Source organism: Spea bombifrons, chromosome 2 (assembly GCF_027358695.1).
Source record: "Spea bombifrons isolate aSpeBom1 chromosome 2, aSpeBom1.2.pri, whole genome shotgun sequence".
NCBI lineage: Eukaryota > Metazoa > Chordata > Amphibia > Anura > Pelobatidae > Spea > Spea bombifrons.
This window is the reverse complement of record NC_071088.1, coordinates 113,074,496-113,192,213: the sequence shown is the minus strand read 5'-3', so window position 1 is coordinate 113,192,213 and position 117,718 is coordinate 113,074,496. Positions and strand designations below refer to the sequence as shown.

The following is a 117,718-nucleotide window of genomic DNA, read 5'->3' as shown; positions in this document are numbered from 1 at the left end:
CAAGGGATCCATGTATAAAGTGGATATAGAGGCAAAGGTGATCATTGTTAACCTTATTTGCATGCGCCTACCCAGAATCCCTTGTGGTTGTGAAAGCACCATGAGCTTTCTGAGGGAAAAACAAGCCTTCTGGCTTGTCTGATGTCTGTAGCGCACATACAAAGGGATAAACTAATTCATGTGCTCACAAAACTATACGATAGAACAAAGTGACATCACAGAATGACATTAAGTAACTGATAATTCACCGTGACTGAAATGTACAGATGCATGTTCTTTAATATCAGCCTATAAAAGTCTACTGCCCCCTAACAGTTCACAATGGTTACGTTCCAAAATATATATCATAACATAGGGGCTTATTTGCTAAAACATGAGCTGCAGGAGCATTAAAACATTTCACCTAACAGATGTAACTATGCAAAATGATGGGTTAACAACAGTCTTCAGTGAGAACGGCTGAACTAGCTCTGGATAATGCATAGTTAAGTTGATGAGACAACAAGGGTTGCATAAAAAAAAAAAACATTGCTTCCTTGCATGTCTTTATTTTAAGAGAACATCTGTTTTCCTTAGCTAGAGATTCTTTACCCCCTCCAGCTGCCCCACACTCATGCAGGGAATTCTTTAGCTCTGGCTTGTAGAAAGAGACTTAAAAGCTAGGGAAAGGACACTAGGACAAACACATTTAACCTACCAAGACCTGCTCTTGGGCTGCATCCCTGGTTCTTGCAGCTGCAACAAGTAATTTTGGAGTTATTTTTCTTATCCTTCCTCCTCCTAGCTTGAATCTGTCTTTTTTTTTAGGAGTACATATGTAAACCAGAACACCTGGTATCTCTGCATTAAAAAACAGGGTGCCCTTAATTATGTCACATCAACGGCCTAGATAATGCGCCTAGACAGGAAACCTCAGTCTGGTTACAGTAAGTATTTAATTCCCATATTGACTCCTGTTTGCTATCAGTACTGATAAAATGTCTAAGTTGAGTAGAAAAGTTAATAGTCCTTTTAAGTTGCTTTACCGGGGTCCCCAACAAGGTTTAACATGATGTTCATACATGTTAAGACATTTACTTCTCAACTGAAGGAAATATAACTGTTTAGGAGCCAGGAATATGTAATGTGTAATACACATACATTGAGATGTTTGAGAGCTATGATGGATACTGGGTCTGATATAGATAATTATCCACCAAAAGTTCAGGACAGAGATTAGGGCTGGTGGCAATTGCTGATTGTAAACATTTTCAGCACCACCGACCCTATTTTTTTATTGATTTGCAGTTCCAAAAATAGACACAAGGGCATTTACCCAATGCTCAAGATTGTAAGCTTGCGAGCAGGGCTCTCTCCACCTATTGTATCGGTTTGTCTTAGTCTGTCTATTCTTGTCTTGTCATACCCCTTGAATTTATATATTGTATTAGGCGATGCGTAAACTGTTGGCGCTATATAAATAAAAGATAATAATAATAATGTTGGATTCATTCTGTGTTCCTTCAATTGCAATCCATTTTACAACCTTGGTGGGAAGTCTGTATAAAAAGCTTATAGTAAAATGTTTATAATGCCATATATAATATAATAATTTATAATGACCTTTTTGGCCGTTATATTAGGATGACCGAATGTTCACTATGACCGCTTAGGCCCATAGCAAGGCCCACTGACCTATACCCGCCCCAATAAAAACACTGAACACCGTGTTGGGGTAAGGGAATTAGTCACAGCTCTACTAACATAACCCAAACCACAACAGCACACCAACCATAACAACTCACCGGCTACAAGCCCAATGGTCTGCTGGCAGTTTATTAATTAACACTTTTTTTAATTACGCCCAATACAATAAAATTCCTGCACCGTTGTAACATTTTAGAATTGTGAACGTGCTACCCCACTGGCACTTAAAGGGTTAAAGATGGACTTTTTCATTGTTTTCCCTTGTGTCTTCCTACACAAAGATAGATGAAGTCTTGGTATGTAATTTACATTGCGGTGAGAGGAGAAGGTATAAGCTGAGCAGCAGCAGGAAGCAATAAAAGTTGGTCAGTTTTATCCATGGCAGCTGACATCAGATACAGTAACAGACCTCTTCCGATCAATGTTATTTGTTTCACCTCACATGAACTAAAGTAGGGCAACTGATGACTTTGGCTGGGGTTCCACTGCAGATCCTAGCATGCTTTGCTGTTAAACGAATAGATTTTTAATGCAAAACAATACCTAAGCATTCCATCACCTATGGAGTATTTGTATGTGAAACCCACTGCAATTCCGCAAACACTGCCACGTGTAGCACCCCAGCCTGTTCAGCTGGTAAGTTATATGACTGGGAGCTGCAAGTTCCATAATGTTTTAGTTCCTCTTCCGAAAGCATACACATTTTATGCCTCTGATGGCTCATTTCTTGTTGCCTTGCCAAATTGTTATCACAAAAGACAAAGCTGTGGCATTGGCTCATGTATAGCTGCCAACAGTCCCAGAGTTTCTGGGAAAGGCCAGGCAATTGCCGTTTGGCTGACCTCGCATATGTCCCTCTTATTGGCACCTTTTGTACGATGCGGGTGCTTCTAAACTACATGAATCTCTGCTTAAACCTGTCTTGGGCACTAAATGTGGACACATGATTTTCGTCCTGATTTACCCCTTGTCACACCTAATGTGAGCAAATGTTTTCCAGGGTAACAAGGGTCTTAGGCAGTATTAAAACCCTGTCTAAATTATTTTTGTTTTCCTTTAATGGGTTTTAATGTAGTCTTTTATGATGAATGCATTTTAGACAGGACTTAGTAGTATACACTGAATTTTTCCCAATATGTTTTTAGCTACTATCTGACTGGGTTATTTGCTTTGGCAAGCCCCTGAACATAAATGTTGCCAATCCTACAATCTAAATTTAAATTATGTTGTGTTAGTGATTGCACATACACCTGTAATGCAGTTTGTAATTCAGTTTGTAATTTTTCTTCTTTAATAAGGATTAGAGGTTTTTTTTTACATGCACTTGGGTCTAACCATCTAACCAGCTTTACAACATATATTCCTGAGCACAAAACATAGATGGCAGATGTGTAACTTTGGTTGTTCGAACTGGAGTTTTATTTTGTTACAATTGCACCCTCTAGTGGTAAATTAGAAAATTACAATATTTTGAGTATGATGTATTAAAAAATGCATTTCACTCAGAACCAGCTAACACTTTTGAAATATACTATACAGTTATAAACTTTTGAATGTACTTTTGAAACAGTTTGTTCACAACATTTTTGATACAAGAATATTCTTTACTAGTCAGTCAGTAGATTACATCATCTTCAAGATATGTATAACATGTTTGAAATGTATTTCAGAGTGGGTTGTTTCATAAACTACATTGAGAAAAGGGGAGTGTGCCCCAAAACATTTGTGTGTTATCACATCTGCATTATGGTATACTAATATACTAGTGCATCACTGATGTAATCTTTGAGTGCATGTTGAGATTTATCTCGTCACTCATTAACTAAATGGGCCAACTCGTAGAGTTATATTGTTATTGTAACAAGGTAACTAAGAGGAGGTTCCTTGTACAGTTAATGGAGCACATGGAAGGGGTCGATAGAATAGTGCATGTCCCCCCAGAGTTTCTCAAGTTTCTCAGTAGCACTTCCCATGGATGCCATTCCTTTGCAGGAGGTGAGGAGGCTAGGGGCATACTGCACAGCTGACCCCAGGCCCCTTTGCAGGAACTGGGGAAAAAGTGAACCACCTCGCCGCTAACTGTATGTAGTTCAAGTTGTGCAAAGGATATGGAAAGCTGTGCAATGGATATCTGCCTTGGTGTTCCTGGGCAGATATGGCAGGTTGGACAGCCTGGGAGGTTAGATCCAAGACCAAGTAAACCCTCCTCTACAGTTGACCTGTAGAGTTAGCTTTAACAGAAGATGGATCCAATGGATTCCTCCCCTTCAGTGTGTCCTGCGGATACTCGTGTGTTTTTAAATCCTTATGTAGGTACTTCTACCAGGTGTGAGACCAGGACAACAGTCCTGACGACAGAGGTGGTGAGTCCAACTGTGATATTTCAAAGCCAGGTCCAGAATAAGTGTTAAATGCTTCTGCTGTAGAGGAGACCGTCCAGCACAGTGTCTTCATTAACCCTGCGCTTATAGTTGCTCTGAAGGAACCTGATGTGGAGTGTCCAGCTGGTCCTATGCCTAAGAGGAAGAGGTCTGACAGTGAAACCTGTTTGATACTCCCTCTGGGGATACCTATTGACTTTAAATGTGGATGTAATTTTCTTACATGAGTGTGCAATAGATCATGGGCTGTTTTATGGACATTTAAAGAAGGACTGAATCATTAGAAGAAAACTTTGGTGTTACATTTTATTATTGAAATTGTTTCCGGGAGAGCATTTTTAATTGATGTTGATTTTATTGATAAAGGTTTTAATATTCGTCCTGTGAATGTTCAGTCGTGTCAAAAAGAAAGTGTACTTTCTTTGAAATCTGTGGGTTTACATATGAGGACATAATAACAATCATCTGTTCCTTAGCCAGTCTAAAAAATAGGTAAATACAACCAGATGAACAATAACTCATATTATTACGTGCCATGATTTATTCAACAAAAATAAAGCCAAAATGGAGAAGCCATGTGTGAAAAACTAAGAATACCTTATGATTCAATAGCTTGTAGAACCACAAGCAAAAGCTTGAAGCAATTATTTTCTGTATGACTTTATCAGCCTTTCACATCTTTGTGGAGAACTTTTGGCCCACTTTTTCCATGTTTCAGTTTTTTGAGTTTTGCGGGAATTTGTCTATGCACACAGGGTTGAGATCTGGACTTTGACTGAGCTCTTTTCCAGCCATTGTGTTGTAGATTTGTTGGTATGCTTGGGATCAATTTTGGCCGAGCTTTAGCTGTCGCAGAGACATTTGACACAGAATACTTTGGTATACAGAGAGGTTCATGGTGGACTCAATGACTGCAAGGTTCCCAGGTCCTGTGGCTGCAAAACAAGCCTAAATCATTATCCTTCAACCACCGTACTTGACAGTTGGTATGAGGTGTTTGTGCTGATATGTTGTATTTGCTTTTCACCAAACATGGGGCTGTGTATTATGGCCAAACATCTCACCTTTGGTCTCATCTTTCCTCCTTGGCATTGTGTTAACACACACCTGAATGATCCAGAGTCAGACCAGCACATTGCTAAAATGTTTTCTTTTATAGGGGTGGTCACACTGTCTGCTACTTAGCATCTTAATTCCTATGGAAGCAGTAAGGGTTTACTTAGTTTTTCACACATGGCTTCTCCATGTTGTATTTATTTTTATTGAATTAATCATGACATGGTGTAATATAGACAAATGTATATGCTTCACCAGATAGGAACAAAATAGTTGAAATTTTGTAGTGTATCTCCTTCTTTGCCACAGGTTCTTCCCTTTAATAAGAGGAAGTGATTTTAATTATGTTCCTAATTGCACTAATTCTGGAACCACCCTTTGTCAAATCTTGTGGTAGTAATTAATTTTGTGATTTTTTTTCCCCACACAAATTGTGATTCAGGTATCAATTTACAGCTTGATACAAAATATATGTTCAGCAACATTTCCTGAGTATAGTGATACCACCCATGCCTGGGTGGGTTGGGCTGTTTGCAAGGTAAATGGCCATATTTGAGGCATGTGCAATTCAGTTTTCAAACTACAGAGTATTTCAAATGCACACATACCCCCTTCGTCAGCGTTTGCCGTAGTATTTTTTTCCACACACATTCTACTTTAGGTATGAGTACAGTGATACCACCCGGGCATGGGTTTGTTGGGTTGTTTGGGGGCAAAAAGGCTACATTTGGGAGGTGCACCTTTCTTTCTTTTTTATTTTTATATCAGGTCAGTCTGCACCTATGTCCTATTGGGGCATCTTTGAATCTGACCAATTTAATTTACCCCATCAAACCATAAATTTTTTAAACTAGACACCCCATGGGTATTTGAAATTCTAATATTTTAACTCTTTTCATGCCAGGATATTTGGGAAGATACAGTGCTAATTTTAGCACTTGCTCATAAAAATAAACTTAATAATTGTAAATAATTGTTATTTTATTTTTAGTCCATCTTTTAAAATTTTGTTTATATTTCACTAACCATTACATTTTACATTGTGATTAGAAAGCTAGTTCTCAGGAGGGTCTGAATCTTGTGAGAGGCAAAAGCTCTCACAGTGGCACTCGTGATTGCTCTTTGGTTGATGTTCATTAAAGCATTTCAGCAACACCATTGGGGAGAGCGGGCAACCCTGCCTTGTGCCATTTCGTATCTGGATTGCGTGCGACTCACATCCAATCAATGCAACGGAGGCCGATGGATTGTTATAGAGTGCTCGAACCCCATGCAGGAAGCTCCCTGTGAAGCCTCCACCACATATATTTCCAATCTATTCTATCAAATGCTTTTTCAGCATCTAAGGCTAATATCATGGCTTGTTAGTCTGTTAACTGGGCTATTTTAATTAAGTTGATCGTGCGTCTGATATTGTCCGTTGCTTCCCTCTGGGGTATGGAACCAACCTGGTCGGAGTGTATTAAGGAGGGAATGACAGCATCCAATCATAGTGCCGGTAATTTAGAGTACAATTTAATGTCCGCATTGATGAGGGAAATGGGGCGGTAGAGTCCTAAGTTAGTCGGGTCCCTGCCCTCCTTTTGGATAACTATAATTTTGGCTCACCTTCCATAAAATCTCTAGCAAATGGGGACTTAACAACTGTTTAAAGTTCTTGTAGTACGTTTCCGGTAAGCCATCTGAACCGGGGGCTTTAGCACTTTTGAGCGTTGAAATCGCAGCTTGGAGTTCTAACTCTGTGAATGGTCGGCTTAATGAGTCCATTTGAAGATCGGAGAGCTTCGGCAATGACACAGAGGCAAGGAAGTTTCGTAGATGTTCCAGGCCCATTTGATTTCTAGGGACTTTATTGCCGTCATACAAGGTTTGATAATACACAGAGAATTGCTCGGCTATGTCACTGGGGTTCACAAGCTCTGCTTGTCGGCATCTATGATTTTGGCTATGTTTTGAGATTTTCTCTGAGCTCATAATCGTCATGCTAGCATCGTATCCGATTTGTTGGCCTTTTCGAAGAATTTCAGTTTGGTAAGGTTTAGTGAGTGTAGCAAGTGAAGTGATGTTCTCCTGCCTTCATTTCTTGCGCCTGGCTGCTACCCTAATAAACGAGCCCCTAAAAAAGGGTTTATGAATTTTTAGGTAAGACTTTGGCTTTTAGGTGGGCTTCTTTTAGAAGGACGATGTCACCATGAAGCTTCTGGTAGTATCTCATAGCTTTCCGCCAATTGTGTGGCGTGTTAAGCCCCCTGACATTATGTGAAATTATCTTGAGGTCTCTATGCATCTGGTGAGATAGATAGTGGATAGCACTATGTCCTTAATAACGACTGCGGCTTCAGCATCTTCTCGTGAGCACCGGAGTCTCCAAAATAAAGTAAAAACAAACAAAAAGCAAACCAGAAAAGGGAAGGAAGACATACCAGGGGAAACATGTATACCGGGCAGATAGCCACATAGTAACAGCTTCCATAGCTATATATCTCGGTATCTTGATCCCTCGCATTTTTCTCTATATTACCCGGGCTACCGGAAGAGCCACAGCTCTGACTTGATGAAGATGTAGCCTCGGCGTTGAACCCGAGAGCTATGATGTCAGGCTGTAATAGGACCACTACTGGTCCAATGGGGACACTGGCATGCATTCTTACAATTACATTTTCCACTGCCCTAGCTGTACTCACACTATCTATGTTACTGGTAAATTACCAAAACCTTTTTAATGAGAAAGCTATAGATATTTCTATAACTCTGTAGGCCATAAATAATGCCTTAGCATCTGATAATCAAGTGGCTTTAAGCAGACAGCTTTCGCTAACTGAATTGCATTATGCAGTAAAAAGCTTTTCTTTTGGTAAGTCACCAGGAGCAGATGGAATCCCTATTGAATTTTATAAGTATTTTGGGGAACTTTTAAATGATGATCTTTTTATATTTTATAGAAGCTTTTAATACCCAGGGACTACCTCTTTCCTGGAGAAACTGGATAATGCTTTATTTTTATTTATTATTGCCTAACCTCTGAATACTGAAGCAGCCTGCCTATGCCAATTCTGCCCCAAAATAGCCTGCCTGTGCCAACTCTGCCCCTGAAACATCCTGCCTGTGCCAACTCTGCCCCCAGTCAGCCTGGCTCTGCCAACTCTGACCCCTTAGTAAGCCTGCCTGTCCCATTTCTGCCCCTAAACACTCACTCATTCACTCTCCCACGCCAGCCGGCCGCGCAGATGTCAATGAAGCCCGACGGCCGCCTAACACAGCTTACTGCTGTGTCGCCCGCACACTGTTTGAGTAAACTCTTTTCCCGTGAGGGGCGGGAACCTGGGCAGGAAAAGACTTTCCTTGCGCAATGCGCAAGCTCCACAGCAGTAAGCTGCGAGCCCGTGTTAGACGGTTAAGCAGCAAACATAGCAGTCGATAGCAGGCACACCGGAGCGGCAGACCAGGGGTTAAACAGCAAACTAAGTCGAAATCCTAGTCCGAGTTAGAAACCAGGGGCAAAGGAAAACAGGGGGACAAGAACACCAAGTTGCTTTCAGAGACTCCAAAAAACAACTGAGCACCTTGAGAAAGGTGCCACCCCTTTGGGGTGTGTGAGCTGTGCGGCCACACAGGGCGCCATGGCAGCAGGGGCGCCATGCGGCCTTCCCATCACCAAGGCTGGGGCCGTGCCGAGGTGGGTGCACAGGGTGCACAGCACGCAGTCGGCAGGGAGAGGAGGAGGCCTCGCACTCCCACCACAGGACTTCACAGGGTAAGTGAACTGCAAAGGGGGGTAGATAGTGAGAAGGGGGGAGAGGGGTAGATAATGAGTAGGGGAATGAGAATGAGTACAATAATGAATGAAGTAATGTGTGAATGGATGAGAGAATGAATTAATTAATGTGTGGATGAATTTTGTGAATGAGTGAGAGAATTAATGAATTAATGTGTGGATGAATTTTGTGAATGAGTGAGATAATGAATGTTTTGGGACAAAGATGTCTTAAGCTGGGCTGTTTGGGGACAAAAATGGCTCACGCTGGGCTGTTTGGGTACAAAGGTTGCTCAGGCTGGGTTGTAATTTGCGTGTGTAATCTGGGTGCTGGTCAAGTTCTATGTGGACACCAAGGCTGACCTTTGGGGTGTGCAACCTGTGATCTATGCTTGTAATTAAGTTTTTTTTTATCTATACCTTTAATGCTGCGTTTATATGTGATTTCCAGTTGATCTATACCTACAAAGCCGGATTTGTGTGTTATCTATATCTGCTATGCTATGTTTCCATACATCATTTATGTATACCTGCAAAAACAGGGTTTGTATATCTTATTTAGTTGATCTATACCAGCAGTGCTGTTTCCATGTGTTGTTTATTTGATCTATACCTTCAGTTCTGAGTTTACATATGAACCCCAGTTGATCTATACTTACATAGCTGAGTTTGTGTGTTATTCTGTTGGACTATACCTGCAATGCTATATTTCCATACATTATTATTGTATACCTGCAAATATATGATTTGTATGTCTTATTCAGGTGATCTATACACGCAAGTGTTGTTTACATGTGTTGTATATTTGATCTATACCTGAACTACAGGGAGGAAGGAAAAGAGAGGTGTAGTTTAGTGAATGAGAAGACAAAGGGACTCTGGGGAAGAGTACGGGAGAGAGGACCTTTCAAAGTCACAGTAGGTTCAGAAGAAGGGAAGACTGCCCTGACTTTCACAGTTTTCCCCTAATCTGCAGTCAGTGTGGCAAATATTTTTTTTTGGTGTGGGAGCGGAGGGAGTGATTGCATGCTAGGGTGCATGGAGGGGATGTGAAAGAAATAATTGCCTAGGGTCCAATTTTTTCAATATTTAAAGGAAAAATGTTTTTGCTACAAAGATTGCTGTTTTTTCTCTATATTTAATGTATTTAAAGTACATTATTGTTACCAGTGTTTCCAGTTATATTTTATTGTACTTGTTTGTAAATAATCTCTAATTAAAACTAGATTTTTTTCCTTTCTTTTTTGTCGAGGGGGGCGCCAGAGAAGTGGTCCGCACAGAGCGCCTGAACACCTAAGACATAAATTAATTTTCAACATAGTGGAATACAATGGGGGGAGGGATGGGGAAAGACCGATTTAAACAACATATAAGTGCACCATGGAAGGAGGGGTCAGGCATTAAACAGACTAACTGAAGTTACGGTAATCCCCTCAGAAAGTGATGAGACAATACACTTCTGGGGGTAGCTGAAAATACAGGGCGGGGAGTAACAGGGAAAAGTTATAATATACAATAAATAATTGTAAAACATAATCTTTGTTGGAAAAATACAGGACCAATCCCAAATCAATATCAAAGCTTCACAGTCCTCGGAGTCTCTCATATTTGGGAAATATGGTAAAACCTGTACCAGTGGGAAATCAGTAGAAACTGACCCCTGTACCTACACACTGAAGCCTTTGCAAGGCCAGGGGCCATAGTCGGTAGGGAGGTGGCTGGATCTCAGGCCTCGCCGGTGCCCCCAGTGATGGAGGGTTCCGTCACATTATCCCTCCAGGAACATCAACTCTGTTGCAAATCTTTGTGTCATCAGCACAAAGGCATACGGTTTTGGGATTACCATAACAGCAAACTCTGCACTTGGTGTTGATGTAATGTATTTATATCATATAACTAAACATAGAATGTGTGTACAACTGCACAGCTCTTCATAGTTTTCTGTGGATCCAAACCAAAGCACTGCTCAATAAATTTTGACACCCCTGCTTTAACCCTTTCCATGGCAATGTATGCATGTAATATGTGGTCACAAAGTGGACCCCAGGAGCCAAATATGTATGTCATATGGCTTCCTCTCCACAATCGCCACAAGCAATCATTGAGAAAATAATTTTGTGGTGTAGACAATAGACCGCGACTAGCGTAATATCGTAGAACAAGCTTTATTGAAACAAGCCAGTCCGGTGTTTTTCATATCTTAAGACAAGCTGCCGTGACGTCGGGATTCCGTCACCAAGAGTTCCAAACCACCCCTGCAAATACTGGAAGCAGGGAAGGTGGTAGCAGGAGTCTCTAGAGTACAAGACAGAGCAGCAGATCGGGTGAGACCAGCTTTTCCCTGCCTCTTCTACAGGTTGGCTACAAAGTGTTAAATCCAACTCTAAAAAAATTTCAGATGGCCTGTTTTTGATTTTTGTCACTCAAATACAAAGACTAGTTAAACAGAAGCTTAGATTTTTTTTATTTACACTTAATTAATTAATCTTTACATTTTTAGGTTTAAAACATTTAATCATCTAATTATTTATTTATTTGATAATCAATCTGTCTAGTTTAGAACCAATCAATTAATTTACTTAATTAACTCATTTTTTTATTCTGGAGTATTCTACATATTTATTTTATCCTGGTTCATTTACAAGGTTATCCCTTCCTTTATACTTATATGACACAATATTTTACTGTATAAAAGTGATTGCACTTAACAGACAAGGCTACACGAATTCAAAAGTCCCACTCCTGGCCTAAATGAAGCGTGCTTGCTGGACAGGAAACAAGTACATTAAATTTTGCCCATAAAATTGCTAAATGTGTTTTCTTGGTGTCAACTTACTTTTTCAGGAGTTAATCTTCAGTATAACACGTTCTTGTCCCATTAAACTTATTTCCAAATGGGCTGAAGACAGTGTATGAGTTGGAATCACAAAAAGATATTCCAATTTGACAAAAAAAAAAAATCATTTCTGGAAACATATACTAAAAGCTACCACTAGGTGGCAATACATTACTATATTTATAAAGTATTTTGCGTCACTAAACACTCATTTATTGAAAAACCCAGAAGCCTGTAGTGTATATCTTTTTCTATGTTGACCCAGTAAAAGGTTTCACCTCCAGCTAAGGATTCCATATATAGTATTTAGAAATATAATAAATATATTATTTTTCCCAATACATTTTTGAACCTTATCAGGTAGGTCTTATGTTTTGGGAAGAGATACCAGGAAAATGCTACCTACATGAATACATAGTGCCTACTGTAGAGAAGGGATAATGCTCTGGGGCTGTTTTTAAAGGTAAGGGTAATGCCACAGCATACAAAGACATTTTCGACAATTGTATGCTTCTATTTTGTGTCAACTGTTTGGGGTAGGCCCCTTTATAAAGACATGATTGGATAAGTCTGGTGTTGAAGAACTTGACTTTCCTTCACAGAGCCCTGACCTTTCCTGCACAGAGCCCTGACCTTAATACTATTGAATATCTTTGAAGTGAACTGAAATGGCAAGCCTGGCCTTCTTAAATACTATCTCAAGACTCTACAATGGTTAAACAGGACATAACAAGTAGTGAATAACATAAGAATTTGACTTACAGTAACAAGTGGACAGGAGGACCCTGCTTAGGTGACCTTACAATCTAGAGAGAGACATACACCAACATTTTGTGTAAAGATGAGGATGTGAGGCTGTTATAGCTGCAATGGGGGGCCAACATTGTATTAAGGCAAGCTCATAGAGGTGTGATGTTCAGGGTTCATATACTTTTTGCCATATAGTGTAAATTAAGATTTAAATTATTAAACCGGGGCAAAATCAGGAACCACTGGTAATCAAACCCACAACCTTGGGAATGGTAGGTAAAACACCTATCTTTAAGCCTACATGCTCCTGAGTCATACCTACCCCTTATTCTGTAATGAAGGGCCTATATAAACTGGACATACTCTTGGCCTCAGTGTTAGAGCGTTGTGTTCCTCGTCTTGTATACCGAAGTAGTGATTTGCTGCATCTGATCTGTCTTCTGGATTTTCTAGAGATGGCTCCTAAACAGAAAACTAAGATAATAGTGGGCAGCAGTCCTTAATGAGACACATCACCGTCGGTCTGCCTTTAGTCATGCTCGTGACTCCAACCTGATCTGGCACCTGTTGTTGTTACAGTGAGCCCAAGAGTTGCTAGTTGCCTAGGTGAGCTGTTTGAGATGCAACTCACCTGTCCTTGCCTGCTGCTAACAAAAAATGGCAAGTATGTGGTGTGCTAAAGACATAGTTTACCTAAGGTGGTGACAAAAACTGGAAAGGCTTGTCCTGTGATTTTAAACACAGATAACCTATTTGCTTTCAGTATGTATGCAAATGTCTGTTGTTTTTCCCATTTACTTTCTTTTGTTAGTATATCACAGAGAAAAATCAAATTACATATTTGTATATGTTATATGTATACACACACCCCCACAAAAAAAATCTAATTAACGGTAGCTCATTAGAAGGAGGGACTCAATGTACATACAAAACTAAATCGATGTTTATATTATGTAAATATATTAATAATATAATGACGGTTACATTCAATTGTAATAAAATATATAGAGACACTAAACCAAGGGTATGCCTAAAGTTAGTGGCTCTCCGTAACTACGACACATGCTCAAGGAAGGAAAACAGTTGTGGGTTAGCTAGGGAGAAATGAAAGAAGGCAGGCATAACACTGACCTTGGGCCGACAATCTTCCTGGCAACTCTTGTGGGGTTTTATGTTTTTTTTCAACCCCTTAATGACAAACTCCATACATACACACTTTAACACCATATGCTCTTTGAAATGCCATACATTAACATACATATACACACACTCATTCTAACACCACACACTAACACACAATTAAACACGATACGGCAACAGGTACATGCTTACACTCACACATGCAAACCCCATATATCACTATCCACAGACTCATACAGTAAAACACACACGTTAACAGCATACCATTACACATGCTAATGCCATACACTCTCACCCGTTTTCAAATTAAAGAACACTCTGACTTTCAGCCAAACTGAAAGGCCAGGAAACAAATGAGCCAAAAACTGTTTTTGCCTAATTGCAGGTTAAGAAAGTGTGGTGAAGGTATCAGTATCAACAGTGAAGTGATTGTGAAAAAATAATATTTATCAAATCAATACTCCCCCTTTCTTTTTCTTGTTCACAGCTTCAACCCTAAAACAACACTCCCCGGATGCTGAAAGCCAAAAATATATACACTTAGGGGCGCTCGCATCAAGACCACTGTGGTGATTCTTGACATTCCGCATCTCTCCATTGCTGAACATGGCTTGTCTTACTTTGAGCTACACTGTCTGAAAGGCATGTGAATCATATGCAAGTCCCATGGTCACTTGAACCTAAGGGCCCAACCTGAGGCGGAGGTTGAAAAACTCAATTTTGGTCTGGAGGGGTACATTCCTTTGCCTGAGAGTCCAACCATCTCGCATCAAGGGAAATGTCTTGGTCACCAATACCACTTCATGAATGGTTGAGCGACACCCCTGGTTTAGGAAGTAAAGTCCATATTGCAATGATAGTCCTTCTTTTGCTTTTCACCTCTTGCATCTTGCTTGCTTAACATAAATAGGGTCATTGTACAGCTGTGGCACCTACCATCAGAAGTGAACTTGGAAAAAAGTGTTTTCTTATTTTTATTTTATTGTAGTTTTTTCATATTAGCACTAACAATAATGTTTTATGTATTTTTATGTTTTTCAAAGAAGGCCATACTTTGCAAGAACAAAACAATGTCTAACTTGTGTGAGTACATCGAATATACCATGTTTCATTCACAAAATATGGTGAAAATGAAAAAAAAACCCTGATCCTAAAGCGGTTATTTTTTCCTTTTGGTGAAGTTGTTAGGAGCCTTATGGCTGGTGTTTGGTATGTTGGCAACTCCACTAAGCCAAAGCTGCTGTCTCATTTTCCCATCACTAAAGCAAGAAAGTAGGAGTACAGTGTGAGACAAAAGTGTTGGAAATAAGTTATTTTAGGCAAACCACAGAGGAAATGTATTCAATATCCAGGGTGGAGCCAGATCATTCAGCAAAAAAAAATGCTCTATGATCAGTAAGCCCCTTGGCTGCGGGCCATATTTCAGCATTCAGATACGGAAGTGAAAGCTAACATAAAAGTAGGCAGTAGAAAGGCTTCAGAACACGGCCAAAAAAACACACGTTCTCTAGTCGGTGGGATTGGTTTCATTGCCTGTTTTTTGGGGTCTCTATTTGATTGGTTGTACTATGGATTAAACCTAGAAACAAGTTAGTAATTGATGAAGGGACAACACTCTAGAAAAAGAAACTGAAAGCTTGAGAGAGCCAGCGTCCCTGCAGGGAGGTAAGTGTGAAAAGTAGGAAAATAGCGAACTGTTTGAGCTTTTTTTTTACTTGCTTTGGGGGCTATTACCATTTACCAGTTTAAGATCTTAAAAGGAGGATCACTAGGCTGGATGGCATGATGGGAACATACAGTTTTAAGACTGGCTTGGGTCAAGAGAAGGGCAGCATGACGATGACATTTTATGAACATATTTTATGATCATTTAAGTCTTTGCGATGTACGCCTGTGTCTGTGCTATATGTCTGCCAGTTAAATCAATGATACATCAACCTATCAAATATGGATTTAGTGATACCTCCTATGTGGTTTTCTTTTTTCTGCCTGATGTTAAGTAATAGCTACTGTATCAAGAGTCAAAAGTTGCCAGACAATGTCTCACACACCCCTCACTTTAAAAAATGGCAAGTTTTTAAAGTTTAGATTAGGTGAAAGCTCAGCCCCAAGAATTGTCAGATAAGGTACATCTAAATGCCTTAACGTCCGTCTTCCACCATGTAAACTAATACCGCAGTATAATAACATTGCACCACCAAATATAGTGGAGAAAAAATTCCACATGCTTTATTTTTTGTTGTTTTTTTTCGTTTTTTTTTTTTTTGTTGTTGTTGCTTGGGAGGGAATTTTTGGTTACAACATGCGTCACTGTTGCATGTGGGTGTGGGTCTAATCTTGTGTATAACATGTGACGAAATCTTATATGTATTTCCAGCCATGTTTAAAGATTGGCAACCATACTACATATACCCCCAGGGCATAAATATACTCCGCAGAAAATATACTCAGTTATTCAGGCCGACACCTGTTTACAATTTAATTTCACACAGCAATTATATGTTAGTATGTGCTCTACTTTTTGAACAGGATTAGGTAACATGAGCAGAAGAGAAAATATTGGTGGGCAAGAAAGGCCAGTACCTGGTTGGCAGTAGCGAGGCAAGCATATCGGAACGGCAACAGCTTACACACGTGCATACAGGCATGGATCAGAATAACTGCCTAATACGCCATGCGTTCTTTAGTAAGGAGCAGCAGACTGTGAGACCGTGTTTACTACCCCTCTGGCTGTATATCTTTGACTGCATTTTTTGTGACTCTAAATGACTCTAATGTAGGTAGCCCAGATTGCTGTGAAATATGTTTCATAAATTATGATCCTTCGTACAGTTGAGATCTGTTCACATTTTCGTTAGATTCCATCCTGGCAAATAAAAAAACCCCTCACTTTTATGTTATTGTAGACTGGTTAGATTGCGAAAGACCGTGCTGTGTTGTGCAGTGTGAAACAGGAAAGAGACTTTAACCCTGCAGTGCCACATACCGACATAGATGTTTTTCTTAGAAAGTACTACTCCAAATGCCAGTAATTCCTTCCTTTAAAAAAAAAAACAACTTTTTTAACACTGTTCTAGATCCAGTTTTGATTCTTAAAATTCTTCTAGAAATTGTAAATGTAACAATATATAGGGCACACACTATGAAACCAGTTATGAAAACACCTTTAGACCCAGTTATGGTCATACTGTAAGGATCATAAGCAGTGACCTTGCCTTTGCTTTGAAAAAACTTACATTGAAGCATATATATGCATTTGGAGCATGATTCTTCTTAAGATACATATGGGTTAGCAATGTCCATGCTGCCTGGACCATTCCATTGGTTGCTGGTGATAAAACCGCCTTTTCCAAACTTGGCCCAGAATCTATTCATGTATATTTAACCATTCTTGTGTGTTTCACTTTTACTGTCATTGACATTTTGCTGGCCAAAATGCTTTTCTGAGAAAAATAAACATTGTATATACAGTATTTCACAAAAGTGAGTACACCCCTCACATTTTTGTAAATATTTTATTATATCTTTTCATGTGACAACACTGAAGAAATGACTCTGCTACAATGTAGTGACTGTGTAGCCTGTATGACAGTGTAAATTTGCTGTCCCATCAAAGTAACTCAACACACAGCCATTAATGTCTAAACCTTGGCAACAAAAGTATATCCCTTGGTGGAAATGTCCAAATTGGGCCCAAAGTGTCAATATTTTGTGTAGCCACCATTATTTTCCAGCACTGCCTTAACTCTCTTGGGCATGGAGTTGGTGGATGTTAGAGACCTTGCCCTCCCCCACTTTCCATTTGAGGATGCCCCACAGATGCTCAATAGGGTTTAGGTCTGGAGACATGCTTGGCCAGTCCATCACCTTTACCCTCAGCTTCTTTAGCAAGGCAGTGGTCGTCTTGGAGGTGCGTTTGGGGTCATAATCATGTCGGAATACGGCCCTTCGGCCCAGTCTCCGAAGGAAGGGGATCATGCTCTGCTTCAGTATGTCACAGTACAGGTTGGCATTCATTGTTCCCTCAATGAACTGTAGCTCCCCAGTGCTGGCAGCACTCATGCAGGCCCAGACCATGACACTCCCACCACCATGCTTGACTGTAGGCAAGAGACACTTGTCTTTGTACTCCTCACCTGGCTGCCACACACATCATCTTAACCAAATAAGTTTATCTTGGTCTCAGTTCCAGTAATCCATGTCCTTAGTCTGCTTGTCTTCAGCAAACTGTTTACGGGCTTTCTTGTGCATCATCTTTAGAAGAGGCTTCCTTCTGGGATGACAACCATGCAGGCCAATTTGATGCAGTGTGCAGCGTATGGTCTGAGCACTGACAGGCTGACCCCCTCCCCCCACACCCCTTCAACCTCTGCAGCAATGCTGGCAGCACTAATACGTCTATTTCCCAAAGACAACCTCTGGATATGACGCTGAGCAAGTGTACTCAACTTTTTTGGTCGACCATGGCGAGGCCTGTTCTGAGTGGAACCTGTCCTGTGAAACCGCTGTATGGTCTTGCCCACCGTGCTGCAGCTCAGTTTCAGGGTCTTGGCAATCTTCTTATAGCCTGGGCCATCTTTGTTGCCAAGGTTTAGACATTACTTTGAGGGGACAGCAAATTTACAGTTATACAGACTATACACTCACTACATTGCAGAGTGTCATTCTTCAGTGTTGTCACATGAAAAGATATAATAAAATATTTACAAAAATGTGTATTTACTGTATGTACATTAAAAAGGCACTCTCGATAATTTTAGATCCTTTTTGCTATTTATTGTCCTGTGATTGTGACAAATATTCCATACACGTTCCTTACAAAGAGTTGCATAAATAGTAACTTTATAATGTATTACCCACCTATACATGACCCTCTGCTATTTGAGATTTTATTCTTGTGATGTGGAAGCCTCTTGCATATCAGAATAAGAAGTAAAGAAAAAGGTTTATATTTTTTTATATATTTTTTTGTATTCCATTACATTTTATTTGTGATCGTATTTTAATTGCTCCTGAAGAAGCCGACGTGCGATCGGCGAAACGCGTCGAGGGATTGAACATAATAAACCGGATATCTTTTACTACCATATTTTGTCTACACGTTTATGCACTATACTCTGAGTTGTGCCACTTCAATTCTATCAAGATTTATTCCGTTCGTTTTTTGATGAGCTCACCTAATCCAGCCCACTTGTGAGTGGTTCTTACACTTATATTTATTATTTTGATTTTTACATATTACACTATTGTGGTTTTATTTTTGTTTTCCCCTCATGTATATGCGCTCCATATTGTGCTGTTTGGTTGTATATCAGAATAAGACACTGAAAGAATCAAATGTGACAGAGTGTGAGGTAATCACGTGAATAGTTATGCTGCACATGGCATCATATAAGGCACGTAATGTAAAGTGGCGTATTCAGGCCTTGGCAGACTTGGCGTAGGGTGGCAGGTCTAGGGGGCAGTAGCCTCCCTCGTACAAAAGATCACAAGTCATCCCTATGTCACGATGCACAGCGGACCAGTTACAAAGAATATCTGATCTTCCCAACCAATCTGCTTACGCTAAGGAGGCTGTGCCGGCTCAGAACAGTCCATAGATTGCGTTAAAGGCGCTGTGCATATTCAGGCACACTGTCTCTTAAGGGCACTGCACGTCTATTCAGACACCCATGCGCATGCACAGAGAGCGCTCCAATTTGTTTCAAAGCACTCTTGGCTGCTTCATAGATTACGTTAATTTGGCATTTTTTGCATTGTGCTGGTTTTGTGAAATGATGAATGAAACATTCCCTTCTGTCTGAATGCAGAACACGGCAACGCAATTGTTTGTCTAAACCTGTTTAACTATTTTTTGTCACATCTCCAAAATGTAAGTTGAGTCCTGAATCTGAGACCTAGATGGTCTTGCAAGCTTGCAATCCATTATACCTCAGTTAGCTAATAAAGGCATGATCTTTATCAAATTTGCTTTCAATTCTGCTTATTTTGGGAGATTTGTTAGGTATGTTTTAAGAATTACCAGTGTTTAATGGGCCCTTTTACTAGAATTTCAGTACTCCAACCTGAGTGTACACTAACATTAGAACTCACAAAGTTCTGTATGTACTGATAGAAACTGTTGTGTGTTTGAATAAGAGGAATACCATTGTCAGTCATGACTAATTTATATCTCTTAAATCATCAAAGGAACCATCGTCTGCCAAACATGTATACTTATTTTATTTCTTTGTTCATTTTTATTTTGAAAGACCAGTACTGCCAATCTGGAACCCATTCTGTGGGCAGAATCCACGGAAGCATGTTGACACATGCCTCCAATACCTTAATTCACAATACCAAAGCCATAAGTCTCCGTTAGTAAATGGAAGGGCCACTTCAGTTGTGTTCGTCTGTAAAAAGTTTATTTTGCATGGACTCTAATGCATTTTACTGCAGGAAAATCGGTGTATGCATTATGTAGTTATTGCAGTAATAATTAGACTTTTTTCATTTTTCTCCTCCCCCTTTCAGACCAATTTAACAAGCATACAAAAATACATTACGTTCTTGAAGGAAGGGCAGAAGTCAATCAAGTAAAGTGCAATGCATAATGATAGTTTGAGACAAATCGTGTCCTTGGATCTCCACAGATGCACATTTTTAAAATAACTTTTTAAGCCCAGTTTTCCTTTTCTCTTTCTTTATTTAATAAATACCAAACACACACAAATATAGTTATGTCCTCCAGCCTGTAAGTTATGTTTTAATCTTTAGAATTGTATGTTTTGTCAATAGAGATCTTAATAGCTAATTTTTCATATTTTTGAAATTTTAATCCAAGTTAAATATTTTTATATCCTTGAGAGCTGAGTGGGTTTACTTTTTCATTGTTTTCTGTGTACATAAATTAATTTATAAACCTGAAACCAAGGACAAAATTTTACACTGTAATATTTATTTGGACCAGTATTTACTTTGTGGCTCGAAGTAAATCATTACTTCAATTAAAACAGTCTAATGAATATGTTGTGTTTTTAAAGCTTGGGCAATCACCCTACTTTTGCATGTATCATACCTCCCAATAGTCGTCTTAAAATCCCTCATATCCTCTGTTCCTCTTACTTTCCCAGATAATCTTTTCTCTTGGAGCTCAAAATGTTTGATGTCCTGGAGTGTATTCATGAGTGGAAGAGTGGGGTCCTTTTGGATATGGGGGCTAGGTTAACTGCCATGTTTCCTCTAGATAAGTAAAAATGAATAAAATTAATTTTATAGATTTGCGTGGATGGGGTAGAGTAGACTCTAGTAGTTCATAAAAAAGACAAACAAAAAGAAGAAACTATCAAGTACACTAAAATATACCAAAATTGATGCAAAATCCAATACGTTGACCCTAAAACCTTAGTGTAGGATATAAAACCACACTGCAGGTAAAAAAAATTACCTGGCGTCCCGATCGATCATGTTTCCACTGGTGAGTGAGAAAACCTGAGAACGCCGCTGCCCGGGCCCCATTAGCAAGAGAAATGAAAAAAACGGGGTATAAAGCGGTATATATAACCATCCAAGGTTATTTAATTGTTCCTCCTTTTAGTGTGCATAGGGTGGGGGGGAAGAGAGGGGCAATCGTAGGCTGGTGTTTGATAAGTGCAATCGCTCATCTGAATGAGCAATATGTCAGTGGGCTCTTTCCTTATATGACTAATATTTAAAATTGGAATGATTTGTTTATGACAAATCCAAATATACTGTATATTAAGGTATGTGCTGTATTTGTGCTGGTCAGTGCTGTGCTTTATTCTGTATTAGTCACTCAGGCATCTCATTCTTACATAGCATTACATATACAATTTCCCCAGTATTAGATTAAAAGAATAGACGTGCCCAGAATAAGAAATGAGATTCTAGAGTAGCAGCAGTAGTAAAGCATGCGGCCTGGGCAGGGACTGGCAGATTGGCACATCTGACCCCTTGATCACCTCAGAGTATGCCCTGCCAGTTTTGCCTTGAAGCAAAGGAGTAGGTGTAAGTTCGTACCATGTGGCAATGCTTTACCCAGGCTCACTTCCTTCCAAGTATCGCTTGACCTCCTCTAAATCCAGGTCGCCTCCATTGACGTTGTTGGCTATATCCATTTCCACTTGTGCACAATGCACAGTAAGATCTGCTTCAGCTGTAATGGTTTGACGGTTTCATCTCTTTACTTTTTGCTGGCCTAAACATAGATCTGCTGCTATGATCTGACAGCGTCTGACTATCTTTACTATGAGAAGTTAGAAACATTCCAGTGAAGTAGGGGTGTACAGAGTATTTGGCACCTACAGTATTTGGGGATCCTCTATGTGGCACTGACCCTCCACAAAAATTATGTTGGCAGGAATATTTATTTCACAAATTTTTAACTGTATGTAAACCAGAAAAAAATAGAAATCTGATATAATAAATCGACTCATAAATAAAGTAAATAAGTTTAAATAAATAACATTTACTGAACAAATGTGGTACATTGCAATTCCCACCACTATATACTGACCCACTGCTGCCAATTTAGCAGCCTGCCTGTGCCACTGCTCCCCCTGAAGCAGCCTACCTGTGCCACCGCTGCCCCTGAAGCAACCTGCCTGTGCCTCCTCTGCCGCTGAAACAGTCTGCCTGTGCCACCTCTGCCCAAAAGCAACCTACCTGTGCCACCTCTGCCCCAAGGCAGCCTGCCTGTGCCAACTCTGCCCTGGAAGCAGCCTGCCTGTGCCAACTTTGCCCCTTAAACAGCCTGTCTGTGCCAACCTTGCCCCCAAATCAGCCTGTCTGTGCCAACCCTGCCCCCTTATCAGCATACCTGTGCCATTTCTGCCCCTAGACACTAACTTACTCAGTACTAACTTACTAACTTCATTCATTCACCCACTCACTCTCTTGTAGATTTTTCTATTTCCAGCTAAGCGGCACCTTGATTTGAGAAGCACATTAATTTTTCCGGCACTATTGTGAGTGCAATTCACACCATATAATTATTTTTTTTCTGTGAACACTGTACACTATTATTGTTTTTTTCCCTTATCTTACATGAGCGCCCCTAAATTGTGAACACCTGGAGAGAGGTGTTTTTAAGGTGACAGCTGTAAAGAGAACAAAGGGAAAGTATTTTTCTGTATTTTTATTTACCACACACCACTACCACTTGAGTATACCAGGTCTCTTTACAGTCACCATATACTAAGCCAGACATTGACGTGGTAGGCTCAGTATATAGAGATAGGAATTATGCTGTACCATTGTCAGTGTCTGGCTCAGTATATAGTTATAGGAGTTATGCTGTACCACTGTCAATTGGATTGTAAGCTAGCAAGGTCCTTTTCTACTATTGTGGTAGTTTATGTGATTTAAAATTTTACTGACTGATTGTAACAGTGCTACACAATCTGATTGTGCTATATAAATTAATGTAATGTCAGACTCAGTATATAGTGATACTCTACTTTAGACCATAACTTTAGACTCTCATCACTATAAACTGAGCCAGGCACTGATGTGGTACAGAATAATTCCCACCACTATACATTGAACCAGACATTGACAATAGTACAGCATAACTACTTAATGAGGAGTCATAGTATATAGTGATGGGGGTTATGCTGCACTACTGCAATGTGTGGCTCAGAATATAGTGATAGCAGTTATGCTGTAACACAGTCAATGTTTGACCCAGTATGTAGTGATAGCAGTTATGCTATACCATATCTGTTCAGTAAATATTTATTTAATACAAATGGAGGTGCAAAAAAAATTAAACAAATTAAATATACTTGCAAAAAATGGAGCATTCATTCCAAAGTCAAATAAAAGCAAGAACAATGGAAAAAAGTGATAGGGGAGCTGTTCTGTGGACACACACCTTTCTCAAGAGTGGCCATTCTGGGGAAAAAAGAGAAAGGTGTCCTGTTGAAATGTTTGACATCATTCCTCTATGTTCCAGACAGAGGACTTCATATCCATTGCCTTAGAATACCAGGTAATCTCTGACTGGATGGTCAATAGGAACAGAAATAATTTAATCTGGATAAGACACACTACCTTTCTGGGAGCAGATAAAGAAACGGTCAAAGGCACCATCTATATGCTTAGAGAATTGTAACAGAAGTTGATAAAACATTTTCACTAAGTCCAAACCAGAGAGGGTTATCCCGAGGTAGACTTCATGACCACTTCAAAGACCACCCAGGTCCATACTTACCTATCCATGTTCTGCAGTTCCCAAGCTGTTGCTCAGGATGGCCTAGGTCACTATTGGAAGTTCCAGTTAACCTATATGTTCCCTCCAACTCCATTACCTCTGTTGAAAGAAGAAAGCCACACCACTATCCCACCATACTAACCATGAAGTTGGCAGTTCCATTTGGCTTGTCATGTGGCATTAGAACCCCTAGGGGAACTACCCCTTTTTCCAGATCTGCTGTCCTAGGGCTCAGTTCTGCATCGTCTCTGTAACACCTGAAATTGAGGTCTTGGAGACTGAGCCAGGAAATAATCATCCCACTGAGTTTTTAATAGTTGACAGATTGGACACCAAAGAATATCTTATCCTTTATCTAGAACATGGCTTGCTTGTAGGTTACTTAGTTACATTACTTAGTTACATAATTGTTTTATGAATTGAATGTTGAGGGGTCATTTTTAAAACGCCAAGGTCCTCTTTTGTTTAGCTATTCCGCTGCTGGCATAGATTTTCATATGGCTTGGTAGATTAATATAAATCTACTGTAATGTTTATATTGACTTGTACATGTATATCTTGATGAACAACTTAGATTTGTGTAGTTTATGAAAAAAATTAAACACTGACGTTTGGTTAGATATTAATTTGCATAGAACTAATGAAGTGGGCACTTGGTGTATGTAAGCGCCAATAATTTACAGCCCAAAATTCAAAATAGCGGTAATATGAACAAAGATTGTAGAAAATGAGTTTATTATACTTTTTCTTTCCAAATTATGTATCAAATTAATTTTGTCTCAAAGCTTGTGCAAGCTTGCACATGAGTAGTACAAAGGCACGTAACAGCCACTGGTAAACAAAATGAGCTGTTTTACTGACTAAAACACTGGTTTAGGTGACTGAAGGCACTTGTGAAAACTCTCAGCTCTTATTCTCTTTCCATTTCTCATCAGCCTTTTCTCCCTTGTAAAAACCTCTACTGTTTCTAACCCACCTCTCATGTTCATTGCCCGACACCCATTTTACTCTCAGCCTCCCCCTGGAGGATATACATACAACTGGATATACATAAATACATTTTAGAGACTAGAGTGGAAATCCCTGTGCATTTTCTATGTGAAGGTTTATAGAAAACTCAATAGTAGATTTATAATTTGTATCCTGTGTGTGTGTAGTAGTTTAGTTTCACTATTTCAAGAAATATATTGTTACAAAATATCAAAGATGGTTAGGCAGTCCATTCCCTCACTGCCTTTCATAGCCCTGTCCGCTACTATTTGTAGTCAGTTTTCTGTCTACAGTATTTTTTTTTTGGTCATACTTTCCTGAAGTCCCATTACACTAACATTTCTTGGATGAGAAGGGGGCCTTATTTCTGATGCTGTTTAATTGAAATTATGATACAATATACATAATTATAGTACTAGTCACCTCATAGGATATACCGTAACAGCCTTCACAACATTATGAGTTGGGTAGGGAAATACAGAAACGTGGGACTTGATTCATCTAAAATCTTGGCTTTTGCTGAAAAGGAAGCTTGTATTCATTTGTCAAACTTACAAGAAAGCAGTTCAACTCCCAGGACACAAATAAAAAATGGAATAACTATTGCTAACTGCTTAAAGGCACGTACACACTTAGCAAGTATATGTCCTTGTTTCTACCTCTAAACAGCTGTGCATCTAATAAGTTGAAAGGAAAACTTCTAATTGATGTTAGGTTGTTGACGCAGCAGAAGCTCATTACAGACTTTGATACTTTATGTTTGTCTTTACTTGTATATAAGTAATTACCGTATTTGCTCGATTATAAGACGACCCTGATTATAAGACGACCCCCCAAAATCTGAATATTAACTTAGGAAAAAAAGAAAAAGCCTGAATATAAGACGACCCTAAAGGGAAAAAGTTTTACCAGTAAATGTTAATTCATGTAAACTATTTTTTTTAATAAAAGCTATGATTGAGAAAAATATTTTTTTTTTGTTTTTATTTCTTGTATTTTCCAACCTGTCCCCCAGTTACGCACATCTGCCCCCAGGCTTGCCACACCAATATGGCACTGTGGCCCATGATATGCCTTTTAACCCTCTATATGCCACTGTGCCCCATGGTATGCCTTTTGACCCCCTATGTGCCACTCTGCCTCCAGAAATGCCTTATACCCCTATATCCCATTCTGGCATTTAGGGGGTTAAAATGCATATTATGGGGCAGAGTGGCATATAGGGAGGTATAAGGCATTCCAGGAGGCAGAGTGGCATTAAGGGAGTTAAAAGGCATTATATAGAGCACTCTGCCTCCAGAAATGCCTTATACCCCTATATGCCACTCTGGCATTTAGGGGGTTAAAAGGCATATTATGGGGCAGAGTGGCATATAGGGAGGTATAAGGCATTTCAGGAGGCAGAGTGCACTATTAAATGCCCCCTTAACGCCACTCTGCCTCCTGAAATGCCTTATACCTCCCTATATGCCACTCTGCCCCATAATATGCCTTTTAACCCCCTAAGTGCCAGAGTGGCATATAGGGGTGTAAGGCATTCCAGAAATGCCACACACACACACATACACACACACACACACACACTTACTTACCGGTGCTTCGAATTTCCTCCTGTATTGCCGGGGCAGCGGGTTGACGTCTCATTCCGCGGCAGCCGGAAGGAGGTGGAGTTGGCAGCGGGGGTTTGTATGCGTCCGTCGCAAATACCTTCCCCGGCTGTCAGAGATCAGGAACTCTGGAACTCTGATCTCTGACAGTCGGGGAAGGTATTTGCGACGGACGCATACAAACCCCCGCTGCCAACTTCACCTCCGGAAGCACCGGTAAGTGTGTGGGGAGGGGGGGGGGGGCGACGACAGGAGGATCCAGGTCCCCTGCAGCGGTGCGGGGGATCTGGATCTTAGTCTCCTAATCAGACCTCTATTTGAGGTCTGATTAGAAGACGACCCCGATTATAAGACGAGGGGTATTTTTCAGAGCATTTGCTCTGAAAAAAACCTCGTCTTATAATCGAGCAAATACGGTAGTATCAGTTCATACATATTGAAAACACAATTACATTTACGTGCCAAATATTGTATTTTGAAATGGAAGTACTGTACTCCTTAAGCTCAAAGGAAAACGTCTAATTGATGTTAGGTTGTTGACACAGCAAAAGCTCATTACAGTCTGTGTTTTGCTTTTTTTACCTGTGTATTTAAAAAAAAAATACACACGATTAATTGAATTTACATGTCAAATATTGGAATTTGGAAAGTGTATCTGAAGATTACATCATTTGGTTTGGATTTAGTACTGCAAAAAATATACAGAAAGGGGAGCGCACAACATAATAGGCATACATATTCAGATTCCTGGGTTGCTGCTAAAATAACAATGACCAAATAAGTACACAAAACAAAGCAAGAATTTAGTGCACCCAGGAAATACCAAAGAACACCTATCTAAGGCATAAACATTGGTGATTCCATCACACTATATGTGCATATTTGCAGGTTCTGTTTCAGCTTCTAGTCTCACGGCACCGCTAGCAGAGCTGCAGGGGGTGGCCGCTCGCTCCGTGTCAGCATGCGCGTGCACTCCGCAGTCTGTCCTACTGTGTGTGCAAGAGCCTGTGGGTGCGTTCGGGTTCACACGCACATAAAGTGGGGATGAGCAGGCCATGCCCACGGATCCAGGACACCGTGCTGGGGCTGTGGAGACTCCTCCTTCGTTACCCCAGCAACAGGTGCTTTCTTGTTCACTTGGAACGATAAAGTCCCAAAGCACCTTCAGTGCCAGGTTATTCCAGAGACCCTGCTCTACTGTATCTTTTGTGCTCCTCTTTTATTGATCTCCAGATTGTTATCTGTACCTCTGCTGCCAACTCTGCCCCGGTCAAAATGTATGATGTTTGTGAACACACTGTTAAGAGATGTTCAATTTTGTGGTCCTGTGCAAATGCAGGAGGGGATTCTGCAGAATCCCCCAAATGCATCCCCCCCCAGCTAGATGCCTTACATTAATTGCTTTTAGCTGAATGCATCTCCCTGCATGGGATGTACTCACCTCCAGTCAGGTCCAGCAACGGTTGGATGAATGCTGTGTGCAGGGATCTGTTTGGACCTCAGTATGCATGTGTAAAGTCTTCCTCCTAATTTTTTTAAATGAGAGCACCTTCCTGCCACCGATCGGCTACTCCCATTGATTTTATTGGAAGTACTTTACTGCCACTGATTGACAACCTCAGCCAATCAGCGGCAAGAAATTTCAGATTATGGAGGAATAAAGAAGATTTTGCAGCATAGCTGCAGATGATGAGTAAGGTTTTTTTTTCCAGTTTTGTAAGAATGCATATTAAAGTACTCACATTAGAGTGTCCTAACCTGCAGTCAGACCCCCAATACATTAACTTCTGCAACCTATGCTGGAAGACTGTTCCAGGTGTAACCCCTACTCCTGGCGTCAAACGGTAGTTGGCAGAAGTTACATCTTCTGACGCTGACAGGGATCCTGAGCCTCCGCCATAGTTGGGAGAACGGGACATCTTCTTCTAACACAGTGCCTCCACTCAGTGCAACTTCTATTTATAGGAAACCCACCCCACTGAATAAAACCTCAAAGACATGAAATAAGTACAGACATGGTAATACAGGCTGTATTGTGGTTAAAGAGATACACATATAACAGCAGAAATAACCATGCAGTTCCTGGCTAATGTGCAATGATGATAAAGTCCCTGGTATAGGAATAAAACAGTCACAAGAGTCTTTAGCAGCAGGAATGCAGCCAATACATTTCCCTTAATAACATGAGAAAAACTATGTTTAAACAGTTATAAACTCATGGGTACCTGCACGTGATTTATGTGCACAACGTTGGGGCCCTTAGATGTTGGTAGATACAATGAGGAAAAAGTCTGAAGTAATCTCTGAAGATAGTACCTTTGAATGACACCTGTAACTGTAGATATCTCCACTTCTAACAAACAAGGAAAACTGGCTAGGTGCAGATTCCCCTGGTCCTTGACAAGGCTGTGAGCGCACCTTACCAGAAAGATCCAGAAGTCCAGCAAAATGGAGGGCAGGATAGCAATCCTTTCTCTTCCTTTTGCTGACAGGCCGTGAAAACTGCAGAAAGTTCCAGAATCTGCAGGGAGCTGAGCATAAAATGACAGTCTTCTAACTCTTGTACTTGCAGTGCATTAGACCTCCCTTGCTTTTATTTCAATGTCCCAGTAAAAGTGGATAATCAGAAAAAAAAACCCAGTAGGAATACACTTTCTTTCTGCAGAGCCAGAGAACATGGCTTCACTCCTGTCCTCTTCTTCTTGCCACTCTAGCCCCTCCTCCTTACATGACATGGAAAAAGGGCAAAGTTAAAAATCTCCAACTTAAAGCAAACAGCAAAATATGGCAGTCTGTTACACAGGTATCTTTCCTCCCTCTTAGTAACACGTGATTGTTACTTAGCATCTAAGCCTTTGAGCCTTGGTGTGTGTGACTTCCATATGGACTTCAAACCCAAGGAAACCTGACGAATGATTATATACCCATGTACACCTATTATAAAGTAAGTAAATAAGTAAATTACCACAGTAGTGGACAGGAACTATCTGACATAACAGAAAAAAAATGACAAAATGTTTCATAACATGTAATATAGCTATGGAGGAAGTATTCTCTTGGCAAATTTGTGGCTAATGTTGTGTAGTAATATCCGTGAATTGAACATTGAATGTTGTATGATATAATTTCTATTTAAAACTGCAATTCAATTCAAATACTTTTTAATACATTTGAAGGGAAAATAATGCCCAGATAGTTAAGGTTTGTTGCCCCTTGATTTGATTATTGACTGGCCATAACAAAAGCATGTTAACCTGCTAGACAGACTAATGTTCTATCAATGTAAGAAAAATAGGTTTAACCCCTTAATGAAAGACTGTTTCTTACTCATAGTACATTTTGGGACGATGGCTCTTTTAACATTCAGTGTTGCTGTTTAGTTGTGATTTTCTTCTCACTCTCATTTCGTGCTCCCACGCATATTATATATAGTTTTTTTCAGGACAAACAGGGCTTTCTTTAGATACCATTATTTTTATCATATCATCTAGTTTACTATTAAAAATGATAAAATATAGTGATTTTTTGTTAAATGACTCACTCATCTGCAAAACCTGCTAAATAGATTCTACTATTTGTCCTGAGTTTAGAAATACCCAATGTTTTTATGTTTTTTTGCTTTTTTCTGCACATTATGGGCCAATAAGTACCAGTAGCGTTTTGCTATTTCAAAACCACTTTTTCCTCAAATCTGGTCATTCTGCCCAATGTGCTTTTTCGGGTATCTTTGAAGCCGGCCAATACAATTTACCGCATCACTGGGACGCGTTTTGTCAGTCCATGACTTCCTCAGTCAGTGCCCTGACTGAGGAAGTCATGGACTGACGAAATGCATCCCAGTCAACCTATTGATCACTTTTTATCACAATTTCTTATTTATTTTAAATGTTACTTTTGAAAAAATGTAATAAAAAAAAACCGCTGACCGACCTATGCACGCTTGAATTTAAGTATTTTAAGGTTACTTTATAATCTATAGATTTAATATTTTATAAGCGCTTTGCTAGAGAAATACTCTTTTTTTTTTATTGTTTTACATTTGTACTATTGCATATTTAGTTGGGGAAGTTTTTAAATGCACTTTTAAGAGCTTCTCACCATAGCAGCTTATTAACTATTATTGGTTATCTTATATCTGTTATTTTAAGCGCAGTCTTTTTTACCTCTTTTTGATCTGTATAAAATTTCAATAATAAATCCAAAATTACATCTGTACAAATTAATTAATATATAAATAAAACAAATATTTAATCTTGTATGGCAGATTGAGAATAATTCAACCCTTATTGTTATATATCTTAATTCTAAAAATTCATACTATTTGGTCCATGTTAGGAAGAGTCTTCAAAAATTAATTGATTTCGAAATCTATGTTTAAACCCCTAGGGGAAACAGTGTTGATTTTGAACATCGACTTCATCTCTGTTCGACTTAATTCTTTGCCATGATCCCCTCTCTCCTATTTATATTTATTTTCTGGATTCCTAGAAATTACATTAAATTGGGGTTGATTTGATTGGGACTATTGTAAGTTATTCTATGGTAAAGCACTGAATAAAACTACTACCAGTGCCACCACTATTATTATTATTATTATACTTTATTTATAAAGCGCAGACAGATTCCACAGCGCTGTACAAGATGAAAATTTTACAGATAACGACAAATGCAATACAGAAATTGACATAAAGATACAAGAGGAATGGAGGGGCTCGAGGTGGATAAGGGGAGGTGAGGACTGCGTGGCAGTGACTGATGTTAATGTAGGGTGGGATAAGGGTTGTAAGTGGGTCAGAGGGAAGTTTTGATGTTTTATGTCTGTGGTAGGCTTCTCTGAAGAGAGAGATTTTTAGGGAGCGTTTGAAGGAGGGTAGAGTTGGTGAGAGTTGGACATAACGGAGAAGAGAGAAGTCATGTAGGCGGGTGTGTAACCCTTACTGAAACCAACAAAGATGGGCAGGTATAATCACATGATAGAAGGAGCTTTTTTTTTATTATTTTTGGTCCAGAAGAAAGTGAGTAAGCATAGGGAAGGGCTACTCTTGCAACAGGAGTGGACCTTACTCCTCCTTGTGCCCAAGTGGAAAAGGATATGCTCGTCAACAAGGTTGATGACCTGGATTTAGATTATGAGCCAGACTTGTAGGAGTCAAGAAACACATCTTCCAGTAATGCATCAGCCTTCTTTAAGAGCAAAGCAGGGAGATCTACTGAACCAGCCTACACTAGAACACTTTGGGGCTTTCCTCTTGAGGGACATGTCAAAGCTTTAGTCAGATAAACTAAACCGAATGCTAGGTTACCATATCGCTGTCAGATGTGTTTCCTTCTCCATGATTGAGGGGGAGCCCTTCAGGCAGCTGCTAGAGGCCATTGCTCCCCACTGATTTAGTTGCTGAATGATAGGCCAAGATGTTTTGACATTTACACTGTGTTTAATACAATAATATTTCCAAATGAGTATTGTCTTACAACCAAAAGTTAAATGTCTCACCAATGTTCCCTGGTTGAAATCCCCTGTATGTTCTGTGGCAGCTATGTGAAGTGGAGAAATTACGTGCGTACTGCACGCACACGGAGGGGCGTGCGTGTAGACGCGGCGCGCTCACAGCGGTCGCATTCGTCTATGCGACCCGCCGTGAGCCGCTCACGACGGCGAAATACTGTTATGAGAGCTGCCGCGGTGTGCCGGCAGCACTCGCAGAGTAATAAGCGAGGTGCTGCGACACGCTCGCGGCGCTCTACTACTGTTGATGGGTGCTAGACCCGCGATACTCGCGGGTTTAGCACTTGTTTTAGTTTGTTTTGTTGATTGCACCGATGCCATTCTTTGGCGCCGGTCGCAATGACGTCACTGCCTATCCCATTGGCCCCCAGTCCGTTTTCCCGCCCTTGTTCCTATTTAAACCCACTCCTTGGTTCTTTCAGTGCCCGTTCAATGAGTCACTGTATGTACTCTGGGTGTTTATACTCTCTGCCTTGTATCTCATTTGCTATAATTGTGTACCAGACCTCGGATTGCTTCTTGACTACGCTCTCGTACTGCCTGCCCCGACCTTGGATTGTTTTTGGTTCTCGCTCCTGTGCTGCCTGCCCCGACCTAGGATTGTCTCTGGATTTTGCTCCTGTGCTGCCTGACCCAACCTCGTTACCTCCTGACCACAATTTCTGCCTCTGGCCCTGTACCGCTCTTCCACCTTGGACTTCCTGCTTGTACTATCTGTGACGTACAAACATCTCTGCATTGTGGGTTCATGTTGTCTAGGCCCTGTCGTAACACCTGGACTACTGTTGCCGGGAGCTCCTCTCTCAGCAGCAGTAGCTTGGGCAGAAGAACTTCTGCGGTGAGGACCTCCCTTAGAGACCAGCGTAATAGCGACAACATGGTGGAAAAACACTAAAACTGCATTTACAAGGTAACAACATCTGCATAGAGACACAGGGTTTCTGTAAAATGAAGCAGTTAGGGGTGGCTGCAGGCAAGAAAACCCATTGAGAGTGCAACAAGCATACTTTGCTCCAGAATCACATTTTAATACAGAAGGTTTGGGAAATGTCTCCAAAAAGTAAAAACAATCAACAAGCACATGCATTTTACATCTGGTGCCTAATAAAATATCCACATGTTTTGTGTAGGTTATCCTGAATGGTTAATATGATAGCAAAATTAAGATTTCTTAACTTTAGTAACTTAAATGAATAAGAAAACTTCACTGTGCTTAAAAGACTTCTCTTTATTTGTTACACTGAAGTATTGCTGAAAATTTCACATTCCTGGCAACAAACTTCCTCCAGGAATTCATTGCAACAGCATGATTCCGTTTCTCTAGCTTTATCCACTAGGAATGAAGAAAGCAGAGAATGATGACATATTAAGTATATAAAAAAACAGATTTCTCATAAACAATAAGGGACGTATGTTACTGGAAAAAGCTGTTTTGCAGATGTAAAATGTTTTAATTAAATGCTTTTTTTTAATACACATCACATTCTTCAAGCTGTTATACCCTCTTCAAATACTTACTGACATTGAGTTATTAGGAAAGGGAAAAAAAATCTAGAATCAACACGCAAAAATCAAGGAATGTGTGAATTATGACTAATCATCTAGGTTTGGCAAGATACTACAGAAATCAATTACTTAGGCATGCTATTGACTGTGTCATTGTGCCCTATGTCTGGCCACAGAATTTTCCCCATCCCAAAGGGTGACATTGTTGTGTTCATGGTATGCTCTGATGCACATTAGATGCTTTCCTAATCACTTGAATGAAGTAGCTTCCAATTTTCTGCCCCCCCCCCCCAAATAACACGAGACAATTCTTTATTTAAAACTTTTATTAATCGTCAGCTATGGATGCATTTTGTCCGGGGTGCGGACCACATATTACCACAGCACCGCGACACTCAACAAACTTTATTAATGTTTAACATCAATTGTAACCATTTATTTGCCAAACACATTTTGAAATGTAATGTAAATAAACAGCTTTAATACCATCTACATTACTGTCAAAACAAAAACCATAACAATTATAACCAAGTAAGTTATATCCACCTATATCCCTGCTGGAACTGCCGGCGTCTCCTAGCAAGGCAGCCACACAACCATACGATTCAGGGGGGCGAATGCCCCTGGAGTGTCCTGCACTTACAACTCTGTGCACCACAAGTAACCATACCTATAGATGGTTAACTCCTGTACCGTACCAGCCTCAAACCCGAGCACCCGGCTAATGCAAAAATTAGGAGAGGGATAGGCGGAAATGTTCTTTTCAGAATTGATTACCCCTGTCCCATATGCACCTTTATATACCCCTAGTGAGGCTAATTTACCCCCTCCCATATCCTGCCTTGTACATGCATGGGGTATTAATTTTGCTTAGTCATACCTTAACCCGTTCTAAGAAACACTCTAGGGTGGTACCTGTCCTGCACTTCATTCATGGTGCTCCTCCATCCTATTCTCTCCCTCCAGGGCTGTACTTTTACCCCCTAGGCCTCTAGGAAATCTCTTGTGCTGTCATCACAACATACTGTTTGTGGTTTGGCCTTACGTGCACAAATTTGGGATTATTCATCCCCTTCAGGAGCAGTAATATGTTAAAAAAAATATCTTCCCACGCCAGCTCCTGGGTCTCTCCATCTGTTACCTTCAGTTTTGACACCTACCGTAAGGGAATACGTGCTTATGGCATGAAGGCCTCCATTTCTCCCAAATTATCCCAAGCATTCCTGAACCAGTGTTGTATTTCTGTAACCAACTAAGGTTTTCCCAGCAATTAGCAAAATGTCTTCTTCATCATCTTGCTCCTCACTTTGTAAGCTTTGGCCTGGGCTGAACTTTTTGGTGGAAGAAAATTAATTCCTCCTGTTTTTTAGAACAGTCAAGTCAGTAGATATGCAGCAGATACCATTCTGACCAATATTTGGCAACATATCATTTTGTTATTAAGGCTGAGAAAGTTCATAGGAGAAACCTAAGCTTCTGTTTTTATTATGGTCCGAAGGTGTACATGGCTTTGTGTAGCTTTGCTAAAGTTCAACCAGCCTGGAAACACCAATCCTGGGATCTCAAGATGGTCTGTCCTCAAGAAAAATGTTCTTCCTGCACTCCAAAACTCTTTCAAAACTTGATTCAATGTACAGTTAAAAAAAAAGCAGAGTAGAGAGAGAAGGGCGCCGAGTGGTTTTCGCTTACCAAGTTGTCAGTACCCTCTCTCTTATCTGCGAGCCCTCTAGCTCGGTCTCGGTGCTGGCTTGTAATGCTGAACGCCAGAAGTGACGTAAATTTCCGGCGCTCAGCATTACAAGCCGGCACCGTGGCAGAGCAGGGAGACTCGCCGCAGGACTGTTTAAAGGTAAGTACAAAGGGAGGGGGAGGGGGGGATAGGGTAGATAATGGCGTCTGCGAAGTTTAAAATGCCACCCCCCCTGACGTCGGCAGGGGGGGGCGGCATTTTAAACTTCGCCCCAGGCGGCATTATGTCTTGGGCCAGCCCTGAGTTTTGTCAATGCCAGTGCTCCAGAGTCAAGCTGTTATTTTTTTGAAGATTGTGGCACCCATCACCGTTTTCTTTTAGCACAACCTGACCATGACCATGTATTTGTTATCAAAATGAACATCTCTAAGCTTGGGGTTGGTGTAATCCTTAGTCAAAGAAATACTGAAATACTGTTCTACATTTGCTGCAATTTTTGTAGTTGCTAGTTTTCAAAAATTGCAGCGTTAAAACTGTTTACTTCTGGATATTAAGTGGGTGTTGAAAGACTGTAGACCACTCCTGGTACGTGGTGCTACCCCTGCATGTCATCTTCACTGTCCACACGTATAGCCCAGTATTTATAAGGTGAATTGGCTTTATTCTCCTATTGATTCAACTTTCAAATGACATACAGACCTGGCAGAAAAAATATTAAGACTTTGTCCATCCCGGAATTTATAAAGTCTCTTTTTATGCTTTCTTGCAGTCCTTAATGCTCAAGTGCTATTGTAGATCAAAATCACTCTGAATGCAATTCTCCACCTTGCAAAGTGGTTTTGTCTCCACAAAAGGCTGTCCATCATATATCTCAGCAGATCTGATGGCCTGCACCTTTTAAGGACATCACAATGTTTATTTAGGCTTGCACCACTTGTGCTCATTTTAAAACGTCATGCAGTACCACAAGGGCTCCTTCATCCTCTTCTTGTGCTTAATCATCTCAGGCCTTATTGTTGTTCTCCCACCCTCTTCCAAGGAGGCTGTGATCCTTCTTTCAGCTGCCTACCACCCTCAGTCCAATAGCCAGACTGAGTCAACCAATCAAGCCGAGTAACAATATTTACATATTTGAGTAAATTAACAACATGGCAATTGGTCCCCAAATTCTTATAGCTCATAGCTCCATTTGGTGCAGCACATTCTCTATCACCCTAGGGTTTCTGAAACCACATACTGATTTGTGCTACTTCTACGAAAATATCCGATGACCTGGATCTTCTATTCTTATGGTGCATCCGAGTTCTCCTCATGAAAGTAACATGAAGAAACAAGCTGTGCCAAGGAAAGCTATATTACAGTACTGGATATACTCCACTTGACCCAATGTTACAGAATTTAAAATAAGCATTTCATCATAGAATAGACTGTCTAGATGCAACCTTTTACAAAGTGATACAGACATTTTTTTTGTTGTTGGTCTGAATACATACTGAAAACTCATAAATAACTGCAAACCCACATTTGCAATGCACATTGAAATGATATTATGTCTGAATTTCTCATTATTATCTGCATTATCTTGCATTAAGATCTATATTCTCACTGGCATGTTGACAAGTTATGGACAGTAATGCATGGGTGGCATGTTATTTATGAAGTATAACTGTGGTTAGTTATTGATATTAGTTATGCAGGCAATTCTGCCATGCTTTCATAAATAGTGGAAATGCACTCAGTCTTCAATCATATAAAATGAGAAGCTGAAGGAAGAACAGCATTTGAAGTTTCAAACTTTTCGTCATCTATTGTTGAAGGTAGACTTATCAGCATCTGTACGCTTAATGCAATTTTTTTGGGGGGAAACAAAATTACTTGAGCATAATATACAGCACTGTGTGTGGTAATGTAGGTTACCTTTGACAAAACCCTGGTTTTATCCTATTGTATTCCAATAAACGTATTTTATCTAAAGGAAACCATCAGTCGTATCATATATTGGATGACTTACTCTGCTCAGAGACCACCCTGATCAGATTTTTGTGTAATTTCTAATATAATATGATCCTCCTTAGACTTTATTAGTTCGAGTTTCCAACTGGGTGATTAAAACTGAGCTACTGTATTGCTTACCACATGCAATATGGTAAGGAGAGTTTGCTAGGGTGGGCTAACATAGAAGAGCTAGAACACTTAAGAATGGTTAATATAAACCTTTACATTATGCAAAAACTAGAACCGTTTGTGCTGTTTGAAAACAGCACAATAGTTTTGAAAACATTTTAACTTTATAATAGTAATAACATGGTGAGAGTTTCCCTTTAATTTTAAAAGTGTCTATGTGCCTTGTCAAGATTTTCTCCTAAAATGGACCATGTTTTACTGTGTTTAATGAAATATTCAATAAAAAACATTTCACATTACCATTTGGGCTTATTATAAACCATTGTATATGTTGGTTCATTCCCCTTTTAATCATGAAAGGTAAATATTATATATTTCACTTCTGGGAGATGATTTGGAATACAAACATGAGTGTCCCTAGAGAATGTTTGGCAAAATCAAGAAAATGCTGTTTATATTTTACTTTATTAAAGGGGAACCAAGTTGTCTCAGCTGTCTATAGTTTGCGGTTTTTGTTTAGCAATCAGTGTGTTTGCTATCGGGATATTTAGTTAAAACTTTAAAGGGAAGCCTACCATATTTTATTATTAGCATAAGAATAAAAAACGGTTCTATTTTTTTTGTATAATTTTTTTCTGGCAAATCTATTATCGTAACCAAATCTACTAGACAAACACATTGACTCCTTATCATGCTGTATGTATGCTAAGATGACTCAGAATTAATCACTCTGACTAAGGAAAGTCTATGGAAGAAGGCAATTAGCATTATCATAAAGAATGAGATCGGTGTGGTGTTTGAGCAGGGGAAAATCACACAAAATAGCATGACTGACAACAATGGCAGCTTCCAGGAAGGGTGACCACATCAGCCATGTTTTCCAGGACACACATAATTTTTACATATTGCTGACCAGCTCAGATATGGGGGATGTATAACCGGTTATTAGTATAACCGACTAATTGGTTTCCTTCTATGAGTCAATACATCACACATACAGCAGAGCAGCAGTTTACCTGGGCTGGCCAGCAATACCTAAAATTATATGCGTCATGGAAAACATGGCCAATGTGGTTGCCCTACTTCCAAGTCTGCAGATAAAGATATTTTATTGGAACAAAGGGAGCTGAAACCAGGTTTTTGTCAATATCATAATACATTACTATCACTATATTTAATGCTCAAGGTGAAATAAATATTTCAATGGGACTTCCCCTTTAACCTCCATGGAAGCTAAGATCTATATCTTACAGTGGCAAGGCCAGCGATATCACTGTTATATAATCACTGTAAACACAGGGTTTATTTTGTCTATATACCTTAACTATAAAATCTTGGACTTGGGAAGAGGTGAATGATCCTCTTTAATTTCATTATGATACAAACTACAATGTGCAGTTCTATGGTACATACATTATATACACGCTTATTACAACTATGTAGAGGATAAACTGGGAGACACAGAAGTACAATTTTTAAATGTTTCTGCAATTTGGCCAAGGTTGACCTAAGTACCTGTTTGAGAAGGTACTTGAGAAGGTGTCACTGAAGGCAGCGGGGCTGGGAGGGATGACTGAAGATGAGGCAATCTACTATACACAAACAGCCACCTCACGACATTCAGAAAATGTGCAGACCGCCTTTGATTTCCATGAGGGTCTCACTAACTGGCCCATAATCCCCACTGCTAGCAAAAGTGGTAACTTGGGACAGTGCCCAAAAACTGCTAAGGGGTAAGCAAATTAATAATAAATAATTCCTCACAACCACACAGCTCCTTTTAAAGTTACATGATCCACATAGCAAATGGATGACATGCCAATGAAAAATTAATTAACATTAGGGGGTGATATCTACATTTTCTTACTACAATGAGAAAACACACAGGTTTTCAAAACTTCAGAACAAATAACATACTTTGTATTTAATCTTCATATAGGGGACACTCCTGGCAAAATGGCAAAGGTCTCTTTATGGAGTTATGTGTCCAAGATGCCATCCAAGCAGTTTGAAAGGTTGTATCAGGATTTTCCACAAAAGATACGTGGTCTGCTGGCTGACTGGTTGGAGAACCAACCCTGGTAAGTGAAATAATTATTTTTATATTTATGATCTGGCCAGAAACTCCTAACATTTCTCAGAATTTAGGATTATGTATTGTATACATGTAATCTCGTCAGTACATTATAGTTTGATGTATTCCTGTATGGCTACAGGTGTCAGTTCTGTGACTTCACAGAAAGTAGGCTGATAACCACCTTCTGTTACTTGATGGAAAAAATAGTACAATGGCTGGACAGTCATGCTTTTTGTTTTAAAACTGTAGCCTGTAATGATCAAAGATTATGTGTGTATGTATTTCCCTTCATCCCGAAAAGCCTTAAGGGGACTTTATCGAAAGTACAATTGATGAAAATGGATAATTATACATAAATTAACATAATACTCCCACATCATCGAATGGTTGCCCTGATTAGCTGCTTAATCTGCAAAGATGGGCCATTAGACTGGTTAATCATCCCAGTATGGAGTTATCCTTCTGGGCCACAGTTGGTGCTTTCATTTTATCCTTATACTAGGGAAATGACAGTGATCACAGCATTTCAGTGTCAACATGATTAGGAAGAATACATGGCCTGATACTGTTACCTAGTAATACAAACATGTATGGGTATAGCAGGCAAACAAGGGCTGGCAAACAAAATAACCCACAGTGAACACACAGTGAACAGAGTTATACAATAAAACATGTAAACCCCATAAAGTGCATACAAATCTGTGAAAAGAAAAAGAGTCCCAAGCTGGCTTCTAGTGCAGAATATCACAGTAATATCCAAAAACTGAAGAGTGAAAAAGTAAGTATTAAATTTACATCTTGCGCTCCTATCACTTAGGAGCAAGGCTGAATAGCCCAGGGGAGGTACTACTGCCACAGATAGATTCACTACACCGGAAAAAAAAAACCAACAAGCCTGAATATCTTTAATCTCCCACGACCCTCCAGTAAATTGTTAAGTGTACTGGCTGAAATACTGTGCACATTGGAAACATCAGGGTATTTGTGTCACTTTACAAAGTAAGCCTGGGAAAGTCCAAAAAAGAGCTCAGTGCATATCGTCCATACAAATACTGTATGCTTGTTGGCTACTAATGATCCCAAGTCCTCATTCTCTTTTATAGCCCTTTATAACATTTCAGTGTTTGTGTATAATATGTTTTATAATAGGAACTGCTACATTATATTCAGATATAAAATATGTCCCAAAAATCCTTTCCTATGTAATCCTTGGAATCCATTGGAATCTCTCCTTTCCTAGGTTTGTAGAAAATTTAAAAAAGTGTAGTATAAAAACCACGTGTATGCATAAAATTAGATTAGATCACTGGATATTGATCGGTGAGACTGATCAATGATCAGTGACCTAAAGGCTCACTAAAATCAGTGATTATATTTTTAAAACAAAAATTAAAAATGCCCGTCTGCAATAAATAATTTAGGAAGCTATCAACAATCACCTCCTGAGCTCACCAATGTTGCTGAAATGTCTAGGGTGTCTAGTTTTCAAAAATGATGGGGGTGAATTGAATTGGATGGCTTCAAAGATGCCCCAAAATAGGCTATGGGCGCAGGATGAACAGATTTGAAAAAAATAGTTTTAAAATAGCAATATGTTACTTGTACTTATTGCCCTATAATTTGCTCTGGTATTTCTAAACTCAGGACAAATATAAGAATCTATTAAGCAGGTTTTTCATTAGCTTTTGTAGATGACTAAAAGATTTTTCAAATAAAAGTCAGAAAAAGTGTTTTTATAGGAAATTAGATGGTATGATCTAAAAAAACCCCTTCTTGTCCCAAAAAATCCCCGATATAAAATTTGTGTAGGTACAGTAAATAAGAAACATGAAATTTACAGCTCTTAAAACAGCTATTGTTACAAAGGGTACATAAATTTTAAAAAATAGCTCTGTCTTTAAGGGTTTAATCTAATTACCCTTGTTTATTGTTTCTCCTTTCAAAAGATATCTTATATGTCTAAAAAAGTTATATCACTCTTTCTATTAAACTAGCAATGTTCTCCTCTGTGTTTGCTTCCGTGCTTTAATAATGCATTTTGCCTCCCCAAGCTTACTGTATCTCTATATTTGCCCTCATCTTACTCATTTTTGAGCCTGCTTATAGTTCTTAGATGTTACTTTCTTCTCCTTCTAACTTCTTTCCACATCTGCAGAGTTCTGCATCTGCATCTGTGCTGAGTCGGCGAGCATACTTGGGAACACTCGGGGCGAAGCACCCGAATCCTCTGGGTCACAAGAGCAGGGTCTTTAAACTGTAGGAGTTTCCCACGATGTCAGCAGAACTGGCATACCGCAAGTGAAGATGATTCACTGAATATGACGATTACATGATTTGTATACGCACATAACACTCCACTCACTAACTGGCAATATACAATACCTAACACCAGGCTAACTCCAAAAAGTTTAAATATTTTCTAATCTAATCAAGAATTCTAATCGAGGAATTGCATTTGTTTTCAAGCAGAATCACACAAAGATATTCTCACCTGTGGTAGAGAAGAGAGACATTTCACTAAAAACTGGATACATAAATAGCTCTGCAGAAGGTCTCCAAAGATTTCCAAAATATCTGCAAATGCAGCACTTGGACAAATGCTGCACTGCTAATCACAAACTCTGAGTTGTAGCATACTTATTGCATATGATAGCTGAGTGGTCCTTAAATATCCATGGTGCCCCTTTGCCATTTTCTGTACCAAAGATTTGGTCACAGAATATATTGCCTACCAAAATAAGCTCCAGTGCTGGGTCGGCAAAGTTGTGTGGTCTATTAAGAACCACTGTGTGAATATGGAGAAAATTTTAAAGGTTTTCAGTTTCTGTTCAAAACAGGAAAGATGGGTCTGTGCATATAAGTTTTTCTGACATAGCTACAAACCTGAATATCACTACCAGCTAACGAGCAATTTTATGACACTTAAGCCAACATATGCATTTTAATGACTTAGACTTATGCATTCAGATTTGTACCTTCCCCGTGTACACGCTTCTCATTCGCTCCATTCTTGTTCTCTGAATAATGCAGACGAATCCGCGGGTAAGAGAAGTGTAGAAATGCTTCTGTGTCTCTGCAGATCTGTCTGCATTTTTCTGGCCTGGTGTAGTATGTCTGCAACAGAGCTGGGAGAAGAAGGAGAAAACCAAGAAGCAGAGGTCAGGAAACAAAATGTATTGTCCGAAAACAAATGGCACTTTTAGAAACAAGTAGAACAGATGTTTCAGTGATTTAGGAGACAAAGGTTGGCGTCTTCATATATAAAACATAACTTTTATTGCAGCACGGTGGTCAGATTAGCACCCTAATGCGTTTCATCCTAAGAATATAGGTCCTTTTTTCGTTGCCAACACAAGGTTAGTTAGATTTTATATATAAAGACGCCTGTCTTGGTCTCCTATATCATCAACAAAGCCTGTTCTGGTTGTTTCTTATTACTGTTTCTGTGTTTTCGGACAAGTGAGGAGACTTGTGCCTGGTAGCCAGCGGATCTGTTTATCCTGTTATTCTGTGTGTCCAGATAATTTTTGGTGCATTTGCACAAGTCTGCTCAATACCCACTGCCCACCAGCTCCAACGCTGACCCTAATGAAACCCTGGGCGCATATGCAGAAAGTGCTACCATTGACGTTAATGTGAGTGCTTTCCTGATTCTTTCAAGCAGCCAACAGTGCCATGAAAACTAGACCAGGAGAGGGGCGATAGGGGCGCTTCTCATTTAAGTAAGTTTTTCTTTGCAGGTTGTAGACTGCATGTTTACTTTGCAGTATTACAGTATTAGCGCCTGTTCACAATCTATATCTTAGGGACAGTAGAGTAACTAAAGTACAGGCAGGTTGATTTGGGGGCAGAGGTGGCACATACTGGCTGTTTCAGGGGCAGTCTTGGCCCAGGCAGGCTGTTTCAGGGGCAGACTTGGCCCAGACAGGCTGTTTCGGGGCAGTGGTGGCATATGCAGACTGTTTTAGGGGCAGGGGTGGCACAGGCAGGCTGCTAAAGGGGCAGGGGTGGCACAGTTAGGCTGCTAAAGGGGCAGCGGTAGCACAGGCAGGCTGTTTTAGGGGCAGAGGCCTACCACATCAATGTCTGGCTTAGTATATAGTAACAGGGGTTATGCTGCAGTACCGTCAATGTCTGGCTCAGCGTATAGTGGTGGGAATTACCCTGTACCATATCTGTTCAGTAAATGTTATTTATTTAAATTAATAATTTGTGTACGTGGGGGGGTGCCACATACAGGATCCACCCTTGGTGCCAAATACTCTAAGGTACACTTATGGATATTATCCTGTGTGATAATTTAGTTTGTTTTTATCGTTTTTCCTATTACAGGGAATTTATCAATGGGATGGATACATTCTCCACGGAAATGGCAAACTCATTAATACAGAAACTGGTGGAGGAACTTGAGAGGATCTCCACGATTTGCACAAATGATGCTTGCTTGGTTCTTCCATTAGCAGAAAAGCTCAAGGTAGTAAACTTGCTAGTGTTTGCATAATGTATTTTTTAATTCCAGAAAAAAAAAATCATTAATATATGGTACAAGCCAGGAGCTAGGATTATCTTTTGATTTTACGTATATGGCATCTTCAAGAGCCACATTTCAGGACAATACATTTTGATTCTGGAGTATGTATACCATTATACACACTTGAAAGGAATATTTAAATTTATATTGTTCTTCCAAATAGATTACTTGGTTATCCAAACAGATTGTTATGCAAATTTGTCAAAGTTACGCAAAACTATTGGTACAGCCCTATCCCCTAGCCGCATCTCTAATCACATCCCATTTTTCATATTAAGAGGATTCCATTCAGACTTTGGAGCTTTCTTGAGTAACACCACTAGGTTGTGAACTGAGCAGTACTGCATACTGACATCTTGTGTTGCATGTTTTATGCGTATATAAATTGACTCATAGACTCTTGCACCTAGGGGAGGCTGACACATTCTGGCCCAGGGGGCCAAATGTGCTTCTGGCCCCACCCATAACTAACCCAAGCACTAACACACACAGACTATCACACAGTCTAATTCACTCTCAAACCGAATTTAAATGCATATTAAATTACAGAATAAAAAAAAAATCAATGCACCTTAGGTAGAAGCTGCAGCTCCCCACCTCCTCAGTGATTTGCCAAGTCTTCCCATTGATTGACCCACCCTCGCGATGATCAGCTGAACACATCTTGCGATGATCAGCTGAACACATCTTGCGATGGTCAGCTGAACACATCTTGCGATGGTCAGCTGAGCACATTTTGCGATGGTCAGCTGAGCACATCTTGCGATGGTCAGCTGAGCACATCTTGCGATGGTCAGCTGAACACATCTCCTGCACTGAAAATAGCAGTGCAGAATCTCCCCAAGAGGCATCATGAAAATGAAGAGGGACCTGCAGCCAGGGCCGGCCTTAGGGATGTGCGACTGCCAGTGGCGATGGCTGGGGAGGCTGTCTTCTCTCTGTAGGTGCAAGCAAGCAGACCATGTTAACCCTCTCCAGAGGTGTACTGGACTGAACCCCACTGGAGGAGCAGGGTCAGTTGGTGAGATCGTGGATCTCTTTCTAAGGGGGCCAAAATCAAGGGAGCATAAAGTTTGTTCGTACAGAACTCTTTTATCACTGCTTCCTAGCAATGCATGCTGGCTATTGGTTGCTGAGGAAGAGGGGGGATCAAAGAAAAGGAGGAGAGATGCGAGAGAGAGGGGAGATGTAGGAGAAAAAGGGACAAAGAGAAAGAAGAAGGGAAATGAACAGAAAGGTAACGGTAAAAAATATGGTGAGGTAAAGAGAAAGAGGAGAAAGGTGAGGATAAAGAGAAAGGGGAGAGAGGAAGAGAGAGAGTGGAGCAATAGGAGAGATGATGAGGAAGGGAGAGATGAGAAGGGGAGAGATAAAGAGTTGGGTAACTCAATGAAGAGGAATAATCTTGCATGTTCTTTGAACAGCAAGTTAAGACATTGTTCTCATGGGATAGAAATTAGTTTCTGTTATGTCTCTATTATGAAATCTGTAAACAGAATTACATTAGTTTATTGGCAAAATATAATTTTAGGGGAAATGACAGATATTTAAGTATAAGAATCTATGCAGGTAGGCATAGCATTCTCAATTTCAGCTATGACAACTGCTGAAAAAGTATACATAGGGTTAACATTAACCTTGCTGCTACATTTTATTTTCATTCCATCTAGCCTGCAGTTAAAAGCTATCATTTATTCATTGTATAAATATGCAAATCTCACTAGCAAATATTGCATCATCATTGTGTACTTGTGTGTACTTTGGCCTACAACTGAACACAAGCAAAACCGACCTATATCACTTTAATAGATTTCAATAGTGGAAAGCAACATCTTGTAACTTGACATTAATGTAATTAGTACATAAAGCTGATTAGAAGAGGGAGATTTGGCCAGTGGCAAAAGTCCTCACCTGGGTTGGCACAAGCTATAGGCACTATGTTAAATCAATGTAGATATGCAAAAAGCTGTGACAAAGCCATTTCCATATAATAATTGCTTATACTCTGACCTATCCCGAGTTGATCTGTGCCATTTAGAGATTGTGTTTCTTGCTTTCGTTTTGTTGACAATGTCTCTCTGGCTTATTTTTTTACGTAGTCTATAACCCCACAAATGACAATGCAAATAGTGGAACTGTTCAAAACTATATTGGAAGGTGAAAGGACGGAGGTCTTAAAGCAGGTAAGGAACCTAATAGATGAAGATGAGATATGTCTGCTTATTATATTTTGGCACTGCCAGTGGCATACTCTTGCTTTGTCCTAGATCAACAGGTTCAGGGTGTCGGTACTCGATGGGTTGTTTTACTAGGGACCAATCACCCTGTTAGACCTGTGCACCACAGCTCTTAATGGCCATATAGGTAGGACAGATATGTCTCGTAAAACCGGCTCATTTACACTGCGGAGGTCTGCAAAGGCTTTTATATTATGTTTGGAGTGTATATTAAGCCGGAGCACCAAGATATTGTCTTATCCGAGTTCTATGCACAAAAATGTTCAGCAGAGGAGACGGTACGGTAATCCAATTGTTGGCTGGAGACAATATCTTGGGTCAGGTCTACGGCAGTAAGTCTCATAACTGGATCAAAGCTGATACCATACTGACATCTTTTGAGAAGTGTGCCCAACCACATTATGTTATCAGTTGCACTTAACACTGTTTCTTATTCCCTCTGCCTGCCGCTGTCTAAGAACCCGCCAAGATATGACATCATATCATTCTGGCTCGCTCTGCAGCAGTGTGAGACAGCATACACAATTAAACATACTATAGGATTTAAGAAGGTTGGCCACACATAAAATGAAGCTGCAATTTTAAATCTTTTTGTTTGATGTTTAAGTATGTTAATATACACAAATATCTATGAAAATGTTTTAATACTACTATCACAGGTTGCAGTTCCGTCATGTGTTGTGCCAAATTTATAGTACAGGAAGGGTGACATTTAAAAAAAAATATTGCAAGTGTATACCTGTCCTCAGTATGATATATATATATATATATATATATATATATATATTATATATATGTTTGTCTATGTAAAATATGAACTACTTTCATGGTTGTGACACCTGAATTTAGCTTTTGTTAGGCTAAACTGGGCTAGTTTCCAAAGAGGAAAAATGTACAAGATAATCTGTGCATAGGATAGAGAAAGAAGATTAAGAAGATCGGCAATCACCAAAAATCAGGAAAATGCAGAAAAACCTTGCAGGATATGTCTAGTCATGTATACCGATTGCTTACCAGCTCTCTTCAGAGCATCTAAGAATGAGAGCAAAGCTGTGAAAATAATTTAAACAAGACTACAAGAAACAAAGTTACTTAGCAAAAATGGTGTCTGTAAGAGGGTTATGTAACGGATGGTAAGAAGGAAATACGATCACAAATAAAATGACATTCAAAGAAGCCAGTGTTTGGCAAAAGGATTAAATGGTGTGAGAGAGCATGGGAGGGTGGGGTTGGTATAAATACTAATCCTGTTTTGTGGCATTTAATAGAGAAAGAGAAATGTTGGGAAAAGCAGACAGGTATTAAAGGGAGTGTATATTATTGAAAAGTTAAACATGAGTGCTTTTATTTTACAGACAGACAATACCATCAAGATTCAATAAACATGCCATGCTTGTAACGTTCAAAACAGAGATAAAATATCACCTCTGCACTATTGTACCGTCGCCTTTTACCTATGATTCCTAGGTAGCAACACTAGTAGTACAATCTAGAAACCAAACTATATTAGCCATTTCATATTTGCCAACCATAGATTCTATGATCTTCTTTAAGCCTCCCTTATATGAAACCGTGTAGATTTTAAGAGACTCGCATTACGGATCCACGCCTCCCTTTGAGGGCCGTAGGTAGACCCTCTGATCTAAACCAGTGCAAGCCTCTGTATGTTGGTGTATGCATGAAATATCTAAAGCACATACATATAACACATTTTTGAATCAGTGAATATCCCATGATAATCAACCAAAACATGTAAACAAATATCTAGTAACAATGTTTAAAAGTTATTCTAAACAGAGTTTAGCAAAGCTTATAATTCTCTGGTATTACAATATTTTTGTTTCAAGTTTCCACGATTAAGGATGACCTTCTGCCAGAAACAAGAGGAAATGCAGTTCAATTTCCGCATTATGATGTTGCAGCATAAAATAAAGAAGGCCACGATTGTTCAGCAGCAACTTAAGCTCACAAAAGAAAATATGAGCTTCCTCAAACAGATGCATGATTTGCCAAAACTACAAATGGTAGGCCTGCTTTTTATTACTACCTTACATTGAAAAACACCATATATCTTATATTTTATTTGAAGGAAAGACGCCATAAGTGTCCAAGGCTTGCATAATCCGACACTTATGTTGTACTTGAATAACTGTGCCAATTGTAGGGTGCCACAATGCTAAAGACATCGACATTTACTTTTTATTTAGCTGACTGACTCTTCTAGTGGTAAATGGAATAACATTCCGTTGGGTCCTGCTAGAGATAAGACTAACCCACTGGCAATGTAATTACTAGGGTTTCCATTTTTTACAGTCAGGAAGCCTTTAGTAGTAAGCATTTATGATTGCTGTATAGGTGTTATCGTAGTCATCTGAGCCCCGTGCTGGTAGCCTTCAGCCCAGCATGAACACACAGTAGACAAACATATATGGAGCTGAAAAACACATCAACTCTGGCCTAGAAAACCCAGTTTGGTCCCTTTTGTTATATCAGTGTTCTTTACTAATAATACAGGGTTGTAGAAGATGGGTCTGAGTCACCATGGGGTATTGAGAACAAGAATACCCCGGACTCAACTTAATTGGCTTACCAAAGATTGTTATAACCATACAAAGCACGTATTCCAAAACCATGCAAATGTGTGCATGACCACTACATATGGAAGCAGGAAACCACATCTCTAAAACCTTAACCTCTGTAAAGCAAGCCTGTGGTTGAGAGTGACATGTGGTATCTCAAAGCTGTTTCTAATGCATTCTAATTATATATTTGGTTTAGTAGCTCCCAGCCTTCCACCTAAGCTTTTGAATATGGCTGTTCATATTAAAATGTTGGACACTGTTCTTGATATTTGTTTCAGTTGTGTTGTATTTCATATCATTTTTCCATTTCAGCAATGGATTATGTTGGTTAAGGATGCATTTGATGTGCTTTTGAGTGCACAGAAACAAGCAATTAAGAAACTAAACACCTGGAAGAGACAACAGCAGCTGGCTGGAAATGGAGCTCCTTTTGATGAAAATTTGCTTCCTCTACAAGAAAGGTGGGGAAAGCATGTATTTGGTTACTGTTGATTTTTTTCAGGTTATTGCCACGAATGGCCTATCAATTGGGGCCCGGAACTGCTAGGTTCATACAAGAACCTGACAAGTCTGGTAGTTACAATTAACTCTCAGGTATGAAATACTCCACAAAAGAGAGTCTATTTATATGATATGCTGAAAAGGGATAACATACACGTCTGTTTTGTCCAAGAAGAGGGGCTATAATAATCTCCAAAGCATAAAGTGAGGTGGGATGTATGTATATGTGTTTGTATATATATATATATATATATATATATATATATATATAGATATAGATATAGATATATATATATATATAGATATATAGATATATATATATGCGTAAGCATGGATGTGTACTTCTGTGTGTGATCAGGAATGTGAACGTGTGTGTGAGCATTGATGTGAACTTGTATGTGCGTGAGCATGGATGTGTGCCTTTGTGTGTGTGAGCATGGATGAAGTGTGTGTTAGTGAGTATGAGTAAGTGTGTGTAATTTGTGTGTTTACTTATGTTGTATGTTGGAAGAGGGGGCAAGGGGCAAAAAAGGCACAGACCAGTTGTGTGGGAGCAATGATGGCTCAGACTAGCTGTTGAAGTTGGGTGCCCGGGGGAATTTTCGCACCTTGGCCCCGTGGATTTAAGTTACACTCCTGTACACAGGCGCTTCAATGGTTAATATTATAGTGCTGCAACTTCCTGTTAACCCCTCTCAAGTGCTCACAATGGGAAACAGTGGTTTTATTACACTAACATACCCTTGTGTAGTAATATCATTTTGAAGAAATACTTATATTTAAAGGTGTAAGTAATCAACCTTGTTATTGGGGTTTTATTAATCCAAATACACCATATTCATACCACATCTAACAAAAAAAATTAATGGGTGTTGTCCATTTGTATCCATCTGAAACTTAGTTACCAATATATAATTAAAACCTGTACAAGCACTAATACAAGCTGCCTTGTCTGTGGCCAATGCTGGCTGCTTGTAGTAGTACTTAAAGAAGTTCGGGGAGCTGGGAAGGACATTTAATTAGTATGCGGTGTTATAATATGATATCCTGCTTTTATGTTATACACAATGGTGTATAATGGGATAGGTAACAATAATTGTTTTTCGTCTGGAATGCTTCATCACCTTATCTGTGCAATACCTAAAGCAGGAAAGCACAGTAATTATGTGACAAATTACAGACCTTTTCTCTTATCGATTTGGATATTAAACTATTCTCAGATTCTTGCTGAGAGATTAAAATTATCACGGTCAGAATGGATTCACCCTGATCAAACTGGCTTAATTCTGGGCAGGTGGGGAGAAGATAATAGTCATAAGGTATTCAACTTGATCTCTGAGATACAACAAACAACTAGCCTTGCAGTCCTCCAGGATCTTGATGTCGAAAGTGCTTTTGACAGTGTAAATTGGGATTTTTTTTGTCAGGCCTTTGGCCTACCAGGATTTTTTAAGAATCGCTCAATGGCTCTTTATGCTACAACTCAAGCAAAGGTAACTAGCCTTTATTTCAACTCAGGATATTTCTTCTTAAATTAATAGCTGCACAAGACAAGGCTACCCCTTGGAGCCGTTGTTGTATGCCCTAACAATTGAACCACGGGCAGCATTGATAAGGCACTCATGTAAGGGGCATTAGGATTAAGGCACTGATATATAAAATATTATTATATTCAGATGATATTCTGCTTACATTGACCTTACCATTGTTGTTGATTCCCACCATGCTCGATATTGTCGCCAAATTTAGTATTTACTCAAAGGCTGAACTTGCCTAAGACACAGGTAATATCTCCCTTTCTCTTGGTTGCCTAATTACAATTTCTTGAGACAAAATATCATATTAATTGGGCGAATAGATAGATTACCTGGGCATCAAATTAACGTTTGATTTACATCATGCCCAAATTAATTAATATTAATATTGATTAATGAACTGAGCAGCCAGTTAGATAAGCGGAGGAGACTTATTGTTCCGAAGATTCCAGATACCTTTTCTTAACCATCCAATTATGAGTATCGGAGAATGTTCTCAATAATCTGAGTAAGTTACTGGTGACTTTTGTTTGGCAAGCTAAAAGACCTAGAATAACCAAAAATTCCCTTAAAGGGGATCTGAAGCAAGCTGGATTGGGATACCTAGAAGCTTACCTTCTAATTTTCTAGAATATTTTTTGGGTGTATATACTTGGGATGATATATATTTGAGAGGTCTCAAGTTAAAAACCTAAATCCCTTTTGTTTATTCTGGGTCAGACCATTATAAAGTCTTTAAATAGCCAGCACATCCTCCATAGTATAAATAGGCCAGATAGGAAGAGCAAAGATCTCCCAACTAACTAGGCCATTGTGCAACGGGAAACTGTGGGGCTTGATGATCCAAGAGGGTGATCTGAGTCCATATTTTGTACCAGGGAGACTGCCTGTCGTACAGCTTCACATTCTATTTTGGAAGAATTTATTGAGCATTACCATAAATCAAGAATTATTTCTAGATTAGATTATTTCTAGCTCATATACAGGAGCTGTACAACTTCATTGACTTCCTCAATGGGGAAATTGGAAAATGATCTGGGTAAATCCTTTCCACTGACATTTGATTTGTAAATCCTTTCCACTGACATTCTTCAAATTACTACATCGCTCCTACTTGCTTCCCTTTCACATTAACACATTTTACCACATAACTTATAGTGAATATGGGCTATGCAACAACACACAGGGAACTTTGATCCATATATGGCGGGACTGCAAAAAAGCTGATACACTGTACATAAAACAGGAAATGACAACTTGGTTTGCCAAATGGTTTGCCAAACTGTAATGCCATGCTCTCTTTCTAGGGATATCTTCAGGCACCAAAAAAAGTTGATTATTTTCTAAATTGCCAAGCAGGTATATACTGGAGGGGGCAACAATAACACAGGCTACTTGGAAACCCAATGACCAGCCTGTAAGAAATTGTGACCCTCTTACAAGGTTAGGGAATGTGTGATGAATAAAGCACAAAGACAAGTGTATAGAAAAAATGTATATTAATATTGAATTAGGTTACTGTTACAGGTTATAAGACATATAACATACACAAAGCATTTGATAATACAAAACAAAAGGGATACTTAAGCACTTAAGTGCTTTGAAGTCCTTCTCCATTAACCTTCATCCTTGAGTAGCCTTTCTCGATTTATAGCATTCTCCAGGACGTCATAGAAACAAGGTTTTCATAGCTCAAAATGGTGGAGCTTCCAGTAATATCATCTGCAAACTCCATTTTGTGGGGGATCTGGCCTCCTTTTTGGAGATTTGTACGAATCGACTAAATCGGTATACATCCTTTATAACCAGTAGTTTTATTTATTTTAAAATGTAGAAATTGCCCTTCAATTTATTTCAAGCCTATGCTTACGTTTTTACAATGAACATCCTCAATCTATGACCACACAACCAAATAATGCATTGTTCCTAGAAAAAGAATATAATAAAAATGACCAAAAAAGAAATAAGAAAACTATACTCCCAGATTACACGAAGGGACTTTCTCAAACCAGAGAAAACAAATAACTTCAGAAGCAAATTCAGATAGCAGACTCAATGTAGGCTTAAAACAAAAATAGTGCAATATGTATGTTTAAAATAGATATCAGTTTAATAAATTACTAGAAGACAATCTAAAGTAAGTAGTTTTTATAACATCAACACAATTAAGTCAATACACATATTAAAAAGAGAAGAAAATACATACAACGCTTTTAAAGTAAACAAAAAAAAAATTAAACACAATTATATTCACAATCCCTGTAGCTACAAACGGAACTTCCTTAAAATGAAAAATGAGCCGGATTCTTGTGAATGTAATCAACTTTCTTATTCAATGTAACCATTAGATAGCATACTTCTTCAATTTCAGATCCTCAAGGGAATACCAAAACCCCCGTTTCCTCATCTAAGGCGGAACTGCAGTTCAACAAGAATATAAAGAGGAAAAAAATTACGGAGAAAAGATATTCCCCCTTTGAATTGGACCAGATTTTAAAATGAGGTGGAGTCAATCCCGAGAGAACAGCTTTTACGAGAAAAACAGAATATTAGAAATAGAAATAATCCCCACATGTACATATTTTTCAAACATTGACAACCTGGGGTATGCAGACTAATTTGATGCAGTGTGCAGCGTATGCTCTAAGCACTGACAGGCTGACCCCCCACCCCTTCAACCTCTGCAGCAATGCTGGCAGCACTAATACTTCTATTTCCCAAAGACAACCTCTGGATATGACGCTGAGCACGTGCACTCAACTTCTTTGGTCGACCATGGCGAGGCCTGTTCTGAGTGAAACCTGTCATGTGAAACCGCTGTATGGTCTTGCCCACCTTGCTGCAGCTCAGTTTCAGGGTCTTGGTAATCTTCTTATAGCCTAGGCCATCTTTATGTAGAGCAACAATTCTTTTTTTCAGATCCTCAGAGAGTTCTTTGCCATGAGGCGCCATGTTGAACTTCCAGTGACCAGTATGAGAGAGTGTGAGAGCGATAACACCAAATTTAACACACCTGCTCCTCATTCACACCTCAGACCTTTTAACACTAATGAGTCACGTGACACTGGGGAGGGAAAATGGCTAATTGGGCCCAATTTGGACATTTCCACTTAGGGGTGTACTCACTTTTGTTGCCAAGGTTAAGAGATTAATGGCTGTGTGTTGAGTTATTTTTAAGGGAACAGGAAATTTACACTCACTACTTTACATTGTAGCAGAATGTCATTTCTTCAGTGTTGTCACATGAAAAGATATAATAAAATATTTCCAAAAATGTGAGGGGTGTACTCACTTTTGTGAGATACTGTATGTTAAACATACATATTGCACAATTTTTAAAAAAATATTTTTTCTGGGCACATTGAGTCCTAATTGCGTTGCTATGAACTTTTTTTCTGAAGAAATGTGTTTTATCTGGATTTGAGAGAGTCCCTGAGGTTTGCCAGATTCATATATTTTGTATTGTTTCATTGTTTGTTTATTGGTGGATTTTTAAACATATTCTCTTTCTAGGGACAATGCATTATTTGTGTGCTGATAGATTGCAGATGTTCATTGTAAAAACTGGTCATTGGGATTCCAGGTAGCCTGTGTTACTGTTGCCTCCTCTAGTATTTACTTTATTTGACAATTTAGAAAATAATTTGGCTAAAGTGCCCCCATCAGTCACTTAGATTCCAAATATAGTAGGTCCACTGATAATAGGATATTTTTGTTTATTAACGTCACGTCTTGTCTCTTTACAGGTTTGAAGTTCTTTACAGTATGTACCTTGAGTTCGACCAGATGGTCAAGGACTTTGGCTTGATAGGAGAGCAAGCACCTCCTGACCTTTTAGAACAAATAAATAGATCAATAGGTGATCTTGTTAAAAGGTAGTTTTTGTTTCCTTGATATTTTTAAATAAAAACTATTAATATACTGTTTTAATCTTTTTTCCATTGAAATTGTGCAGATAGTTGATACATATTAAGAAAACATTGTAACTAAGGGCAGTATCACTTGACTGTATCCTTGTTACATATGTATAGAATTGTGTATAAAAGATACTATTTTACAACCAAGTGTGTCGCACTAATATATACATTTCTGTCTTTAGCTCTTTGCTGGTTGACAAACAACCCCCTCAAGTATTGAAGACCCAGACAAAGTTTCAAGCCAGTGTGAACCTCTTGCTGGGATTCCGGATATTAAATGGCATTACCAAAATGCCTGTTGTGAAGGCATATATCATCACTGAAAAAAAAGCACAGGAACTATCCCAAATATCTCCAAGCGAGTCATTTAAGTAAGTAAAACTCAAATAGGCTAGAGTTCTCTCAGGCAGGTATCAGCAGATGCTCTCCTATTTCCCCCCTCCCTCGTTATCATTATATCATTTATTGATTTTTATAGCACCATCATAATCCGTACAATGGGTAGACAGGACATAACAAGTAGTATATAACATAGTAATTTGACTTACAGAAACAACAGGAGAGCCCTGTTCCAACAAGCTTACAATCTTCTTATTTACAGGCCTTAAATGTGCCTGTAAAATCCTGAAAATAGCCAGTCCAGCAGAATAAAAAGAAAACAAATCAGCATATTCACATTTTTAATATTGCATGTTTTTCAAAACACCACATGTATCCAGTTTCTACAATTAAAATTAGCTGTGCATGAAATAAGAAGAAAGGTATTTAACGCATCTCCTTTATGGCTAAATATTTATTATATATGTTCAAGCAGTCCTCTTCTTTTTGAGCAGATTGCTTTTCTTTATGTTCATATATCTTTTTTTCTTTTTAAATGCTTCCCTGCCAAATGTTGCCTAAACCAGGGGAAAGGTTGGTACATACAATTGTTGAAGATGTTAACATATGTATGCTTGAAGACTATAAAGATATAGATAAAGATATAGTTCTACTGTACATATGCATTTCTATACTTCCCGAATGTGCCTTTCTTACTTCATCTACTATTACTAATTTCAATTTCTCTCTCACCTTGTTTTCACATACATGTTCTTCTCTTGGGCAAGGTATGACCTGTGAACAAAATTAATCCTTCTAGAGGATATTCACAATTCAACCATTCCAGCATCTTACTGTGATAATTACTATAGCAACAAACTACAGTATACTTCACTAATAAAATTTAAAAATGTGTTCCCCCATAGGGGTAAGGCAAGTTCATTGTGTTCCAATATGAGAAAGTTGTCTTCCGAAATAAAGGACCTAGTTTGTGTGTTTTATTTATCACCCTTCGGGTTTCTTTCTGCTTTCAGTGAAGGTTCAGGGGACATTGAGAACGGAAGATCTTCACTAGAACTCACACCGGCCACCAGGACTTGTGGAGCAGTTTTTAAAAACATGGTAAGAAGAATGACGACACCAATAGGCATAGACGCAGCTGGCCTTTTACCTTTTATATGTACTGTAGTATAAATGTAAGAGATGCTGGGTGTGGGTGGGTAGGAAGCATACGTTCTATGGACAGGACCAAATCAGGGGATAAGATCAAAAGAATGTTGTAAAGCTTCAATACTGGCAGCAAGACATCTTCAAAAATAAAGACAATGATAATTGTATATATATATATATATATATATATATATATATATATATATATATATACAACCAGCTGGTTCGGAAATAAGAAATCTGCAGCTTTTCCAAACTAATCAGAATCATTCTCTTCCCTAGATGTTTTGTGGTTAGTATTACTTTTGACTTGATAAAGCGAGGTTGACTCTTGAAAGCTTATCCACAAAATAGAATGTTAGTCCAATAACATGTAATGTGTTTCTTATCATATCAGTGACTGTGCAAAATTATCACCAGTCGTTTACCTCCTCTATAATATAACCACATGTAATTGAGCACCATCTTTATACAAATACTTCTTTTTCAAGACAGCTTTTTAGATCTAACACTGGATACTTTCATGGAACGTGCAGGGGTTCCCTGTTACACCTCTCAATACCGACTCGCTCCTTTGCGACTATATTCTTTCCCTGATGTAAAGCCTAAAGTTTTCTCTGTAGTCCTCTCTTACATTTCACGGTTCTGTTCAGCCATTCGCATTCTCCTCACTGTCTGGTCATTCACATCTGTCTCGGACCCACTTAACCTTATCCTATGTATCTTCATATTCAGTTACTGAAGAAGATAAAGCGATGTGAGAGGAAAGGGTCAGAGTCAGTTACAGAAGAAAAATGTGCTATCCTATTCATAGTTGAAATCAACTTGAATTCTTCTGAAATGCCATTCCACCTCCAGGTAAGAACTTGTTCTACATGCACTTTGTGTTTGACATCCATTTTGCATAACTATGTCTAGTATAAAGCATTACATTTGATTTGCCAGTATGGCTTTAAACACAACAGACAACATAAAATTAACTTTAAATAGGAACTGTCGGCAATTTGTATTATTATTACTAATAACATTTAAATGTATATATTCATAAATATTGTGCTGTTTTCTTCCAGTTTTTGCATAATGTCTTTAGGCAGTTTAAACTACAGCTTAGTCAGCTAGACAAACAACCCCGACTACTTATCATATTACCTGTAGTAAACAATTCAGCGCCTCACTCTTATTCAGTTGGACACTCTGAAAGTCTATGGAGAAACAAACATTATTAGCATTGTCATAAAGTGCTCAGTGTGGTGTTTGAACACGGGAAACCTACCAAAATATCATATAATATTTTATCAGTGCTCACCTACATTACTGTATACAGCATTGTGCTTTAGATTTTTGGATTTTTTCCCCATGAGACTTCCCGTTTAAATGTAAAAGAACCATAAAAGCATTGATATTGCTGTATTAGTGCCAGAGAAGAAAGAGCCATCGGAAATGTTAACAAATGGAGTTTACCTTTCTTTATTTTAATGTAAATACTTAAGCCCATTCTAGTTTAGTTATTTGTAATTTGATGTGATGCTTAAAAACAAGATTTTTTTAGTGGATCTTAAATGTATATGCATTTTTTACAGTCTAGATTACTTTCACCTTTGTTATCTCTGGGATATCAGTCAGAGCTGTGATCAGTTTATTTTGATGTTATCATTTTTTGTTCATCGACCAGAGATTTTAGGGTTCTCTCAATCTACATTATAACTTTCATAATGCCAATTCACAAATTGCATACCCAGAACAAAGCAACTCTGAGAATCCTACAATACTCAAAATACATAAATATATCAAGCAAGTTCCAATCACAAGCACAGATATATATATATATAGGGGGTAGCAGAAGCATTATTAAACACTTAACTACAGACACCAGACAAGCCAGAAGGCTTGTTTTTCCCTCAGAAATCTCATGGTACTGCCACAACCACAAAGGATTCTGGGTAGGCATAAGCAAACAATTATCACCTTTTATATATATATATATATATATATATATATATATATATATATATATATATATAGTTTATATTGTGTAATTAGTGTGGTGGGTGGTTAGTGGAGAATTTATTAGACAGGGTTATGGTTAGGCATGGGTTAATTAAAAAAATAAAAATAAATAAACAAACTTAAAATAAATGAATATCATATAGTGATATAGGTTGGTTTCCAAATCAGGGCAAATTACTAAATATATATTTTTTATATAAATCCCACCTTCTTAAAATTGTATTCATAAAAACAATGTCTTACATCTATTAAAGAGTTTTTTTTAAAAATTCCTACTTGCCCCGAAAAAAAATATATCATTTGTCTGGGTACTCTAAATGAGAAAGACAGTTGAAGAAAACAACAAAAAACATGAAAATTAATTTCCATCAAAAGAAGAGACCTTTTCTATGTAGGTCCAATAAAAACTAACAAGTTCAGCTAAAGATGCAATGTTCTCTTGGGCTTAACACGGCTATATCTATTTTTCTTATCATATATCCTCCAGTTACACTAATTACTATACATTGTACGCATTTTCCACTAACCATCCATATATTTTAATTTTTGATAAATGAATTTAGTTGTGTTAACTTTTGATGTTACTTGTTTTCTCTGTGCCCTGGAGATGTTATCATTGACCAGCCGTGACATTGTCTTCCCATTCATTTAGGCATTATCGTTGCCTATAGTGGTGATAGTCCATGGCAATCAAGATAACAATGCAAAGGCTACAATACTGTGGGACAATGCCTTTGCAGAAATGGTGAGTAAAATGAAGCACTATCAAGTTATGTTTGTTCATGAGAAGAAGAGTCCTTAAAGGGCATCCCATCATTTTGTTTTAACTACTAGTATTATACAGTATATTGTCTTGTTTTCAGTTTTTAAACATAATATGTTTTAGAAAACTACTGTTTGCCATGTGTATGCTTTCTGACTCTCTTATCTTTGTTCAGTCTATGAGTCCATATCATACTATCTTCTATTGTAATTGATAAGTCTTATTCATCCATATGGAGACACTGACTGAATGAAAGTGTATGGAAGAACAGACATATTTAGCATTTTAATAGTGAATCAGCTCAGTGTTACGCGTTATGAGCAGGAACGGTCATCCAAAATACCACCATTGCCTGTAATAACGACCCACAGGTCTGCAGATAAAAATAAAACTATTGCAACATAATGAAATAAAACTCAACTTTTACAGTTGAAAAAAAAATTCTGCTCAAAGCTAATTTTTTTTTAATTGTATTAAACATTTAAAACTAAATATACATCCAGTATATATATGGCCATGTTCTAAGGCAAAGCACCTTTTTCAGGGAACCTTAATCAAACTTCTGTTATACGCCGGGCTTTATTAATATTCACGGTGTGCTCTAGGTTTAATTCCAGATATTTTGCCAGGAAGAATACATTGAGAGTTCTCTCTTTTTCAAGTATGTCCTGGAAAGCATTTACAATTACAGTAAAATAGTACTAGCTGTATGGTTTATCTTACACACAGCCAAGCAAAACATTATTAAATACTTCCAATACCATCACAGCCCAGCCTTTCATTACCTGCCAAAAACATAAAAACAGATGTGGCCTGAATGTCTGAACATAATGTGATTAAGAAAATTGGAAAAACTTTCCATAAGTTCCATAAACACATGCTTGTGAGGTTTACGTTTATGTCTATCCTATGTCTTTTTAGAATATGTCGTCTAAATTTGTTGTTACTTCTAAATGCCACAGTACATTATAATTTGTATGACTATTCATCATAGTATGCTCAGTGGGTTAGATTCGATGGCAAAAAGAAATCTATTACAACCAGTTGAACTGCAATCTTTACATAGATCGTGAATAATATGTAAATAATACGATAAAGCTAAGCTATACTTGGCCAGATGAAGCAATCCTGATGTTTTACCTGGAGATTAATTCCCATGTGTGAAAGAAAGAACTACACATGTATAAACATGTTTGAATATATAAGTTTCTCCTAAAAGAAAATGTATTTTTTACTTAAGTAATTTAAGATGCACTCCTCATTGTGTCCCAACAAAGTTATCATATGTATTGTATGCAGCCATCTATTTGCTGGCGATGCAATCAACAGAAAGGTCCATATCTATACATTTGGTGCGGCTGTGAGATGCTTGTTTATACATAAATTACTGGCAGCAAAAATATAAAAAACTGCAAAAATAGTAGCTCATGAATGGAAATTCGAAATACTCTGTTCCCCGTGAGCATGAGAGTATGAGAGGATGAGAGAGTATGTGCGCGTGTCTGAAATCCCTTTCAGAGATGCTCTCGCTCCTTCCTTTGGTAAAAAAGATCTATAAACATGTACATTAACTGCTTACCACTATTGAAATTGCTATGCCTATGTCTTTTTCTACATGAAAAAATTTGAAATAAAAACTATTCAAAAAAGATATACATTTTTACACTTATCTTTATATACATTATAACCTAATGAAAATATGATATATATGTGCATTGTTGTGCCTTTTTCAGTTACATGAGCAATATTGAAGTGATTTTATGCCCATTGATTGCAGAAGACAGATCACAAATAGAGGTTGCATGGAAGGCAGTGGGCTGTTTTAAGCCTTTCCCTTATTTTCCTTTCCACCATAACCCAGCCGTTTCTTACACATCTTAACCATCTTATCTTTAAATACCCTATCCTACCTTACCTTATCTTCATGCTAAACCTTGCTTGACGTTTTTATTTCTGGATATTTGGGTATGGAATATTCTACATTCTTATTGTGTAAGAAATCATACTGTGTTTGTTACTCGCAGGAACGGCGCCCTTTCCATGTAGAAGAGCGAGTCCCCTGGTCTAAGATGTGCCATACGCTGAATCTGAAGTTTGTATCTGAAGTGGGGACAAAACAGGAGCTCCTTCCAAAGCACTTCTTGTTTCTTGCGCAGAAGATTTTCAATGAAAATAACTTAACTGAGGAGGATTTGAAAGATCGTACTGTATCCTGGACCCAGTTTAACAAGGTACCTGGATTCCCCATGATTCAAACTGAATGGACTTAATGAAACATGGAGATACAAAGCAAGCTTTGTAGACTAAAATTATTAAAATAGTTTATAAATAAAGTATAATAATATATATATATATATATATATATATATATATATATACATATATACATATATATGTATAAATAAAACATTATAAAGGTTTTGCAATGATAATTTATTAATTTCTCTTTTTTTACTTATTGTAAAATTATTATTTATGAAAAGTAACAGTTTTAGAAAGCTTCTTAATTAATTTTTAGGTGGAGAAATCCTATACAGTGTGCAGTGGCGTCGGCAGGGGGGGGCCAGAGGGGGCCATGGCCCCCCTACATCATGCTGTGCCCCCCGGTGTGCCCCCCCAACGTCGTCTTTCTTTTTTTTTTGAATAGATCCGGAGGATAGAGAGAAGCGCCGAGCGGTCGCTGAGGATAAGTTCTCAGCGACCGTTCGGCGCCTCTCACTCTTTTCCGCGACCGCGAGGCCTCTGCCTTGGTCGCAGTGCCGGCATTTCAAGCCGAGCGCCGGTATATGATGTCATATCCGGCGCTCAGCAATGAAGCCGCGCACACTGCGGCAGAACCAGGAAGACAGAGACCTCGCAATCCCGCCGCTGGACTTCGACAAGCCCAAGGTAAGTGAACTTCAAAGGGAGGGTAGAAAGTTAGGAGGGGGTTAGAGAGTGAAAAGAGGTAGATAGGAAGTGAGTAGAGGTAGATAGGGATAGATTGGGAGGGAGAGAGGGGGTAGATAGGATAGATTGGGAGGGAGAGGGGGTAGTTAGGATAGATTGGGAGGGAGAGGGGGTAGTTAGGATAGATTGGGAGGGAGAGGGGATAGATAGGATAGATTGGGAGGGAGAGGGGATAGATTGGGAGGGAGAGGGGGTAGATAGGATAGATTGGGAGGGAGAGGGGATAGATTGGGAGGGAGAGGGGATAGATAGGGAGGGAGATGGAGATATTAACATATATTGGCAGCAGGGGCTAATATTAATATTTATTGGCAGCAGGGTCTAGTATTTATATTCATATTGGCAGCAGGGTCTAGTATTTATATATATATATCGGCAGCAGGGGCTAATTTTATATATATTGGCTGCAGGGACTAATAATATATATTGGCAGTAGGGGCTAATATTTATATATACTGGTAGCAGGGTCAAATATTAATATATATCGGCAGCAGGGTATAATTTTTATGTATATCGGCAGCAGGGTATAATATAAGTATATATCCGCAGCAGGGGCTAATATCAATATATATCCTCAGCAGGGGTTAATATTAATATATATCAGAAGCAGGGTGTAATATTTCTATATATCGGCAGCAGGGTTTAATATTTATATATATTGTCAGCAGGGGCTAATATTAAAGAATGAGAAATAACTGCCTAACGTGTGTGTGTATATGTGTATATATATATATATATATATATATATATATATATATATATATATATAGTGTATATGTACCGTTTTATAATTGGCCCTCCTACTTTGGTCCCTGGCCCCCCATGTGCCCCCCCTAAATATGAAAGCTGGAGACGCCACTGACAGTGTGTAACAAAGTTGTCTCTTTACCCATAATGTATGGTATCCATATGTGTCCAGCACAAAAGCAGGTTATAAAATGTTTTCATGGGAGGGTATGCAGGGGAATTCTCTGAGCAGTTTTACACTATTTTGGAGGTGATTTCCCAAGGATCCCAAACATGACTATTGATGGCACTATAAAGTATAAACGCTTAAACGTTAAGGTAACAAATTGTAAGCCATTGTATAATCTAAGATGTTACAATTATTTTTCCTAGTGAATTATACCATTCTCTTTGAAAAAAAATTTGAATTGTATTTTTACCAAATTTAAATGAGTCATACGATAAAGCATAATAAGTGTTTCTTGCCTCTCAGTTTCGCGACTAGTCTCCCTCATTGTTTAAAGTATGCTTAAGGCGCTTCATGAAATGAAACATTTTTTTATGTGTGACTGATGGTTTCACTTTTATAGGAGCCACTTCGGGAAAGAAACTTCACATTTTGGCAATGGTTTGATGGTGTTGTGGATCTCACCAAAAAATTCTTGAAAAACTATTGGTCAGACGGGTGAGAAACTGTATGATATATATATATGTAATGTATTGTCTGATGGCTGTGCAAGTCTCCAATGACTTGCTCTCTGCTAAAGCAAAAGGTCACTTCTCCATTCTAATACTCTTGGGTCTCTCTGCTGCTTTTGATACTGCTGATCACCTCCTTCTTCTTGAGTCACTCTGTTCTACAGGCATTCTAGATACAGCTCTCTCCTGGATCTCCTCATCCCTGTCTAACCGTTCCTTCTCTGTCAGCTTCTGTGGACCAGTCATTGGCCCTCCGCTGTTCTCTTTTTATACTCCATCTCTTGGCAAACTAATCAAATCATTTGGCCTCCAGTATCATTTATATGCAGATGATACCCAAATCTACATGTCTTCTCCTGATCTCTCTATCTCGCATGTCCCGTATTACCAATTGCTTGTCTACTATTTCTTCATGGATGTCACAACGCTACCTGAAATTCAATCTTTCTAAAACGGCACTCATTATCTTCCCTCTTTCCATCTCCACTACCTGAATGCTCTATCACCATTAACAACACGACTATCTCTCCTACTAACCAATAATAATAATACAAAGTAATGCCATCCTAACCTATGGGTCAAGCGGTTAAATGCTTATATGGACAGCGCGTTTGTAAACAGTGCATCGAAAGTCCAAAAATAAACTATGGAGATTTAGCACCTTTAACTTTGATCATTTCATAAACATGAGAAATGAGCTATGCGATCAACAGATTTGAATAGAATGACTGATAGATACCTGGAACTTACAGCAGATGTGCCCCCAGGAACGTAGCCAGGAAAAGCAAACTACAAAATATGGTAATATAGGCATGCAAACAAAGCAGTAAATCATCAAACATCACTCACACATTCCTACACTACAGGTCAGATAGCTGTCGCTCAGTCAACATAGTTATCTGTAATGAAATCCCAGGTAAATTGAAGTAGTCTAGAAAGGATCATTCAATTCAGTTAGCACCTGTGGTCTGTAAGATTCTGTCCAGCTAGCTAATTCTGAAATTTTGGTCACCTTATGCAGTGGTGGAGGTTGTGCCCTAGCTGCACCGTCCACACATAAATCCTATTTCCTAGTGAAATGAGCATTGCCCATGTGTATACGACCTCCTACAAGAGGTTAATAAGGACATCCAGCCTGTTTGACGTGAGTGCCTCTCATATCAAAGATGTTCTGACCAAAGAGGAACATTAGGTAACTGCGGTTAGTAATAGTAAAGTTATTTTGATGTTTTCAGCTCTGTTTATGCAAGCTGTAGAAGTACTCACTGTAAAGTACACAGCATTTGACAGGAATAAGGCACAGAAAAGGTAGATTAGCGTGTACACTGTTATTGGTTGTCCAGGCTTCCTCTTTAAAGTTATATGGACAATACTGAATCTGCCATGTATAAATGCACTTCTCATTACAACTACATTAAAGTCTATGCATGGGAGAATGACTATATAGTAAGGTTGGATTGATTGTATAATATAAAAGATCTAGAGACCTGATTTGAGAATTATTCTTATGGTTACACGGTCCTTGGTCCTCCTAAAAAGAAGCTGGTTATCAGTCTGGAATGATCTTTCTGAAAACCAGCACTGGTAACAATCATAGAATTGTCCTCAATCAAATTCAATACTATGGTATAAATCTGTGTGTTGGGATATATTGGTACAGCTAGAATATAAAAGTAAATAGTTTGCCTGAAACAAAAGGAGACAGATCCTCTTTGAAATGTGTTTTCGCATACTAGAACTCTGTCAGAACTGTTTAGTTGCTGTAATGATAATAAAAATAATGTATTTTCCCCTAGGCTTATTATGGGGTTTGCCAGCAAGCAATATGTTCAAAGTCTTCTAGGTTCTGAGGCTGAGGGGACTTTCCTGTTGCGATTCAGTGACTCAGGGATTGGGGGTATCACCATCGCATACATTGTGCGTGGAGAGGATGGTAAGATGGAATTAATATTATTTTGCATACTAAACCACCATTTTACATACCTTGCCTGTCATTTATCGTTATTAATATGATTGCCTTAAGTTTATACTCATTTGAGCTACTTGAAGTAGGCCATGCATCCTCTACAAGGCAGTTGCCCCTGGATTTCTCCAGTTTCTCCCAGGGGTATGCAGAGTAACAAGTGCTTTGTGTAGCTCAACAATTAGATAATTGCATTGCTCGTATACAGTTTGTTATGGTAAGTTAGTAATCAGTGTTTTTCAAGGTTTTATTACAGTGTAAAGCACACCATCTAGTGGTTTAGATGATGAATTTCAATTTAGACATAAATCACGTGTGCACAACTTGCAGTAACATTTGTTGGTAAGGTACAACTGAAGAAATAGACCAGAAGGATGGGAAAATAATAGGCCATGCTCTAGGATAAAAAAAAAAACAAAAAAAACAAGGCAAGTGAAGAACAAGCCAAAACAAATGTTGAGCTGTCATATGTTTGAGCTAAGTAGTGTAGTAAGATAACTCAGCTTTTACACTGAAAGGATAGACCAGATTTTGGAGTAACTGTAAATGGGAGGTTTTTCCAGTATTTGATAATAACTGGTGGCAGTAGAGATCCTATAAATAACCTTGTGAATGTTTGCTGTTTGAGGAGGCATCAGGAGGCTATAAGTGTCTAATAAGTTTGATAAGGAGGTCCCTGACAACATGGGAACAGTCTGCGCCTGCTATCTCTCAATGTCTACCCACCTATGTGCCCATGCAGCATCTAGGCAAAGTGGGCTGCCTTGTAATTTGAAGAGGTAGTAGTACATTGTGAAATGGTATGTTCCCTCTGGTGTAAGAGTTAGAAGAGTACAACTAGTGAAGGAAGTCTCCATGGGTGAAGGGCTCGAGGCTTCAAGGGATGGGGCTACATAGGAAGATAGCTCACCTAGGGGAGGGGGAACAAAACATAATTTAAGCAAGCTGCTTTAAAAAGAAAAATGTTGTCTACCTACGTCATGTTGATGATAGCTAATTATAAACCTAATATTTTGGGATTTCATTTCTTAAGTGCCCATTTTGGTGCCACCCTAAGTCATGCCTTTATGCACCTTTTTTGGAACTTGTTGAATTCCTCAAAACTTTGGTATGGCCTAATGCTAGTCTAAGCTACATTATCCCCTTACCTTGCCTCATGAGCATACTTGAGAACTCTCAGGGTTTGAGCCCAAATCTCATGGTGAAGGGCACATTACCTGCTTGAATTCAGGTGACTTAAGTGTATCTTTAAGTAATGACAAGTCATGGTTTTCACGAAGACCAGAATTCAAACCATTTGGTTAACAGATTTGGTAAGTCAATACATTTGACTATTAAAGGCTTAATATTTCAGGGACAGCTGATTTACAAAGTTTCTGGGTGGGCTCATGATTCCCAGATCCTATGCAATGTATTATTTTAGTGTGGTAAGATTTGGGGGGATTGTCAGGGGTCGGCACCAACATTGACATTGTCACAGGATCCTAACTAACCGTTGGCGGTGGTTTGTGCAACATATCAATTACTTTCAATGTCGTAACTAATTGCTAAACACTAGCTTACATCCACCAGGCAAACCCGAAGACTTTTTCCCACAGACATCATGTAGTGCAAGCAGTTTTGGGGAGATATATCCAAATCAGGTGAACAATGATCACCTTTTTGCCTCTTTATCCACTTTATACTTGGATTCCTTAGAGCTAATGTCTGCTGTGCTAGACAGCTTTTAAACAAAGCTACAGAAGTTCCACGTAGAACTGCTTCTGCGTTTTGAAATTCAAGTATGATGCATTCATTTCTGCTGTAATTATTTTTTTCATTTAAGGTTGTGGACAGATTCAAAACATTCAGCCATTTACGGCAAGAGATCTCCAAATTCTAAGCTTGGGGGACCGTGTTAAAGACGTGAAAGAACTGAAGATACTGTACAAAGGGAGACCAAAGGACAAAGCCTTTGAAAAATACTTTACAAGTATGTGGCTTTTTATTTAACCTGACTAGGGTTACCATTCACAAAATGGGTGTATTATGTGGTGCCTAATGGGCCATGTATAACTGCATCTGTCTTATATACCCAATTTTATTTTTATTTATTTTTTCTCAGTTTTGCATCTTCACACTATTTGCCACGTGGCATTAAACAAAACCTCTCTTTTTTTTTCTATACCTACCATAGAGAATAAGACTGCAAACACGTCTGGATATGTCCCTGCTAAAATTAAATTTGAGGTGGAAGGGTAAGTGTTATTTTAATAATGTGGTTTTTGTCCGGAAAAGTAGCTAAACGTAAACTTAGTCTCTTGGGGTAGCTTCCCCACTTAATACATCACAACACATATTATAACAGCAATGTTTGTAGTGACCCGGCTTTCCTGTTTGAGATGAGGGAGAGCTAGAACTGGGCCAGCTTTGTACTTTTAACCCCTTAATGACAAAGCCCGTACATGTACGGGTTCAAAATGAATTGTCTTCAATGGGTTTAGGGACTACCCATTGTCCTTAAGAGGTTAAACATTTCCGATTTAGACCAAGTGTTCTGCAACTAGCTTCGCCTGTACAAGCTTCACGCTACCAGTGCAAATCTTGGCTTGGAATTTTAATGGAGCACCAACTTTCTGAATACTTCCCCCCCAGGGACCCAAAACACGACCTGCAAGTCTCATGTGTGTACCCAACTTTCATAGCTTTTTATTTCTCAGTAAGGGCACATGGTATGTGACAAACCGGGCCTTTCTGTACAACACTATAAAACTGTTCATGTTACTATAAAAATAAGTGTTTTTAAAACATTTTGAAAAATAGTTTGTCAACAATATTTCTATTGGTTGCATAGCAGAAATTATTGTATAACTATATTTATTTTCATGACAGGGGTGATGGCAACCAACAGATCAGTCATCAAACGATGCCTGGGTTTGGGATAGAGGATATGTATAGAGCACCGCAAAGTACCTTTCAGTAAGACAAAAAAAAAAGAACTATCATTAATAACATTGTTCCAAAAGTATTTTGTTTACTCTACTGGTATGAATTATTAAAAAATATTAGAAAATGTAAAAGAGGCACAACCAAATTACCATATAAAAATATGCAGTGTACCTCTGTGACTACAATCTATTTTGTGTATAGCAGGAACAACTAAACCGAAGCAGTGGGTAAGCACCTGTCTGGCCAAAACGCTTAAAACCAGGGTTACATGAACTATCACACTCATAATAGCTCTTTTGCTGAGTTTGCTAAAACCTACAATCCAAAATAACTGTCCCCATAACAAAGTGCTGTTCCAAGTTATCTAGGAACCAGGAACCAAAGAGGTGTCAGAATACAACCCACGTCACTCACTGGGCAGAACTGTTTAAAACTCGGCCTCTCTTGGTCATCAGGTCCTTTCCTCTAAACTAAATGCCTTTGACCTAGTAGTGATGGGCAGGATTCTTTGGAAGCCACCACTCAACATTCAATTTGCTGGTATGCAGGAACTATAAAATGTTATGATTAGTAACAAAGTACACATTGCCTCTTAACCAATCATTTAACTTCTTGTTACTGATCATTACACCTGAAAACTTTGTATTGATCAGATTATTATTATTATTTTTTATTTAGGCTTAGTCCAAGAGTTCTATAAATAAAGCAAAATTGTGTACTGACACCCATTTGTCCTTGTGTTTCAGGATATGTCTATTTTTAAAGTATGCTCTTGTTTCAGATCTCCCAGCTATTCTCCATCACATGGTCCCATGATCCTAAGTGATATAGGCCTGGTTCCCAACTCGAGTCCACTTGCAGACCCATACAAGTGAGTTTCATATGGTGTAATGCACAACAAAGAATAATCCATGCCCATTTGGGAAAAATGTAACTGCCTATGACTTGGGACACCATGCCATTAATGGGGTACATTTTTAATCTTCTGGCTTCCATGCACCCCTTTATTAAAAAGCATTGCAGGAAACCCATTGTAAATGCCATTGTATTTTTCATTATTTTTATTGTTGCATGTGGCTCACATCAGCATTTGATGCCATAAGTCATTCTAGCACATTGGCACATGGGGAGGGAATATTTTCATTACCAACATATCTTTTTGTCGATGCTGTTTACCTTTTGGGTCACAATAAATGTAATTTGCATCTTTTAAAGTGCAATTCAAAAGCTACAAAAATCCCAATAAAATCATTTTTATTATGTTGTGATCCAGTAAAGTGTGGCAATATGAATGCTTATATGAGCACCTCAAGAATGATTAAAACTTACACATAAAGGAAGACTAAAGGTATGTGTATATTTGGGAAATAATGTAATATAATAATATAATATAATAAAGATTGACTCTGATTTTACCAGGAGAAGGGAATATACTATAAGATCATAGAAGAAATTATGTGTAAGCTACATTTAAGGAATATTTTTTTTCTAGTCCCACCTTCTTTGATATATTTTGTCTTTGCTCTGTTTGTTCAGATCTCATTGCTTAATTCACATTGTTCATATCTTTTTACAGTCAATTTGCCCCTCCGGATCTTTATAGTCTTCTAAATCCAGTTCCTACCTGCAGCCAAGACATAAGGTAAAATATGTTTAGAGGTTTCTCAAAACCACACAAACAACAAATTACAGAGCAACTTACAATTTGACAGCACATAAGAACTATTCTGCCCATCTAGCCTGCCTGTTTTTGCTGATTTAAAAAGAAAAAACAAGATTATAACAGAAAAAAATTGTTTATTTAAATAAAGTACATTTAATCAAGATTAAGTAACAAATACTGCCAAGGGTATCTGGGAAAACTGGCACAAGAGAATTTTGCATAGATTTACTAAAAGGCGATATGACCCATATAATGAGCAGCATGGCCCTATTCTGCAAACGCAATGCCTATGTCTGGGTGTTTCCCGTTCAATACCATCTAGTTTCTAGACATAATGTGTTTAATGTTATTTTTGTTGTTTAATTGTTAAAAAATATTTAATGTAGGTTGAACAGACAAATGGTACACTGTACAGTTCATTATACAACATAAACAAATGCAATGGTGCTTACTAATTAAAAAACTAAAAAGTACATGCATATTAGAAACCCACCTTATGTCTGTAGTAGTGTGAGCAGCTATCTTAACTTCGTTTTAGGGAATTAGAGCAGCCCCGGATTAGAAAGATACCCTGTAAGACGGGCATTACATGATTGAGTCATAGAACTCCATATTTATAAGTGGCTTCATGATTATTTATGACCATTTTATCATTCCCAACGAAACAAAAGCTGATGCGTTATACATGTGCTTCCAAATTCCAGTTATCTATATCAGCCTCAACAGCCAATCTACCCAGTTCCAGAAACCCGCATTTCCCAGCAGCCTCTGTTCCCAAACTCTGGGCCAGACAGCACCGATATAACTTCGTAAGTATGATCTGACTAATAACGATAAACGACAAGCATGTTATTTTGCATGTGTTTGCGTTTAGGTTTAAATATGTATATCAGAATAAGACTAAAACTAAAAGAATTAGGTTTAGTCACTAAACAGAGAGCTGTCAGGAGAGTTGTGGTTTCTGCTCTTTTTTTCTCCCTGACAGGTTTCTCCCGTCTGAGCTGGCGCTGCATAATGTAATAACAACAAAGAAAAAATGGGAAAGAAGATAAAACGTAACTTTTAATGCATCATATGCAATTTAATTCAAACCCAAGTTTTGCAAATGCATTTGCCCCTTCCCCACACCCCCGCCTAATTGCCATGCAGGAGATGCATTCAGCCAAATACATTTCCAGGGCTGGCTCTGCTGAACGCTGCCTGCAGTGCCCCCAGTGCACATGTGTAAAGCCCTCCCATAGATTTCAGTGGGAACACTTTCCTGCCACTCAATGGTTGCTTAAGCTGTCAGTCAGTGACAGGAATATACTCCCATTCATGTCATTGGAAGCTATTTACTGCCACTGATTGACAGTTTAAGCAGCCAATCAGTGGCAAGAAATTGCACATCATGGAGGAAGAAAGAAGAGTTGCAGCATTGCGCTAGAAGCCGGTGGTGGTCATAGTTTGGCAAGACAAGACATAGTAGAAGAGGTATACTGTATATATATCATAGAGATTTAGAATTCAAATTAACCCTATATCTTTCATATTTACAGTAAATAAATGTAAGACTATAAAACATCTCACTTATATATTTACCATTTTCCCTGTACATCTATAACAGGACAGACATGGAAGTTTCAAGTTACATTGATGATTTTTTGGCAAAAGAAGAGTCAATTATTGACACACTTACAAACCCTGCATACAATTTGAATCGAAACTGGGACGACGTGATTCCTCATCCATCAAATCTTTAATATCCCAGTCTTTTCACCATCCTGAAGAATGTATTATGTGTGCTGCTGGAAAGTAGCTATGAACATGTCCTGTCATTGACTATATGACTTAAACGAGTATTTTATTGTGCAACAATCCTGCGACATGTCTGTACAGCACCTTGCACACATCCCATCTGAATATATTGGACTCCAGCATTGAACATATATGCAGAATACAGAACTGATAAAATTTTACATTTCTGTTGCGGCTTTTTTTTAGGTTTTATTAGTCCTTTAGTTGAGCTGCCTGTCTGTGTATACAGCTAATTGTTTTTGTCCAGTGAACGGGAATCCTTAGCATTATGTTTGGTGATTCAGTAAGTAAGAGGTCTCTATAAGGAATGTGTCTGAAGGAATTCAGAACCCACACAAATTAACCTTCTTGTAACTGTAAGGTTTTCTGGAATTGCATTGGCTTGATTTCTGGTATAATGTGTTGGCGGCAGCGTGGTTGGTAGCCTGACCTTTAATAACTGTATGTGGGCAGACACACCAACTGCAGAAATGTTCGGATAAAAGGCAAGGATGCATATTTATAGCCGCCTCTGGCTTCAGCAAATACTGAAAGTGAATCATTTTTGTATAGTAGATTTTGTATAAAACATAACACATATACAGTATATCTATCTATCTATCTATCTAGAGAGAGAGAGCTAAATCAAGTTTTGCAAATCAAGTCATATTGCAAATGAATTATATTTGTTGCAGTAACCAACTCTTTTAAATATCAGATTGTAAATAAATGTGTATACATATATAGATGATTATACACCAATTATTGAAATGCATGTATGTTCAGACACATTCACCGCAGTATATCTACCCAGTGTAATTTCAAAGCAAATTAACTACATCGTTTTTACCTCCATCATTAATCCTGATCATAAAGACACAACAATATTAACATGTTGGGAATATTTAGGTGAAAAATTGGTGGTTGTTATGTTATTTTATTCATGTTAAAAATCTGTTTGATTTATATGAATAATTTCAGTTGCATGAAAAAAGTATAACCACTGTGATTTTATATTAAAAAGGAAATAAAGTTAGTCTTTATTGTTAAGTATTTTTGGGGCACCTAGATCCTGCTTCTAGTCTTGTGAAGTTTAAAATCCTAATCTAGGAACTCTTCTGATATATATCATGTGAAAAAGACAGTACACCCTCTTTGAATAATATGGTTTTACGTAGATATCAGGATGTAATAACAATCATCTGTTCCTTAGCAGACAAGTGAGGTACATACAACCTCAGATTTACAACATCACATGACATATTACACAGTGTCAAAACTATAGATGGAGTGAAGCGCAGGGTTGTGATCAAGGCTTTATTAAGCAAAATAAAAAACAGCAAGAGGATAATTCAAAGAGTATTCAAAAACAGTTCAAAAGTCAAAGCTGGCATCATAGGTTCAATAATGAGGTCACAGTCCAAAACCCGGGACACAGGCAAAAAGAGGAATCCAAAGGGTAGCCAAGGGTCAAGACCAGTAATCCTAATAGAGTTTCAAATCTCCTGTAGAAGGGTGTAGGGAACAAACAAGAAATACAGCTTAGCTATCAAGCATTGTGTGAAGGGGTTGCTGGGTTTTTATAGTTTTTATAATCAAGGACCACTCCCCTTACACCTGGTCTCCTCCCATCTATACCTGATCTCGTCCCCTTCATATGGCAAGGATAGGGGTGAGGTAGGATGACTCCACCCCTTCTCCCTCTGATTAGCCACTCCTCCCTGATGCCACCCTTCCTCCGGAGTAAAGCCACGCCCCCATGCCACCAGGAATGCTCACACTTTTGCCAAGCGCAGCACACAACGAAATCCAGGCTAAAGATGCGGCTTACCACAGATGGGCGATTGCACCACGAGGAAACTGCCGTCTGGACCTGTGTCCCAAGATGAAGACACACTCGATGAGGTAGGTGGAAGTGACCGATCCTGACACACTGTGTCGTGATTTATTCCACAAAAGTAAAGCCAAAATGCAGAAGCCATGTGTGAAAATCTAAGTACACCATTACTGCTTCCATAGAAATTCTAAGTAGCGGACAGTTGCTGCTAATCAAATACCCATAATTAATTGATCATTAGCCAGTGTGACCACCTCTATAAAAAGAGGAAAGACACTCAGCAATGATTTTAGAGAAGCAATTGTTACTGCAATCAATCTGGAAAGGGTTATAAGCTCATTTAAAAATAAAGTCCATCATTCTACAGTGAGAAAGATTATCCCAAAGTGGGAAACATTCAAGACAGTTGCCAATCTTCCCAGGAGTGGACGTCCCAGCAAGTTCACCCCAAGGTCAGATCGTGCAATGCTCAGAGAAATTGGAAAAAACATCACATCTCGGACTCTACACGCCTCAGTTAGCATGTTAAATGTTAAAGTTCACGACAGTACACTTAGAAAAAAACTGAGCAACTATGTTGTTTTTGGAAGGGTTGCCAGGAGAAAGCCTCTTCTCTCTAAAAAGAACATGGCCGTATTGCTTAGGTTTGCAAAGTTGCATCTGAACAAACCACAAGACTTCTGGAACAATGTGGAGATGTTTAGCCATAATGCACAGCAACACATTTGGCAAAACCAATCTCAGCATATCGGCACAAACACCCTTATACGGACTGTCAAGCAAGGTGGGACGGGTGATGATTTAGGCAGTGACAGGACCTGGGAACCTTGCTCTAAAGAATATACCAAAGTATTCTAGAGTCAAATTCGAGTATCTGTCCGACACCTAAAGCTTGACCAAAATTGAGTCATGCAATGAGACAATGATCCCAAGCACACCAGCAAATCTACAATGACATGGCTGAAAAAGAAAAGACTCAAGGTGTTTCAATGGCCAAGTCAAAGCGAAGACCTCAACCCAATTAAAATGCTTTGGTGGGACTTTAAGAGAGATGTGCGAGACTGATTAAGTTACACAGAAAGGACTAAAGGTGGTTCTACAAGCTATTGAATCATAAGGTGTACTTAGTTTTTCACACATGGCCTCTCCATTTTGTCTTTATTTATTTTTTTATTTTTTTTTAATAATGACACAGTGTAATACTGTATGTCATATGCAGTTGTTCATCTGAGGTTGTATTTACCTAAATTTTAGACCTGCTGAGGAAAAGATGATTGTTATGTCCTGATATGTAAAACCATGGAATTCAAAGAGGGTGTACTTTTTTCACACAACTGTACATGGTTTTGTAGGGCTATCCTGCAATGGAGACATGCCTCTGTAGTAACTGGCCATACTATTATACTACTATTACACTATTACACTAAAAACACGGAAAGAGCCTTTTGGTAATCCCCATTGTATAGGGATGTAAAGGAATTTGTCTCAGTCTGTGAGGTTTGTTCCAGGACCAAAACTCTTAAGACCAAAATCAGGCATTTCTGCACCCATTACCTGTTGGCGAACATACGTGGACAGCATCCCCATGTACTTGGCCTACCAACACTCCAAGGAAAGTTGTTAATTATGCTAATGGTAGATTGATATTCTAAGAAGGTGTACTTTTCTACACTTCCCAAGTTATCTTTGTTATATTAAGTTAATTTGGAACAGGATAATGAGGCACCCATCAAAAAGATTAAGTCCACCCAGACCTACAACTACTACAACGATTTGTATATTTCCCTTTTTTTTTTTTTGCTGATTTTGGTTTTGAACCTAAAGTTCTTCCATGCAGACTTACATGTTATACACTTAACTGTTAAAATCTGGGGTTCTAACTGCAGACGTGAACTCTCTGATCATTTGTTAGTAAGACTTGGTTTACATGGCTGTTGACAAACTTGTTAGCGGCACGCCCAACTTTTCTGTAGTTGCATCGTTTTATGTCTCCTGATAGGACACTTTTCACACCAGAATTGATGTTTCCTTGACTGTTCAATGTGCTTCTTTGGGTGTGCTTCTTCATATCTCCACTTTGGTTTTTTGAATTAAAATTTGTTTTAGCCTTTTGTGCCGCACTTTTGCTTTAAAGTCCTTGCAGCTGCAGAGCAAAGTCTGTTGTGGTGAAGAGTCCGTTTTCCCAACATAGGTAAAGGGGGGTTTTGCAGGTGAAGAGTCCTATCTACAGTCACAAGTTTGTTACACTGGAGAGCTGATCTGACATTAGTTTTCAGACCATTCTGTCACTCATATACCTGTTTACAAATGTCGTACTCAATAATGGCAAATTGTGTCACAACCTTCACACATTATCGAATTCCAAGTGAGTTGGAATATTTTTTTCAGGGATTGTGCATGTTAAAATTGTATTGTGTGCGTCATGTAGTAAACATATTTACATCATGTGAGCTGTAAAAAAACCTTTATTGCTTCAAATAATAAAATAAATTATCTACTGTACAACAAATGAAATTACTAATACAGGATACATATGTAGCTTACAATTAACTCACTGGGGGTATGATACACAACATGGACCAAAAAAAGAGACAGACACTGCATTATCAAGTATATTAAACAACAAACTTACAATGTTCCAGTGGGACTGCCTTTATAACGTAGGGGTGGAAAAAGCAGTGGCAAATAACTTCTGTGATTGTGTCTTTGTTATCCTCTTGATGTCACACTGGTAATATTTAGTCTACAATCACCACACTATTACAGGGGCAGTAATAGCCATTATCTCAAGCAAACAGATTTAACAATGCATACATATGAATATTCTTTTCTGGGATTAAACTTCATATTATGTTTTGCTAGATTGCAATCTTATGAAATATTACTTTTTAGTTAGATACAAAAATACAAGTGTATATTTCTAAGTATATGGAGACATTTTGGCTTGCAATAAATATTATAACTCACCAGTACATTAACTGGATTGCTTTTATCAATATATACCAGTATAGACACAGTATTTCACATGACCTATGTTACCTGTCAATAAGGGAATAATCAGGGCCATTACCAGAAATCTTGGGCCCAGTACAGTTTTAAAGCCTTGACCCCCATGCCCATCTCATTGTCCCACTCCATTTGCACCCCACCGTCCTACCCATTGCCCTGCCCATGTTCCATCCATCACCTTGCCTTACAGTTCTTGAATAAACACACCTTATGACTGCAATAGCGAGCTTAGGGTTAATGACACCTGGGTGCAGTATTTCTTTGTAGCCCACCCCTTATAACTAACAAACATACATACTAACAAGCAAACTCACTCTAACAATGTACACTTACATACAAACACACACATTCTTTATCCTGCTTTTCCTCTTCATCTCCCACGCATACACATACACACACACGCTACTCCCTCTCTCCCTCCTGTGTAGGCATCTATGTGGTGGAAAATTATAACACTGAGAGGAGCATAGGAGCCCAACCAATACTGGTTGTACCCCTTTGACGGCAGCCATGATGGTGGTTATATTGGGGATACTACATTTCTGCTTGTAGAGCAATCAATGGTAGATATACAGAGTATTACCAGAAACACTAATATTTAACATGCATTAAGTAAAGAAACCTGGAGACAGCTTATGCAGACAGTAAAAAGAAGCTTCTATGGGGTTCTGGTTTTAAGTACTAATTTATACGAGAGGTAAAATTGCTTCAGTAAGCAACCTATGAAGGAAGGAGTTCTGGCATTTTAAGTGAATCAGATAAGCAGAGTATAATTTTAATCTTTATTCCAAAGGCTTAAATACATAAAGCAGCCTTTTTATGTATGACCACAAAACCTTTAAACCCATCTGTGCTATTTTCTTGAGTCACGTGACTACATTCTAGAATTAAGTGGTTCCTTAAAAATTATAAATGAGGCACATTTGACGTAATTACAAAATATATTAATGGGCAGGAGTAGATCATTCAGAAATAGCGAAGGTGTCCCTATTTGTACTTTATTTATAGAAATATTTTATTACCCAGAGTGGTTGGAACAGCTTCTCCTATATTTGCTAAGGGTGGCTATGATTGAATATATCTTTTGGAATATCCTTTTAATTAATGTTTTATTTTATCATAGTGCTGCAGACACGCTGTACAATGGGGATGCCTTATCTATTTCCCAGATCAAGGTTAAGTAAGCTTTCAATTTTTACAAAGTATTTTTAAAACGAGTGTGCAGGACATTTGTTTCCCTGGTTCATCTAGCACAGGGTTATACCATGTTTCAATGTTGAAGGCAATGTATCACTCAGACACATAGCCTGGAAAGCTGGGAGCTACCTAATCAGCAAAGTCTTACAACTAATCCCTCGGGTTTTTCATCTATACTGTGGGTCACAGAAAAAGCCTTAACTGCAGCAACTGGCCCACAGGCAACCTACTGGAACACAATTACAAACAACCGAATAATGACTTTATACTTATGTAACCTCTACATTATTACAGATCTAACATAATAATTCTAGCTATTTCCATTTATATATTGCATGCAAATGTTTATTGCTTAACGTGTACCTGGAGGTAAATAGCCATAGAACAAACACAGACGTCCATAAATTAGACACACATAAGAGAATTGGCCACTATGATGTTATAGAACAAAATGTAAGTGCTAGTAACACTGAATAGTCTATATATGATAATGATGATCTTTGTACACCAACTGTGGTACTAAAAGTACATTTTTACTGTGGTCTATACAGGTATTCGTGTAATTTGTGTGTACTGCAGTTATTTTAGGTTCTCACCAATGAGAGATGGCTTTGCGTCTTAGATGGGTCATGATTTGTGGACTACTTTCACCTCTAATATTGTATTTAGCACCTATTCATTACAAAGCTCTGGCCTTAAATTCTTCTCAGTTGTTTTCCTCCACCCCCTTGCTGTTCCCAGACCGGAATTCTTTAATTTGAGGTGAAACCGGTTGACTTGAACAACTTTCAGATCCTCCATCATCACATTCTGTAAAAAAAAAATCAGTTAGGCCAACATAAACAGAACAGGGAATCCTTGTAGTTCTCCAGGGCACTAACCAGTGAGTTAATAATCCAGAAAAAAGTAAGCCGTTAGGTTTCCTAATTTTGGAATTTAATGGAAGGAAGCAGCATCATCTACAATTAAAATAACCTCATACGTTAATAGTATTGGCACTAATGCTGTTTTGGGTTACTGTACTATGGGAAACATGCTAACTGGTTGCTTGCCCTGCTATTCACTCTCACATCCCATGTATGAAGTTCACAGCCTGCCAAGAGTTCACACATGAAACGGAAGCCCAAAGATGCGTGTCCTTTGATTGCAAAATCTAAAGGTTGCTTCCCTTTATAATTAGCACAGAGCAATTGCCAATCTATTCACCAATCTAGAACCATACCAGTCTGTTTCATCTGTGAAATATATGGGAAATCTATCCCGGCATACGGTAAATTTCAGGAGACAATAAGGCACATGAACACACCCAATACCTGCGCATACAGCTTTGCTGGGCAGCAGCTGATGGTAAACTAGTGGCATTTCGAAGTAAAACTGGTTTAGTTTAAACACCGTTTGCCTCACTGAGGTCTAAAAATAAAATTGTACAAAAAAGCTCCTTTAAATGTATATGGTAGCAGTAGGGCTGGCACCATTAAGTCCAGCTAAGTGACCCAGTAATAGAGTGTCCCATACAACATTTGGCAGACAGTATGCTCAGTTCTGCCCCGCACACATCCACCAAGAGGACATGCATGGAAAAATACAAAAACAGAATACATCAAGGATAAAGGCAGGTGACTCGTAGCATTATGTGCAATTGTAAGTGTAAAATTTTAGGGAGTAGCGCAGAGGCAATTGTCCCTTGCCAGTCCTTCACCTTGGTAATTCTTGCTAATAAGGGTAATCCTTTATCAGTTGGTTTCAGTAGAGTTGGTAAACATGTCTCATAAAATATAAATTTCTCTATACTGCTTAAATGTCTACGTAGTCCAACATATCAACTTAACTAAGTAATGCAAAAGATGTTCAAAATACTTTTATGAATGCAAATGAAATACCCTTGACAGCACTATATCGGACGTAAGATACCTGCGATGTGAGGCGTACTAGGAATGCAGAGACTGAGGCGCCCCATTCTGTCACGTGACACCAGTCTGGCTAATCGTAAACCCTCATCCATCAGTGTCTGCTGCAGAAGTTGTCTGCTCCAGGGGGCAGTGTGTGGCAAAGTAAGAGAGATGTCAGCAGGGGGCGCTCCAGGGGAAGAGGGTATTCTCAGAGCCACAGCTGTAGAAGAAAGGGACAAAGTACAAATGTCATGCAGAACCATAATGGAGTGACTTGGTAGTCAGTTTTGCAATTTGTGAGCAGAACTATACCTTTTAACATATGTGACAATTTGACAGCAATAAATGAGATGGTCTATACTCCAATATCAGACAAAACTAATCAGTTGTTTAACCTACACACACATTGTGATCTCTAACATAAAAGCTCCTAACAGCATGCATAAAAGCCAAATGTATACACAAAGAGTGGCACTATCTTAATAGACTTTTTTACAACCCGACCATCACTGTCCATTTGTCCTTATTTTTATGAGGCATTTATGTTTGACTATGGTCCTGTTCCATCACCCCTACTTGCTATCTGATATCCTTGAAATCTCTGAAACAAGCCCATGGGGAATCCTACTTGTTAATACAGACTCTCTGAGATAGCCTAAAGCACTTATACAAACTGATCATCTTTCTTCCTGGCCCCAGCACCCACCCTTGCATGCAACCAAGTGTTGGTAACTTGATCATACGGTTTGTACATTTTCCTACTAAAATACTAGTAATATCAGGACTGACAGTAAGCTACAGGTTGGTGTGCACATTCTCAAGAGACTCATATACACAATATTCCTTATGGAACCTGTATTTTGCCTGTTCGAATTTAGGCTTTACCTTGCAGATGTCCATCAATGCTCTCTCCAGACATGCTGCCACTGTCTTCATCCAGGCTAATTCTGATTGCTGTTGTCCCATTCTCTGGCTCCCCCTCCACAGCCTAAAAAATAAAAAATATATTGCTTACCACTTGGTCAGATAGAAGTGCCACTATTTAAAATAGACGGGTCACCTACACAGTTTTTAGCACTGTTAAATTCTACATGCCTCTCCATTCACCTGATTCCTAACCTTCTAAGTCAGCCAGAACAAAGGGGAAAGAACAAAGAAATAATCATATTTAAAGGTTTCACAACACACTTTTACCCCTTTATCCAAAGTAGACACATTAAGGTCATATTTCATTTTTGATATACATCGTCCCCACAGTATGCCAATAAATTGGGACCCAAGATCGATAGTGCTTCTGTAGCTTTTTATCATGGGGGGAAAAAAACACCTCCACGCAGTAAAGACAAAAAAATATATATTGTGTTCTTTGTCATATAGGGACATTATTTCACTAGCTAACCATACTGTGTAAAAGCAGACGATTAAAAAAAACAAAAACATTTATCTATTCCCCATACTATTTTTTCTTTACATCCTCACTGCACCCTTTGTCCATTCTTTATTTTCTCTCAACAATTCTCCATTTGTCACAATGTCATTCTATGTCAAATGTACCATCTCATTCTATGTCAAATATACCATCTCATTCTATGTCAAATATACCATCTCATTCTATGTCAAATATACCATCTCATTCTATGTCAAATATACCATCTCATTCTATGTCAAATGTATACCCACGTCCCTTTCACTCTTCACTAATTCAATGTGAGTTTCTAGAACCAACATAAATAAGTGATAGGTTATTCTAATGCTTACCAATCCCTGTAGTGTTGTATAGCTATTTTTTAAAATAAAACGGGGGGAAAAAATGGGGGGTGTACGCATCTGTGAATTTCTGCACCCCTGTAACCAGATCTCCACAGTTTTCAAGCCCTAGTGCCCATAGGGGAAAATTTTTGACATTAATTTGGTGGTACTTTGTAGATTACCTCTTGTTTCAGCATTTTTGTCTGTGGTGCCCCAGTATCGTCTGGATTTAATCTAGAAAAAAAGCATGATTTTAAAAGCTTAAAAACGTCGCATAAAACATTGCATCCCTTGGACTAATGCAATGCACCACGCCATCACATTCCACCGTTGTTCATCAAAGTGATATTATTCCTAAATGCCCTTGGTCAGCCATTATATCTGTGCTATGTGGCAAAGCATTTTTAGTCATACAGCAGCTAAAAAAACTGCAGGTTATTGTGTCCTATTTTAGAGACCGCATTATGTTTCTATTAACAGAGGCTTACGTGCTGCTAGACTGAATGTGTTTCTGCCAGGCTAAATAATTGCTTAATTCATCATAATACAAAACAGAGAAAAATCAGCACATACCCGGTGAATACCATTAAAAAACCAACACATATCTAAGGCATAAATATTGGCATATTGGCATAATTTAGCAGCCGCCCGGGAATCTGAATGCATGCGCTCCCCTTTCTGTATATTTTTTTATTGATGTGTATATATATTTTCAGATTCTGACCAAGCCTTAGGGTTGAGCATCCCAGGTGCCACACAGCTGTCTCATTAATGGTGTCCTGAGAAGGCTTTTAAATTGCTTGAGAGGCTTTTTGGGCTTACAAATGCAGTTCAGTCACACAGATTCAGCTCCTTGGTAAGCAATATACCGTATTTGCTCGATTATAAGAGTAAATGCTCTGAAAAATACCCCTCGTCTTATAATCGGGGGGCCATCTTATAATCAGACCTCAAATAGGTCTGACTATGAGACAACTAAGATCCAGATGCGCCGCAGCTGCAGGGGACCTGGATCCTCCTGCCCCCCCGCCCCACTTACCGGTGCTTCTGAGTCCCCGGTGTGTAGCCGGGGCAGCGTGTAGATGTCTACGCGATTTGCGTAGACAACTTACACTGGAGCCGAAAGGAGGTGTGGCTAGCAGCGTGGGGTTGTCTGCGTCCATCGCGCAGACCTTTCCTGGCTGTCAGAGATCAGAGTTCCCCGCACTGGTGCGGCACCGACACCGGTGCGGGGAATTTTCTCTGACAGTCGGGGAAGGTCTGCGCAATGGACGCAGATAACCCCCGCTGCTAGCCACACCTCCTTCCGGCTGCAGTGTAAGTAGACATCTACACGCTGCCCCGGCTGCATGACAGGGGAGTCAGAAGCACCGGTAAGTTTGGGGCGGGGGAAGGGGAGTGTTAAATGGGGGGCATAAGGCATTTCTGGAGGCAGAGTGCTCTATGAAATGCCTTTTAACCCCTTAATGCCACTCTGCGTCCAGAAATGCCTTTTTAACGCTCTATACGCCACTCTGCCTCCTGAAATGCCTTAAACCTCCCTATATGCCACTCTGCCCCATAATATGCCTTTTAACCCCCTTAATGCCAGAGTGGCATATAGGGGTATAAGGCATTTCTGGAGGCAGAGTGGCACATAGGGGGTCAAAAGACATATCATGGGGCACAGTGGCATATAGGGTTAAAAGGCATATCATGGGGCACAGTGGCATATAGGGGGTATAAGGCATTTCTGGGGCAGATGTGCATAACTGGGGGGCAAGTTGGAAAATAGAAGGAAATAAAACCAAAATATGTTTCATAGCTGTTATTAAAAAAAATAATTTACATGAATTAACATTTACTGGTAAAACTTTTTTCCTATAGGGTCGTCTTATATTCAGGCTTTTTCTTTTTTTCCTAAATTAATATTCAGATTTAGGGGGTTGTCTTATAATCAGGGTCGGGCAAATACGGTAGTTATGAAAAATGAGATATTACTCACTGCATTTGGGGTACTTTTACATGGTGGCAGGCCGAGCAATATATGGCCATATAATGTAATGCCCAATATTTATACCAGTTTTCGCTAGGCATGCGTTGTGTTTTTTTGCTCTGTTTTGTGTACATATGGGTCATTGTTATTTTAGCAGCAACCCAGGAATCTAAATGTATATGCTCTTTAAGCTGCACTCCCCTTTCTGTATATTTTTTCTCCTTATATATAAATATATATATCTCAGGAGAGCTCTGACTTTCCTTTATATTTGTATATTTTTTATTAGGTCATTTGAGTCGAGAGGTAAACTTACCTGGTGCACTTGAGTGAAGCCAAGTACGAGCTCTCTCTGGCAACCTGCCTTGCCAGTGAAAACAGCTCCACTCTGCGTAGCAGTAATGTATTATCTCTCATACAACACTGAGCTGCTGCCTCGTTTATTGTAAGCTGAAGGTCCAAGAGAGAGAAAAAGGTTTATAAAATTAAGAACCACTCAGTAAGCATTCTTAGAACATCTAGATTGTAAAAGCATCGAGGACATCTAGATTGTAAGAACGTCGAGAACATCTAGATTGTAAGCTTGCAAGTAGGGCCCGGTTTGTCTTAGTCTGTCAGTTCAACTCTGGTCATATATGTATTGTAAGAAGCGCTGTGTAAATTGTTGGCGCTATATAAATAAAAGATAACAATAATAAAAATAAAATATAGAAACATAGAATTTGAAGGCAGATAGGAAGCATTCAGCCCATCTAGCCTTACAGTTTATTATTGCAAGATAATGGTCCATTACTACTATCTTTAGAAGATCATATTTAATGAAAAAATATATATTTTTGTAATTAAAATTTTATTTTTGAAAGCTGTTAAGTCTGTAATATGGCATTTAGGCCACTTGTCTTATGAGACTGATTGTCTTATGACTGATTATAGTTTTTAGCTATATGGTTCAGCAAAACCATCACTGAGCTCCGACAGTTAAGATAATGTAAAAAAAACTGATAATGTCTGATAATTTCTTGTAACATCTCACATATATTCCTTATTCTAGAACAAGCAGAATATTGGTGTCTTTTAAGTCTTCGCAAAATATTAGCTTTGAATTTAGTATGCATATTACATGGGTGTGTGTTATACCTGGGGTTATATGTTGTAAAAGAAACATATGTTTGAGGAAATCTTCCTCAAAGAAAATTATAATGATAATAACAGATCATCTTAATAATCATTATTACCATAATAATTAACACACACCATAATTAGTAGATAAAAAACAGCTGTCATTGCTTTGTTCTAGCGTTACATATTATTTTAACATCAGTGTTAATGAAGGTACTGTTAAGGTACTGTTAATGAGCCTATGACCACTCCAGGGCATAGCTTAAGCCCAGGACCATCTTTAATAATAATGGTTCATTGGCAAGCCTTTCCTAGTAGGCCCTCTTTTTGCCAGCCCCTAGCACAACTGTACCTTGCCAACCTGCCACGGCACAACAAGTAGAATTCTGGGCAGCTGTCGGCACATCTCTCTCTACTAGCTGGGAACTGGCCAGGTCTCTGGGATAACAAATATGTTAACAGTTAGTATAACTGTGATATATCTGACCTCATGTAATGTGAGCCTCTTCCCCTCTCGTCTCTTGGATTCACTTCTTCCATAGATAGCACTGTGCCGGCGAATCTCCCGTTCTTTCCTCTGACCTCCATCACTCATGTGAAAGATATGGCCCAGTGAACGTCCCAATTTCTTGTTTAGCTTAAGAATGGATCGAGCCTCAACTAGATCTCCTCGAGGCAACCCTTTCATCAGCCTTTCCACACTATCTGAAATAACTTGTACCATCTCAGCATTTAGTCTTTCACCAGTTTGGGCAAGTTGCATGGTCCCTTCATCATCTTCCTCATCACCATACTCATCAACTCCTTCATCTAGGTCCATAGGAATTTGGCCTATCCAAGCTCTCCTTTCCGGTTGGGAAGGGGAACACTTGCCACTCTGTTCAAGTTTTTCTGGGTGTCCAAAAGCTAAAGTGCCTTTACCCTGACCTTCTACACTGCTGAGATGACCGTTACTATGTCTTCCACCCCTTCCTGTTTCAGATATCTTGAATAATGGTATGCTGCTGTTGACAGTCACGCTGCCCAAAGGTGGCTGGTTAAATTGTCCGGGGTTGGTGGCCCAATCTCTCAGGGCTTTTTGCAGTCGTCGGACATGTAATGGCTTAGTTGCCATGCCAACCAAGGACATGATCTCCAAAAACTCGTCTTCCCCAGCTTCACAAAGTTGCTGCACGTCATCACCTCCTTGCTGGATGAATGTGTCATAGTAACCCAGCAAATTTGCTTTCTGTAGGACACGATAAAGCTGTAGCTCACCAAGGGTACGAGGGAGGCAAGTCTGATCTGTGCTTGTTCTACAGAAAAAAGTTTTTAGGGAGAATTATTGCAATTTGTAAACATTTTTGTGAAGATCATATTAATCTTTAAGATGAGTGTCATCCAACACATTTTTGACTATACCCAAAAGCTGATCTATCCATTTGCTACAACATAAAAAAGTGACCTCACAATTCTTTTCATTATTATAGGTAATCTACCTTTGCAGGTTTTATAACTTCTGGATCAACAGCAGAGTGAAATGCAATGGCCTTGCATCTTCCTTAAACCTAAAATTACTATATTTATTAATGTCTTTATTAGTACACGGCCCTTGTAAATGAAGCTCTAGAACAGGCCTGCACACACTATGGTTATCTGGGGTAGATTGTGCAGCCTGCACCTGTCTGATGGAGTTGCTCAGAACAACTGTGTGGGGGAACAGGTTGTCTGCTGACAGTCTGATGTCCCCTCTGTAAGCAGGAGCCAGAATTGCTGCCTCTGTGTCAGATTTAATGTAGCATTTTCTTAAATCTGCGCACCTAGAGGAGGACGAGCTGGCCAGAGTGTGCCATATCAGCACACATGTCCTCCTGAGCTTCCAAATGAATACACGAATGACCCAATGTCAGTAAGGGGCCTGAACTAGTTCTATCTAGCAAGTCCTACATCCAAACCAGGCCTAAGCCAGGCTCAAGCCCATACCAAGACAGACAGTAGGTAGAAGCAAGTGCTCTCCGTGACATGGTTATCTTACAATACACGTAAGACTCAGAGAATCAAAAGTATAAGGTTTTCAATAAAGGAATACTAGGTAGGCACATTCAGGTGAGAATATACAGCATGTCTTTGATTTCTTCCACATTGTTACATGGGCTCCCTCACTTGTATACGCCTGCTGCTTTATGCATAGCTTTGGGACAACACAGGCATGGAACTCCAGCTCTTTATTTATTCAGTGACTGAAATACCCATTTTTTCTTTCAGGTTCCTACCTCTTTATAAAAGATAATAAAAAGAACAATGGAAATCGAAAACATAATATTGAAGAGCAATGTCCCATGACCCTTTCTATTTTAGCCTCGTGTATTCTTGAATTAAAGGTGAACGTTCACTGTCACAACTTTCAGCATAACTAAAATAAACTAGGCTTTCCTTGTGTGTATTTGGTTGTCTATTGGTTTTAATGTCCTGGAAGTATCTAGTTTAAAAGTTCACCTCTTGGAATGTGAGATCAGAGCCTGTAGCAGAGCCACGACACCTAAATATTCTACTTAGACAAAACCTTAATTCCACAAGTACTCTTTAGGATGTTTAACAAATAAACCTTAGCCGACAACACCAACATTTTTTAGAAGCTCTTTTTGTTTCTTTTGTAACAACCTATCAGTGCCTGGTTGTGTATCACATGATAATTAAGCATTCCCAGCAAAAAAATATGAATAAGCCATGATTGTAGTTGATTAAATATTACAATTTTAAAATATCTTTTATGCATGTTATAGATATGCATTATGGACGGTGTCAGTGGTATATAAATTACCAGAAGCTTGTGATCCCTGATTTAACATCTTTTTGTTATTCCTCTGTATAGCTTTTTTCACATTTTCCTAATTCTGCTGCTTAAAATAAATTAAACATCTACTTTTTTTTTGTTTCTATTAAAATACGATAGCTACAGGAATGGTAATCCATTCCATATTCCCATAGTAGGTTGGCTGAGATGTCTCCAACACAAAGAACCTCTTGTTCTTCTTTGCATTATCTCAAATGAGTAATGGCTTATTCCTATATCCAGCCCACTGCCTACTGTGAATGCCAAGGTTATGACATCATACGCCACAGAAGATGTCCTGTTTGCTTGCAATGAAACTCTTAGATGTATCCAAATCATAGGTGTGGTTCTTAAGCTAAGCATGTTGCCCTGGGGCCCGTCAGTTTTGACGCACACCCCTGCATGTAGTTTCCTTTTCTCAATCTCCCCATGAACAAGACACAGACAAGGCAATTGAACCGTGTGGCCTTTTTCAGCCCCTCATGCACAAGCCACAATCACCGGACATTACTGTCTGGTCCCAGTCCAGGCATTTTGTGTAGAGTCCCAGAGGGTTCCCAGATTCAACATAAGATTCATAGAGAAATAAAACAGAAGCTGATTCATTTTACCACTTAGTCGACAGTATACATAGAAACTAAGATAACTATAACAGTTCATAAATAAATACATGAAGATGGATTAGCTGAACATGATTCACTTAAGTTCCTCTACAATGAAGCTCTTTGTGTTGTAGATTAATACATCATACTACCTGCCAGTTCCAGGTGTCTAAATACCATACAAGGTCTATAATTAACACATTTGCACGCATATACAAATTATACCCAATGCTATTTTTTGCTGTTACGATTTCCTAGAATTATTGATATTTTTGCTAAATTTTACACAAAGGTGCTTGTGTTGCTACTTAAGTCATTTTTGCTATTAAGTGTATACCTGCAAAGTAGCTAGAATCTTTCAATTTCAACGCCATAAGATGTCATTTGCTTTAGTTTGTGTCATTATAATGATGCTCGCCATCTGTAGGGTAACTACATCTGCCATTTAACCAAGGAATGTTTGTATTAATTGCTTTATAAAGGGCAGCAACATTTAAACATGATATTTATATGTATAGGTTTCCACTAAAAAGGGACCGTGGTCACAAACAGTAAAGTTATATCTAATTTAATGCCTTCGTGTTCTTCTAAGAAATATCCTTATCTTACAGAAACAAAATCCCTTTGCTTGTCTTTACTTTTGATCCTGACAAAACAAAATATGGCAGACATCATCTGGCAAGATTTCTGGCGAAGTTGCAGTTTTTTGGGGGTTTTAATCCTGCAACTGAAAGCAGGTCCGACAACATTACAACTTTCAGTTTATTGTGCTGTAAGACAGGTGATATTTTCAGATCAGTGTCTATGTAAACCTTCATCGTGGCTATTCAGGGACCTTTTCCTGACAGGTATTTGAAAGCATTTTGTTCGTCCCAGCCATTATATTACAGCCACAATGGAATTTTAGGTTCAAAACCAAACCCCTGCAGTGCAGCTTTTACAGTACATATCTGTCTAGACCTCAAACCCAGGGCAGTTGGAAGCCAACAATGTACCGTAATTGTAAAAGGTTAGGCTAAGTAGGTAACTGGAAGTTAGACTAACTGCATGCGGTGATCAGCCAACAGTTTTAAGGCTATAACTGCCTGTCTGGTGACGCCTGGAGGGCCAACTATTGTTTACTGATGGTTTACGATCAAACCCTCCCACCTGCATGGATAAAAAGCCAACTGCACCAACTCACTCACATGTTGGATGTGCTAACTTACTTGCCTTGGTTTGGGAGCACGTTTCAGTTCATCTGGTCTGCCAGGTCTCTCCGCCATGAAGTTTCCTTGCATATACCAGTTGTATTGTGGTCCAAAGCCTAAAAAACTGAGCAAGGTGAATGGAACCTCTGTAAGATGCTCCTGAAGATTTATGGGCTAACACTGGAGAAGAGGGCTCCTTTCTTGCTGTCAGATGCCACTGCTTATTCCTATTTCACACCTAGCCTCCAAACAAATTATCCCCATCAACTCTCTTCACCTAATCTGCAGTTTTACCCACGTCTCCTGCTGAACTTGATGTCTATATGTCTGGTAGCTGCTATCTCCCCCCTACCTTCTACTGTCCTTCTCTTTTTCACTCACTCCTCTCCTCCAGGCTCTGTTCTGCCTGAGGTTTCTGAGCTCTCACTGCTGTCTTCCACCCACATGCACATTGCAATGAGACTCTTTCTCCGTAAGTCAGGGTCTGTGTAGGAGTACTGGGGGAAGGGCTAAATACAAACCTTCTATCACTTCTATCACAGCAAAACAAATCAGGGGCAAGACCGCCCTTTAGAAAACCATTTCGCTGCTGAAACTGCCCACAAAAGCAGCAACATGATAGCATTTGTTTCTTACACACAATTGATATTAACCCAGTTTGTTTTGCTGATCGCTGATACAAAATAAGTAAAGTTCTGCTTCTGAATGTTTCGATAATACAGAATTTTACATAGCCTCGAGTTACAGCAGTTACAAGTTACATCATTTTGTGAATAAGCCTAAATCATCTCACTCGCACTACATCTCATTCAATTGCCAGGAGAGAGAATGCTTCAAAATCATATATGGACTTAATATAATGGATAAAAAAGTGCAATTCGGCAACCAAAATGTAAAGCTTACCATGAGATATTTCTGTGTCTTCTACTTCTCACAAGCAACAAAATGATAGTTTGTTTATGGCAAAGCGTGTCTCCATAACGCATGAATGTACAGATCCTTTGGCATAAAATCTATATTCACTAAAACATATAGCTGCATAAATGTATACATCTATAAAAATATGAAACTCTTTACTGGTTACACAGGTCTAATAATGCTAGGTTTAAGTAATGGGAAAAATTCCAGGAAAAGCAAAACGCTGTGTAGGATTTCTAAACCAAGGACAAACCTTGAAGTATGTGAGAGGCCGGTATATGACAACAAACATGTTACTCATTTTCTATTCTCTATTTTTTCCATTAGAATTGGGACATTTATGTTAAAAACCGCAAGGTGTTTCCATTTAGCTAAGGGCTTTTATAATAGCCGCGCTTCATTGAGTTACATAGGGGCACACAGCTGACATCTTAAACCCTTTTTTGCCATCTTTGCTGTATGTTTCTTAAACCATGACTTCCCTTTTCCATGTTTGGTGCACCCAGATGTATTATCAAACCACAGAGATGCATCAAACGTAACATAATTATTACTTCTCATAGTTAACAAAACATATGCTAAAAAAAATCAAAAATGCAATAGCCATTCCAAACGATAACCCAATTTACATTCACATATTCTCTGATTAGAGCAGTAATACAGTATATAGTTTTTATGTGCTCTGTGCCTTATGTTTGTCACCCCATTCCCTCAAGATTGTAAGCTTGCGAGCGGGGGTCTCTCCACCTAATGTATCGGTTTGTCTTAGTCTGTCAATTCTCGTCTTGTCATACCCCTTGAATATATGTATTGTATTAAGTAAATTGTTGACGCTATATAAATAAAAGATAATAATAATAATAATAAATGGCCAAATTGATACATTAAATTAACTTTTTTATCTCCTACTGATTTCTTCTGTACTGATGAGATCCTGACTGACCATCAGGTGCAATTGACAAATCCCTGGAGGCCATCTGGTCAACATCAGCAGATAACCACTGGATATACACCCAGTCTCACGATACATGAGCAGAAAAAAGTAGCAAGGCCCACACATATCCAGCTGTCAGCCTCATTGTCGTAAGGTGACATCAGTTGGCCCTGGTGCTGATCGCACTGTGATCAGAAAGCATTGCTCCATAGCCCTCTTTAGCTGATCCCCATGTGAATGATCAGCTGGCAAATGGGTTATCAGAGATCCCAGTAACGAAGGGGCGCTGTAAGTTTTAGACATATGTCACCTGTCCTGCTGACATTTTAGATTAGAGTAGTAATCACTGTGACTTTTCTTCTAAATGAAGGAATGAAGTCATCATTCAGCACCTAAGATATAGTCTGGGGGCCTTTAAGAAAGAATACAATTTTTGATCTCAAGGAATCATAGCGGGGTTTATTTGTTCCACTGACTGAGATGTCATAATTTAATACTGGTGTTAAAAGTGATGTCCCACTTAGACAAAACATTAACACAGTGGTAAGCAAATAAACCTTAGCAGATCTGCCATTTTATTCTTTCATCTGAAGGTTTAATCATATGCAAATCACAGAAATCTTTAAAAAGCTTCATCAGTTACCGGTGCTTTGGCAAGAACCAATCAATGTTTGCTTTTGTGTCACATGGCAATAAAGTGCCCCTGGCTAAAATCTTGGGATAACACTTTACATGATTGAAGAATTGTTTCTGGGAAGGGTCTGTGAATTTGTCATTACTATGAATGATCTTATTAACGCTGCATTTGGATACAATGGGACAGCATTCGATGCGATACAAAGGGGGCAAGTCCGGTACAAAGTCCTAAGAGGGATCATGTCATCAGAGCAACGAATTGGACCATTCAATTTACCATTTTTTAAATTTTGGACCCGAGTTGCTCCTTATAAAAACAAATAAACAAAAAAAACATGAAAATGCACAGGTTTCAGTGTGTTTGCCATTTGTTGTGTATGTATCGTGTCTGTTTCAGCATAAATCTATTGACATATAACTGGGTTACATGTACATTACGCTCTGCAAAATATACATACTGCAAACCTTTAGTGCATTCCACTGAAATATATAATGACTGCTTAATTGGTTAGCAAATTCGTCTCAAACTAGGGATATATTATAGGGTGTGATGCAGATTCTGCAAGCTTTCTTCCGACTGACTTGAACTATCACGATCATCTATTTCTATGGTTCAGTAAACCCGTAATTCATTAGGCACTTGAAATTATTCAGACCGGTTCTTACAGAATTATCTGGGATTTTTCTGATTTCCTGCAGATTCCGGCCACTTGAAAAGGTGTAGTTGATTAAGTGACAAGAATAGAAAATTCTAGCCTCCTGCCCCATCCCCAAACATCTAAGCGTAAAAAATGAAAGCCTAGAAAATGTGAAACCCACACATATATGGTAGGCTGTCATGGTATGCTGTGGGGGTGGGAGGAAGGTGGCACCAGACTGATGTATGTGGAGAACAGAGCACTTTGCTACTCACATCACCTACATATATCACTTTTAATAGGAGCTATGTGTTAACTCTTTAACAACCACAGATAGTAAGCATCTGAGTTCTGCAGTTACCCGTCTTGTATTTGCAAGGGTGACATCACCAAAATGTAAAGGAACCTCTCATTTTTCATATAAATTAAGGGGCATACAATGGCTGGTTGGTCGATTTAACAGAAAAAAAATGAAAAAAGGTCGGTGCTACACAAATATAAATATAAAATAGGAATAATCTTTCAAACAAAAAAAAGAAAAAATATATGCTTGATAATAATGTAGTGCACAGGAAGGACTTGCGAAAATCCTTCAAAGTCCTCAAAGGTGAAATCCAAAAGAAGTAACGGTGGGTGCTAACCAGGGAAGCTGCGTATAGGACTCGGAGCAACAGATCTTCAACTTAACAAAGCGATGCAGCTCACGTAGCAGGAGGAAAAAACCTTTTAGGTAACATTCCTATTTTTCCAACCACTGCATATAAGTTTATTTTATAAGTTACTTAATGATGTTGGAATTTTATTTCAGAGTGGACTAGGCTCCCTCAAACATTCATGTCAGGGTATGCAGGGAAGATGAACCTTGTCCGGAAAGTTTGTGAACTCCCAGGTGGCAAAGTCTAAATTCATTTAAAAACACAGCCACTCTAAAATGACCAAAAGGAATATTATCTCGAAGAAGGAAAACTGGATTAAAATCTGATTAAAAAATAGGGAGATGAAAGTAATTAAACATTTTTTATTGCAGTTGGGGTACCACAGATCATTTTGCAGTTGACAGTAAACTGTGTAAGGTTATAAATTCAGCCCATCATCTGTGTTTATAGCAGAATATTTCATTAAATTGGGAAATTGGCCTGATAAATGCCATACGCTATCGCATATAGATAAATGTGCATTTATGAGTGTGAGTAGTAAATATTCACATGCTAAGTATGAGCTAAACTGGGGAGATCTTCGCATGAAAGAGTTTTGGGATACTAGTTTACTCCAAGTTCAGCAATTATATGAAATGATAAACAACTCAATTTTGTGCACTAAATGTGTGACAGAAGTGGAAAAAAGTAAAAAGAAGAGCAACATAATTAATAATGGGAAAGAGAAAAATTAACAATAAAGAGCTTTCAACTACACTGAATTTAGTTACTGCCGAGGTGCCAAGGAGTGGTCTCACAATGGACACAGGACTGTCATCGTCTGGTTGAGGTCTGTGCACCTGCGGGCCCAGACTTTTGTAACAAGGATCAAAATGAAAAACTTTTGCCGCATACTTTTAGAAGAGGTGCGGCATGAAAAGTGACAGAATGAGCCAAATGAAATTACCTTAGTTGTCACCTTTTCAGAAACATGTAATTTAGCCGGTAGATAGTGGAATCGGCAAACAATATTAAATGTTTATCTATTAAGATGACGAAGCTTGCTTTCAATATTAGTATGCTTTGATTAATCATTTTCATGAAAGAAAAAACAATCTTTATTGCCACTTTAGCATACTAGAGCGAGAAGATGGTGCTCTAAGTGGAACAGCACCTCTCAAACTAGCTTCTTTCCTGCTAATAACATGTCCAGACAGAGAAATAGAGTTTAATTAACCACATCTGCAGCACTGCGGAGGCTCTGCTTTTAATCTTAGTACACAAATGTTCTTCCTTTATGGTAACAAATAAACTCTCATTATATGAAACCTGCATGCCGTGTGACCAAGGCAAGTCATCTTATTGTTGTTAACCTTTCTTTCTGCCATTCTTCTTTTCAGGCTATTTTGAGATGCATCTCACTGCATCTATGTGTCCCTGTGCCTACACTCTCCCCTGACGCACTTCCTTCCTCCCACGGACATTGAGAAATACTTGCTGCCAAATCTGAAGATCTCTACCCACCTACGAGCCGCCATCCCTATGGGACCCCAAAACATCCACAATCCGGAGAACAATAGAAGATGGAGAGAAACTTCAATTAGAACCAATTTTCTTTATGTGTACACATAATTTATATCCTTTTCTTCCTCTTTTTCTATTGTCATGTTTCCAAAATTTGCGTGCAGATGTGTTAACCCTACTAAGACTGAAACGCTAACAAACCAGATTTGTTGTAAGATTTATATGAATTGTGCTAGGTGGTGTTGGTAGTAGCAAAGATTTTCCTAATTTGTAACATGGAATTTACCATAAATCTTGAATATAATATATAATTCCGAAACTCTATACACTATAGGTCATATAAAATAGATATACAGAGTTATCAAAAAGAACACAATTTTGGGAGCTTATAAGCATTTATGTTTTTTGACCGTTAGTTTTTGAGTTGATCCGCTTCATTGGTTATTTTATTAATTTGTTACTAAATTATTAATGGTTGTACAGTAGATGTTTTAACCCTTTCAGGTTTTTTTTTTTCTGCCATTTTACCATGTTCGTTAACCCATGATTCCTTTTTCCATATTTGATGTACCCACACAAATTATACATCGTTTTGTTCGGGAGAAACGGCTCCTTTCAAAATCATGGAAATACATAAACACAGCTATTAGTCATAGTATGTAAAAAAAAAAAAATTTTTTTTACAATGTTGCTTACGATTTCTTCAAAACAGTAAGTACTATTGCCCAATTTATGCTCGGCATTATCCCCTAATTACAGTAATACTCCACATACATAGTATGACATTTCTGAGCTCCCTATTAAGTTTAGTTTCTTTTACTATTTTATTTATATTTCATTTAAAAAAATGTGCTGATTTAAAGAGGAGCAATAACAGATCCCAGCAGGATCTGGATAGACTCTCCTGGGTCTCTTTTCTAAAGACCTTCTGGCGCGTGTCAGCATTGACCCAACCAGAAGGGAATGTCCAATTGAGCATCCACATTGTATGGGGATCGCACCAAGTGCCATTATACTGGATTTGCTAGCAGTAAGCAATCTATGCTGGTGTCTCTGGCGTCTGGTGACAGAGGAGAGTCCATGCTGTCATTAGGTGTTCCTGTCACTTACACCTTTTTCTATGGGAGTACCTGAACTTCTATATGGGTGGCTAGGGGTTAAGCATTGTAAATGTACCTTTAAGAAGCTTAGTCTAGAGATGTAAATGCCATGAAACAAAATATAATAGAATGTTCAGGAAGGATGATGACCATAACACGTTCATATGGCTCCAATTGGATATATTGAAAAAAAACCATCCATATTAAGAGTACTTAACTAAGCATTGTATGAACGGCATAAATTACATTTTCCATCTAGAAATATCGAGCGAACCATTCTGCTTTTCCTGCAGGTGCTTAGAGGGTCATGGTGCCCAAGGACTGCCGGGACACCCCTGTGAGATCTGAATTAGTGCTCACATAGTGTCACATACACTTACTTGCTTTGGGTTTTTAACGCTTCAACTCCCCCTTGAGCATTCTTTTCTGGATGTGTCAGTGCTGACATTGCCAGAAACACCAACAAGAATACTAGAGGACCCACAAAATCTGTCCAGACCCTGCTGGCACCCCTGATGACCCATCTACTGGCTGACCACAGGTACTGCAATCAGATATGCAGGACTCCAGAGAAAGGCAGAGTGAGAAGAGGGAGAAACAGTTCACGTTAAAGGACTTACAAACCACTTTAATATGCATTCCTCATTGGTATGTATGCGACACTAGACGGTCATTTTAACCCCTTTGTGGCTGGACTGTTATTTAAAAGGTTCTACTCTTTGTGACATCTTTTAATCTTTTAACATTATTTTTTATGTTGCTGAATGCCCCGATATCGATTGATGATTGCTTTCTATGCTCATTTCACCCAAGACATGTCAGGCATGTCAAGTGTCATTTACGCTATGTTTTTCCATGACGTGCTTTGCACGTTAATTGTTGCGAAGGAGTTAATTTGATTACATTTGTACACAGGAAAACTTAGGGTCCTGTATTCACTTTACAGAAAGAGAGGATGCTATTTTTATAAGGTGCGTGACGTCTGTAGCAGCCCACAGGTGTAACACTTACTGCCCTTCAAAAGTGAATGCATCACTACAGAATAATGTCTATAGCACCTTCAACACACTCATCTTATGAATCAATGTTAACTCCTAGAGACTGTTTAATCTAGAGAACATTTTAATATACCATTTTTAGTGGATTGTTTCACAGCTGCCTCTATCACTTTCAACAAAGAAAGGCGCCAACACTCATTTTATTTTCTTTTTAGGTAGATTGGTCTGTCACTAGAGAGAGGAAAATTATTTAACTATGCCAAATAACAGACAGCAATTTATGTATTTCCACTAGTAAAAGAATAAAAATATAATTAAAAAAGGAGATGTTATTACAACATCTGCATGGAAACCAAAAAGTACTTGCAGTATAGAAAAGTATAGTAAATGATAAAAGTACCGTAATTAACCTGCTGAACGTTTTTCATTGTTATAACTGCCTGGTATATTCCATCATATACAAAGTGACAAAACCCTGTAGCTGACGTCCATAAATGTCACTTCCAATTATCATGGTCTTTAAGGGCAAAAAAAGGCTCAGTAACAATGTATTTCCAGCAAACTGTGACTCTGTGACTTTAATGGTGCTAAAAACAAATATTCCCAAAATAAAATCATAAACTAAAAGTCAAGCTGCCAGTTTTGCTGGCCCAGGTGGGCCAGTTTAAAAATTCCCTACCTCATTCCCCCCTGCCAGACCCAGCTAAGCCAGGCTCAGGAAGACAATACACACACAAGTTCAAGGAGGTATTGCCACACTTGGTTCAGATGTTTTCTTCAGGGCTTCTCCTTGACCTAGGACAGGGGTAATTCCTCTTGACAGTCTGCCTGGTTCTGTGGCTAGAGGGAAATTCAATGTCCATTTCCAGCAACTGAAAATCATGGACTGGAGTTCGTAATTCCTTGGACATAAAGTTGACCGGAGTTTGAGCACTGACCCACCATGCTCTCCAAACAATCTACCCCAGGGACCCATACATATAATTTGCACATGATCTGTGCATAAAATACAACAAAGCATCTCGCTGGGGCTCTACAATGTCACAATAGATATATCAGATTTTATTGAGGACAGATTTGAAAAAAAACATTACCATATTTGTGAAGCCAGGCACAGGAGTGGTGTTTGGTCACACCCACTCCCTACCCACTTCCCTCTAAATACTCACCCACTGGGGCTATCTGCTTCAGGAAGCCACTCTACACAAGCGGGAATGCCCCAGGCAGTGTGTCCTGGGAAGTTCCCAGGTATGATCATTACTGCCCTGCATGATGCATTTTAGAAGTCTCTTAAAGGTGCCATACAATCATCCTATATTACTTTATATGTTTTACCTTTGCTTTATACACTGCTCTGCTTTTAATAGCATAGAAATTATCTGCAGGTCTACTATTGGTTTAAACTATGGCGCCATCTGCTCAGCGTTCATACCGTGTGCCCACTTGTGAGAAAGGAAGATGACACTTCTGAAGATGCAATGGAAAACATTGGTAAAATATGCATAGCCTCTCTACATTTTAACCCCTTAAGGACAATGGGCAGTCCCTAAACCCATTGAAAACAATGCATTTTGAGTCCGTACATGTACGGCTTTGTCATTAAAGGGTTAAATGCTCTGAGTGTTTGGGGGCTGTGGTTAGAGGCATGCCTAGAAGGTGGGGCTTTACTAAGGTTTCAAGGTTTGTAATTTTTTTGTGAATTAAAAAAATATTAAAACATAAATTAAAACAACATTTAAAAATTATTGTAATCTACCAAAAGCAAAGGCTAAACAGAAGAGCACTTTGTTTAAAAACAGCAATCACTTTTATCTGCCAGACACCTTCAATGGTTATTATGAGGATTCACTATTAGCCTCTTTGCTTTTCCACGAACAATGGGTCTCATACCATAACTAATATCGCCCCCTGGTGGCTGGATACTGGTGGTACTGATAACAGTAAGTGTTGTTTCATGATGAGGACAATACATGTATACATTCACATATACTTATATCTTTACTTCTCTGTGGGCCCAAACAACCCACTCACCGCTTAGTAAGCATTTATGTTGCTACGTTGGCAGGGTACAAGGTATAAACAGAAAACTAAACAAAGGGATGAATGTATTTCTGCTGGTATTTCAGCTAACACGAGGTACAAATTAAAGGAGAAGCAATGAAACACCGCTTGCTTATTTTATTTCCATACGGTGCCCACCTTCTGGCACTCTGCATGTGCACATCTACATTAGTGGCATGTGCTTCTGTGCCCCCAATATACTCTCACTCTATTACATTGCTCTTCCATCAAGGCCTTTCCATCCCAGCTCTTGCAAAGGCATCCAGAACAAACAGGTTGCAATGAAAGTACCAGTAAATTAGCAAAGGGGAAAGATTAACAATGGGGAGGAATAATGTCCCCTCCTCATTTTTTACATTACAATAACCGTGTCTCATCAAAGCCTCTTCCAAAGCCATTTCACTTCCTTCCAACCAACCTATTAGCCATGTCTCTATTCCACTATCTCTCCCAATAACAAATTATTGACCAATGGTGGACCTGCACAGAAAGCACTCAATTTTAGAAAACGAGCTGAAAAAGAAAGAAAAACAAGATTCACAAAACACACATTTTCCTACACAAATATATGAAATTTTTGAAGTTTTGTGTATTTAGCACGGACCCATTTTCACATGCTGCAGAAGATGGAGGAATCTAAAGCCAGAAAGAAGGACAAGGAGTTGCCATGCAAAGACCTTCATGTTGCAGGAGGGATATGTTTGGTAGATTGCATTCCTGCACCAAATACCCAAAAATATTCTGGTTTCTGCAACACTCGCAGGTAGCTTGATAACATCCTAATGTGTTGCTTATTTTATAATTCTCTTCATGCTTCAGTATTCAATCCTTTGAATCTTGGATCAAGGTGATTTGAAACTACATGAATTGATTGTTTCACCGTACTTTAATTTATTCTGTAGTCATGAGTGAAACTATACTTTTGACGAGAAATATCTGATGAAAGTACATTTCTTCTGCTGATTTTAGCATGTTCATGGGGATCTCCAGCTAAACCAAACAGGGCATCCCCATAAAGCCCCTCAGTGCTCCTTATAGTACTGGGTACTTTTAAGATCCTTAATTATTACAACTAGAGCACCTCGGAATCCCATCTAGGTTTTAGTACAGTGACACTTTTGTTATTTTTTTTTTCTACAATATAGGTAACTTTTATGTATTTAAAAGCCTGTTCGCAATTGCTTCCCCTGTGACCCCTGCCCTAAGGGACACAATCTAAGTGCAGATCAAATCAAGGAGGGGAAAAAAGCTACTTAATCAAATAGAAATAACTTTTCATCACTTTGGAAACTTCAGAATGCACGATCACAAAGTCAAGTTTCTTTTAAAATATAAATTACATTTACAAGTTTCAGGGGAAATTTTGCGGGAGAAACAGAGACCAGGGACTGTCCCCTGCAAACAGACATCTGGTCGCATCAAGATAAAGCTAAACTTTTTCATTCCATATCCTTGAACATCAAGGCATCAGCTACCTGGAGCCTTCCCTTTTGGACTACAGGTAGGTGGTCCCCCTGGCGTTATGGCGGTCCTGCTGCCGCCGTGTACGGGGCCATGGCTTGAGGTGAGAATGGGGAGTTTTTCCGTGGTGACCCAGAGAAGCAGCCATTCACCCGGAGCCTCCAAGTCTGAGGATAACCCATGTTGCTGCAAACATCCAACAGTGCACTTTGTGACCCAATTCCCACTGGCCCTACTTCTTCTTTCAATCTCAATTTTCTCTTAACAGTTCAGAATGTTTGGTGATTAGGAGTATATTATTCAGCCCTACAAACAAATCACAAAAATGAGTGCACAATATATAAATAAAATAATTACTATTTCTCACTCCTTACTCTCAGCTACTAATCACATATCAAGGCTCAGTAAAGTTCCACTCAGCTACACCTCTAACCACAAGCCCTTAAATAAGTGATCTTTTTGGCCATTTCAAAGACTGGGAAGTATGGAAACATAGTAACCGCGGCTGCCTAGCACATCCCGCTAATTCCCGAATTGTTTATAGCGCTCGAGGAACACGTGGTCTCCCTGTGACTGCAACCATTTGCTTTCTACTTCATCAAAACTTAAGTTTCTCGCTACTTTCTTAAACGTATTTCTTTGTATCGCCTCGTCATGTAGTCCCGTTTAAATTTGCTTGTTTTCATTTATTTTCGGTATTGCCTTAATATAATACTATACGTTAAAGAAAAAAAAAGGACGTTGTAGATATTCGGATATACACAAGGCAGTCACGTCAGTTTCTATTAACCTATAGCAGCTGTCATTTTTTTCAAACCCCTGTCATTCTGTCCGCTGAGGAAGAAAGCGGAAGTCACACGCCATAGGACGAAGCAAAGCTAAACACCGATTGGTTGGCTCGCCCGTCAGTCTCACGTATGTGAATTTGACTGGTTGCGCCCTTGGCGATTAGCAGAGTTTGCGTTCCAAGTCTCGATTTCGCTGCCGCTTTCAATTCCGTTGTTATGGCGGGAGAAGTGGAAAGAGGAGGAGATCGAGGAATGGCTTTTTGGGTTGTGAAGGTGCTGCTGGTTTTATATCCTTTATTGTGCAGTTCATCTGCAGGTAAACGATTAACAAGCTCCGGTGTATTTATTTTTAAACCCACAGGCTTTCCTCACCGCTTACTTACCTTCTCCACTTTGCTTCTTCTTGCCTTTCAAAGCAGCAAAGCATAAAGTTATATGAGACCCCTTTATATATAGGTACTTATTTGTGATTACAGCAGGCCCCTTGTACTAATTCACGTGTAGAACCGCCACATCCACACGCTTACTGTGTTTCCACAGCAGTTCCATGACTTCCATCAGTCATGTACAAGTATTATTATTCTGGTGAAAAGGCTTTTTTCTGCAACTTAAAAGTTAATGCTTTCTGCAAATATACAGTCTAATCCGGTTTTTGTAGGACTAACAATTTTGTTATTTGACTTTTTTTCCCCGTATCTTGGAAGTGCCACTTAAAAAGCAGGTCAAAGTAGATACGCACGCTAATACTACATATGCTGTGTAACACTTCTTGTGAGGGTTCTTATTCTTTGTTGTCTGCGTTTTTACTTGCAAGTCTTTAAAGTTTTTTTTTTTTTTAAAGAAAATTAAATTATTAAAGAATTTAGGATTTTATGGCTTTTTTTTATTGATTGTTTGTTTTGGTGGAATCTCTATGGCAGTTTATTTAAATCCCTGTCCCTACCACCTACCGCAGACCAAGCAATATGTACCATGCCGTATGTACCCCCCAGACTCTACATCTTGGTTTAGAAAACGGCTTTTTAATAAACATGGCCATACATAATTTACAAGAAGGATGTGTGGCTTTTTTTGGATTATTCACCTATTGCAGTATGGCATGGTGAAAATTTATCAAAGGTATCTTTAAATATTATTAACCCTTCTGACTGAAGCTTAATGGTTATCATGAATTCAATTTAATTTGCTGTACTTGATGAGCATAATTACAAACATTTATTTTTCCTCTTTCTATTTTTTTTTTTATATATATACGTGAAGAAAATAAGTTGCAAATTATTACACTTACCGAGGGGTCATTTGGCCGATATGATGTGTCTCAAAATTTCTGTTACAAGAAAACTTTGGAGCCAAAGTGGAATGACCTTTGGACGAAGGTTCAGGTATGTATGTGATTTGTTTTTTTTAACGGTTAATGTCAGCCATTGTATATGATTTTAATTTACTGCTTTTTTAAGGGACACAGGTGTCAAAGTTTTTATTGGCACGGTTATAAAATGCACATGAATTTACAGATGGCGTGAAATGGGGAAATCTAGGAGTCAAATGTAACAGTTAATAGCCAAGGTTACAATGAAGCCTTTGAATAATATGAAATACAACATTGGTATAGCATTGAAGTGAGATCAGCTGAGCAGTAATGTTATGTAGAATAGCTTGGTTGGTGATGGTAGAGACTTCACTAAAGAATAACTAGTGGTATCACAGGCAACTTGTACAGAGAATTAATTGCCATCTGTTATATTTTGCGATTATGTTCTGAAAAATTGTTGAGCTTCTTTACTTCTTACCTCTTTATTTGGATACAATAAATAGATCTGTGTAAAAATCTAAAGAAAATCATGATCCATGTTTTACAATGGCATTTACTTCCACAAAATTACCTAGGTCCAGGTTAGATTAATTTTACAAGCCATAATAGCTACAACTTCTGAATTGTTTGTGCTCTTTTTTTCTTTTCATGCACATGTTGATATCCTCTCCCTGAAATCTAACTGGTTCTTGAATGAGATGCAGTTTTGTCCAACATTCCATAAGTCTTATTCTACCCCAAAAATAACTTCCTATGTTTTTGGTCACTTTCTAAGATCAAGTTTGTGAGATTAGGTCTGGGTTGAGCCGGTTTCCCATTTAAACTGTGTGACTGGTGGTTCTCGGAGCTTGGGCAACACTAATACGCAAAAGTCTTTTTGTTTTAGTCTAAAGTTTATCTGTAGACTGTATATTATAGCTCTCGTTTGTTCCACTACAGCCTGTTTATATTTTTCAAATCGTTCTTTTCTCCTTCCTGTGTAGATCCGAATAAACAGCACAAAAATGTTTAGAGTTACCCAAGTGGATAGTGAAGAAAAACTGAAGGAAATGGAGAGCTTCACTATTTTTGATGTTTTCTCTTTCCTGAAAGAAAAACTGAATGACACCTACATCAATGTGGACCTTCACAGCAATAAAACCTGTATTAAAGTTCATGTTACCGAGCCAGGCACAAGTTACACTTTAGCTCTTTCTCGGGGTGAGTCCTCGAGCATCCTTTTTTGCTTTGGCCACCTTTACGTCGGTTAGATAAAAACCAAATATGCGTGGCTGTCTACTGCACCTATGTCTGTATTTCTTCCTCATTTCCTTCTATTGATCCTTTTGGTGGAACTACACAAATATACACATTCTTGTGTAATAATGAGTGTTCAGTCCGAGGGAATTGAAAGGTTATCTCCCTCATTGTTCTAAGTGCGTTCACACATGATGTGATTATTTTTTCACGTGTTTTTGGTTTTTTTTTTTTGTCTCACACAGGCTTTGATCCCAAACTGTTCTTGGTTTTCCTTATTGGGCTTCTCTTGTTTTTTTATGGAGATTCACTGAGCAGGTGAGAATATATTTTTTTGTAATACAACCCGCATGCCAGCGAGCATTAGCCTTATATATGCTTTTAACTAGAGCTGAAACAACGAATCGATAAAATCGATAATAATCGATAACGGAAATCATCGATAACGATTTCCGTTATCGATTAATCGAGTGATCAATTCGTTGTTGGAGCACTCGGCTCCTTTTACTTACCTCCGCGAGCGTTCCCCGCTTCTGCTACACGCTCTGCAGTCTCCGCCTTCTTTTAGCTACGTGACGGATGTGACGCGTTCCGGAGGTAAGTATTCTTCATGTCTATGTGCACGGATCGCACAGAGCCACTCGCACAGAGCGAATCGCTCTGTGCGAATGGAGCCACTCGCACAGAGCGGTTCGCTCTGTGCGAGTGGCTCCACTCGCACAGAGCGGTTCGCTCTGTGCGAGTGGCTCCACTCGCACAGAGCGGTTCGCTCTGTGCGAGTGGCTCCATTCGCACAGAGCGGTTCGCTCTGTGCGAGTGGCTCCATTCGCACAGAGCGGTTCGCTCTGTGCGAGTGGCTCCATTCGCACAGAGCGGTTCGCTCTGTGCGAGTGGCTCCATTCGCACAGAGCGGTTCGCTCTGTGCGAGTGGCTCCATTCGCACAGAGCGAACCGCTCTGTGCGAGTGGCTCCATTCGCACAGAGCGAACCGCTCTGTGCGAGTGGCTCCATTCGCACAGAGCGAACCGCTCTGTGCGAGTGGCTCCATTCGCACAGAGCGAACCGCTCTGTGCGAGTGGCTCCATTCGCACAGAGCGGTTCGTGAGTGTGGGTGCAGGGCAGAGTGGGGGTGGGGGTGCAGGGCAGAGTGGGGGTGGGGGGTGCAGGGCAGGAGACTGGGTGCAGGGCAGAGTGGGGGTGGGGATGCAGGGTGTGAGTGTGGGTGCAGAGCAGAGTGGGAGACTGGGTGCAGGGCAGAGTGGGGGTGGGGATGCAGGGCAGGGTGTGAGTGTGGGTGCAGGGCAGAGTGGGTGCAGGGCAGAGTGTGAGTGTGGGGGCAGGGCAGAATGTGGGGGCAGGGCTGGGTGCAGGGCAGAGTTAGAGACTGGGTGCAGGGGCACAGTGCAAAGTGCTGGGTGCAAAGTGCCAGGGCTGGGTGCAAAGTGCCAGGGCTGGGTGCAAAGTGCTGGGTGCAAAGTGCCAGGGCTGGGTGCAAAGTGCTGGTGCAAAGTGCTGAATGCTGGGTGCAAAGTGCTGGATGCAAAGTGCCAGGGCTGGGGCAAAGTGCTGGGTGCAAAGTGCCAGGGCTGGGTGCAAAGTGCTGGGTGCAAAGTGCTGGGTGCAAAGTGCAAAGTGCTGGGGCAAAGTTTCTTGAACAGTAATAGTCCACCTCTTTTCAGAATGTTTGGGGTTATTTTGTTTCATAAATATTGTGTTTGGGTTCTTGTACTTTGAAAATATTGTTTTTTATTACATCATAACAAAATAAGAATGTTAATGTAAATTTTAAGTTGTTTTTTAACATCCAGTTCATTAAATTCTTTTAAATAAACGAAAAATTTGCATATTGTTTTTTTTTATCCGATTAATCGATTAATCGAAAAAATAATCGGCCGATTAATCGATTATTAAAATAATCGTTAGTTGCAGCCCTACTTTTAACATATTTGCCCGATTTATAGGCCGCACTTTTGTCCCCCACTTTAATCGGGGTTCAGCGCAGAGATTTGTTGCCCGGCGCCCGGGACATGGAGTGCCGGGTGGGTGGTTTCCTGTTCATTAGATAAAATACTGTTGTACCATTTCACTCGTGTATTTTTTTTTTTTATTTAAAAATGTTTTCTTTAAAATAGCACCTAACTGTAAGGGTGCGGCCTATAATCGAGCCAAGATGGCATATCAAGCTGTTACACAGGAGCAACGGCTTTCTATTTTTTTTTTCCTCTTTATGATACTAAATGTGCGTTGTAGCAGATAAACGTCCCTTTTTAATACATGAGGCCCCAAAGATGGCTGACAACCCAGTTTGCTCCATGCATTGTACTGTGTAAAGATTTGATATAAAATTTTGGTCACAAAAGTTCATGTTAAGGATGCTAATCTAAGCGTTTCCGCCCCAACTGACGTTCATTTGAATTATGCAGCAAAATGTTAGACAGAGAAACAATATAAATGTGCTTACGCCAAATTTTCTTAACATGTAATAATCCTGTTTGTTATTTTTTAAGGATATATATATATGTATATGTATATGTATGTATAAGTGTATATGTATATATATGTTACACACATTAGTGCAGGTACAGTAAATAAGAAGAACATTACAGATGAACACCCTAGAAATGTTAAAACGGCCAATATCACAAAAAATCCAAAATGTCAAAAACAATCTGGTCACGAAGGGATTAAAGAGAAGCTGCAGCTCCCCACCTCCTCCATGGTCCATTGAAATCATTAAAATAAATGGGTGGTGGGACAGGACAAGTAATCCCCCCCCCCCAGCCATCTGCAAAGGGGACAATTCAACGTTCATGTGCATATATTGACAGTATCTTACTAGAACCTTGTATAGAGCAGTTGAAAGAAATAGAACTGATATAGATCTATGTGTATGCAGTTAGATTTAATTGTGTGCGTGTTAGTGGATTGTTGCTGTGTTAAAACAAAAGTACCCTTTTGTCTTTATTTTCTGCCTGCTGCCTAACTGACCAAGTGTTTGTTTCTTCACAGAAGTCAGCTGTTTTATTACAGCACAGGAGTGAGTGTAGGAATGGTTGCTTCTATGCTCATACTTGTCTTTATGCTGTCTAAGCTCATGCCCAAGGTAATTCTATTTAAAATCCATTTGCTTTTTGGTCTGTGCAAGGAATATTCTATTGAGAAAAAAGGTATAGTCAACATATTATGCCCTTTTCGTGCGTATTTTAGAGGCAATGAAAATTTTTATTTATATTACGCAGATACTGCTTTATTATATACACCGTTGTCCCTTTTAAACTACCTGCCACTGCTAGAAAAATTTTCATTCTGTAACATCTATAGCCTTTCTATATCTGTGTTTCTTTCTTTTAGAGAAGCCCTTTCTATGTATTGCTGCTTGGTGGTTGGTCGTTTTCCCTTTATATCATCCAGCTGGTCTTCAAAAACTTTCAAGAAATCTGTAAGGAATATTGGCAGTACCTTCTGGGTATGTACAAATGTTCCATTTAACACAGTGGTTCTAAAAAGTAGCTACCGTACCAGTGCTAAATTCAAGAAAATATTTAATACAGTGTTGCACTTGGGAATGTTGTATAGCAGTATAAGGATTTTGCATGCTGTGCTTTTACCTTGAGCTGGAACAGAACTATAAGAAATACACACAACAATTAAACAGCTTTCAAAAATTGCATATAACAAAAAAAACTCAAGCAGCAAAGGAATATTGTGACTCCCCTTACATTTAAACAATATGTTTAGTTGAGGTGAAAGTAGGATAGATATAGATTAGTGTATAGGATGGCTGGAGTGTCCCTTTAAATAGAAAATGAAAGCCGGAAAGCTGTTACATTTTAAACTGCCCGATCTGGCATTCCTTTCCGTGTTAAGTCACTGCTGACGTAACCTGGAAGATCATCGGAGGACAGGATATCCCCTGCAGGGGATATCCTGTCCTCCGATGAGGCACAGATGCTGCGATCTCAATGCACGTCTGTGAGGACCTGCATAGAGATCAGTGTGATCAGTGCAGGGGGATCGCGGGGAGGGGTGTGAGAAACCATGTCTCTCACCCCCCATCCCGTCCTGAAACAGAGGAGAAAAAAAACCTGGTTATTCATTTAAAAAATAATAATAATAAAAAAATTCATTAAAATAATAATTAAAAATAAAGTGAGCTAAGTGATGTCATTGTGACATCACTGGCATTAATAACAAAATATATAAAAAATAATAAAAAAATAAAATAAAACTTTTAAAAAATATGTAAAAAAGATAATAAAAAAACCTTACATCCCATTGCCCTAGCATGACATCTACCCAGTATAACCCTCCTGCCCCCGTTCACAACCCCCAAACCCGTTAAGCCATAAGCGTAAAAAATTCTACAAAAAATGTACACCTTATAGTATGCTCCCTGGTGCTGGGAAAGTATGGAAAAGCTATATAAATTGGGTATTTCTGATATCTGAACTGATACATTTGGAGGGGATTTAAGGGGTTAAGCAGCAGCTGCACGATTGCAGCATTAAATGCAGATTAAGGCAATAAGACATGCAATACCTCTAAAACCATCTAATTGAAATATAAAACTCCCACCACGTTGTTAAAAAAAAAAAAAAAAAAAAAAAAACCACATCTGCACCAAATACAAAATAAAAAGCATATAAAAATATATAATACATTTTTAAACTATTATGTCATCTTAACATTAAAGCTATATCTTAGCATAAATCTAAAAGTACAATTTTATTGGCCTTGTAAAAATGTTTAAATTCAGTTGTTGGGAATTCTTAAATTAAGAACCTACCTAGCTTCCACCTTTTCCAATTCATCGCAAATATCTCCTCCTTTCCAATGGGTATTAACCCTTTGTATTGACTTGAATTTGAACAATATAGGATTACTACCGTGTTTTTAAATGGTTAGATACAGTATGGGTAGTTACTCCTTATTTAATATTCCTTATAGGCTCATAAGTATCCTATGAAGCTTTTTTGCGGCCCACATATTACAGTCCCCATCCACATTCTAACACATAAATTACATAATCTGAATTACATGTTTCTTTAATTTGATACTTCAGTCCTGAAGTTTCACTCCCAAAAGTCTCAATGCTATGGCTAATCCCGTTATTGAACACACATCCTTCAGTGTCTACATCTGAAATATCCGGGAACGGATTTAAGAATGTAGACGTTGCACCATTAGAGAATACAAATCTTGGAGTATCGTCGATAAACGTCCTCCAATAACTGTTCTCCTTTCAAAATACCCCAATGCCGTTTGACTACACGTTTTGATCTCATTGGCTAGAAGTTGTTGAATAACAAAATGTATCCTTAAAAACATCATTGGTCTTCTTAGGTTCCAGTTTTTAAATGTGATCTCTATCTAGTGCGCATCCCCTTAAGGCTACCTTTCTAACCATGTTTTTGCTATATCCTTTTACTATAAACTGTTCAATTTATTTCAATTGTGGTTACTGTATAAGGCAGTGCACATGAGTTTCAGTCAATATGATAAATGAGTGCACAAAGTGTTGGGTATAGAAAAACTGTGTAAACGTTAACAATTCTGGCTGTTGAGAGAATTTTTGTTTTAGTTCTTCTGATTTTATGTATATATTTTTCTTTTGTGAATTTGCAAACGGATGCCTATCTTTGTTTTGTAGGTTACTTGACCCTTGTTGGCTTTATCAGCTTTGCTGTTTGCTATAAATATGGCCCCTTGGAGAACAAGCGTAGCATAAACCTGCTTAACTGGACCCTACAACTTGTCGGACTTCTCCTGATGTTTGCGGGGATCCAAGTGCGGCAGATGGCCATCACTGTGATAGTCATTGCTTTCTGTACAAAACAGATTGAGTATCCGGTGCAGTGGATACACAGACTATACAGGTAAGCGTTTGGAAATCCATGTAAAGAGCTTTCTCAGGCTACTAGGGCAGTAGTTAGGCAAGTTATTTTTCAGTTCACTACTGCTTATAAATGCTTTTGCCCCACACTGTGAAGGTGTTGCCTTGTAGATTTCAAGCCTTTTCTTGGTTCTTGCATCTGTCATTCAAATAAACACTTTTCTATGTTAAAATTATTGGCAAAATCTTGGCAGAACAGCCTTCATTAAATCCACCTTTGCTTGTTTATGCTGTAGTCTTGTTCAACATTGGTATCTTCAGCAATGTGTATATGAATCCAGCATGACTATATTAACCCCTTCCGTACCGGAGTTCTGGTACTGCGTCTTCCCTTGAAGACCGCAGTTTTATTTAAATATTTTAATTCCATGCTCGTGATTCGCTTCATCGATGACGTACCAGGTACGGAAGGGGGTTAATAAATATATGCGATGAGACAGCTACAAATCTTTGACTGCTTCCTCTCAAGACTCTTTAAAAGTCAGTAAATTAGAGATCATAATATTTTAATACCCAGGAATAAACCACTAAAAAATTGTGTAATGGAATGTAACACAATTCTCCATAAAGTAATGAAAAAAAGAATTGTCATTGTAGTAGCCAAATTGTATTTTGCCTACATGTTTAACATCAAAGTTTCCAGCTTACAGCTGTATACTGTCAGCATAGAGATCCAAACTATGTTTGAGTGGCTTAGAAATCGGCTCACGCTTATGGAATGCCCAAAGATACTGTGTGTATGCATAACTAAGTGCAGTACTCATTAGCACAGGAAGAGAACTTCAGGAAAGTGCATACTTGTTTAAGGGTGACAGAATACAAGCCATGCATTTTAGTACAGCCACGTGAATTATTTCCAACCTTACAAAGCATTTTAAATTTGTTTACATTACATACTGTCTAGATGTATCTTTTCCATATCCATGGACTGTTTCCAATTTGACATCAGAAGAATGTTGTTTGTCTATCTTTTGTTTACTGCATACTAGAGGGTGTGTGTGGTATGTTCAGCATTTAGAACAACATTTTAGGTGTGTATTGGGATCACAAAATATATTTTTCAGTTGTTTAGATCTGCATCCTTGGTATTATAGCCACTATTGCAATTGGTTTATAAAGTGCTTCCTTCCAGAAATATATTTAATAACAAAAAAAATGTCCAGCTCTGTTGCTTCTGACTTATTCCAGTCTTTGCAAATACTGACACATATACAGCCTTTGATTTGAAGTTCTCTCATAACACTTTCTGAGAGTGCCATAATTTTGAGACTTACTAGTTTGACTCCGATGTTAACTTTTTGAGGCCCCACTTCACAGGGCAGTACCAAAAATCTGCCGCCCCTAAGGTAAAGTGCAGTACATTGCAGGGTCATCCTTTAACCCCTTGGCTACAATTGCAGCACATCACAGAAAAACATCCCATTGGCGACATTTAACATGCCAGGCACGTCATGAGTTGTAAACAAGTGTAGGGACGCAATCTTTCATCTCCTAAACCATGTTGCTGTAATGCCTCAATCTTGAGGCATTTAGCAACACCTAAATCTGCAGCACGGAGGGTCAACACGTGCCATAATAAATATGATGCCGCCTGCCTGTTTAAAAGAAGTTAGGAGGCAAATTGTTGATAGCCTCCTAAACTTAAACTGTGCTGCTGAAATGCCTGTATCGAGACATTCAGCGATCCCAAAAGCGGTCACCAGCACCATATCGAGAGATTTTGCCTCACAAGATGGCAGCACCCATTAAAAAATTAAACAAGTTCTTTAAAAAAAATAAAGGCTCTCCAGGTACTGCATTCAACCATTAGTAAAATAAATGGAAACGTAAAAATTCCCTACTGATGTCACAATCATGGGAACCATTAAATTCCAACAAAATGTGCCAAAAAAGTCCGAAACTGTTTTTTTCTTCTTCCATGGGTCCTAAAATTGGTAATATATCTTCACAAAAATCCTTGCATTGAAAGAGTTGAAATACTGGCATTTGAAGTACACTGGGGCGTTTCATTTTCAAAAAATATGATTTGACGGGGGTAACTTGAACTGACCGGCTTCAAGGATGTCCCAAATAGGACATGGGGCAGTTTGACCAGATTTGAAAAAATACTTTTGAAATAGTGCTATGCTATCTGTACTTATTGCCCTATAACTTGCAAAAAAAAAAAAAAACACACATTGGGTATTTCTAAACCCAGGGCAAATAATTAGAACCCATTATTTAGCAGATTTTCTTTTTTTCATTAGCTTTTGTAGATGAGTAAAATATATTTTTCCAATTTGTGTATATACTGTTATTTTGATTATCATATAATTGTATCTAAAGAAAGCCCTTATTGTCCTGAAAAACAGTTATGTGGATACAGTAAATGAGAGAGAAGACAATTACAGCTAAACATGTGCAGTGTAGACATTTTAAAACAGCTTTAAGGGGTTAACAAGACTCTACCATTTTGTCTATACGTGTGCTAAAGTTAACACAATGTACGCATACATAAATGTTATTCTCTTCCTGAATCAGCCCATGTTTGTGTGTCTTGTCGCATATAAGGTTATGTGATACATTTAATTTTTAGATGTGAATGCACTTGTTTTGCATTCCCTTTAATCTACTGGTTATGTCCTTCAGGTTGAAATATTGAGGACTTTACTACTGATGAGACTGATGTTTAAGGGAAATCCACCATCAACCTTTGTATGCTGTGTATTTAGGCCCGAAAGCTCCATGAGAAGATGGTTGCACACACTGCACTGTTTGAGCTTTTGTTTAAACACAATGGATTTGTGAATTCCTTAGGGAATCATTGTTACTAAGTTAATAAAATCTATTTATTTTTATGTAGCTCACTCGAGTGTGATTATTACTAAAATGTGAGTTTTGCAGTGCAATGTTAGGGGGGCAATTTGAGTGAGCTTGTACTTCAAGAAGACCTGAGCTGCCCCTACATAAGGAAGGTTTCTTGAGGGCAGTACTGGCAGGGAAGTACTTCCACAGCGCAGGCAGTTTAGTGTACTTTTTTTTTTTTTTTTTTTTTTTTTAATATTTTGTGTGTGTGCAAAAGTGAGTTTCTCTCGGCTAAACCAATGAATAAAATATAATTTTAAACAAAATACCAAACTAAGCTGGTTTAGATGTGACCAGTAGGCCATATACCTAATTGGGGAAAAATATATTGAAAGGGGGAGCTCACAACCTAGCGAATACTATTCGCTAAACATGAATGCATCAGTCTTGTGGATTCCATCACACTATATGGCCTTGTATTGATTATTGCTTAGGGTACATTGACGTGGTGGCGGGCTAAGCTATTTTTTGCTATATAGTGACAGAATCCCCATGATTTATGTTAGGTGTTTTTGAATAGTATGTGCTGAATTCTTTGTGTTTTGCATATACCTAATTGATTAATGTAGGCATGCCAAACTTCTATGTTCTTTACTGAGGAGCGCTGTATTCAAAGGTTAGACAAATTATGCAATGCTAATTTAAAAACTGAGGGTAGAAAGACTATTAAAAATGAAAACATAATAATAAAAAAAAAATTGCTTCCACTTAATGAAAACTTCTTTTGTGTATGGGTAGTGTACTGGTTCTCACAATAGGGGAATACATTCATACAGGCACTACTACTTTGTACTCGGTACAGCCAAATATTTACCATATTCACATAACATATTGCCAGCATAAACACATTGCTGGTTAACCATACATGTAGACCTTTCTAGATTAGACAGCACTTACAGTGCTTGATATAATGATGGGCAAGGTATTCATGGTAAGAGACTGTATTACACTTCTCCTCAAACTAATTGTAGTATTAGACAAAGATAACCAGAGTAAACACAAAATGCGATATTTAAATGATGAGTTGATGTATAGAAAGACAAAAATCTATCCAACCCTACTTGGCCCTAAGAGAAAGTAATTGCCCCCTTAGTTACTAAATCAACTAATTAACCAAATGTAATTGATAATTGGGTTCAATTTCACTAGATACACCGAGGTATGATTACTGCCAACCCTTTTGAATCTAAACATCAATTAAATAGAACCTGTCTTGCAAAGTGATGTAGGCTAAAAGGTCTCAAAAAGCGGCACGTAATACGGCAATCTAAAGATATGAACAGATGAGAAACAGTCACTGACATCAGAGTCTGGAAAGGGTTACAAAGCCATTTTTAAGGCTCTACAACTGTTAACAAATGGAGAACAGTGGTGAACCTTCCCAGTGGTGGCAGGTCTACTGAAATTCTACTGAAAACTGAAGAGTGCATTGGCAACTCGTCAAGGAGTTCACAAAAAACACAGGCTAAAAAGGAAGTTCTTGCTTGAAAATCACATCCTCCAATGTGGCTGAATTAGCATTGGGTTTAGGGACCACCCATTGTCCTTAAGGGGGCCCTCCACAATGAATGAAGCTGTTGTTGCCAAGGGTTGCCAACCAATCATTAGGTTTTTTTGGGGGGGGATTCCTTTTTCACATGGTTGATATTGGTTTTGTCATCTTAGGTGTTTTTAAGTAGTCTTAATGAAAACTAGTTTTGAGGGTTCTGATCCCTTCGGACTGTGTGCGTGTGTGTATACTATATAATGTATGTATATGATCATCCTGATCTTTATAAGCTATCAGAACCTTGTTACAGGTTTCTGATGGGACGGTCTAATGTCCCTGACACCCCTCTATAGAAGAATGTATTTTAAAGTACTGTGGAGAAGGGGGGAAAAAAAAACTCTTACCTGACAGAGGCTGCCCTCCAGTGTAACAATAAGTCTGTTCTTGCCACAGATTGTCTGCTTGAAGCATTCAGTGGCAGGAAAGTACTTCCATTGAAATCAATAGCAGCGCTTCAACACGTGCACACGGGGTTCTGAACAGACCCCCTGTGCGGCATTCAAACGAGTCGGTTCTGGAGGTGAACATGCAAGCAGTGCCCCCTTTAATGTATTTCCTATTGTTTTCTGTTAAGTGTTTTAACTTAAAACAGTGTCATCTTGTGGTTTGAGAGCATAAAACTGTGCACAAAATAATTGTTCGACTGGCACTTTATTAAAACTGCTTATAAGCTGCCAAAATCGGAGAGCAGCCATGTCGTCAGTATACCAGCCACCAGGGATGCTCATTGTGTCCACGGTCCTTATAGTCCTGATAGTAACTAACTACTGAAATTTCAGAATGCTGCACAGATACTTACCAACAAATGTTTTACTTTACTATAGCTAGTTACCAGTTGTCTTCATGGTTAAGGAAATTTCAGTGTATAATTAATCATACATTTTTTTTTATTTCTATTTTATTTGTACTTGTAGAACTTTAGTTAAGGCCAGGGCCAAACCAGTCACCCCACGGCTGCTAACAGAAGAAGAATACAGAAAGCAAGGAGAATTGGAGACTAGAAAAGCTTTGGAGGAGCTGCGGGACTTTTGCAATAGCCCCGAGTTTTCACCTTGGAAGATTGTGCCGCGAATCCAGTCACCTAAGAGGTAACCTGAGTACTAAGCGTGCCAGCCATAGCATGTAGTAAGGAGGGCTTAGACACCAGTCCAGGTGGTGCAGTAGACATGCAAATCTAGATTTCAGTAAGGCTTCTGACACTGTCCCACATAGAAGACTTATCAATAAACTGCAATCTCTGTTGTTAACTGGATTAGGCAGTGGCTGAGTGACAGAAAACAGAGGGTTGCAGTGAATGGAGTATATTCAGAGCAAGGTCTTGTTACCAGTGGGATACCTCGAGGATCCAATACTAGTAATGTGAAAAAACCCATGTCAACGAGCCACTTGCCTTTTTGGATTCCTCACACTCAGAAACCTAGAGACAAGAATGGGGAATTCAGTTGTGAATCATTAAGGGAATCTCCCCTCATCGGATGTCTTTTTGTAATGTTTATCGCTGCACGCTCACGTCAATCACTTGTGGCACTGTTATGAAAAACACTAGTAGATACTCATAAGTTAATTAACAGATGCTTTGTAAAAAAGAAAAATATATACATCATAATTCATCTGAATAGGAGATATTAAGTGCTTCCAAAATATGACTCGTTGCTGTACGGATATGTGAATGGCTTAGCGTTTTGTAATGAATTTGCTGTAACTTCTGTCTTCAGATTTGCTGAATTTGTTGAAGGCTCGTCTCACCTTACACCCAACGAGGTCTCGATTCACGAGCAGGAATATGGTTTCTTAGAAGAACTATTTCGGGATGAGAGCGACGAGGAAATTGTAGTTGACACGCAGACCAAGTTTTCACCTATTCGGTAGCATTTTTAATATCCGTTGTTTGGACTCCAAAGCATTTTTTTTTCTTTGTAATTTGAGAGTGAGCAATAATACAAAGAATTTCGGTGGTTGGAGAGAGGGAGAACACAGACAATCCGGAGAAGATCCCCAATATCTGATGACCTAAGCTGTGAAACAATTACTACTTCTTGCCTGACCAAGAACAACCTCATGCAAATATACCGAGGATCATCTTATTCACGGTTTACTTGTAAGGGTATTCCCAGTCCATACGTGTGTGAAACAGATTGTGCTTTCAAAAGGCAATAGTGATGCTCAGGATACCCTAACTATTTATAATACGCAAGAAGCCTCAATGCACAGCTAGGATATAGGTAGAGTCTTAAGTATTTTTCATATATAAACATATTCTATTACACAATACTAAGCCATATGTTTGCATTTTTATTTTCTGAAAGCAAATGATTGCAATATGTATTTTTTTTAAACCAAAGAAATGAATGGCTTGCAACTGGCTATTGAATTTTTCATGTTTTTCCATTTTAGTTTTTGCATTTTCTTATCTGTTTGGTATGTATACAATCTTGTTGCGTGTGTGTGTTGTGTGTGTGTATCTATGCAATGTCATTGTATTTGACTGACTCGTATCAGGTTGAGATCTGCTAAGATTACAAAAGAAAGGTCTAGAGATTCTCTCTGGTGACTGTACATTGAAAATAAAACATTAATTCAATTGTGGATTCCTATCTTATATGTAATATACTGTATTGTCCTTTTAAAACAACTAAAACATACATTCATTTTAAGTGGACATTAATTGTTGCATATAAAAGTACTAGCTATGTTGAGAGAGAGAGAGGAAAAAAACTAGATAAGCAAAAGGGTGTAGTTGGACAGGAATAACTCCTGACAATTTCTTTATCTAAGGTTAACACCTATTCTGCAGATTGATCCTTGTACAATTAAGTGTTAAAACATTATATATAATGTAATACTTGCAAAGGTGGTGAGTAGAATACGCATGTACAAAAATAATTTATTGAAATCGAACCCAAAATGTGTTAAAACACGTTCGATAAATGCTTAAGATATTTAAAAGTAGAGAGATGTAATTAAGCACACACTGCCTAAATGAAGGATTTGCGTTGCATGTGGATTATTAATATACTTAACTGTTTAAACAAAAATGTCCCCTTATTTTTATACACTTGTATGGCCATACATTATGAATAGTTAACTTGGAGAGATTAAATGTTTTGTTTATACACTACTACTTGTATTTTCAGTTTTTCATGTCATTTCATGAAATGGATGTGATTTCTATACACGCTTTTATTTATTATAGAAAGCTAGAAAAAAAAAACATGTAATGGTTTGCATGATTAATCTCCATTTATTCCTTCAGTGGGCATATGTAGGGCTGAGCTATGGCAAACGACTACAGGAAAATTTATATTGAATCCTTTTGGCATAAACCTTGGCTGTCCTGTATAATGTGTATACATTTTTATAATTAAAAAAAAAAAGACCTGCCTTGTTTTCCTCTTCCCCAGGTTGCCTCTATTGAAACCAGGATTAAGATGTACGCTTCCTAAACATGCTGTGAACATTGGTGTTCTTTTAGCATGTACGTGATTGATTGCCGCTACTGTGCAAGAAGCATACGGAGGAATGCTGCCTGCTTTCACTGTAGGCAGTCGGGGGGGGGGGGGTTACTCAAATAAGACAGGAGTCTCCTTTCCTAACTCCAATAACTAAGGGATATCTGCACCACTTTCCATGTAGTAAAAAGCACTGGAATCCTTGCAAAATACCAATTTTTGTCATCTGTCAGTGAATGGTTAATTACAAACATATAGTAAATTGTAAAGGCTAGCAAATTGTTGGAAAAGAGCAAAGTTCATGATTTTCAAAATAACCTCCCACTGCAATACCATGGATATTTTATGGCTGCAATGTAATTGTTAACTTAAACACTGCTGCATAAAAAGCTCTTTAGCTACAATAAACATGCATTCCTGCACAAATATCTAATTTCAAGTCATTCAAATATGTTAAATGTCTAAAAAGAGTGCCTTCTTCTGTATTTTTTGACATATAAATAAATGAAGTGTTGTCATGTGAGTCTAAATCCACATTATGTATTCTATTTTAATAAATTTTTTTTTTTCCTGTATATATTGTCACGCTGTCCCTGTTTGAAACATAAAGTTGTCAGTTTACTCCTTGTTACAGCAGTTTATTCACAAGAACATAAATGGCCCCTGCTTCCGAGCACTGCAGAGAACTTCCCTGATATCACTGGGCATCTTGAAGGGCCGACCCCATGGAGCTTCTCCTGCAAGGAGGCCGAGCTGGCTATGTACATTAAATGTGCGGAGAT

The 117,718-nt window shown here is 38.7% G+C and overlaps 3 protein-coding genes across 5 annotated transcripts; 2 read left to right on the top strand and 1 right to left on the bottom strand.

The window, feature by feature from the left end:
* The first annotated feature begins 15,039 nt into the window (after nt 1–15,039).
* On the top strand, nt 15,040–71,547 carry STAT6 (signal transducer and activator of transcription 6). Its single transcript, XM_053456037.1, has 21 exons — nt 15,040–15,254; nt 39,179–39,320; nt 43,649–43,790; nt 45,947–46,030; nt 47,932–48,108; nt 48,979–49,127; nt 54,449–54,577; nt 54,802–54,990; nt 55,972–56,059; nt 56,843–56,965; nt 58,767–58,859; nt 60,902–61,108; nt 63,143–63,237; nt 65,048–65,184; nt 67,040–67,186; nt 67,391–67,451; nt 68,086–68,172; nt 68,924–69,013; nt 69,719–69,784; nt 70,510–70,614; nt 71,412–71,547. The coding sequence occupies exons 2-21, from the start codon at nt 39,196–39,198 to the stop codon at nt 71,545–71,547; spliced, it is 2,430 nt and encodes an 809-aa protein (XP_053312012.1). The 5' UTR covers nt 15,040–15,254; nt 39,179–39,195.
* Nucleotides 71,548–78,155: 6,608 nt separating this feature from the next.
* NAB2 (NGFI-A binding protein 2) lies at nt 78,156–89,405 on the bottom strand. Of its 2 annotated transcripts, none has more exons than XM_053455713.1 (7): nt 88,979–89,405; nt 84,844–85,651; nt 83,554–83,687; nt 81,445–81,496; nt 80,399–80,501; nt 79,536–79,733; nt 78,156–78,434 (listed from the first exon to the last, which is right to left on the bottom strand). In XM_053455713.1, exons 2-7 carry the CDS (start codon nt 85,483–85,485, stop codon nt 78,331–78,333), a joined length of 1,233 nt encoding a protein of 410 aa, XP_053311688.1. In that variant the 5' UTR covers nt 85,486–85,651; nt 88,979–89,405; the 3' UTR covers nt 78,156–78,330. The 2 variants fall into 2 exon arrangements, with proteins under 2 accessions (XP_053311688.1, XP_053311689.1); XM_053455714.1 differs by having other exon boundaries at nt 88,983–89,405.
* An 11,459-nt stretch (nt 89,406–100,864) lies between these two features.
* NEMP1 (nuclear envelope integral membrane protein 1) lies at nt 100,865–115,389 on the top strand. 2 transcript variants are annotated; one of them, XM_053455712.1, is made up of 9 exons: nt 100,865–100,969; nt 101,914–102,035; nt 102,949–103,165; nt 103,447–103,519; nt 106,214–106,304; nt 106,553–106,667; nt 108,852–109,077; nt 114,402–114,575; nt 115,203–115,389. In XM_053455712.1, the coding sequence occupies exons 1-9, from the start codon at nt 100,870–100,872 to the stop codon at nt 115,354–115,356; spliced, it is 1,272 nt and encodes a 423-aa protein (XP_053311687.1). In that variant the 5' UTR covers nt 100,865–100,869; the 3' UTR covers nt 115,357–115,389. The 2 variants fall into 2 exon arrangements, with proteins under 2 accessions (XP_053311687.1, XP_053311686.1); XM_053455711.1 differs by having other exon boundaries at nt 106,211–106,304.
* The last annotated feature ends 2,329 nt before the right edge of the window (nt 115,390–117,718 follow it).

Coding starts and splice junctions, on each gene's coding strand:
- STAT6 (XM_053456037.1), top strand. CDS start 39,196: ATGGCAAAGGTCTCTTTATGGAGTTATGTGTCCAAGATGCCATCCAAG. Junction 39,321..43,648: donor TGGTTGGAGAACCAACCCTG/GTAAGTGAAATA, acceptor TTCCTATTACAG/GGAATTTATCAATGGGATGG. Junction 46,031..47,931: donor GGACGGAGGTCTTAAAGCAG/GTAAGGAACCTA, acceptor TTTTGTTTCAAG/TTTCCACGATTAAGGATGAC.
- NAB2 (XM_053455714.1), bottom strand. CDS start 89,050: ATGCAAGGAAACTTCATGGCGGAGAGACCTGGCAGACCAGATGAACTG. Junction 85,652..88,982: donor AAACGTGCTCCCAAACCAAG/GCAAGTAAGTTA, acceptor TTTTTTCTGTAG/AACAAGCACAGATCAGACTT. Junction 83,688..84,843: donor AGAGGCTCACATTACATGAG/GTCAGATATATC, acceptor TTGGACCTTCAG/CTTACAATAAACGAGGCAGC.
- NEMP1 (XM_053455711.1), top strand. CDS start 100,870: ATGGCGGGAGAAGTGGAAAGAGGAGGAGATCGAGGAATGGCTTTTTGG. Junction 100,970..101,913: donor ATTGTGCAGTTCATCTGCAG/GTAAACGATTAA, acceptor ATATACGTGAAG/AAAATAAGTTGCAAATTATT. Junction 103,166..103,446: donor CACTTTAGCTCTTTCTCGGG/GTGAGTCCTCGA, acceptor TGTCTCACACAG/GCTTTGATCCCAAACTGTTC.